The sequence below is a fragment of the Micromys minutus genome (assembly GCF_963924665.1).
Source record: "Micromys minutus genome assembly, chromosome: 13".
NCBI classification, from domain to species: domain Eukaryota; kingdom Metazoa; phylum Chordata; class Mammalia; order Rodentia; family Muridae; genus Micromys; species Micromys minutus.
In genome coordinates, this window is record NC_137982.1 from 42075266 (window position 1) to 42219444 (window position 144179).

At 40.7% G+C, this 144179-nt stretch overlaps 1 protein-coding gene across 1 annotated transcript; it reads left to right on the forward strand.

The window, feature by feature from the left end:
* Positions 1-8686: 8686 nt before the first annotated feature.
* Positions 8687-120978, forward strand: LOC308429190 (uncharacterized protein; the record flags this gene model as incomplete). Its single annotated transcript, XM_080927935.1, has 16 exons — positions 8687-8881; positions 15657-15773; positions 22992-23112; positions 27236-27449; positions 28495-28666; positions 30892-30962; positions 31799-31916; positions 33331-33515; positions 34194-34413; positions 35087-35202; positions 37941-38067; positions 42829-43043; positions 46333-46552; positions 61213-61427; positions 62273-62495; positions 120532-120978. The coding sequence occupies 16 exons, from the start codon at positions 8687-8689 to the stop codon at positions 120976-120978; spliced, it is 2976 nt and encodes a 991-aa protein (XP_080784061.1).
* Positions 120979-144179: the final 23201 nt, after the last annotated feature.

The following is a 144179-nucleotide window of genomic DNA, read 5'->3' on the forward strand; positions in this document are numbered from 1 at the left end:
GTTAATATTTTGTTTGGTAATAAATATATCATAAATATTATATCTTCTAATAATTAAGTGTGCTTTAAAGCATTACTTCTGTAAATAAAAATACATTTGTTATTACTGTTTAAACTTATCCATTTGTTTCTACTTTGAACTGACATTGATTCATAGTCAATGTTACATAAATATATAAATTTATCAACAGATTTGTGCAAAGAGGCAGCATTAACAAAAGAACAAAGAAGACATGATATCCATGGGTGTGCTCAGACACTGGTTTGTAAACATTTATATTGATGTTACTCACTTGGTAGAATTTTGCTTTCTTCATCAAGAGAACATAGGCCAAACATGTCAGGACATCATATAAAATAACTGATCATAATTTTGTAGTTAATTTAAAATATTTTACCATCTCATATTTCTTATAATACACTGAATATCTCCATGAATTCAAAACTGAACATCATCTTGTTTCCAAATCTTTTCTGACAACTTCCTGATAATTATCAGGTATAAACTCACCAACATACTAGCTAATTAAGACTAAAATGCAATCTCTTTAGTGAACAGATAAGTCAACCTCTTACTTTCTACACATCCTCTTCTTCCTTAAAATCAATGTCTGCTGTTGAAATGTTTCTAATTTGTTGAGACTCTTGCCCATTGACTTAGTCAAAATTAGCTTCAATTTTCATTTTTGGGAGAGAGGAATACTCGTTCTGTGTTATAAGATACTTTCTTGACCGACACATTACATTTACTTTAGTTAATGGGATCTGTTGGTTGTTCTCATAAATAGATGATGTTTATTGACTAGATGTTCGAAAGCATCTAAGAACAAAGAGCGCTTTGGGTTTTACCTGTACACATTAAGTATTGGTTAAAGACATAGAACAGCCTATGCAAGGTAGCAAAGGAAAGTCTATGTTGTGAACTGAGACCATGCTGAAATATCCACTCCATATCGACCTAGTTAAAATCAGATTCTCCATCTATGAAATTTGGGTGCTATGGATTTGTGTTTAGTTTAGAATTTTTTATATGATATTACACATTTTACTCATCATTTTCCTTGTAGCACTAAGATGATAAAGTTACTATAAGGACATAATATGATATATCTTTTTTGCCAGTTTTTCTGGTTATGATATTATACTGCTCCAGCTCTCCAGATTTGATTAGTGGAATGCCTATGTTCATTTTATAGATAATAAGGTATAGGCAAAAAATTAATAGATTGAGCAATGATTGTAATTGGGGGAAAAACTAACAACAAATGAACTTTGGTTTCATTTTCTTAAGTGAAAAGTATTATTTCTGCAGGTATACTGTAAATTTTATTTAAAATTTTTAACAAATAATGTTAAGCAAACCCTTATTTCTTTTTCTATCTCTTTTAATTGTATAGTTTATGTATTTACATTTCAAATGTTATCCCCTTTCTCAGTTCTTATCATTTTCTTGACATCATTTCTTTTGAAATGCTTCAAATGTGCAATTTTTATTTCCAGTTGCCATGTTAATATGGAAGTTAGACTTGATTTAGAAAGCTCACCTGGGAGTCTGAGATCCGATACACTCAATGCACCCGACCGTGGTTTTCCAGTCTCGGCCCTTTGGAATGAGCTATTCAGATACTAGAAAAGAACAGAATAGTTTTGTTCAACTCATTTTATGCTAATTTAAAAGATTGTCTGTGAACCTTTCCCACAGCAAAAGAATGTGAGTCATTTAGCTGTGACTACAGATCATAGAATAGAAAGCAAACCAACCAGAGAAATGAAAGGTAAGACATAATTTATATGTAGTCCTTGGAAGGAATAGTCAAGTAAATCAGGAGGATGAATATAGTCTACCAATCAAAGACTTTACCCATGTCTCATGTTGAAAGTTAAGTGTTTGGATTGATGTCCAGTTTCTGTGAAAGTTGAGATTGAGTGTGGCATTAAAGCTGCCGAATTGCTCAATAGTTTATAGGGTTTTGTACTATCTGAGGAGCCGTGGGGCATAATAAAGTACAGAAAGACGGGGAAATGATTGACTAGAATGTTGTTGAGCACAAGAAATATAAAGAAATCATAAAGGTTTATATAGAGGAAAATGATGGAATTCTTTAAAGATGAATGCGGACTCCTAGAAAGATGGGAGAGAGACAGTGATTCCATATTTAACCTGTCAAGTCAGCAAGGCACTGATTTGCATTCCTCTTTTTCTGTCCACGTTGAGAAAGCATTGAACATGATTGCACTTCAACATGCAAGACTGTGTGATTTTTATAAGGTAGCTAGAAAGCTCACTGGTGACTCCTAAGAGAATAAATGTTAATGTGCAATAATGGTTTGCTTCTCAGGATAGTATTTTATACATCAGGGTTTACGTAACCTGAGGCAAACTAGAACCTCTCCAAATGATATATACGGACACACATCTATGGACACACATTTATTACATAATTAGAACTATTCCCTATGGAATTAAATCTTCATGTAAAGATGTAAGACAATTGACTACATTCATTAGCAGTATAAAAATTCAGGTTTCATTTTAATATGTTTAAAATCTAAATTAGTATCTTTGTCTTTTATTTAATCTACAATGTCGTGAATGTTGCTTTAATTAAATATGTGCATTATCAGCAAAACCAGATGGAGGAGTCATGACACCAACAAAAGAACAAAAGAGACAGAAGAATGTGGAAAACCTGGGGACACTGGTATGTAAACATCGATTGCAGTTTTTATTGTTGTTCTACAAAAGTTCATTTCATATGGCACTATTATACATGTATGTAATTTGTAACAATTTGATTTTTAATTTTAAAGTATTCCAGCTCACTGTGAATTTCAAGCATTCTTAAAGACTGAACGAACTCAGAGAAAATCTTGACCTCTCGTTCTGTGGCAAATGTCTTCTGGAAGACTGCTCACGTCTTCCAAGTGCACAAACATTGTTTTTTGAATGTTGGATCTTTGGATTACTGATGCCATGTAACTATGTGAGATGTATTCAGCACAGAATAACTGACTTGAACGCCCATAACACAGTGAAAGCTTAGGAGTCATAACACACGGTTCAAGTTTTCAGAAGGACACTGATGGACTTTGTGGTCACAACTGGTGGCTATGCAAGTGGAATTTTTGAAGCAGAATTAAGTGCTGTGTGATATTAAGCCACATTCCAGGGGATAAGACTCTTGTCTGTCATGGTCATGAAACAGAGTGTAGACACATTGAGTAGAGCGTACAGTAGATGGCATCTGTTCATCCCTTGGTCCTTTCATTGTGGAATAGTTAAGTGGCAGGTGGTAGATAAACAGTGTTGCAGTTAACTTTATGCTGGTAAAGCAGACAAAAAATTGTAAAGGTTGGTGCTTGGCACACTTCAAGCACTAAATGCAAATTCTTATGCTCATCTTTTGTTTTTAAGTGAATCCCATTTCAGTTTTATTTACCTCTATGCAATTCATTCATTTGACAAATATATTTTCATTAATTCTCTGAGAATCTGATACAATGTGTTTTAAACTATATTCTTCCCTCTCTCAGCTCCTCCCAAAACAAGCCCCTCTCACTACACATTAACTTTATGACCTCATTAAAAAACAAACAAAACAACAAACAAAATAAACCTTAAAATTTGAAGTTGGCACTCCATATACTGTTGGATGTTTGATCTTCGTCCAGAGCATGGTTGACCTAACAGGGATCCCATCCTTAAACACAGCTTACTCTTTCTCTTCTAGTAGATATCAATTGTCAATAGATCCTTAGCTAGAAGTGGAACTTTGTGTCAACCCACCCATCCCACTTTATGTGGAGATTTTTGCCTGGCCTATGGTTGTACAGGTCTTGTGCAAGCTGTCTCCAGTGCAGTGAATTCCTCTGTGAATGCCCTTCTTTGTTCAGAAAACTCTACTTCTCTGCTGGCCCTCACCATCTATGCCACTGAAATCTTTTCTTCTCCTTTTGCACAATAATTTTTGAGCCTGTCACTAAGACCCATTATATGTTCTGGAGTATTCTCCAAGTTACAAATACAGATTATTTTATTCCTTATGACTTTATTCAAATATTCTACTTTTAAAGAAGATTTTATTTTTATGGCTGTGTGTGTTTTGCCTGTTAAAAGTATGCCACAAGAAAAAAGAAAACCCCACATGATCATCTCCCAAAGATGCTCCAACATATAACAAGAACACATGCTGCACCATGTTCATAGCAGCCTTATTTACAATAGCCAGAAGCTGGAAAGAACCCAGATGTCCTTCAACAGAGGACTGGATATAGAAAATGTTATACAGTTACACAGTAGAATACTACTCAGCTATTAAAAACAATGACTTTTTAAAATTCTTAGGCAAATGGATGGAACTACATAATATCATCCTAAGTTAAGCCAGTCACAAATAAACACACATGGTATGCACTCACTGATAAGTGGATACTAGCTCAAAAGCTCCGAATACCCACACACCATCACAGAACTTAGGAAGCTCAAAAGAAAAAAAAAAAGGGAAGACCAAAATGTGTATGCTCCTGTCCTTGTTAGAAGGCAGAACAAAATGCTCACCGGAGAAAAACAGAGACAAATAGTGGAACAGGGACTGAAGTAAAGATTATCCAGAGAGTGCCTCACCTGGGTATCCATCCCAAATCCAGCCACCAAATCCATGCAATACTGCTGATGCCAAGTAGTGCTTACTGAAGGAGCCTGATATGGATGCCTCCTCAGAGGCTCTGCCAGAAAGAGATGAGGATGCTTGCAGCTAACCATTGGACTAAGCACTGGGACACCCATGGAGGAGGTAGAGAAAGGACATAAAGAGGTGAAAGTGTCTGCAACCCCATGGGAAAAATATTATCAACCAAAACACCAACCACAGAGCACACATGAAGAGACCCATGGCTCCAGCTGCATATGTAGCAGAGGATAGTATTGTCTGGCATCATTGGGAGGAGAGGCCTTTGGTCTAGTGAAGGCTTGTTTTCCCAGTGTAGGGAAATGCCGAGGTGATGAGGTGGGAGTGGGTGGTTGGAAGTGGGAACATCTTCATAGAAGCAAGGGAAGGGGGGTATGAGTGATAGAGGAAAGGGGATAACATTTGAAATGTAAATATATAGAATATCCAATAAAAATAATAATAAGTGTGCCACATGTATTCAGTGCCCACACAGGCCACAAGAGGGCATCATATTCCTTTTGAAAGGAGCTATAGAGGTTATTTCACATCATGCAGGTCTGGGAGCAAAGCCTGGGTCCTCTACAGGAGCACTCTCTGACCCCACCGCTCAACTGCTCCAGCCACTCAAATCCATTTCCTTAACATGAAAATTGTACAACCTTGGTCATTAAAACATTAATGTATAGTTGTTTGTAAGATGCTGTTCACACAGAAAATATGAATGCTGATTAAACTTCAAGTCTTCTCCTTCTACATATCCTTCTCTTCCTCCAAAGCAACATCAGCAAAATTCTCCTAAGTGCTTAGTTCTGATTTTGAACAAATTTTAAATAAGAATTTATAACAACCTGTACCATTAAAAAAAATACCCTGTTTTCCTCAAGTGAGTGCAATGGAGAATGTGCTTTTCTAAATTTCTTTCCTTGTTGTCAATTCCCATTTAATTTTTTAAATGTTATCCAACTATTTACCATTACCATTAATTACTAAATGACTTAGTAAGAGTAGCCCCAGGTGACTGTGAACACAAAAAGCTTGGTGGCTCCTGTGGTGCTTAGATCATTGTTGTGCAACAGACATTGTTCTCACCAGTTTCTTCCTCTATGAATAAGGGAATGGATTTCCCTCAAAGTTTTATCATGAGGAATTCATGACATTATTCTACGTTTTAATTCATTAGTTGCTTTTAGTCTAAGACTGAGAAGGGAATACCAGTTTTCAATCATTCTAGGAGCAAGATATACCCATGTTTTTGTTTGCTTTCATGGCAATAATACTAAACTCTGATGAGTCTTCATACTTGGTAGTGGAATGCCTCTTCTTCACTCTATCTGTGAGTGTTGAAGAGTGGAGTTTTACACATACATTGTAGTGACCTCAATTTGAAAAATTACAAATGTCCTTTGGATTAATTTTCCAAATAGGTGAATTTGTGTGTGCACTGGTTTTTTAGTCTTAAATACTAACATAAATTATCTGATGTTTCAAAGATAATTTCATATTTTTTTCTTTAATATATCTTTGACACCTACTATTCTATAAAAAAAATGCTTCTGCTGGTCTTCTAAGTTTGATTTTCCTAATCCAAGTTTTGTTTTGGTTATATGAAGATCAGACATATTCTTGATTTAGGTACCGATATTAGGTTCTTTGTTCAAATAATGTAGAGTCCAGTAAATGCTTCCTTTGATATCTAGCCTTTTATAATGAGAAATTCTGACCTTGTAGAAGAAATAGATTTTGTGCAACTCATTTTCAAAATTATTTTTCCAGGCTGTTTCTGAATGTCTTCCACATAGAAGCAATGTAGATCACTTAGCTGCAAGTGAATATCAGAGAAAAGAAAATGTGACAAGTGGTGAAAAACAAGGTATTCGTTAACATTGGATGGTACCCTTTGATAGAATGTTTGTTTACAGTAGGAGGCCTTTAAATATATTCTAGTAAACAAATTTACTGAACTATTTTTTATATCATAATTTAAAGCAAAAGTGGGGTATTAAGATTCAAGTCTAATTCAGTTACCTAATCAATTGAGTGTGCCACTGAAGGGTTGACTCATTAAGGAAATCACTCAGCAATATAATATCGGCAGAGTACTAGGCATAGTGAGGCACAGAGAAGAGGCATGGAAGTGAATGGTCAGGATGTTGCAGAGTTCAGTGACTCTCAGACACCAGGAATGAGTATGCTGTGTTTCGGGAGTGTGTTATCCTTCATAAGCAAGCTTAAGTGTATGATCTGTTCATCACTGGGTAGAGACGTGACCAGGATTACAACTTCAACAATCATGTTTCCTTGCCAAGACTGAATATACCCCTCAAGCCATGAGCAGGAATAAATGTTTCTTCTTTCCTTTAGTTGCCTGTTATCAGATTTTATTGTTTACTTCAGCAATGAGAAAGTTAACTCATACACAAAATTGGTACAGAGAAGTGGGAACCTGTGCTGTGATGAGTCTTACTATACAGCTCTTTGGCATTTGGAAATGCCTTGCAAGAGAAATGCAGAAAACTTTCAAACTTTGACCCAGAAATGCCCCTGAGTGTTATACCCAAGCTTAAAGAGCTTTTACATTGGATGATTATATTGTGAAGGGCAGTGATTCTCAACCTTCCTAATGCTGTAACCCCTTAATACAGTTCCTCGTATTGTGGTGACCTCCAACCATAAAATTACTTTGTTGCTACTTCACAATTGTTAATTTTTCTACTGTTACAAATCATAATATAATAATGTAAATGACATAAATATCAGATGATATAAATATCCGATATACAGGATATTTGACATGTGGTACCTAAATGGTCCATGGCCCACAGGTTGAGAACCACTGGTCTAGAGAAAGCTAGACCCTGTATGCCCTTCTTCATGATGTTTCAAGAGTGAGACAGATATACATATACAGACATAAATAAGAGTAAAATCTTACAGTTTACATATATGAAGTAAAAAGTTTTTAAAAAGTTTTAAAAGAAATAGAAATAAATACTATCACACCGTAGTCAAATTTGTTTTTCTACCTATTCATGAAGTTATTCCACATTATCTCCATATAACTTATACTATTTTAACTATTTAGATTGTAGTAGAGTGTCGCTCCAATCAACTACTTTTGAAAACTAATAAAAATACTTACAAAAAAGTTAAATCAGCTAAAGATTATGTATAATTAAACCTATAAATAACCTATACAAATAAAAATATAGTTCTTATATCTACCTTTAATTATTTCTATTTTAGTAAAATATGTTCATCTTATCTGCCATTTAGTTGTAATTTTATCTTACTTAAATATGTACATTTGTCAGCAGGATCATGCAAGGAAGAGACATCACCAGAAGATAAACAAAATCGTGATGGCCATGAACGTGTTCAATCACTAGTATGTAATAATTTAAATGGAAAGTTTTAATGTAGTTTTAACAAGATAACATATGCAAATAAAATTAAATATCAGATTATATTGTAGGACAGTTGATCATATTTCAATATTTAGTATTAAAATATTTAGCCCATTGTTATTTTAAAAATATTTTAGTCTGTATGCATTTAAGACTAAACATCATCTTTTCATTTCTTATCAAATTTCTTTCTAAATATTAGTTGAACCCCTAATAAATAAATTTAATAGCATGAGCAATAGTTCAGATATAAATATGTATTTAAAAAAATATTAATGTTTTCTATTGGTGGAGGATGTGATGTGGAGAGAAAGAAAGAGAAATAGGAAGAAGGAGAGAAGAGAGGATACAAACGTGTGGCTGATGCACTTGCACATAAGTTAAAGGTCAATGTCTGGGTGTTTATTCTATTATTTTACACTGTAGAGAAATATTTGGGGTACAGAAGAACTTTATTGATATATTCAAGAGAGTAAGAAGGGCTCCCTAGGCCCCTCCTGTTATTATGGGGTCTGGGATGGAAACTGTGAGGGAGATGCTCAGTGTTGGGGGCCTGGGACTCCTCAGCAACTGAGGGCCTCTCTCTTGCTCTCAGTGTCTTTGCTGGGGATAGATGGTCCGGGGTTTCTTACTCCTTAGAGGCCATGTAGGCCATGAGGTTCACCGGCCTTTTGCTGTAGCTGTATTCATTGTCATACCAGGAAATGAGATTCACAAAGTTGCCATTGAGAACAATGCCAGCTCCAGCATCAAAGGTGGAAGAATGGGAGTTTCTGTTGAAGTCTCAGGATACGACCTGGTCCTCATTGTAGCCAGGATGCCCTTTAGTGGGCCCTTGGCTGCCTGCTTCACTACCTTCTTGATGTCATCATACTTGGCAGGTTTCTCCAGGCAGCATGTCAGATCCACAACAGATACATTAAGAGTAGAGCAGGGAGAGAGTCAGTAGGGAGTTGTAGTAGAGGTAAGTTTGTTCATGATTTTATGCCGTTCCATGCAGGTTAGCAGAGACAGTTGAAGCCAGAGAATCAGGAGTCAGAAGATTAAAAGAAATTACCATAGGTAGTTTGAGTCCAAACAAAGCAATTCTGTGAGAAGCTGAGAGAAGCCACGTTAAATCTATTAGCTTGGAGAGGAGTTTGTGCCAGAACAAATAAGTGGAACCAGCCAGCCAGAGCTCGAAAAAAGCTGCAAAGGGTGAACTGATTCAGCAGTGTGTCTCTGAGATCACAATTTCTAGGGGTGAATAAGTCACATACAGTAGTGTATTCATTGAGACAGGGTCTCTCGCTGAATTGGATATCATCAGTTGGCTAGGATGGTCCCAGGACTCCAAAGAAACTTGCTGCCATGCTTGCCTGTTGTGTGGATACTGACTCAAGCCCTCCTTCTTCTTCTATAGACATTTTACCAGCAAAAACAGATCCTAGATGCTAGCATTTGAGATTGTGAAGAGGATAGGTACGATGCCCTTACTGTTCTATCGGTGTTAAAGATGATTATTCCCAGTCGGTTAAGATTTCTATTTCCAGGTTACCAGTCAGTATTTCCAAAACATAAAAGTTTAATTCTTTTTTTTAATAATCTCTAGATGACTTTTATCTGTCCATTGATGAAGGAAGCTGGCTCATATATCTACTGTGGTGCTAATTAACATACAGGGAAATTTGCATATGGGGAAATTTGGGGGTGAGCGTAGCTCTCTGACTTATCTTAATTTCAGTGATAAATAGAATAATTAAAATAAATAGATAAGGTTTTAAATTGGCAAATATTAAAGTATTGTTAATTATCTTTTGTATATTATATGTACATTTTGTACATATGGATAACTCATATTGATGTACTTAGTGTACCGAGTTCTCATTTTTGTGAAAAACATTTAATAGCACATGCTACATTCTAACTCTCCTTGGAGTGATCCTGAATATGATGGAATATATTGACGTTAAATAAATGTCTACTGCATATCCACTTTATGATAGAAATCGTACACCAAGTTGGTCAGAGTCCTTGACAAGATAGAAAAATCAGTGAGCTGCCAACAGCTGTAAGTCACTTTACATGCTTAATATGAAGAAAGCACAAAGGGTTAGGACAAAGACCACCAATGTAGCTTGTAGCTTATTTGGAAGTTGGAATAGAATTCTATGATCAGAGCAGATAGCCATATGCAGTTTAAGCTGTGTGTTGATGAATCAGAACATATCAGCCACACCGATATCTAGGTTGATGACACTTCAAGCAGATGGAAACAGAGATTCACAAATATTTGGCTTTTTAGAAAAGACAGATTGAAAATATAACCACTTAGCAAATCAGAAGGTTTCCCTAATACATATTATCTCTCTAGCAATGGACTCTTGACCAGGCTTACAGATCAGGTATGAGTACCTTCCTATTGAGTGAGCCAAAATCCAATTCAAAAGTGGTTGGTTACCTTCATTATAGACATGACATTATTGGCAGTTGACAATTGATTAGGAAGGAGTGTCATTTGCTTCATGGGTATAGCTAGAGTATATTTATTTATACTGGGCCCTTGCCTCAGTAACTAACTGCCCACATACACTCAGGCAAGTAACTTTATTAAAGTCAGTGGGTCACAGAAGAAGAAAAGAAAGCATGGGAGCTTTCTGGGAATCTGGGTTTCAGTAGAAAAGGAAGGGACTAAAAGGGAGGGGGAGGAGTTTGGGAGGCAGAAAAGACATTCTATTCCAACTTCCAAATAAGCTACAAGCTACATTGGTGGTCTTTGTCCTAACCCTTTGTGCTTTCTTCATATTAAGCATGTAAAGTGACTTACAGCTGTTGGCAGCTCACTGATTTTTCTATCTTGTCAAGGACTCTGACCAAGTCATTGCCAAATGACTGTAAAGATTTTAGCATGTATCTATTACACACACACAAACACACACACACACACACACACACACACACACACACACAAAACCATGAACCTTTCTACGCCCGTCCGAGCCCCAAATACTGACACAAACGTATATTTATTTAATAGCTTTTGGCCTTACCTTGGCCTTGGCTTCTCTCTCATAACTAAATTATCCCATTTTACTAATCTAAGTTCCGCTATGTGGGTGGTTACCTGTCCTCAGTTTTATACATATGACTTCCTCCATGTCTTGGTAGCAAATTTTCTGTGTCTCTCTCTTTCCCAGAGTTCTGCTCTTTGTCTGGAAGAGCCACATTACTATTCTGCCTTTTGCTATAGGACACAGGCTGTTTGTTTTAACCAATCAGAAGATACCTTAGGAAGGCAAGGATGAAAAGATACATATCTTAACAAAGTATACAAAAACATCACTCCAACATATATGTGTTAAAATGTCAATATTATACATTATATTATATAACATATGTTAAAATCTTTTAAATTTACATTTTAAATATTATACTCATAATCTTTTCCAGAGATAAACAACATATAATTTTATCTCCCAAACAGTTTGTTGTTGAAATATGCCATCAATAAATATGTTTCCTCCGGCTTGGTTTGTGTGGTAATCTATAACTACATGAAAATAAATCACCTTGATGTAGACAACCTTGTGAGACACTCTACTCAACAGTTTGAGTTTAAAATCATCCCTGATTTTCCAGTGTTGTTGCTTTGAAATAAGAAAGTAAGCTGCCTTTTCCAGTGATGCATGAGAGATCTTCATTAAAATGCTTCTCATTAAAATGATTTCAACAGATCATCACTGAGCCTCTTGCACAGGAAGATGTTGTTCATTTACCAAAGATTGCAGATCAGAGAGGAGAAAATGTGGAAAATGGACAAATGAAAGGTCAGAACTCTATTTAGTTCAAAGCAATCTGGTGGAGTAATTATTCAGGTCAGGAGCCCTGGTATATGCCACAAGCCAGTGAGAATTATTTATTACATATACAGAGAGTTCAAATAGAACTCAGATGGTAATAAGCTTGCTATCAAGCACAGCCTAGCCTGCAAATGGGAATGTCACTTTAAATCTGTTTCAAAACACTTGTGCATCTGAGTAATATTGAGCTATAGTGAAGAGCAGTGCAAACAGGAAAATGAATCAGACACACATGAAGTATGAGAAGTGCTAGGAAAATGAAACAGAAACTCGTGATCATGTGTGTGGAAAGAATGTTAAAGTCTCTCCCCTCCCCCAGTCTAGTAACAGAAGAAGTAGGCATGCAACACTAGTTTAAATTTCAAGTATCAGAGTGACCAAAAAAAAAAAAGTTGATAAGATGGTAAAGAATGCAAAAGAGATACTTCTCTAATAGGGTAAAATTGCCACAGTCAGTGATGACTTCCCTCCGTAGATGAGTCTCAAGGAAAGAAGCTTCAAAGACTCGTGGACAGTGTTTTCAGATGGATGAGGTATCGTAGTCACAGATAAAAGAGGGAAAGGGAGAGGACGTCTGATGGGTCAGCAGGTTGTATAAGCATCAGTGCTGAGAGAGAAAATGGTGTTCATGGCAAGTTTTAATGTTTCTGTGGGATTTAAAAAATGTTGTCTTTGAGAGTTGGTTCATTGATACCATTCTGTTTCTGAACATAATAGTGTCATGTCTGCCCAAGTAAAATACTGATGGGTTTGGTCATTTTCAATATTTGATGACAAATATATACCCAAGAAAAGGTAATAATATCAAGTGATGATAAGTTTAAACAATTTCTTTTGAAAATAAAACTTTGATTTTAATTTTTATACCTATTTATTTGTCCATTTATTTATGGAATATGGGGGGTGACAGGGGCACATGTGTGTGTCTTGAAGGAGCCAGTTTCCTCCTTCCACTGGGTCATCAGTACTGGCAGCAAGTACCTTCATCTACTGCGCCATCTTGCTCTTCTGTGTTGTTATGAAGATAGTTGTTTTATTGGACCTTTCTTCATACTTTGTTTTAAATGTTTGTATTTTTAGAAAACCTGAACTTATATGTGCCATCCAGAAACCAGAACAGGGAAAGAGGCAGTGAGAAGAGTCAGCCACTGGTGTGTAATTCTCTAATTTTAAAATTCTCATTCAATGTATTTGCTTAATTATGCAGCATAGACCAAGTAGGATAGCATTTTATAGTTCACTACATTTTATCATCTATGTTTAAAATTTAATTAGTAAAATGATGAACTACATACAGAAATTAGGATATTTGTGCAAGTTTTATAAAATTTTTCTTTTGAAATGAGTGGAAAATTTTGAATAGAATCTTTGTATCCCATGTATATACTGCCTGGCAAAATAAAGTAATAGCAAGTTATGTTTGTAGTCCAGATAATAATTCCTATCAGGTAAAATTTTATTGATTCCTATTGACATTTAGTATCTGCAATGTCATAAAATGTAGTTTTTCCTTCTTGCAACTGACTTCAACATTTACATTGTAGGAAAGCACTGAGTCATAAGGTCAGTTCTTATCCTGCTACCTAGTATAAGAAAAGGACACCTTCCAGAAAAGGGTGGTTGATGTTTGGTTATAACGAATGCCATCCTAATGTACTTCATCCCTGTGTAGAAAGTTAGGGATTCTTACCCAACATTATATTCTGCTAACTGGAGTAGATGTGGGAATACGTAGACGGAACTCATTCAGCTACCTCATAGTGATCCAAAGGAGTATCATGGTGTGTGATCTGAACAGTGCAGAAACTTGATTTTTTTCTTACAAGTTTATTTTAAAAAATAACAGAGATACATGTAGAAATTACTGTAAGCATCTTAGTGTAAAAATATATGAATATATTTTTGTCAGTACTTGATTTTTTTAAAGGCTTGATAGTATGCATTGAAATCTTACTATTTACAATGATCATAAACTTGATTTTCTTTGAGGCTAAGTTGACTTTGCTGATGTAATTGTCCTCTTGGGGGTTTACTGTCTTGGCCTGCTAACCTAGTCCTGGCCATAGAAGTTTCTAGTCTCCATCTTATCTAGACCTAGAATTTTTTCATCCTCTATGAGACTTGCTGCTGAATAAGCTCAGCCTTTCTAGTTCTTTCTAATCTCTCTGGCTGGCTGGTTCAACTCAGCTGTTCTGACTCAAACTCCTCTTAACTGATCCAATCTGGCTTCTCTTTTGGCCTCTGATTATTTTTTTCTGCTCTTCTTAGCCTGAAACTAACTCTAGCAATCTGTTGTAATCTTCTGGTTCCTTCTCATTCTGTCTCTTTCTATCTTCACCTGTGTTTAGCTTTTCCCCTTCTCAACCTGTCTGTAAAACTCTGCCCATAAAACTGCCTCCCTCCTTCTCTGTGCTACCCTAGTTTCCCTTTCCCCTCTGTTCTTGTGAGAGTTGGGAACATCCCATTCTGTCAAATCTTTCTCTGATTTGTCACTTTGTCTGCTGCTTAGTTAGACATCACTTTCAAACATGGGTGCTTCCTTCTACAAACTAACTTTACCTTCATCGTTTGGGATCAATGGTGGGTGCTAAGGTCTGAGCCGCACACCACAACTAGAAACAGGTGGTTTTTTGCTTGTTTGTTTTTCTTTTTCAGTACACAGCTCACAATTTGATCAAATGTCATGCAGCAGGTTCCTAAATAGATTAAAACTTGCCTACCTCCATGTATGGAAATTTGGATACATGGTTTAAATTCATTGTGAATGTTCACTACTTAAGACATTGTATAGATTTTTTAAACAAAAAAAACCTTCATACACTATTAAAGCAATTTAATTTGATTTTGGTAAATTTCACAAAGTGAATTAAGTTCATTCCAAAATTGTAAAGAGTTTAGATCACTGCTCATGTTGGAATTCTGACTTAGGCTATGGCAAATTCTTGTCAGTTTGAAGTGCTTGTCAGTGCTTGGGGAGCAGATCAAATATAGGATGAAGCTTAGAAGATGAATTTCAATTAGTGCCTTAATTTCTTCATGTCCATGATTACTCAAAGGCTAAATTTGTTTTTATTTTAAATTAAATTGATTGTGAATTTGTTTTTAAAAAAATTAACAATGAACTTAAGAAAAATCAAATCAAATTAATGTTCATAATTATATCTTTCAAAAAGAAAATCCCTCAGGAACCAAAACCAAGTAAGGACTGAGACAGATGTGATGTCTGTACTTCCAGCCTTTTCTCAAGTGTAAAGGAGAGACTGTTGGCCACACAAGGGCAATTAAAATGGGAAATATTATGCAACTGAACACAAATCCACTAGAGGAGAACATGCATGAAGGTTAATGTGTACTTTATGCCTGGATCATAATTGGGCTTTCTATCCACCTTCCAAGTATAGTGAATAAAATATTAACTGAGGTTAAAACAATCACTTGTAACAAGAGCCACACAACAGAACAGTCTCTAAATCAATCTCAATGTGCAGTCTTGCTAGTGAAAATAAAAGGGGACACATGTGTCTCTCTTCACAGATGAGTCTCACAGTGACTATTTTACAAAGAAAGCAGTGATTGAAAAGAAAACTGAGGTGAAGAATACTGTAGTGACAACACTAGCTACCCATGGAAGCAGGTCTTGTTCATTCAAATTATGAAAATGGAACTGGGTTAAGTAACAAAGTAGAAGAAAATAATTTTTGTTAAAAAACTGTCAATATTCTTAGTAGCAAATTTTCCTTGCAGTTTAAGCAAAAGAGGAAAACAGGACTCAGCAAGAAGATGCACACAGTGGAAAAGCCATCTTATGGCAACACTGCTGCTGCTGGTGGTGATAACACAGCTGCTATCTCTGATACTGGTGTAAGAAATAGTTCCATCCAACAAATGCATTGTGGGACGGCTCATAACCATCAATGTCCTGTTACCCAAAAAAAGCATGTTGGGTAAGTGTGGTAATATTTAATAGTGTATCATTGTTATTGTCCAAAGTATCTAATTCTCCCTCGGCCCAGTGTTCATGCTTAACAAATCTAAGCTTTTACTGGGGATGTTAAGCCTTGCCCTAACATCAAAATATAATGAGATACCACTGTTTCCCATTATACTGACAACTGATGTATTTGAAGGATAATGGCAGGAATATAATTTCTCATGCAGTATTGTTAGCTGGAGTTTGCAAATACTTTTTGTTTGTTTGTTTTTCTGTTTTGTTTGTTTGTTTGTTTGTTTGACAAGCACGTTTAGATAAATAAATTTTTCGCAGGTATTCCTGTTTCTATATCTTTTATCTCCACAGTTTGACCTCCACGGTCAAATCTTTGGTTGGTATTGGAAAAATGATTCTAACTTAACAGACACGTGTTTGGGTGTCATGTTGACAAGGAATGGGGCACCTGTAGTTGTTTTGTCAGCGTGACAGGATTTGTGCATAATAGCAAAACGACAAAGCCCATGGGCCTGTTTGAGAAAGATTATGAGAAAGCCACCATTACTGTGGGCAACAGTGCTCAATGGGCTGGAGTTCTAGACTGAATAAAGGAGAGAACACAAGCTGCTATGAACCCTGGATCAGCCCTAAACCCTTCCTTCCCAAAGTATTCTCTGTTGGGTACTTTTCTCACAGGAATAAGGGAAGAAACATACACAGTGCACTAAACAAACCACAAAGGGGGTATTTTTCTGTAACCAACCAGTTAATAAGTATTTTAGTCTTTGTTGGCATTAAACTCTCTGTTGCTGTAGTCCAAAATCAGTTACAGATAACAATTGAATAGTGTGGGTGCTTGGTTTTAAATCAAAGCCTTTCAAGGGCTAGACTATAGTTCGGTGGTATGCCGCTTAAGTGGAATGGGCCCTGGGTTTAAATACCCAACACTGCAAAAAACAGCTGGCAGAACAAAAACTACAAGTAAATGGTTGAATTTAGCCCATAGGGACTAAAATAATGACATTTTGTCTAGGTACAAGATACTGCTAATTAATTAATTAGTTAATTAATGCAACTCACTTTGTGAACATATTTTCTTATGAAGCACATTATATTTCTACAGTGTCTTCCTGTACATGTAAAATAAGCTCAGTTTGTAAATGTAGCCCATTTTATGCATTTTTATTCTTACTATGGAATTCATATTTTAATACAAATAATTACTTTGAATACTTATAGTTGCTTAGTGGAAACTGCCCTAAAATTAGATGCCCCCCCTTTTTTTGCTTTAAGGTTTTTTTGAGTTCTACATGAATATTGTATGTATTTCCTTTCCTTTCTCTCCTTCGCCCTGCTCCAACTTCTCCAACCTCTCCCAACTCCACCGATGTACGTCTTCTTCATAAATATCACTGTTATGTGTGTATATCGCAGAGTCCCGTTAGTGCTGCTCACATGCACATGTGTCTACAGTCTACGGCATGGGACTGGGACTGTGTCTTAGAGAGGGAGCTTTGTCTTAGAGGAAATCGATTCGCTGTCGCTCAGTCATCTCCGATTGCCAGTAGCTCTTCACTTAGGCACAGTAGCTTCTGATCACCTTCACTCCAGCATGGCCACTGCTATGGTCATTTCGCAGGTCCAGTTTGGGCAATCTTGTTGAGATATTATGAATGAAGCTTCCAAGACATGTCAGCCTGCATCTTATCCTCTTGATCTGACAATCGTCAGGCCCTTCTTCTACAATTTGCTTTGTGTCTTTAATGTAGGGGTTATACCGTATATCCATCAATCAGGGGTCGGCATTTATTTTAGTCATGGTTTTGTAGAGAAACTGAAAACACACACACACACACACACACACACACACACACACATACACATTTTGATGTATGTGCAGATTTATTGACCTTTAAAATAATGATAGCCAAATCACAACTCAAATACTTACCTGGTGCTATGAGGCTTACATGCCTTAGTCGTTGGAGTCATCTCAGAACACCTGCTCCTCGCTGGGGAGCAATGACCAGTAGTCACCAAGTTTACAAGGTGGGTTGCTTCAGTAGCCCTGGTCTAGCATTGGATCCCAGAAAGTTTCTGAGGATCAATAGTCCCATGGAGAAGCTTAGAAACTCGCTGGTTCTACTATCCTTGAAGGAATAACATTAGCAACAACAAAGGGAAGATCCGTTCAGTGGCCAGAGGGAAGATGAAGTAATCAAAGAGCTAGACTAAACTTCCCTCTGAAGTACCCTATTTTTATCTGGTCTCTTATCAAAGTGTTATCCAAAATGAGAGTGGGCCTTCCTTCATCAGTCAAGGCCAATCAGGATACTGCCTCACGTGATGCTCCCTACTCTGAGTCTAACTTGTCACACTTTTGCATTAAACTCAACCATAACACTTACTCTCTGCATTTTGAATAGTTGCGGTTCTCTACAGTAACTTCTAGCTATTGAAATAGAAGATTCTTTGATCAGAGATGACAGCTACATTTTTCAGTGGCTATAAGTATTCAGAATAAACATGAATATTAGTTTAGGGGAAAAAGCAGTAGTATGTTGTGGTAATTGATTGATCCACTATAATTGCCCCAGTGGTGGCAGCACAAATTCCTTCCTACTGTTGCAGTGTTCTGGATTGCAAACACACACACACACACACACACACACACAGCCTTATATTTAATATGCCTTGATATATTTAATATGCTGGGCCACTCCTAAACTTCCACATTGGTTACACCTCCCCTCCAATACTCCTGAGTTATTACTTACTAAAATCTATATTCTATCTTTGCTATTGTGGACGCAGTGGGGGGGTACTCTTTTGTGGTTCTTACATGGTTGGCATGTTCCCTCTTCTGCAGCTCTCAAGCTTAGATCTTACTCCCTTTCAGGCATGGAGATTCTTCTTTCTTCTTCTCCCTTGCTCATGAATCCTAAAGTCCTGCCTCTGTCTCTCTGCCCAGCCATTGGCTGCTGGCAACTTTATTTACTAATGAGAACTAACTGTGGACACGGACCCTCAGGATCTTACATATGGATTCTTGTGCAATTTTGGGAACCCAGTTACCATAATACAAACATTAAACCAAATCCAGAACATCAGTAAGTTCTCCTCTAGGGTCTAAAACCACTCTGGATAGGAAGAGTTGACTAGGTTTACAGTACCAGTGTTACAGCAAATATCAAAAACTGGTTTGCTTATCTCTTTATCGGCACTGCAGGCTTATTCTGCAGGCACTGCTTCTAGTATGGTTGTTTCTCTACACCAAATCCCAACCCAAACACAACTCTAAGGCCTGATAGCTTTCATACAGGTTTATATATTCAATTCTCAATTCACAAACCCTCTACACAATAAGATTACATCAAATACCAAAGATACAAACTGCCCTTCTATATGAGGTATTACACCTATAAAATCCTTAAAATGTTCATAGCTACTTAACGCCATTTAAGCCCACATAGATCTAATTAATCCTTCCCAATGTCCATCTTGGAACTTCTCTCCTCTTCCTCCTCTGTCCTCTGACCTCTGACCCTCTCTCTCCACCTCCCTTACCCTGCCCAATCACCGGTTCTCACCTTTAGTCTACCATTTAAAATGGGAAGGTTCAAATGAAGTTACCTCATGAGTATATGACTAGGCAGCCCTTCTTGGGGATGTGAATTAGCATCAAAATAGAAATAGCTTTAGGACAATCTACATACCAGGCATGAACTTCCTATTGAGCAGTTCTTAAATCCAAGTAAACAGCTATTAGTAAACCTCAACTTTTAAGTTCCAATATTACATCATTATTGATGTCTTAATGATGACAGCATATGTTTGGGTCATAAAATATGGAGAAATTGAGCTGATACTGACCTGTAAGCGTCATCCATAATAGCCTCTTTTCACAGTTCTGGAAGGCTCCATGAATGCTACCAAAGTTTGATTGAAAATGTAATCTTTCATTTTTATCAAGCTCCAAACTATGAGAGCTAAAGCAATAATGGCTGCCATGGTAAGACATGCCCATTGGTGTACTAATGGCATAAATGTTATGAAAGTAACCAAACAGAATTCCACTCAGGTTTCAGGTCTACTGAGATGGACATGCTTGGCACCATTACTAGAACCAAGGAACTATGGGTAGACAGGTTAGATGCCCTAGAGAATAGCCTACAACTCTTATTCTGCCAAATGGACATGCTATTACACTGGCATTAACTAGTGACTTCTTTCTATGCCTGTAGATTAGTCTATCTTTCAGTTACCATAAAAGTCTCTACTTGCAGTACATTGTAATTAACATAGAGAGACACATCTTGTCAATGTGCAGAAAGTAAGGGACTGTGGAGAGCTCAGCATTAACTAGAACATCTATGTTACATCCTTTGGCCTAGGACTCTGGTGCAGAGAATGAGACTACAAAATGCTCAGCCCTAAATGAATAAATATACTATTGCACTCCATCTTCCCAAAGTCAGATCATTATGAAAGAGAGGGTAAATAGATAACTAAGAACAGTGTGGTCATCTTCAACTGTACATAATAGTAAATAGCCATAAAAGTAAGACTCCATTCTCAAGATGCTTCTCTGCCCTTTTCTTTCATGGTGAATGTTTCCTGTGACTTTAACTATTTCATTTAAGTCCAGTCTTACCTGGAGCTGGATTTACAAGCAGTTGTGAACTGCTTGATGTGGTGCTGAGTACTGAACTCAGGTCCTGTGCAAAAGCAGTATGTACTCTAAACCAATGAGCCATTTTAATAAGGTTTGATTAATCTAATTAAGTGAGTGTATCTCTTAGAGGTGTGTATTGTGAGTGAAGGTACTCAAGGTCAGACCTTTTAGAGCGGTAGTTACAGGTAGTTGTGAGCCCCCTGATACTAGGTGCTGGGAACCAGAATCTGAACCCCTGAAACAGAATTATCTGTTCTTGACTGATGAGCCATCTGTCCAGCCTCGACAGTTTCTTCTTCACCTTTAAAGTTGATTAGTGGACATTTTCAGACCATGTTCCCTTGCTGCTGCAAATCACCCAGTGCAGACAGTATTTTTACTGAGTTTAACTGGATCTTCATATCCAAAGGTTAGAAGAGTTTATATGCTGCCTTTAAGGATTTGTAGCAGAATAAGAGTCCTTTACTCTATATTTGTAGCAACTAGTGAATTCTTTCTGAATTGGCTCAGAAATGCAATAATCTAACATTAAAGTGATTATCTAAAATTAAAACTATCTGCACTATTTTTAGATCTTTCTCTAATAAAAACATGCAAATGCATGAGTCGTAGCAAATACACCCTAATAATTCATCTGTTCCTTTGCCATATCTAGCATAGCTACGTATCTATCATTTTATAGGATACTGAAAAGTATCAGCTACATCAATCTGATAGCTGTGGATTTTCTGCAGAAAAAAAAATGGAAGACTTGTAACTGTTTAGTACAAAGTAATGCAGCATGGGTCATTGCTTTTGGATTATGATGTTCTAAAGTGTAATTATATAAAAGTATACTATTTACTTTAATTAACAGTTTTATTGGCACGCCTCTTACACTCCATAGGTATTCGTTTACTGCAGGTGAAAATACTTGAATAAATTCACTAGTTGAGAAATGTCTTTAGAAAAACAAATAATTTCTTTATTGAATTTGACTTCTAAAAATGCCTTTATATTTAGTTTTTTATTTTTAAAAATATTTGGAATTAAGAAAATTACTTATAATTATAGCCAGAAATATAACAATAGTTTAACTTTATCCACCATTGTTTGAACTAAAATATTTGAAGACAGATACAGTGTTTGCAAAGCAATAAGAAACCTGTAGCCAGCATTCTTGGGTTTGAATTCAGTCGGCCACTGATATTCTATATATACTTAGTTAAGTGTTTTCGTTTTTCTTAGCCTACTCCTTTCACTTATAAATTACTGCCATTTCCCTTATAACCATTGTGAAGAATTAAACAAAGTTTAGATTGCAGTGAAGGTCTCAAATAAACTAACTCCTATCTTCACTACAAGAGGATTTTCCTTCTTTAAGGAATTATTTTTTAATTATGGTTAACATCCATAAAGATTTATTTTTATGGAGAAAAGACTGAAGGAGCTGAAGGGTTTTGCAACCTCATAGGAAGAACAACATCAACCAACCAGACATCCCCAGAGCTCCCATGGACTAAAACACCAACCAAAGAGTACACATGGGGAGACCCATGGCTCCAGCTGCATATGTAGCAGAGGATGGCATTGTCTGGCATCAATAGGAAAAGAAGCTCCTGGTCCTGTGAAGGCTCAGCTTCCCAGTGGAGAGGAATGCCAGGGTGGTGAGATGGGAGTGGGTGGGTGGGAGGGGGAGTATCTTCATAGAAGCAGGGGGGTGGGATAGAGAGGGGGTAAGGTGAGGGGGGGAACAGGGAAAGGGGATAACATTTGAAATGTAAATACATAAACCATTCAATTAGAGAGAGAGAGAGAGAGAGAGAGAGAGAGAGAGAGAGAGAGAGAAGTCAACATATTTCTTTTCATAAAATAAAACTAATAATATCATGTTTTCTTGTTGCATTTGTTCTCAGGGTGTTTGCTCAGAATTTAATTATTTAGTTTTAGTAATAAATGTGTTTTTAATGTTACTTTCAACTTTACTGAATCTCACTTGTAGAAGTTTATCGCATTTAAAATAATTTATGAATTTTTGAGTAGGAGAAATAACAAGTACTTGTGTTTTTTATAAATATAATAATTTTCAATATTATCTGTTCTTTTCATATTTAAATGTTGAACAGAAACTTTTGTCTTCTTTGTAGGCTGAATAATAAATCATCCGGTGAAAAGAATAAGGTATTGTAAAGTAAATTTAAAACAGAGTCTCACTCTATAATTTGCAAATAAAGTGATATATTATGAAATATGGGTGAAAAATGCATGATAGAAATTAAAGTGAAAAAATCTAGAATTTTTTGTTATCTGGTGAAATTTATATTGAAACTTACAAATAGTGACCAAGACTAGCCATTGATAATCCTTGAAAAATTAGATTCTTTCATATCTATAAAAATTGGAATCATACAAAGATAGATGGGTGAGATGTTTTGGTAGTTTACCATGTAGTATAAGTATGTGAGGACTTTCTAATATTATATTGTTTATTTTACAGGCTCTAAAATACATGGATGCTATTAATGACACGTTATCTGAATCGCTCTCTGAGGATTATGACTTGCCTGATTATGACAATATATTGATGATAGTTAACCAACTTCAAATGAACTATAAGGGTAAGGCCACTGCATAAATGTAAGGCCTTTAGCATAGGACGGAGGCAGTCTTCTAAGTCAGAATGTGACCTGTCCATGCGAACTGTTATCTGTTTACGTTTTTTAGTGTAGTGTGAGACGTAGGGAAGCAGGTCAACATACTGTTTTCCTTGCACATTTTTGAAGAGATTGGCTTCTCACTAAGTCATATTTTTGGAAACTGTTAGAAGTAAGAAGCCTCTAGGGGGTTGGGTCCATTTCGGGGACAGCTCTCTGTCCTTGCCAGTGTGTCCTGCTGTGCTGGCACAGTTCTTGTTGCCATGGCTCTGTAGCTTTGCTGTAAATCAGCTTATCACTGCTCCATGAGGTTACCTTGGCTATTTGTATTCCTTCTGAATTCTAACTTTTTTTTTTCTCATCCTGTTAAAAATTTCATCAGAGTTTTGGAAATGATTGTACTACTTTTATCATCATTTTCATACACATTTCTGTTTCGTAATATAAATTATTAACATCCTGTGTGTACGAGCATTCTCTTCTTCTGATGTCCTCTTCAATTTTAAATAGAGTTAGCACTATGTTGAGTTAGCAGAGTAATAACAGGCTCTCTCCTAAGGCCTCTGAATTTCTAGCTGCAGGTTCTTAGCTCAGTAATGGTACCAGCTGTGGGTCTCATCTCATGGAATAAGGCTGAAATCCAACCAGAGAGTCATTAGTCATTCCTATGGTGTCTGTGTAACTATTACACCCCAGGGCATATCTTTAGCTCTCAGGATCCAAGGTGGATAAGATTACTGTTCTCCCATGGAAGCAAGCATAGCCTTGCAGCACTGTGAAAGCCAGCTGATTGAGATTCATCTTCCAGCCTGTAATAGCTTAATTTCTCCATGTTCTATGATGCAACCTCATAGTGTTTTCAGCAAAAAAAAAAAAAAAAAAAAAAAAAAATCTTACTGTCAAATGCTGCAGGACAACTGCAGCATTGGCAGTGACTTGTAATATTTTGTGGTTTATGGGACTTCAATGGCTAACAATTTCTAAAATATCACTCGGTTTCTAGCACTGGGCTTTATATTTATTAACCTGCAGTGTCTATCTAGTAGGGGAACAGTTGTTCTGTTAAAGGAGAACTCCATTTAATATGTATACATTCTCTCCCCATCCCCCTCTCCCGTGTCTGTGGGGGTGTGTGTGTGTAAGCTTCTACCATCGTAAATATTTCCATAAAAGGTGTTAATAATATCTATAGTGCTTTTATTAGCTACCTGTATTACCCCCTCTACCCTGATCTACCACTCACATCCCATCTTAACCCTTCCTGTTTCATTAATCCTTTAAACCTTGATACCTCCACTTTCTTTCTGCCCATCGTGGAAGGTCTCTCCACCTACAATGACTCTTCCATAATTTCCTGACTCCTTTTGGCATTGCAAATGAAGCACATATATTTGAAGACTTAAATACAAATCCACCAGTGGTAGAAAAATGAGTGGTATTTGTAAGTCTGGGTTACCTCACTCAAGAGAAATTGTCTCCAGCCCCTTCCATTGTCCTAGGAATTGCATGATTTTGTCTTTCTTAATAGTTGAGTAATATTCCATTTACCTCCTTTTGATTGTCCATTAATTAATAGATTGACGGACATCTTAGTTGTTTTCCATTTCCTAGCTATTGTGAACACGATGAACACTGGATACTCTATCTCTGTAGCAGGATATAGTATCATGATATATGGTATATGATATGGTATGACATATAGTACAGCTGAATCACGTGGAAGCTCTACTTGTAATGTTTTGAGGAATTTCCACACTGATTTCCATAGTGGCTGCACCAGTTTGCCTTCATCCCGGGGGTAAATAAGTGTTCTTTCCTCTGACACCCATGCCTGGGTTTGTTGTTGTTACCATTCTAAGCAAAGTAAGATGAAATTCAAAGTAGTTTTAACCTGTACTTCCCTGATAGCTAATTGTGTTAGACATTGAAAAATGTTTACTGGTCTTCTGGGTTTCATCTTTTGAGAACTCATTTTTATTAAAATTTATTTTATGTGCGTCAGTGTCTTTCTTGCCTATGTAGCTGTGCCTCATGTTCCCGAATGGCCAGAAAAAACGTTCAGGATGCCCTGGAACTGGAGTTACACATGGTTGTTAGCTGCTATATGGGTGCTGGGACTCAAACCTGGGACCCTTAAAAGAGCAGCTCATGTCACAACCATGGACCCATCTCCCCAGCCCCATATCCCTGGTTAATAATTTTTCTCATTCTGTAATCTCTCTCTTTGCTGAAGTGATAGTGTTCTTTGCTGTACAGAAACTTTTTAGTTTTATTAAATCCTACTAATCAGTTTTTGGTTTTAACACCTAAGCTATCAGGCTCCTGTTCCAAAATTCCTTCCCTATGCCAATATGCCCAGGCATGGTCCCTACTTTCACCTGTATCTGATTTGGATACAGTACCAGATCTTATATTGAGGTCTCTGATCCATTTGAAGTTGAATGTAGTACAGAATGAGAGTTGAAGATCAAGGTTCACTCTTCTATGAGCAATTATATTGTTTGACCTGCACCGTTTTGTTTGTTTGTTTGTTTGTTTGGTTGGTTGGTTGGTTTGGTTTGGTTTTTTTCATATGTATTGGCCTGAATGACCTCTTAGGCTAGGGAACTTAGACATCAGCTGGGAAGACTTATTTACTTATCAAAGATAAGAATTTCATACCATCTGTATTAGTCAGGATTCTCTAGAGTCATGGAACTTATGGTAGTCTTTATATAGTAAGGTAATTTGTTGATGACTTGCAGTCTGTAGTCCAACTCCCCAGAAATGATCAAAAGCAGCTGTGAATGGAAGCCCAAGGATCTAGAAGTTGCTCAGTCCCACAAGGCAGGCAGGTGAACAGTCAGAGCCTTCCTTCTTCCAATATTCATATGTAGGTCTTCAGGTAGCTGTGTACTACCACACCTGGATTTGGGACTTGCTTTGTCCCAGATAACCTTGAACTCAGAGATCTCTTTGCCTTAGTTTCCTGAGATTCATAGCCACTATGCCTCAAGATCTCCATGACAAGATCCAGGTCAGAAACTTGTATCTCCCAACCTCAAGATCAGGATCACAGGTGAGCCTTCCAATTCTAGATTGTAGTTCATTCCAGATATAGTCAAGCAGACAACCAGGAACAGCTACTACACCATCTCACCATTTATTTGGTGTATATTGGTTTTCACTTTTTAAACATTTTTATTTTTTTTTCTTTGACTATTTGTTGCATGTGTGTAATTTATTTTGATTTTGTTCATCTTTTTCTATCGTCCTTTATGACCCTCCCACTTTCTCTGGATCTCTTCTCCCCAGCAAGTTTCCTTTCTATGTTTCTTTTTATAAGACCCACTACATTTCAATCAGGTTTGCTTGAGTGAGCATAGATTTTTTTTTAAGCACAGGGCAATGCTCTTTTCTAGTGGATATACCCTTGCAGAAAATTAATCCCTCCCTTCCTTCTCCGACCATTAAACTGTCAGGAGCTCCTCAGAAAACAATGTGGCACACATGGGTCTTCATCCCTGATAGAATCTACCTCACTCAGACTTGTGTAAGTCTCCGCAGGTAACCACAGCTGCTGTGAGTTACTGACTGCTATGAGCACATCATGTCCCAGGCCGGTTTCCTGTCTCCCGCTCTTACATCTTTTGTAGTGTTTTGTGTTTGCATGTAATAGTATCACAGATCAGAGTCTCTTTCTCCTCCTTGCCTAGAAAGGAACTGCTGCAAAGTCCCAAGCCCACTGTCTAGGTTGGCTAGGATGTTCTTCACCTTCTGATCAGATGTTTACTCTTCAGCCTTTCTATTCCTGGTAGGGCAATCTCTACCTACGGAGAATCTTCCTGTGTTCAGTAGAAAAAGATATTCTGTGGAACCCTAAGACTCTACTTTAGCACATATCTAAATCCATATCGGTCGTTTTCTTTGTCTTCTCTACCAGATTTAAGCTAAATGAAATCAGTTCGTTCAAAGCAGAAAATATAGTATAATGCACTCGACTGTAGGCACCAGGTCTGCAATCATATACCATGAATGACAGAATATAAAAAGGTTCATACAGAAAGTGCCCCTGTGTTTAATTGCTACCCACTCTTTCCTGACACAGATTCTGGGAAACCACTGGAAATCCAGGATGCAGTTAATTTATATAAAATGATAATAGAATGTAACCAAAGTCACTCAGAATTGCTTATCGAAAAAAGTAAGAAAAAGAGAAGCCAAGGTAGCGTAGTGCCGAAGAAGCCACGAGAAACAGAAAAGGCCGAACTGCCACTCAGATGCAAAAATGAAGTGCAGCAGCGAGATCTCACTGATGCGGGGTATGGTCGCTCTCACTGCAGAAGTGGGAATTAGATCTCACTGATGCGGGGTATGGTCGCTCTCACTGCAGAAGCATGAAATAGATCTCACTGATGCGGGGTATGGCTGCTCTCACTGCAGAAGTGGGAATTAGATCTCACTGATGCGGGGTATGGTCGCTCTCACTGCAGAAGCATGAAATAGATCTCACTGATACGGGGTATGGTCGCTCTCACTGCAGAAGTGGGAATGAGCAGTCGGGGCAGACTATAGAGTGTTTAGGGAAATATATAAATGCTGTATTACCTTACGGATATTGAGAAATATCTATTAAGTTCATTGGCCCACTTGTTGGCTGAATGATTTCAGGGTGGGTATTTAATTTTAGAATCACACTGGAGCACAAGACTGTGTCCTTTACAAATGTGTGTTTTCAGTGGTTTGACTTATTTCTCATCTTTTCTCTTTCTCCCCCTCTCTCCCTCCCTCCTCCCATCTCTCCCTCCTTCCCCCTCCTTCTTCCTCCTTCTCCTTTCTTCCCCCTGCTCCTCCCTCTCCTTCCCCCCCATCTCAGTGTGGTGTGTGTAAGTGTATAATTTTAATTTGTATAGCATATAGTGCCTTTGAAAAAGCAATGAGTCAATTTTGCATACTGTTTTTCTCCTAAACAGCAATGAGAAACTTTATTTTTCTGTTAATTCTAAGTTATAATAATAACTTAATAATTAATAAGTTAATAATAAGCTCATTATTAGTATTTTTAAAAGGCAATAATTTAGTAGCAGCAACAAGAAAATGTATACAATTTTCAACTTTTCACTCTTCTGAATAATTTAAAAGATCGTTTTCTATAGTCACAGAATTGCTAGTAACAGAGACGGCCAATTCCCTAAATACACCTTAATTATGACCTTTCTGGTCCATATGTGCTTTTTAGAGATTGAATTGTGAAAGCAGGAATGACAGTGTGAAGAAAAAGCACATAATATAAAACACTGTAGGACAATAAAGTGAATTTACTCTTTACCAAAAGGAAATTTTAATGTCAGCATGTCCAATTTGCAGATCAGCTGAGAACCAAGAGGTGCAAGGCAGGAAGGCTGATCGCTGCTATGAAAAAATGAAGAAACAACCGACTGAAACGGAACAGAAATACAAAAGAGAAAAGCAACAACTCGAACTGCGCCTTAGAGCCCAAGAAACAGAGTTGCAGCATCTCAGGAATAATATTAATAAGGTAAAAATCTTGATTCTCCATTTGTTTAAATACTAAGACTTATGATGGTGACTCGGTTCAGTTCAGGGAGTCCTAAGGATAAAACTGTGACACAAATAGGCAGCCTGGAGTTCCCAGCATTGTACTAATGTTGTAATGTGAACTTAAGGTGTCTGCATTGAGCCAGAGTATGTCCTGTGGCCTCTACTGTGCATGCAGGCCATTTTGGGGCAGAAACATTAAATTGTGGCATATAAGTGCACTGTATCGGTTTAATTTGTCCCCTGTGTAGCCATAGGTTCTTTTCCCCCAACCACTGCCAACCCCAGGTCCTGAATAATGACTCAGAGGCTTGTAACTATTTATGAATAAATGCCTAAGCCATAAGCTAGGTTTGTTCCTCTACTAGTTGATAACTTTTATTAACCAGTTTATACTATTCTGTGTCTGCCATGTGGTTAGTTAGCTCTCCTTTGTTCCATACATCTGACTTCCTCCTAGTCAAAATTGCTGAGACCAAAAAGTACATGCTGACAGGAGCCAGATATGGCTGTCTCCTGAGAGGCTCTGCCAGATCATGACAAATCAAATACAGAGGCAGATGCTCCCAGCCAACTATTGAGCTGAGAACAGGGTTCTTAGTGGAGGAATAAGAGAAAGGACTGAAGGAGCTAAAGGGGTTTGCAACCCGATAAGAACTATATTCCCAACCAACCAGAGTTCCCAGGGACTAAACCAGTATAGAAAGAGTACAACTGGACTGACCCATGGCTCCAGCTGCATATGTAGCAGAGGATGATGGCCTTGCTGGGCATCAATGGGAAGAGAAGCCCTTGGTCCTGCCAAGGCTCAATGCTGCAGTTTAGGGTATTATCAGGGCAGGGAGGTGGGAGGGGGTTGGTGGGTAGGGGGGCACTCGCACAGAAGCAGGAGGAAGGGGAATGGGATAGGGGTTTATTGGAGGGGAACCCGGAAAGTCGATAACATCTGAAAAGTAAATAAAATATATCCATTTTTAAGTAGGTTTAAAATGCCAAAAAAACCAAAACAAAACAATTCTCCACTGAATCTTCTTCCACACAATTCAAATCACTTTCAGTAGCAAAGTCTTTTATAGTCCTGCTAGAATATTCCATTAAACCCTATTTAAAGTATTCTACCACTTCCCAAATTCAAAAATCCCCAAATCCACATTCTTCCAAAGAAAAGCATGGTCAGGCCTATCACAGTCAAACCCTGGTCCCTGCTACCAGCTTCTGTCTTAGGGTTTTACTACTTGAACAGACACCATGAACAAGGCAAGTTTTATAAGGACAACATTTAATTGGGGCTGGCTCACAGGTTCAGAGGTTCAGCCCATTATCCTCAAGTAGGAGCATGGCAGCATCCAGGCAGGCATGGTACAGGAAGAGCTGAGAGTTCAACATTTTCATCTGAAGGCTGGTAGTAGAATACTGACTTCCAGGCCCTAGGAGTAGGTTCTTAAAGCCCATGCCCACAATGACAGACCTAATCCAGCAAGACCACACCTACTCCAACAAGAACACACCTACTCCAACAAGGCCACACCTACTCCAACAAGGCCACACCTACTCCAACAAGGCCACACCTACCTCAACATGGCCACACCTCCAAATAGTGCTGCTCTCTAGGCCAAGCAAATACAAACCATCACTGTTACCTGATGGGAGGCCAGTGTATTTCACTGGTCTAGATGAGCCACACATATGTGTGAAATTTTCAAATTACAGTTAATGAAGGGGCACTTTGACTATAAAAATAAAAATGCTCACCACAAGCACACCTTCCAGCTTTCCCTGTAACACTAACTTTGTCAATCCAAGTTTCTAAAAATTTTTCTTTCAAGCATCAAGTGTGATGACATGTACAGCTTGACCTCAGTGTGCGGGGGGGGGGGGGGGGGGCGGAGGACACGAGGAGTACAGTGAGTCCAAGGTCAGCTTGGACTACACAGTAAGATACTCTCAAAAAAATTCAAATTGAAAAGCAAAGATAAAGATGAGGGTCAACAAGCTTCACCTGTGAGACTAACTTTGTGAGCCATAAGGTCCTTGTGGCAACAAACAATTCATTCAACTCTGAGGAAGGACATAAATGTAGCATGTAGCATGTAGCATGTAGCATGAATGGCCGGGTAGGATGTGGACCGCTGTCTTCCTGTCAGGTCTCAGCACGCGGAGAGTCGATGAGCAGATTAATGTGTCTTGTCTTTCTCTTTCTGTTAGTTGCATGAAGTACAGCATCCAGCAACAGAGGCTGAACACAGTGACAGCGTGTCAAAGGAACACCTGCAAAAGTACGACATGAAGTAGTATATAGGAGTACCTGAGTAGTTATAATACAGATGAGCCATGCAACACTGAAAACACAACCTTCAACATACATGCATCTGTTTAGAGTCTACAAAAGTCTCCCGTGAATTATTTGCAATGTGTATTTAGGATTTTGGAAGCAGCTCAGAGGTAGAGGATGGGAATTTATAAGGTTGACATCCTGGAGTTCAATCTCCAACAAAACTAAGAACTAATGTCTAATTTCCCACACTCCAGTCTTCACATTAGCTACTGTACTGGCTGGTTTTGTGTCAACTTGACACAACCTGGAGTTACCACAGAGAAAGGAGCCTCAGGTGAGGAAATGCCTCCATGAGATCCAGCTGTAAGGCATTTTCTCAACTAGTGATCAAGGGAGGAGGGCCCAGCCCATTGTGGGTGGTGCCATCCTGGGCTGGTAGACCTGGGTTCTATAAGAAAGCAAGCTGAGCAAGCCAGGGGAAGCAAGCCAGTAAGTAGCATCCTTCCATGGCCTCTTCGTCAGCTCCTGCTTCCTGACCTGCTTGAGTTTCTGTTCTGACTTCCTCTGGTGATGAACAGCAATGTGGAAGTGTAAACTGAATAAACCCTTTCCTTCCCAACTTGCTTCTTGGTCATGATGTTTGTACAGGAATAGAAACCCTGACTAAGACAGCTACCAAACACAAACATAAACAAGATACATTTACCAAATAACCTATTTTCTAACCATTTAATCAGAAACACAATCAGATTCGGATTCAAATGTTTCTTGATTTTTTTTTTTTCTAATTTGATAGTTTATCTCAGTGTAATTAATTGAATTATACCTACCTTTTAGGGTTGAACACGAAGTTTTCAAGTTAGTAGAAACCATCAAAAAGCAAACAGAGACAATAGAACAGCTTGAGAGAAAACTACTGGGTGAAGATAAAAAATTGGTAGGAACTGGCAATTTGGTAAGTCAGCTTTTTATTCATTCTACCACACTGGAGTGGAGATTTTCTTCCCCTTGTCATTGGATGTAGGAATATTGTAGGCGCCAAAAGAACTGTGGATAAAGATGTTGATGTCACCACCACTAGCACCAGTCCTCTCAATTATAAAGATGTCGAGCAAACCCATTATAATAAACTCTGTTGATAGTAATATGCTAATGGAAAAGACTGCAGATGTTTTCAACCAAAGTTTTAAGATGTGCTATGTTTCACTCTCTTCATCCAATGATAAACACTTGGAGTTTTACATGTTTTCCATTCTGACAAAAGTGAGCTGGACGTTGCTGTCCAGAAGCCTGTTTGCGTCATTGTAATTCACAAATCTCTTAATCTTCCAAGAAAGTTAATGTTCTCTACATTTCTCAATTTACCTCAGGATCTTAATGGTCAGTAGGTCTGAAGAATTAATCACAACAACCGTGGAAACAATGATAGTAATCACCACTCAGTATTGTTTCCAAAGAAATGTATTTTTCCTTTGGGAATCTTCAAAGAGGAATTAAAAGCTGTTGAAATGGAGATGTAACTGCTTTGTCAACTAGGGGTATAGTAGAAGGTGGGCTTCTGAGTGTGACAGGTTCAGAGAACATTTGTGTTTGTTTAATTTCACTCTGTTTATTAGCTTTCAAAGACCTTAGAATCCAACCTCGTCAAGGATTGGTGTACATAGTTTTTGGATGCTAATTCATAAATGTCTAATGAATGCAGTCATATATTTGTTTAAGGAAATGGACACCACTTTGTGCCATTGTGGGGATTTCAGTGCTGCAGGGTCATTGTATCCATGAATTGGATTCCTTGCATGTGCTAGCCAGGTTCCTGCAGCTCTGTTACACAGTCTCCTTTCAAATGAGGTATGGTCTTTTTTAGCTGAGCTTTTTTGTGGCTGCAGAAGCTCCATTAATTAGAATTCAATCCTTGGCACTTGCAAGTCTTACAGGCAAGTTGTGTGATATGTAAAAGCATTGTGGCTTGACTTGCTGCCTTTCCCACATACCAAGTATAAGACAAAGAAAGGGGGTTGTGTTCAAGTCCCTCAGCCTCATGGTTTAATGCTGACTATACTGAAAATTATTCATCATCCTGTTTTATTCACTTATCAAAGAAAGGGAAATATGTTCAAATCTCTTTCAGACTGAAAATCTCTTAGCAACTGAAATAAATGTATATGCACATACAATAATAAATCAATTTTTAATAATTTAGATTAAATTCCATAAACAAGGATGATAGATGCCTTACAGTTAACCATTTTCCATACATTATAACTTCCAGCTAAATTATTGGCCAGAACTACAAAAACACAATGCACTGGTATTTGTATTATGATTATTTAATAGTCTATCTTCTCAAAACTTTGTAATTTTTTTTTCAGACACAAGCAGGACAAGTGTTCTTTAATTCCTTCAGAGAAATGTATACTACTTCCGTAATGAGGCAGCTGGAACTCAAAATTCAACATTTGGAAAGGGAATTCTCTGAAATAAAGACCCGGACACATGAGAACGTTATGGTAGTGGAAAACTTCATCAAAGTTCATCAGTCACATAAACTGCTGGAGTGAGTAAAGCCCAAGAGTCATATAGAATATTAATCAGCTCCTTAGTCATCTGTCACAAAAGTGCATTTTAACAAAACTATATCATGGATATAAACACTAACTACTAGAAACTATAATCCTGGACAACACTGATGTCAAAAGAACTGAGCGTCAGGGAGAGAGTCCAGGATGACAACTCCTCTTTATTTGTGTACATACTAGTGTATTTGCTCTTAGTGGTCACATATTTATCTTGGTTTCTTAGATTTTTTTCCCAATACATTTGTTGATGGTTTTTCAATATATCTATACTGCTACAACTTTGCTGGTCTACACTTCCCAAAATAGAAATATTGACACTTGAATATTTTCTAGAATACAAAGCCATAGTGTCAAGAACAACCAGCATGTCCCCTGTGGACATCATATCCTGCTAAGCAACTTGCCTTGACTCTGATCCTGAGCATTTCCACTAGACACAAACAGTTCTTTCAAACATTTCTATTCTTCACAAAGGCACACTCACAGCACAGGAAAATATTAACATGGCATGAAATAGAGAGTCTTTCACATAGTGCTTCTAAACAACTCCTTCTTCGATGAGCAATGCTTCATGGGAGGCAAATAAACCAAGTTCTGTGTCTAATGAGTTGATTGTGGGGGAAATGAGGTACTACTTGCCTTCCCACTCTTCACAGGACTGAAGCCAAGCTGAAGGAGGTCACGACCCAGTTTGTCATGCTGACTCAGCACAACACCGCACTACTGAACGTGCTGAGCTCCGTATTTGCCTCTGAGTGTCCCTGCATGGCAAAGTTTCATAGGAGACTGGGAAGCCTCTTTACCCAAGAGAACACACTGACTCCTACTTCAGGCCCACAACCTTCAAATCAGTCCATTACAGCCCACCTGGATGCGGTCAGTTGTATTATTAAAATTTTCCCCCTCTGAGTAATACAATCTGAGCTTTTTATGTGAAAACTACTGAATTGTTTCGTTTTTAGAAGGTTTTAATTTTTTTATTCTTAGTTATTTAGGTTTGGGGGCACAGCAGGCATGTTGCTGGCAGAGGACACCTTGGGGAAGTCCCTTATCTCTTTAAAGGGTTTAGGACTGGGTTGGGTAGGTTTTTCAAAGATACTCATATCTGCAGAGCCCCAACCCTGGCCCTGTTTAGTGTTTCTACAGTACTGAAAAGGCAAACTCTTGTGTGAATTCATTCTGTTAGTGGGGATGCTTTCATTTAGAGTGAGATACACATAAACACAGTCAGAAGCAGGCATTTCCCAAAAGCGAAATGTTTCTAGGACTAGTATGAAATGCAGCCACAACCAGGAAAAAATATTATTAACACACATTAAAAAAAAAACATATTTTGTTGTGTAATAAAATTAAGCAATATAAAAGGATGAAATGTCAATCAATCCAAGTTGTTTTAGGAAAAGTCCTCTGCCTACATTTTCGTGCTTGGTTGCAGGCATGCGATGTGCAACATTAAAAGAATCACCTACATTCCTAATCCTGAGAGAAATAGGTCCCAGACAAAACAAGTTCTGTATTTTTAAAAGCTAATTTTCCCACCTTTTCAAAGCCTGCGGATGATAACAAAGATTTCAATAAAGCACCCATCGAGTTAGTTCCGTCTCCACAGTCTGAGCGGCATCAAAACAAGAAGAAATGTCTGGGGTCATCTAAAGAGAAAAATCCGTAAGACTTTAGTATTTCATATCTGTTAAGCATTCGTTCTGTTTCTGCTGTACTTGTATGAACAGCAAAGTAAGAATCCATTTTGTATTTGCCTTTTCTTACCTGAATTCTAGTAGCTTAAAACTTATCTCAGAAGTTCTAACAGAACCTTAAACCAGTTGCGCAAGGCCATGTTCCCCTTCATGCTGTTGAAACAATAGCAGTCATTACTTTGATATTCAGTGACATCCTTCACCAAATCTATGATTTTGTTCTGAAAGTGTTTTCTCCTTTTCCTTCAGCCAACACTTCAATGTAAAATATCTCTTTAGTGCTGTCTTTTACCAACACCAAAAGTCTCTCAGATCTGTTTATATCCCCTTGCTGTTTGTCAGATACAACACATAAACCAATCAGATACATTCTGCCTTCTATGTGTCTTTCATATGTACCTAACACATGCATGTCTGTCTGTATGTCCCTCTGTCTGCATGTCTATATGTTTGTAGTCATTTATTTGTTTTGGGTGTGTGAGCTAAGTCTTTTTCCTGTGTACTGGATCTCTCACATAAATGAAGATGATTGTTATGAAGAAGTTGAGGTCTGTGCTTCTTTTTCTTTGTCCAAACGAAACCTGGGAAAGTCAGAAAACCGCCGTGAGTGTCGACTTCCCTAGTGATCTGCTGTAGCACTGGGATAGCCTTGAAGAAAGTGTGGGAAACTCTTCAGAGCTCTTCAAAGGGAAACAGAAGCAGCTCAAATGTCTTCTCCAACCTACTCCGCAGATGGTGTCTGAATAAGGCACTGATCTAAGAGTACAGCAGTGTACCATTAAGAGTCACTTTATCACTGTTTTTTTAAGAACAATAGTGTTTGGTTTTGCTAAGTGGGATACAAAGGAAGCATGCAGCTGCTATGGGACATCCAAGAAACAACCTGTCTAAGTTAAGGAAGGTTATGATTGGCCTATGAAACATTCCTTTACAGAAATAACTGCACATCTCACTCTCATTGCCTCTGGTCTCATCTTGAAGTGATGACTAAATTCAAGTTCTAAAGGCCTTATAATTTTCCTTACTGTACAAATACCAAACTTTCTATGTTATTTTTACTGGGTTTTAAAAGGTTACTTAACCCAGAAGAAAACAACTATGGTGGGTTACTCATCTTGGCATCAGGAGGACACGGATTTAAGGAAACCTGGCAGAAACTCAAATCCATGTACTTCATGTCTCCGATCAAATACCTGATAAAAGCGAGTTAAGGGAGGAAGATTTTACCCTACAACATGATTTGAAACAATAGCGGCAATCTTGGTGGAGAAGGCATGGGGGAGGGTAGGACCTTCCATCGAAGCATTAGCTTGCTTGCCCACGTCACTCACTTCTCCATAGAACCGAAGGCAGAAAGACCCAGAGGAGGCATCAGGGTATAAGCCAATCAGACTTTCCCTAAGAGCCTGCTTTTCAAGGCAATTCCCATGTCCACACGGACTGCAGTGCTTTAACCAGAAGCACCAGATACAGCCCAAGTCTCCATTCTCAAATCTATAGCATGTATCACTTTCCAAACTATCACACTTACCAATAACTTTATCATCTGTAAATTAGTTTCCCTCCCCACTGCCGTGTGTGTCTGTCTGTCTATCTGTCTCTGTTTCTCTTTTCTCTCTCTCTCTCTCTCTCTCTCTCTCTCTCTCTCTCTCTCTGTGTGTGTGTGTGTGTGTGTGTGTCTGTCTGTCTGTCTGTCTGCCCCTCCCTCCTCCCTCTCCCCCCCCCCACTCCTCTGTATGCTGTCTGTCTGTGGGTCTCTAGATCTGTTCCTATCTGTTACAGGAGGGAGCATCTCTGATAGTGGCTGAATAAGGTATTGATCTATGAGTATAGCAGAATATCATTAAGAATTATTTTATTCCAATTTTTTAAAAGAACAATAGAGTTGGTTTTACCCTAGGTCTCTGGGCTATTTAGTTTCTGGGTCTTGGTATCCAAGTAGTGTGGATATAGGTTTCATCTTATGGATTCCACCTTAAGTCAATTTTATTGGTCGGTTACTTCCACAAGTTCTGTGCCGTCATTGCCCTAGTGTACTTTGCAGGTAGGGTAGCATTGCAGATCAAAGCTTATATGACTGGGTTGGTATTTGTGTTTCTTTTTTGGTAGCCTACAAAGTACCTTCCCATACCAAAGACTCTAGAACACAGGGGAAAGTTCTGTACAGGCACCAGCTCAATCCCTCAAGTTCAGTGAGTTAGGTGGGTGTTATTGTCAGCAATTGGATATTGCTGTCAATCAGTGGAGAGTAACCATATAGATATAGATGTCAGACAGACAGACAGACAGATAGATAGATAGGTAGATAGATAGATAGATAGATAGATAGATAGATAGATAGATAGATAGATAATGGTAAATAATGTGTATAAAAATATTTGTATATGAAAACATTACCATGATGTTAGTTTTTATCTTTTCTTTTGGGAGTTTTGGGAACTAAATTCAGTTCATAAGACTTACACAAAAAGTTACATATCTGCTGATTCATCATTTGGCCCCAATGTGAGCTATTTACATGCTGTGTGTGTCTTAAGAAATTCCTTCATATTATTGACTTGAACTTATAATTTTTAAGTGTTTTCCAATAAAGTTAGTTTGAACAAGTAAGACTTATAATTTATTTAATTTTGTATGTTTACACATAACCTATGCTTTATGTTTATGCTACAGAAGTTATTATTTACTCAATATTTTATCTTGTAGAAGTAAAAATTGCTTTAAACCAACAAAAACATCAACTGTGTATGAAAATGGAGAGCGTAGTTTCTCTGAAGTTTTGAACGCCGGGCAATATAAAATGAACATTCCAATTGATGAACCACAACATGAGGTACTGTTTTCTGAGTTAGGGGACCCAAAAGAGTCAGTTTGATAAATAACCCCCTCAATGCTTTAACAATAAGCCAGATGCTTTAAAAACACTACCAAATTGATATTAATGAAAAAGTTGTCAGTTTTCTATAAAACTATATAAGTTATATAAAACAGAACATGCAATTGATTCTCTTTTGTCTCGAAACAGAGTTGATATCTCAAAACCAAGCAACAAACATGTGGGCTAAGATTTTCAAAATCTATTTTAGTAATGATTCTTCCACCTTCCTTTTAGCCCACCACAAGAGGTAAAATAAAGGTTAATAAAAAATGGGGGGGTGGCCTGTTTAGAAATAATTCTTTAGGCTGATTTCAATCTCCCTTGTCAATCATTCTTCCTTTGTCAGCATTCCAGTCTACCAGCAAAACACCAAACATTAATAAGCACCAGAAGTCCAGGCCATTTAGCAAATACCAAACACAAATCAGGGGTAGTGTCTAGATCCAGAAGAAACCACAAGGCTCTGCCTGCTAGGCACAAGTCTGCAGAAACAGCATGAAATAGCCAGAATACTACCAGAAGTTTTTCAGTGTATTTCTTGCTATGAAGTCACAACAAATGAAGATCAGCGAAGAAAGCAAGGTGAACCAATTCAAGAATGCCGTCAGAAAAGATCAGCACCAGTGAAGCCCAACAAAGATCAGCAGAGTTCTAAGGCGAACCAATGCTACAGTGCCATCTACTGTCTCTTGGATTATATACTTGTTCTAAACATCATATATCCTCTCAAGCATCTGCTCTAGTGAAACATCATATGCTCTTTCACCAGGCAGCGTCTAGAAAAATGACACATGTTTGTTCTCAGCAAAAATCCTCTTATATACTAAACAAAGAATTCTCAACTGAGGAATATTGAATGTCTGAGAAGCAACTAAAGAAATGTTCAACATCCCTAGTCATCAGGGAAATGCAAATCAAAACAACACTAAGATTCTACCTCATACCAGTCAGAATGGCTAAGATCAAAAACTCAGGTGACAGTAGATGCTGGTGAGGGTGCGGAGAAAGAGGAACACTCCTCCACTGCTGGTGAGACTGTAAACTGGTACAACCACTCTGGAAACCAGTCTGGCTGTTCCTCAGAAAATTGAACATATTACTACCTGAGGATCCAGCTACACCATTCCTGGCATATACCCAAAAGAAGCTCCAATGTCTAACAAGGTCACATGCTCCACCATGTTCATAGCAGCCTTATCTATAATAGCCAGAAGCTGGAAAGAACCCAGATGTCTTTCAAAACAGAGGAATGGATACAGAAAGTGTGGTACATTTACAAAGTGGAGTACTACTCAGCTATTAGAAACAATGACTTTATGAAATTCCTAGGCAAATAGATGGAACTAGAAACTATCATCCTGAGTGAAGTAACCCAGTCACAAAAGGCCACACATGATATGCACTCACTGATAAGCAGATACTAGCCCAAAAGTCTCAGAATACCCATGACACAATTCACAAAAAGTATGAAGCTCAAAAAGAAGGAAGGGCAGAAGGTGGATGTCAAAGTCCTTCTCAGAAGGGAGAACAAAATGCTCATGGGAGGAAATAATGGGACAAATAGAGGAGCAGAAATTGGAGAAAAGATCATCCAGAGACTGCCTCACCTGGAGATCCATCCCATATGCAGTCATTAAACCCACGCACTGTTGCTGATGCCAAGTAGTGCTTACTGGCAGGAACCTGATATGGATGCCTCCTCAGAGGCTCTGCAAGAGCCATACTGATACAGAGGAGGATGCTTACAACTAAGCATCAGCCAGAACACAGGGACCCCAATGAAGGAGATAGAGAAAGGACTGAAGGAGCTGAAAGGGTCTGCCATCCCATGGGAAAAACAAAAAGATCAACTAACCAAACCTGCCACAGCTTCCAGGGACTAAAACATCAACCAATGAGTTTGCATGGAAAACCCATGGCTCCAGGTGCATATGCAGCAGAAGATAGCATTCTCTGGCATCAATGGGATTCCCAGCATAGGGGAATGCCAAGGCATTGAGTGGGGAGAGGGTGGTTGTGAGAAGGAGCACTTTCATGGAGGTAATGAGAGCAGGAGGAAGATGTGATTGGGGGAAAGGAGATAATATCCAAAATGTAAATACAGAGAATATGCAATAAAAATAAATAAATTTTAATCTGAGGTAAAATTTAATCTGGGGCTGTGATTAAGGAGATACAAACAGTGAATGAAGGGACATTTTAATGCTGTGCCTTTATGAGCCCTTTAAACATTTGAAATACAAACATATTATTGATTTCAAGATGTACATTAAAAACTAAATATTTCCTTTAAAAAATGCTCTTACAAGTCTGCTTCAGCAAAACATCCTTTCATAAGACAGCTTCCAGAAAAACATCACAATGACGCAACCAAGTCTCCAACAAAACCAGAAAGTTCCACTTTAAAACATTATATGACAGTTTCCACATCACATATATGAGGTTAACTTTAGAGGATGAATTCACTGAGAAAAATCTGCATATGTAAAGGTGAAATAGTAAACAGTGAAATGAAATCCAGTCATTTATAGAATTTCCACATCTGTTACTTTGCTAGTCCCAAATAAAATTGAGTGATTGCACATTTTTGTCGAATTCCACACTGATAAATAGTATTTAACAACAACAACAACAACAACAATAGTAATAGTAATGATAATAAAGTCAGCACCAAATAGAATATGTACACTGCACTTCTTCCCCCAAAGGGTTAGGGATCACTGCTGAACACTGGACAGACAGAGTGTGATGTCAGAGGTGGTGGATCACTAACTCCAAGTAATATCATTTACCAACTGTACTTGAAATTATATGTATCCCTGTTTTCCATTATTCTATAGTTCCTAATTAAAAAAAAAAACATTAAACACAGTGTTGTAAAGCTCTGAGTTGAAAGGATGTGACATGAAACTTCATTCAATAGTATCACAAAGGGAAAATGAGAGGCACTCGGTCTATGTTCTCTAGGCCTTTCAAGAAACATGGAGTTGTTCTTTTGGCCACATACATGCGAATCTACAAGAAGGTGATATTGTAGACATGAAGGAAATGGGCACTGTTCAGAGAGGATTGCCCCGGAAGTGTTCCCATGGCAAAACCGGAAGAGTCTACAGTGTCACCCAGCATGCCGTGGGCATCATTGTAAACAAGCAAGTGAAGGACTAAGAGGATCAATGTGCGGACTGAGCACATCAAGCACTCAAAGAGCAGAGGCAGCCTCCTGAAGCTGGTGAGGGAGATCGATCAGAGGATAAAAAGAAGCCATAGAGAAGGGCACCTGGGTTCAGCTGAAGCGCCAGCCTGCGCCGTCCAGAGAAGCGCACTTTGTGAGGACTAGGGAAAGGAACCTGAGCTGCTGGAGCCCATTCCCTATGACTTCATGGCCTAATGTACAAAAGGAAATAAAAGGCCCAGACAGGGAAAAAAAATAGTACCACATTCTTTAAAGGAGGCTAAATTATGTGAAATTCTACACTGGTTAATTTCATATTTACCATTTGACAATTTATTATTCAATTCTCCACAGTTTAGCGATTTAAACAACATTCACTTCATTCCAAAACCTACAGGTTGAGAAAATCTTGACAAGGACAGATCATTCCTTTTCCCTTGTCATTCAGTTGGGAATAGACTGCAAAGGTAGAGGGTGGAGTATTATTTCCCAATGTGTCTGCTTGCATTGGATATCGGCATTAGATGATGGCAGTAGCTTCACTTGTAGTAGGGTGGTGGAACACTCATGTAGGAACCCCTAGGCTTTCCTTGTAGTCTGATACCACGAGAACACAGTAATGATATTGATGCAATGTACTTTCCTAACAACTGTTAGAAGTCATACGGCATGAATCTTAACACACTCTTTTTATCAGAAACAAGTTTGAGATTTTTTTTCTATATGACATTTGTGGAATAAATAGTACAGAAGAATAGGTTCTCAAATTATAGTTATATTATGTCCTAAAGAGGTATATAGCTCAACCATTTGAAATAAATCTCATATACATTCATTAACAAATAATCAATTACTGTGGATGGAGCAAACTATAACTTACACATTCAAAAACATTTTCCTGTTCACTCTGAAGCTATGTGGGAGACAGAGATGGCAGGTCACACCTGTGGTGACTTGGTTAGGTCCGAAGGAGCTCGCTCCCTAAGGAAATGCTTCAATTCCTTTTTTCCCCAGCCCAGTTAACCATTCCTCTGGGAGGTGAATCTTCTCAATCCTTCCCAGGCCAATTGTCTCGTGGCTTACATGTAACAACAATCACACACCCCTCAGTTTTGGGGTCACCTTTTCTGTGGCCTTGATCTCCTTGCTTTAATAGCTACCAGTTGACTGGTGGTAGGAGCCTTTCTGAAGCACTCATAATTTTATATTCTAAGTCCACAGTATAACGTACTCTGAAAATTATTTTAATAAAAATTATTCATTGTTAATACTTTTAGTTCATCCTGTGACTTTTTAAAAATATCTAATTCAATGGTCATTGCCATAAGAATGATTTGGGGCTGAGTAGATATGTCAGCACTGGAGGACTTATCGCCAGTGCATCAGACTTACTTTGACAGTTCCGCACACAAACATAAATACACATACATAAATGCACACGTATTTAAATGTTCAGAGTTACTGCTCAAAACTAAAAGATTCAGACACTTAGCATTTATTGTTATGACAATTAGAAGAGAACCCATCTTTTAAATTTCTTTCAGGTAATAAGAGAAGACCAGGAAACATCTGATAACATACTAGGGAACCACAGCGACTTGTTCCTAAGCCCTTGGGAAATCAGCTGTACAAATCTGGAATCTGAACATTCAGAGGAAACAACTCATAAATCCTTACATAAAGCTGAACCAAAACAGTATAAGGATCCCTGTCTAGAATGTGTAGCAATGACAAGTTCATCATCTCAAGGACAACTAAGGCAAGTCAGTCATTTGTCTCTGAAAAGTGATTGTTAGTGAATGTCTTTGTGTTTTACTGCTGTATACAGACACCTTGACCAGTGCAAGTTTTATAAAAGACAACATTTAGTCGGGGCTGGATTACAGGTTCAGAGGTTCAATCCATTATTATCAAGGTGGGAACATGGCAGCATTCAGGAAGGCATGGTGGAGGGGGAGCTGAGAGTTCTACATCTTCATCCAAAGGAAGCCAGGAACAGACTCAGCATCCTCAGGCAACTAGGAGGAGGGTCTCCAAGCACACCCCAACAGTGACAGGCCTATGCCAACAAGGCCACACCTTCTAATAGTGCTACTCCCTGGGCCAAGCATATGCAAACCATTACAGTGAAAGACATTTATGAGATTCCATTGTGTGAAATCAAGCTAGAGAATATAATTTTGGAAAGCAATCTTACTAAGTGAACTCTCTCTTAATATGCTCACTCAAAAATAGTTGCTACTATTTTAAAGGTTTGGGTTGCATGGTACTTTCCCACAAAATATCTTCATAATGTACATTTTTTTAGTTATGCTCTCATAAAATTGCAGATCAGAATACCCATGAATTAAGTTTGACTATTGTCTGAGTATGATAATGTAATTGCAAAGATATATAGTACTAATGCTACACCGGTGGCCACATTCTAACACTTTGCCAATGGACTTTCAACCGTATTATGTTGTGTTCCCGTCAGAGGATTTGTAGCGAGGTCCTCCTTAGTTGTTCTGTGCTGTGTGGAGTCAGGATTGCAATGTAGGGAAAGGTTAACATGAGAGCGCAGGAAAGCATCATTTAAGCGTGGATAAAACAGGTCCTTGTCCAGCAGGAAAGATGTATAGAGACAAAATGATATGGTCCCATCCCTGAGGACTTGGTAAGCATGGGATGGGCTTTCTAAAAAGTTTTGTTTGTTTAGTTGCCACAATAACCAAGGACATTATCGTGGAGAGTTAATTCACACTGCTTCTTCGAGGATACAAGGGCCATTTTACCTGGTAGCAGTTTAACCTGGTAAGTCATATAAGTGTGACAGCCATTTTGCTGCCTCCTGCATTATATTTCTTTTAGGTTGGGAATCCAAAAAAATATAATTATATCCAGTTCAATGTTCAGATGTTGTTTGGGGGAAAATATATTTTCTCTTTTGCCACTGTTAGAAGTTGTTTACTCTGCTTGGTAATAGACTTCTATTTTTAATAACCTTATTAGCTTGCAAATATCACAACCCTCTATTTGGAGTCAGTGACTAATTTAGTTCCGAACTGTAGGTAAAAATCCCCAAGTGATTCGGGTAAACTCTGTATTGTCTTATTTCTAATTATAAAAACAAATTTAATCACATTTGCTTGAATACCTGTCATTAAGAAGCAGGCAGCTTTGTCTAACTGGGATTTTAACCCAAAATTCCTGTGGAGTCCACATACAAAGAATATGGGTACCCTGAAAGACAATAGAGCATTAAATCTCTCTACTAACTTTAAAGCAATTAGACCAAACCTAAATTAAATCATTTTCTAAACAACTTCGGCTGAAGAAGCAAACAGCTTCTGATCTCTAACTCTCTGAGCTGCCAGTACTTATCACAGTAGGGGACCTACAGCCTGCAAGCCTAGGCCCCTTCTGTGTTTCTTTGGTTTAAGGTTCCTGTGCTTGAAACATCACGTGACTCAACATGGTGTTGAGTCTACTTAGAAAATAACACTCTACTTAGAAAATAACACTCTCTCAGTTTAATAATCTTAAATTTCTAGTGGATTCTTGCACCACATTGGGTGCCACTGTAGTGTAAATAAAAATGGAGTAACCTTTTATATATTATGGAAGTTATTAATAAATAAGAATCTGATGCTCCAAATAAAGAGCTTGACAGATCGTTATATTTTGGGGTAAAGTCCTGGTTTAATAAGTTGCTTACTTCTTACTGATATTGAAGTTGATAGAAGTTGTTTCATTTGTTTTATGAATTAGCCTGCTAATTGCCACATGGCCTGTTGATGTCAGCTAGTGAGTGTTTGTAGTTATTTTTAAATTACCACAGCAGGAGGCTCACATTCTTTTAACATGGGCTCCATGAGAATTTTGAGTTGATTTTCTGACATGATAGATTATTAGAGTCCTAAGAATAAGGATCATACAGTGTTTTAGATTATTCATTTGTTTTATATTGTTTTAAATTTCAAAATGGCTGTAATTTTGAGTTTTGTGGTTATTATTTCTCTGGGAGAGATTACAAGATACAAACTTTTCTGATGGCCAACTAAAGAACATGCTAATTTGGGAAAACAATTTTGTCTTCCTGTTTTTAAAAAGAACTGATTAGGCTCTGGATACCTTTCAAAGTTAAATGGAGGGTGTGTGTGTGTGTGTGTGTGTGTGTGTGTGTGTGTGTGTGTGTGTGCTTGTGTGTGTGTGTGTGTGTTTCCTCAACTTTCTGTTCCTCCATCCTGAAATATTATCCCTGCTAAGGTTATCAGGGAATGTTGGAATGTTGTCTCTGTCAAGGTTATTGACTCCATGATCATCAGTGACAGCACAAGTACAGGATATTAGGCTGTGTCTAATGTCTCAGCAAAACAGTAAAGTCTGGGACCTTCAAGCTAGCCCTTAAGGCTGTGGAAGAGAACTCTAAAAATGTAAGTTTAAAAATATATAACTTCTCAAGTATGCAAAATATAAGGATGCAATATAAATTGTATAAGGAGTTTCACAGACCTAAAAGAAGAGAAAACCTGCACTGTGAGTCATCTTTTCAGAAAATTACAAAGACAGGCAGATTCCTGAGTTCAAGATCAGCCTAGGACAGCACTAGGTTAAGTCCAGGCATGGTAGGCAAGATCCCACCCAACTAGCTTATTGTTTGTGCTTACAAAACCAGGCTAATCTCTAAATTTATCTGCAATGTTAAACCAAACAAAACCAAAATATGTGTTTGTTGTCATTTTGTAAAAATCAGAGTGCTGGGATCATGAGGTGCTGATTTATGGGATAATAAGGGAACCTGGGTAATGGCTGAATTGATATGTAAATAAAAGAATGGGATTTTGATCTGCATATAGTTTCTGGAATTATAAGAGAGAGCTGTATCTGGAGAGAGTTATCTGGAAAGCTGTCACTAGCAGACATAGGCCATCAGCTTGTAACCCATGACTTGACCTTGAGTCATTCTTTCTCAGCTCCTGGATGCCCCTTCCTCAAAACCTCTCTCCAAGCTGAGGCTGGTCCTTAGTAACAATAAGACTGATGTTTGCCTTTGGGGATCTTCACAGGTCTAAGGACAGACAAGATGGTTCCATGATGAGAAACTTTAATAAAATGGGAGCTTATAGTTCTGCACCAAACATGTGCATGAGGGGCTCTACTCCAAAGTCTGGATCTGGACAACTCGACAACAGTTTGGAATACAGCAGAAATTTCCTGCAAAAAGAACCCTTGATGACAAGCTCAAAGCCACAGCCCTTCGAGAGTTCACTGAGCTTCCTAAACAGGGTGAGTTGTGCTGTTTTTCTTTGGTTTCAGATACCTTATATAATTGTGTTTTCAATTAGGTGGCATATTGAGTTGATTAATTAGCTCACTCATGTTAATCTCACAATTTTGTGCTAATAAAGAAACCAACTGTATACATTTTAAAAATCCTTGGAGACTGCATTTACAACAAATATCCACTTGAGCCATTAATTATTTATATTTATTCTGATGCATGTCTTTTTAATCCCATGGACATTGATGTGAGAGTGACTAAGGGCTGAGTATATAGTTCAGTATAAAGGAATTATCTCTAATAACCAGAACCTACTGTTAACCTCAATAACACATACGAATACAAAGACACACATAAGCCTGGTTCATGCTTTTTAGAGTTCAAAAAAATACACACAATACTGTTGATAAATGTTTTAAGACTAAACTTACACACTTAAGCTTTTTAAATCTTGAACTCAAAACTGAAGAACTTAAATGAATAACATCTGTCATTATCACAAATTTTAAAAAATATTTTTAAATTTCTTCCAGATGAGAGCAGAAAATGGAGAAACGTTCCATAACATACTTAAAACTCAAAATACTTCATTCAAAAGTCCATGGGAATTCTCATTCACAAATATGCAACGTGAACAGCCAGAAGAAACAGCATATCAAGCTTCATATAAAGCTAAATTAAAACTATACAAAGATTCTTATCTGGAAAGGGTAGAAAAGACAAATTCTTCACCCCCTGAACAGCTAAAGTGAGTAAAAATAAGTCATGGGGAAAATGTAAGTAGTTTGTCTCTGAAGAATAATTGTTACTTAAGTCATTCATGAGATTGCATGACATGAAATCAAGATAGAGAATATCATTTTGGAAAATAATGTTGGTAAATGCACTTTCTCTTAAAATGTTAACTCGTATTTTCTTTTATTCTTTTCAAGTTTTGGTTCTCATAGCATCCCCCCACACACAATATTCTCATACTGTACCTTTTCAGATAAATATTCTGTATAAAATTATAGATTAGAATGTTCATGAATTTTTAAAGATTTGTTGCTACACATAGGCCACATTCAAACCCTTTGGAAATGTTTACCTTTGTTCTTTGATGTAAATACTAAAAGAATTTTATTAAAAAAAATTGTCCTCTAAAATTTTTATTTTTTTATTAAAATATAATTATATTATTTTATCCTCCCCTCCCTACCTCCAACATCTCCCATATGAATTCCTTGATTTTTCTTAATTTCCTGGCATGTGGCTTCTTCTTCTTTAGTTTCTGGTGTGTATGTATATCTGTGTGTGTGTGTGTGTGTGTGTGTGTGTGTGTGTGTGTTTGTATGCTTTCATCCATATATGTATATATGTATATATATGTGTGTATATATATATATATGTATATATATATGTATATATATATATGATTCCAGACCTAATTACTTGGTATTGGAGGATACCCTGTGAAGAAAACTTATTTTCCTGCTCTCAACATTCTTTAGTCACTTACTGTTCTTTAGTCATTACATTCCTTAGTCATTTACTGTCTAGCTTTAGGCTTCATGGCACCTCCCCTTTTCATGGTAGCATGTCTACTGCTGTCATCCTTCTTCAGGTCCTGTCTCACAGAGAATCTCTGTCCCTCTCACTCTTTCAGTCCTTCCCATCCCCTCTTCTGTGATGTTCCCCACACCTTAGTTGCAGAGATTGTTTTGGTAGATGCATCATCTAGGACTGTGCACCACATAATTGGTTGCTCTTTGTGTTTTGACTTGCAATGTGGTTTCTTCCCATTTCCTCCATCTGTTACAAAGAACAGTTACTTTGATGAGGAATTCCAGCCAACATTATCTTAGGACATAAGGATAAATATTTAGGATGCAGTTAGAAATCATGTTCCTTGAATAACTAACATGGCATTAGATCTTTAATCTAAGATCCATGACAGCCCTACCTCAGGATTGTTGGCTAGGTTTCCAATACCAGACAGGATTTCTCTCCTTGGACCTTAGGTTTAATTAGAGAAATGCTGGTGTTTTCAATAACAGAGAATTACCTTCCTCCTCTAGGGGACAACCAAGGATGATACAATAGCCTACTGAGAGTCTCTTGGACAACCCTGAGCAATAGCTCTAAAAGGGGCTTCTCATACCTAGTGTTTGGGGGTGGAGGTTGTTAAATAGCCTGAAAGCTTTGCCCATGTCGTTTATCATTAGAGCCTCCCAGGAAAATGCAAGTAGCTGGCTGCAGATCTCTGAGCTCTTAGCTCTGGAGTATAAGTCAAAAGTTAAAGGTTAAATAGTGGTGAATTTGCAATTAGTACTTTGGCCACAGGCCTAGGAAAGGGAAGAAGCTTAAAACTTTGGGGAACAATTGTAAGTCTTGATTCTTTTTGAGATGTGGTTATTCTTTTGAATTTGATTTGCAATAATTATACAATGTCTTTTTTCAACCTGCTTTTTGGAGTATCAATGAAAGACTGGGGCAAGAGAAAGGGGAAAGAGCCAGTGGAGAGCAAGCGAGGTGGGAGTGAGGTGCTCATGAGGTGTAGAGTGAGTGTGTGTGTAAGACAATGCGAAGAGTGTGTGAGTGAAAGGGGGACACACAGAGGTGTCTAGGAGTGTGGGAGTTCAATAAAAGGAAGGCACACAGAAATAAAGCAGAGCATGTACAGCCTCTGGGGGGACATTTTAAGTCTTGAAAAATTGCCTCTCAGCTTGTACCTGAAAAGCAGTCTGTGTCCGTTCATTATGCGCCTTCCAGATATCCCTGCTTCCAGTTGAGAACTCCAACACTTTCTTTTCCTTCCTTCCTTCCTTCTTTCCTTCCTTCCTTCCTTCTTTCCTCCCTTCCTTTCTTCCTTCCTTTATTCACTTTAGATCAGCCTCCCTCTCTTCCCAAAGCCCCCTCACACATATCCTTCCCCCATCCCTCCTCCCCTTTTCCTCTGAGAAGGGGAGCCCCCTTTACCACCCTGACTCCCCTGATCCTCCACTCTCCAATTCTCTCTTCTCACCTCCCCTGACACATTAATTCACTGCCAGGCTACATCCTCTCCCACTGAGGCCAAACAAATTGGTCCAGGTAGGGGAACAGGATCCACAGGCGGGCAACAGGCTCAGGGACAGTTCCTACTCTAGTTGTTTAAACGAGGACCAACCTGCTCATCTGCTACATATGTGCAAAGGGCCTAGGTCCAACCTGTGCTCACTCTTTGATTGGCAGTTCAGGCTCTCAGAGCCCCCATAGGACCAGGTTAGTTGACTCTGTTGGTCTTCCTTTAGAGTCCCTGTCTTCTTCATATCCCTCAGTCCTTCCCCCCTTTAAAACAAGACTCTCCTAGCGCCATGTGATGTTTAGGTGAGTCTCTGCATCTCTTTCCTCTGGCTGCTGGGTGGAGCCTCTCAGAGGACATTTATGCTAGGTTCTTGTCTGCAAGCATGATAGAGTGTCATTGATAGTATACAGGGTTGGTTCTTGCCATGGAATGTGTCTCAGTTTGGGGCAGTCTAGTCATTGGTTGGCTATTCCCTCAGTCTCTGCTCATTGTCCTTGTACATCTAGTAAGCAGGGCAAATTTGGGGTCAAAGGTTTTGTACATGGATTTCTGTCCTTATTCCTCCACTGACAGTCCTCCCTGACTACAGGAAGTGGCCACTTCAGGATCCATATTCCCCACTACTAGGAGTGTCAGTTAGAGTCACCCCTATAGAAACCCTGAAGCCTGTCCCTCACACCATCTCTGGGCTCTACATCCTAGAGATAACCCCCCCCCCAGCATATTTCCTTTCTCCCTCCTCTGCTCTCCCTACACCTGATACTTCCCTGCCTTGTTCTGCTCCCCTCTCACCCCCTCTCCCACCCAGTTCCCTCCCTCCAAACCCCTCTGATATCTATTTTACTTCCCCTTCTGAGAAAGATCAATCATCCTCCCTTGGGTCCTCTGCAGCTTCTTTGGCTCTAAACAAGCTAAAACATAAGATATCTCTACAACAGTTATTTGGCTTCTTTGGGTCTGTGGATTGCAGTGTGGTTATCCTGTACTGTAATGGCTAATATCCACTTATAAGTACATACCATGCATGTCCTTTGGGATTTGGGTTTCCTCCCTCAAGATGATATTTCCTACTCCCATCCATTTTCCTGAAAAATGGTAAGTTGGAATCTTAAAGTTGTTTTGATTTGATTTTCCCTAATTGCTAGGGACCATGAACATTTCTTGAGATATTCCTTAGCCATGTATTTTCTTCATTTGAGAATTTTCTACTCAGATCCCAGGCCCATTTTTGAATGAGTTGTTTTTTTGTTTGTTTGTTTGTTTTTTTTTTTTGTGTCAGGAGGTGTTTGTGAACCCCAAAAGAGTATCACTAAGGAGCCATTTTTAATGTAATCAAATTAGGGTCTCTTTATTATAAGTTCAGGCTTGGACTCTCCTCTAACCCAACCCTGACACAGCAGAGTCGTCTGGACTCTCAGCAGGATTATCTAGGGAATGGAAGTAAGTGAGGGGTTGTCCAGACCGAAAGTATCTAATAGACTAACTATTGAAAGCCAACAGGTGGGTGCTCTGAAGCAAGACCATATAAAATCACAAACGGTCTGAAGTACACCTGAAACAAACTAATAATTAGTTAACTGTTGTTAGGAAGGGGCTAGGGAGTAACTCTGGCCAAGACAAGCTCTAAGGTCCTCTCTGATACTTAGGTATAGCTTGGGTTCAGCTGTGGGTTAAGTTCACTGCTCTCTCTCGAGCTCTCTCTCTCTTTCATACACACACACACACACACACACACACACACACCCACACACACACACACACACACACACACACACACACACACACACACACACTAGAGACCTCTCAATTTGTTTGTGGTTGTTATTATTATTATTGCTAACTTTATTTATTTACATTTCAAATGTTGTTCCCCTTCCAGATTTCCCCTCCACAAACCCCCTCCCCCTCCCCCCTGTTTCTATGAGGGTGCTCCCCCACCTAAACACTCCCCCCTAACTGCCCTAGCATTCCCATACACTGGGACATTGATCCTGCACAGAACCAAGAGCCTCACCTCCCACTGAAGGCAGATAATGCCATCCTCTGCTACATATGCAGCTGGAGCCATGGGTCCCTCCAAGTGTAACCTTTGGTTGTGGTTTAGTCTCTGGGAGCTCTGGGGATCTGGTTGGTTGATACGGTTCTCTTTATTTTTTTAGTTCTTTTATTTTCTTTTTTTGTTCCTTATCACTTTAATTTTTAAAAAGAGGGATACACTTACAGATTTTTAAAGGCATTTTGGCATAATATTATATGAATAATTTTGTCAGTATTTAATTCTTTTAGAGGTTTGATAGCATGAATAGAAATCCCACTAGTTACCATAAGCATGAAGTACACGTAGGACAGAACATAACATGGAAACAGATTTCTTGTTGTGTATAGCTTAAGCATAATGATCTGTGAATACCAAAATTATTAATGATTTGAGGTCCAGGTGTACCACACTCTGAGAGGGTGCTTTACATTTTTTTCCCCTAAAAAGGCCTGAGGCTTTTTTGTTGTTGTTGTTGTTGGGTTTTTTTTTTTTTTTTTTTTTTTTGGCCTTTGTTTTTCTTGGGATTCATATATTCTGTGAGTTGTTTCTGGGGTGTTCAGAGCTTATTGGGGTTAGTATCCGATTATCAGTGACTGCATATTATGTCTGTTCTTTTGTGACTGGGTTACCTCACTGAGGATGATATTCTCTAGATGCATCCATTTTCCTAGGAATTTCATAAAGTCATTGTTTCAGATAGCTGAGTAGTACTCCAATATGTAAATATACAACAAATTTGTATCCATTCATCAACTGAAGGACATCTGGGTTCTTTCCAGCTTGTGGCTATTATAAATAGGGCTGCTATGAACATTGTGGTGTATGTGTCTTTGTTGTATGTTGGAGCGTTTCTGGGGTATATGCCTAAAAGTGGGATAAATGAGTCTTCAGGTAATGTCCAATTTTCTGAGGAACCGCCAGACTCATTTCCAGAGTGTTTGTACCAGTTTACAACCACACCAACAGTGGAGAAGTGTTCCTCATTCTGGACATCCTCACCAGCATCTGCTGTCATCTGAATTTTTGATCTTAGCCATTCTGACTGGTGTGAGGTAGAATCTCAGGGTTGTTTTGATTTGCATTTCCCAGATGGCTAAGGATGTCCAGCACTTCCTTAGATGCTTCTCAGCCATTTGGTATTCCTCAATTGAGAACTTTTGTTTAGCTCTGTACCCCATTTTTTAATAGGGTTGTTTGATTCTCTGGCGTCAAACTTCTTGAGTTCATTGTATACCTTGGATAATAGGCCTCTATCAGATGTGGGGTTGGTAAAGATCTTTTCCCAATCTGTTGGCTGCCATTGTGTTTTCTTAACAGTGTCCTTAGCCTTACAGAAACTTTGCAATCTCATTAAGTCCCATTTGTTGATATTTGACCTTAGAACACAAACCATTGGTGTTCTGTTCAGGAAATTTTCCTCTATGCCTATGTGTTCTAAGGTTTTCCTTACTTTCTCTTCTAATAATTTCAGTGTACTTGGTTTAATGTGGAGATCTTTGATCCACTTACATGTGAGCTTTGTACAGGAGATAAGAAAGGGTCTATTTTCATTCTTCTGCATGCTGAGTGCCAGTTGAAACAACACCATTAAGTTGAAGAGGCTGTCCTTTTTCCATTGAATGTTTACAGCTCCTTTGTCAAAAATCAAGTGACCATATATGTGAGGGTTCATTTCTGGATCTTCTATTCTATTCCATTGATCCACATGCCTATCTATGTACCAGTATCATGCAGTTTTTAACACAGTTGCCTTGTAATATAGCTTGAGGTTAGGGATAGTGATTCCCATAGATGTTTTCTTGTTGTTGAGGATGGATTTCACTATTCTAGGTCTTTTGTTCTTCCAGGTAAAATTCTACATTGCTCTTTCCAACTCATTGAAGAACTGGGTTGGAATTTTGATGGGGATCACATTGAATCTCTAGATTACTTTTGGTAAGATGGCCATTTTTACAATGTTGATCCTTCCAATCCATGAGGATGGGAGATCTTTCCATTTTCTGAGATCTTTCTTGATTTCCTTCTTCAGAGTTTTGAAGTTTTTGTCATATAGGTCCTTCACTTGCTCAGTTAGAGTCAAACCAAGGTATTTTATATTGTTTGGACTATTGTGAAGGGTATCTTTTCCCTAATTTCTTTTTTCGAATGTTTGTCCTTTGAGTAGAGAAAGACTACTAATTTCTTTGAGTTAATTTTATATCCAGCCACTTTGTTGAACTTGTTTATCAGCTGCAGAAATTCTCTGGTGGAATTTTTGGGTTCTCTTACATACACTATCATGTCATCTACAAACTGATATTTTTACTTATTCCTTTCCAATTTGTATTCCTTTGATTTCCTTTTGCTGTCTAATTGCTCCAGCCAGGACATCCAGTACTATGTTAAATAGGTAGAGGGAGAGTAGGCAGCCTTGTTGAGTCCCTGATTTTAGTGGGATTGCTTCAAGTTTCTCACCGTTAAGTTTGATGTTGGCTGTTGGTTTGCTGTATATTGCTTTTATTATGTTTAGGTATGGGCCTTGGATTCCTGTTCTTTCCAAGACCTTTAACATGAAGGGGTGTTGAATTTTGCCAAATGCTTTCTCAGCATCTAGTGAGATGACCATGTGTTTTTTTTTCTTTGAGTTTGTTTATATGGTGGATGACATTGATGGATTTCCTTACATTAAACCATTCCAGGGATGAAGCCTACTTGATCATAAAGAATGACGGTTTTGATGTGTTCTTGGATTCGGTTTGCAAGGATTTTGTTGAGTGTTTTTGCATCAATGTTCATAAGTGAGATTGGTCTGAAGTTCTCTTTTTTTATAGGGTCTTTGTTTGGTTTAGGAAAGAGGGTTGTTGTGGCCTCAAAAAATGAGTTAGGTAGTGTTCCATCTGACTATTTTGTGGAATTGTTTGGAGAGTATTAGTATTAGGTCATCAATAAATGTCTGATAGAATTCCGCACTGAACCCATCTGGACCTGGGCTTTTTTTGGTTGGGAGGCTTTTGATGACTGCTTCTATTTCTTTAGGTGTTATGGGATTATTTAGATGGTTTACCTGGTCCTGGTTTAACTTCCGTATCTGGTATCTGTCTAGGAATTCATCCATTTCCTCCTGATTTTCCAGCTTTGTTGAGTATAGGCTTTTCTAGTAGGGTCTGATGATTTCTTGAGTTTCCTCAGTTTCCGTTGCCATGTCTCCACTTTCCTTTCTGATTTTGTTAATTTGGATACTCTCTCTTTGCCCTCTAGTTAGTCTGGCTAAGGGTTTATCAATCTTGTTAATTTTCTCAACAAACCAGCTCTTGGTTTTGTTGATTCTTTGAATCATTCTTTTTGTTTCTATTTGGTCAATTTCTGCTCTGAGTTTGATTATTTCTTGCCATCTACTACTCTTGGGTGTATCTGCTTCCTTTTGTTCTATAGCTTTCAGCTATGTTTTCAAGTTCCTAGTGTATGCTCTCTCCAGTTTCTTTTTGGAAGCACTCAGAGTTATGAGTTTTCCTCTTAGTACTGCTTTCATTGCATACCCTAGGTTTAGGTATGTTGTGTTTTTATTTTCATTAAATTCTAGAAAATCTTTCATTTCTTTCTTTCTTTTTTGACCCTGCTATTGTTCAATAGAGCATTGTTTAGTTTCCATGTATATATGGGCTTTTTGTTGTCTTTGTTGTTATTAACGTCCAGCCTTAGTCCATGGTGAACTAGTAGAATGCATGTGAGTATTTTAATCTTCTTATATCTATTGAGGCTTGTTTTGTGACCGATTATATGATCAATTTTGGAGAAAGTGCTGTGAGGTGCTGAGAAGGTGTATTCTTTTCTTTTAGGATGAAATGTTCTGTAGATGTCTATTCATTCCAATTGGTTCATAACCTCTGCTAGTTTCACTGTGTCCTTGTTTAGTTTCTGCTTCCATGATCTGTTCATTGATGAGAGTAGAGTGTTGAGGTCTACCACTATTATTTTGTGGGGTGCAATATAGTTTTTTAGCTTTAGTAGCGTTTCTTTTATGAATATGGGTGCTCTTGTGTTTGGAGCATATATGTTAAGGATTGAGAGTTCCTCCTGACAAATTTTCTGTGTAATGAGTAAAAAGTGTCCTTTCTTATCTTTTTTGATAACTTTTGGTTGAAAATCTACTTTATTCAATATTAGAATGGCTTCTCCAGCTTTTTTCTTGGGGCAGTTTGCTTGGAAGGTTTTTTTCCCAACCTTTTACTCTGAGATAGTGTCTGTCTTTGTCTCTGAGATAAGTTTCCTGTATGCAGCAAAATGCTGGATTCCATTTATGTATCTAGTCTGATAGGCTATGTCTTTTTATTTGGGAATTGAGTCCATTTGTGTTAACAGATATCAAGAAATAGTGGTTGCTGTTTCCTGCTCTTCTTGCTTTTAGAGGTAGAATTGTGCCTGTGGGTCTTTCTTCTTTTGGTTTTCTTGCTTAGGAGTTTTCTTGTTTTTACTAGGATGTAGTTCCCCCCGTTGTATTGGGTTTTCCACCTATAATTCGTTGTAGTGCTGGGTTTGTGGTCAGATATTGTGTAAATTTATATTTGTCTTGAAATATCTTCATCTCTCCATCTATGGTGATTGATAGTTTTGCTGGGTATAGCAGCTTGGGCTGGCACTTGTGCTCTCTTAGGGTCTGCATGATGTCTGTCCAGGATATTCTAGCTTTCATAGTCTTTGTTGAGAAGTCATATGTGATTCTGATTGGCCTTTATATGTTACATGACCTTTTTCCATTACTGCTTTTAGTATTCTTTCTTTGCTTTGAGTACTTAGCATTTAGTCTATTATGATTAGGAAGAATTTCTTTTCTTGACCACTCTATTTGGAGTTCTGTGGGCTTCTTTTATGCTCATGGTCATCTCATTCATTCTTAAGGGTTTTCTTCTATGATTTTGTTGAAGATATTTACTGTGCCTCTTAGTTGATATTCCTCTCTCTCTTCTATTCCTATTATCCTTAGGTTTGGTCTTCTCATTGTGTCCTGGATCTCCTGAACATTTTGGGTTAGGAGCTTTTTGACTTTTCCATCTTCTCTGACTGTTTTATCTATGTTCCCCATGTTGTCTTCAGCCCCTGAGATTCTCTCTTTCATCTCTTGTAGTCTGTTGAAGATGCTTGCATCTGTGACTCCTGATTTCTTTTTTAGTTGTTCTACCTCCATGGTTGTCTCTTAGTGTTTTCTTTATTGTTTCCATTTCCATTTTAAATTCCTCCTTCATTTTCTTCATCTCTTTGGTTCTGTTTTCCTCTAGTTCTTTGATTTCTTTGAGTGTTTTTCTTGTTTCCTCTTTAAAAGCTTCTATTTCTTTATGCTTTTCCTCCCGTTCTTGTTTAAGTGAATTGTTCACCATGCTCTTCTCAAAGATCTCCATCATCATCTTGAGGTATGATTTCAGGTCTGAGTCTTCTTTTTCTGGAATGTTTGGCATTCTGCTGCTTGCTGTGATGGGAGAGCTGGGTTCTGATGTTGTCAGGTTGTCTTAGTTTCCATTTTGTAAGTCCTTTGCTTTCCTCTTGCCATCTTGTTGTCAGTGATTGGTTCCTGTCTCTTTCCTGTACCTGGCCTGTGTCCCTGGATCTCTGCTGTTTTAGGTGGCAAATGGCTTGAGCATTTAGTCCACGCACAAGGGTCTTCCGGGTGGACCTGAGTCTCTATGGCAGAGTTCCTGCTACCCTAGACCAACCGGAAGGCCGCATCTACTGCATGCTAGACCTAGCCCTCTCTGTGCCCTGGCTACTCACAGTGCACTGCAGTCTCCCCAGGCCTGTGTCCCTGGATCTCCACTGTTTTCAGTGCCCAATTGCCTGAGCATTTGGTCTGCATGTAATAGCTTTCTAGTCAGATAACAAGCCCCTATTCCAGGGTTCCTGCTCCCCTGAAACAATGGGAGTGGGCGCGCTTTCCGAGCGCTCAACCCAGATTTCTCTGCACCCTGGCCACTCGCAGCGTAGTCTCGCCAGGCCTGTGTCCCAGGATTTCCACTGTTTTAGGTGCCAAATGGCTTGAGTGTTTGGTCTGCATACCTTTTGAGTTCTTTATATAGTCCTCTGTCAGATGTATTTTGGGGAAATGTTCTCTCCTTCTCTGTGGACCTCCTCTTTACATGATTGACTGAAAGATGTGCAGGGCTTAGGTAGGCAGAAAAGTTGGACACAATCCACGCTGGGCCTGTAGGTTTGGTGAAAGCAGCTCGGATGATTCCTCTAAATTTCTCTGTGCTGTGTGAAGTCATGATTGACATGGGGGAAGGTTAACACGAGGGTGAAGACAAACATAATTTAAAACTGGTAAAGATGATTCCTTGTCCAGTCAGAAGGATGTGTGGAAGCAAAATGGTATGGTAATGTCTCTGGAGACTTGGCAAGCATGAGATGAGCTCCCCCAGAAACTGTGTGTAGTGTGTATTAGTTCCTACTAATTGTGATGAACATAATCTCGCATGGCTCCCTGGCAACTGTAAGTGTCTCTAAGAACACCATCAAAACTCTAGAGTCGAGCAATTCCAGTGGCAGCAGATTAACCCGCTGAGCCACACGTCTGTGACAGCCATTTTTCTGCTTCCTGCATTATTTGAATCTAGAAATATCATTAATTCCAGTTCACATTTAGACCGTAACTGTACTCAGTGCTTGTGTGGCTTGACAGGGTGCAGACATCTTATTTGGTGGGAAATTTTATGTACCCTACTGCCGGTTTTAGATGTCAGTCATTTAGAAATCCTTCATGAGAAAGTGATGTGCCTAGTTATTTGCCTTTTTAATCCTCACAGGTCTAAGGAGAGGCAAGATGAGGGGATGAGGAAGGCTTTCGGTAAAATGGAGGCAAGGGGATCTGCACCTAACATGTACACCCCAAGCCCTGTTGCAGGCCTTACTGCCTCTGGGTGTCTCTGTAAAAATTCAGGACACAACAGAAGGATGAGGGAAAGAGAAGCCTTGATCCCACGCTCAGGACCACAGCCCACAGCTGAGTGTGTGGTGAGTTCAGTAGACGTGATGAGCTGTGTTATAATTTTTTCTCTGGTTTCCAATGTCGATTCTAAGTCTAGTTTTTGAATTGATGACGTATTCAGTTGATTAATTAACCTATTTGTTCTAAATAACAGAAAACTACCTATGTACTTTAAAAAATCCTTACAGAATGCATTTTCAACAAATGGCTTACCTTAGTTTGAGCCAATAGGTATAACTACTCAAATACATTTGCTTTTTCTTTGCTGGCAGTACAGAATAAAAATTTAGAAAATTAGCATTATACATTGTTGTAGGTAAACTTGGCAAGCAGCTGGCTCATCTAATTTTGATTTGTCCCCAGCATCCCAAGGTTGATATCGTACTGTGTATCTCATGTGGATGCCTAGGGTTCCGAGAATCTCAGAACAATAATCTTTGTGAATTCAATATACTTGCTATACCAAACATATTAGGAAAATGTCCTTAATCGTTGTGTTATTTACCATGTGTTCATTTCAAAGGTAATTTTCTTAGTCAAATATTTCAAATGTCCAGATGAAGTACTTTTTGTCTTTCTTTCTAGTTTTTACTTGGAGAGATGATGGTTCAGACTGGGGAGCTATAAATTCTTCAAATTATACCAACATGAGAATCTAAGTTCTGTTTCTCCTATCCTGTCTCATGTATATTCTTCCCCAATTCCTCTGGAATTTCAAGAGAAATCTTGTGACCTAAACATATAATTAAAGTATATATTCCTTTAGGCCTATAAGCCACTTATAAAAATTTATGTTCTCCAAATATTGATTGTAACAAGCAGCACTGCTATATTCATTAATAGAAATTTAACATTTGTGAGGAATTTAAAGCAATTCTACTAAAATTAGAAACTAAACAAGATTGCCTACTCTCCCCCTAACTGTTCAATGTAGCAATGGAAGTTCTGGCCATAGAAATCAAGACAGCAAAAAGAAGTCAAAGGGGTACAACTCAGAAAGGAAGAAGTCAAAATATCACTATTTGCAAATGATATGACAGTATACTTAAGTGACCCCAAAAATTCTACCAGAGAACTATTACAGCTGATAAACAACTTCAGCAAAGTGGCTGGATATAAGATTAACTCAAATCAGTAGCTTTCCTCTACTCAGAGAATAAACAGGCTGAGAAAGAAATTAGGGAAACGATACCCTTCACAGTAGTCACAAACAATATGAAATACCTTGGTGTGACCCTAACTAAGCAAGTGAAAGATCTGTATGATAAGAACGTAAAATCTCTAAAGAAGAAAACTGAAGATCTCAGAATATGAGAAGATCTCCAATGCTCATGGATAGGAAGGATCAACACAGTAAAAATGGACATCTTGCCAAAAGCAATCTATAGATTCAATGCAATCCCCATAAAAATTCCAACTCAATTCTTGAGAGAGCTAGAAAGAGCAATTTGCAAATTCATTTGGAATAACAAAAAAACCTAGGAGAGCAAAAACTATCATCAACAATAAAAGAACTTACAAGAGAATCACCATTCCTACCCTCAAGCTATATTACAGATTGATTGTGGTAAAAAACGGCATGGTATTGGCACAGAGATAGGCAGGTAGATCAATGGAACAGTATTGAAGACCCAGAAATGAACCCACACACCTATGGTCACTTGATATTTGACAAAGGAGCTTTCAAAAGAACTAAGTCTGTGAAGTTCTTCTACACTGTTTTTTTTTTTTTAATCATCATTTGCCAATTTGTTTTTAAAGTATCCAAATTTTAATGAATTTTAAAAATATTTTTCTCATAATTTACAGTTTGAGAAGAACTTGACAAAGACAGATTCTCTCTTCTCTGATGACATTTGGATAGGACAGGTTGGAGGAATGGGAAGCCGGAATACTCTGGAGTACATCCCTAACATGTCTGGTGGCTCCGGGTGTTGGCACTAGACGCTGGCAGGAACTTCGCTTCCATGGTGGAATACTCATGTGGGAATACCTAGACCTTCCTTGTAGACAAGTATACTCACACTGAGGTACTGAGAGCCAGGCAAACACTTTCTTAACTTTGTTGCAAGCCACAAGACATCATGTTTGCCACATGATATTCCAATATTCCATCATTTGTGGAGGAATATTTAAAATGGTAGGTTCTAGAACTAATAATCGTCCCACTTAAAATTATGTTCCCACGACTTCCACATCATTTTTCTCCATTAACCTTTATGGCCTTCATGTCAGTCTTTCAGAAGCACATATGGCTTTATATTATAGGTTGAAATATTATAAAATATCTCAACATATTTTAAAAATTATTTTATTTGAAATTATTCTTTCTTCATGTGTTTCACTCATTCTGTAACTATTTGTTTCAAAAATATCTAATTCCATGGCAATAACTTGAGAGTGATTCAGGGCTGAGTTTGTAGATCAGTAATAGAGGACTTATCACCAATGGCCTAGATCTATTTTTACTTTGTTTTAAATTCAGATCAAGTGTAGACAATATAGTTAATAAACATTGTAAAGCTATATTTTTCACATATTTAAATATTCAGAATCATTGACCTGAAACTATAGGAATCAAACACACATGTCTATCTGTACAATTTAAATACATATATGTTAAATCCAGGTAAGAGAAGAAAATCGGCAAGCTTCTTATAACAAAGTAGAAAACCATAATACCTCGTGCATAAAGTCACAGAAATCCACATTTTCAAGCCTGCAATCCAAACACCCAGAAGAATCAACTCATCAAACTACATATTGTGCAGAACCAAAATACTATGAGGATCCATATCCTGAAAGGATAGAAATGACAAAGCCATTAACTTATGACCAACTAATGTAAGTAATGTATATATGGAAGGAAAGAAAACTAATGTCAATAATTCATGTCTGAAGTTTGGGTTGCATGATGCTTTCTACACAATTCACTTATACTGTATTTCTTATGTACCTATGCTATTGTAAAGATCAGAAGACCCCATGAGTTTTTAAATGAATAGTTTAGCTGTTGTTTGAGTGTAATACCCAAGCTCAGGGTCTAGAAATACTGGTGCTACACCAGGGCCACGTTCCAGTGCTTTGCTCATTGACTTTCAACTGTGTTACTTGCTGTCCTTACTAGAGGGTTTGTACAGAGGGTCTTCCTAAGGTTTTCTGTGCTATGTGAAGTCATGAGGAGAAGGTTAACATGAAGCCATAATTTAAAAGCTGTTAAAACAGTTCCATGTTTGTTGGGAAGGAGTTTTGGGGACAGAATGGCAGGCCATGTCCATAGTGAGTTGTTGAGTGGGAAATGCTGCTTCCATTTATTTTAGCTTGTATTATAAAAAAGGAATTTTCCAGGACAGCATCTACACAGTTGCTTGGCAATTATAAGCATTTCTAATGACAACACCAAATATCGTACAGTAGGGCCATCCCAACAGTAACCTACAAAGCCACACATCAGCAACCGCCATTTCTCTACTTCCTGCTTTGATTGGTTTTCTTTTCAGTTTGGAATCCAGGCAGATAGTTCTTTCCAACTCTATTTTAAATCACAACTGTGAGCAGTACTTATCTGATACAGTTACAATGTTTAGACATTGGTGGGTGGGAAAGTCATTTACTTCCCCCTGCCCCGTATTTAAGGAGTTCTTCCATGGAAAATGAGACACTTAGGTTTGCCTTTGGCATCTTCACAGGTCTAAGGACCAGCAAGATGGGCCCATGAGGAGGAACTTTGATAAAATGGAGGCTTATAGTTCTGCACCAAACATGTGTACAACAAGCCCTGCTCCAGGGTTGGGATCCGGACAACTCTACAACAGTTTGGAACCCAGAGGAAGTCACAGGCAAAGAGAAGCTATGACACCAGGCTCCAGGCCATACTATTTCATGGAGGGTCTGGATAGCTACCTATGCAGGGTCAGCTGCGCTACACCTTTTGATTATGGTTTCATGTGTCTATGATTCTTGTTTTTAATTTGGTGATGTAATTTACTCATCTTAAATAGATATCACAGAAAGGAAATCAATTTTACACATTTATAAATCCTCAGAGCTTCCCCTTTCAGCAAATAACATTTTCTTTCTTGAGTCAATAGATGTGACTACTAAGGCATGCTGAACTTTCTATAAAGGCTATAGGGAAACTAATTTCAATACTTTTCTGTGGTCACGGGCAGACACAGAAAGGGACTGGCTAAGCTCCTATGTAACTTTGGTTTAGCTCAGGTTTAGAGTAGTCTTAAGAGTATCCAATCCCCCCAACACCTGAAGCTTGACATCTAAACAATTGCACTTCTGTGAATGCTTCAAATTTAAAGAAGTCTGAGAAGAATGTTTTTTATGAAGGGTCTACACCTATAAAGTTAAAAAAAATCCTAAGAATTATACCTTAAATTTTGTTTTAATTACCACATATTGATTTCAGGTTTGATTCAATGTAATCACTACTGTACCCTCTTTAATCTTATGAAGGTGATTTTTGTAAGCCAAATACGATGTTTCCAAGCGCAGTTCATTAAGTTTGTGTACCTTGCCCTCAAACGAGGGACTCAGAGCTAAGATTGCAGTTGTATAACTCCTTTCGATCACTACTTCCTTTAAAACCTGAGTTCTCTTTCCCCATCCACAGTCTCCTGTGTGACCCACGCTGGCTCCAGGTCCTTTGCACTTGAAATAAGAATATTTCTTATCTAAACATATGGACAGCCTTCTTAAAGATTACAACTTTTCCTTTTTGTTTTTCTAAAATTATTCATGCTGCAAACATTGAGATAGTCATTTTCAGGGAATTTAACATTTGCCAGAATTTTTGTTTTGGTTTATTTTGGCTTTTTGAGACAGAGTTTCTCTGGGTAGCCCTGACTATCCTGGTCCTAGCTCTGTAGACCAGCCCAAACTAAGATAGATCCTCCTGCCTCTGTATCCCAGATGCTAGGATTAGAGGCACGCACCCCAGCTACCAGGCTGTTACAATTTTTATTTTTATTGATTAAAGTTTCAGTAACCATCTGTGTATCAAAATCTGTTACAATGATCACACAGTATGTCCCTTGCAGATTACGTGAGAAGACATAGTCCTTGGCCCAGTTTGAGATCAACAGCTACTATTGGAACAATTTTTGATCTAGGGGGATTTATAAAAGAAAATAGTTTTTTTAATTCAATATATACTGTTATTAAAACAACCATTTCAATCAGGAAAAATTAACTAGGTCCTCAACTCTCTTTCTCCCCCAAATGGCATCTGTAAAGTCTAAAATCTCCTAAGTTTTGCAACTGAATATCATAAAAGGGAAAATAAACAAATGCACTAACATGTCCATTGTTTTGGTAGCAGCAGCAGGAGATGAATCTAGACAGTGGCTGGGCAGGATGAAAACAAAGTCAGTGCCCTGGAAAACCCTGAGCAGTGTCCAGTTGTTAATGCAATAGAAAAGGATTTCAGGATTAACCAGAAAGCCAGAGCGAAGCAAATGAATGCTTTTGTTCATTAAGCAGAAAGGGCCAACATACATGAAGAGAGTAGGGTGGAACTGAGAAGGACACCCCTGAAGACCTCACCCTAACTATGATGGGGACTTTGAGCCTCCTGCTTCTGCCACCAAGTTTAACTACTAGGGACAGAATGTGTGCCATCCCCCTTCTCTTCCTCTTCTCTTTGAAAAGTGTGGTTTAGATCACTCCTTCACATTTCAGTGGGAAGGGGTCCTGCTAATGCCTGCTCAGGGCTTTCCATGTGAGGGGAGTCACAGAGCAAGAAAATCCAAGCTTCAAGTGTGCCTCCAGCCTGTGTTCCTGTTCCTACTCAAAGTAAACTTACTACTGAAACCTTCGGTCATAATTCAGGTGGCATACCAGAGTAGTTTAAATATTTTCCCAGCAATAGAAATGACAAAGGTCATTTGTCATTATGACAATAATAGTTTCTTGTTTTGCACATTTAATATTTTGAAAATTGGTCACAGATCACGTTAAATCATTAATTTTCTGAAGGTACAAAAAATTGAATGTTTCTCTGAAGTAAAATTTATTAATGTAAAAAGAATCATTATATTTTCTTTAAGGGCATATTTTTGCCAAGAGTCATAAAGTAATGCATTTGGAATAAAGTAAGAGTTGAGTTGATTAGTTGTTGAACCGAAATAATAAAGCCACATCCCCAATAAGGTGCGTGAAAAAGTAGACGAATGTTAATCGCGGTTGTTACTCAGAGTGGCCTTAGCAACGGCCCACAAATAATCTACACGTCTAAGCACAATTGCACTTATCTGACCTGCCGCAGGTGACGTCTTCAAACTACTCTCCAAAAAGGTTGTTTAAATGTCACACGTTCCTTTGACAATTTTATAAATTTTTAATTAACATGCAAAATATTAGGTGTCAATATAGCACTTCGAAGCATACTTTGTCTCTTGTGACAGCCCCCTCCACCTTTCTACCTACCTCTTGAACCTACCCACCCACAATAAGAAAGCCCACACTTTCTGAGTGTCATGCCTGTAGTAATATTTCTTGTTTAACAGACGTCTTATAAATATTATTTGAATTTTTTTGCAGACATGGCAGCAATTGTATGCCCACTACTAGAGGAGACAAAGATGGTACGTTTCTGAAATGCACAAATTAAGCTTGGTCAGTTCTGAAATAAGGTATCATCAATAATAAATGGCTTCTATTCCCTTTGATCTGCTGATAAACTCTACATTAGATAGTTTTGTTGCACACATAAAATAAAAGATGCGAAAATGTGAATGTTTCTAATTAATCTTCATTTATTAATCTTTCTACTCTTCTTAGCTAATTATTTGTGAGGGGTGTGCTGCCACAGAGAAGGGAAAGGGGAGGGCAAAACAGGCCTAGACTACCTCATCCTTCCCCACCCACCCCTGTATCCACAGAAGAGCCCCCAGCCCTTCTCCACTCTCCCTGAGCACTGTTCCCCACACGGCGGGATTCTCGAGATGACTGAAGAAACGCTCCTCAAGGTGACCTGTATGTGTCCCGTAATGGAGACAGGACCACTCCTGGTTGCTGCAGATGCCAGGAAACAAACCAAACTGCTGAGCAGGCAAAGTTCTCAGAGGTGAAAGCACCAGAGGGAGAGGCAAGCACTTCCTCAATTGCTGCCTGCAGAGTCCTAGTCCAGAAAGCCATTGTGAACAAAGGACACCAGGCAAGGGAAGTGGCTGAGCAGGGCCCCTGCATGGTCCCTGTACCTCTGGCAGGCTCTTGAGGGCAGGGTCATGGAGAAACCGGTACTGAAGGAGAAGCTGAATCACTGAAGAAGAAGCTGATGCTGCCGGTGCCTCTCAGCCTTCTTCTGGAGAATTAAAGAACTCTGCAAACCGGTGTGACAGGCATACGTGGGGTAAAGGGCAAACATTCTGCAAGTAAAATAGGAAAAAATAATTAGCCCACACCCAAGGCCCAACCCAAACCTCACGGAGTGGAAGCTATTCAGTGTCACTTGGAAACGGCAGTTTTATTACCTAAAATTAAAATTAAAAAAAAATACTGTTATAGAAATTGTACCTAAATTAAAGGCATTTTTATTTCATTGAAGAGTTTAAGGATCGGGCTAATTGACGCTTTTGTATAGCCAAGTAAAAGAACTTGAAATAGAGAAAATACAAATTTTTGCTCTGATTTAAGTAATAGGGCAGCATAAAAGTAATTTTTTTCTGAGTTGCTCCTACATCCCAGAGAAAAGTTACTGTCCTTTCAGAGTTAAGAGGGTTCTTTTCTAACATGGTCGCAAGGATTAGCAACTTCTCTTCTGCTTTCTCAGCAAATTGCAAGCAGTAATCTCACATTATTAGAGTCACACTCTAATGTTCTGTTTAGTCTCAAGACAGTACGAGTCCCTGTGATGAATTTAGATTTGAGATATCATAAGAACGTTGACATATTAGAAACATCTATTAGTCTCTTGTGGAAACGAGGGGTTAATATTCATGTGACATGAATTCAGGATGTCAATGATAAAGGACTGTAACGTGTGTGAAAACTCGCTGGTTGGCTTGATCATTTTTAAATTAAATATTAAACAAATTTGTTTGGTTCAACCCCAAGCCCCATTCTTTCCCTACCCTTGCCCTCCCTTGAAAAGATGTTTCCCCCACAACTCCATGTGCTTTTTCAATCTTTATTTTTCGGTTTATTCCCACCGAGTCCATATAATGTTGCCTGTGTTTGCATGCATGTGGGACCAGGATAGGGTACTGGTAGCTTTTCAGGAACTACATCCTTACAGGAAACTTACCCTTCCTAGCCCAAAAACCAATACTTCTTGAGACAGGGGTGGGTCTTCATGAGCCGCACCATTCAAGCCGGTGAGTTTGGGTTTTTGCAGATCTTGTGAATATAGTCAGCAGCAGCCACTGCGAGCTCTTGTTTGCAATTGCACTTTTGTATCTTTCAAATGCTGTTTTATAGCAATCATCCACTATATCTGGCTCTTCCAGTCTTTCCCCTCCAGGTCTGTGATGCTTCCTGAGCCTGTTATATAGATGTCCCATGTAGAGCTGAAGACTCCACAATTTCTTATTCCCTGTAAGTTGACCGGTCATGAGCCACTGTGTTAATAGCTATCTTACTACAAAAAGAACCTTTTCTGACAGATTGAGAGATGCACTGATTTAAGGGCCTATAGTTATGAAGGCGAATAATTAGAGGGGCAGTTTATTACTGTGCCTTGCTGGACCATGGTCACCAGAGTCGGTGGCAGTCAGCTGGATACAGCGGGCAGCTAGGGTTGAGGTCAGGGCCAAGCAAGAAATGGCTGCAATAGGTTTGGGCATCCAGCTGGTTGGACCAGTTCTAGGTTCGGATGAAAGCTTCTGGAGACAATACTCTTCCCTGGAGAATTACATCTCAATAAGACAGGAACTCTCAGATGATATTTGTGAAATAACACCTGCACTTTATTCCTTGTGGATAGGATCTTCTAAACATTTTGGAGTGGCTTACAATCTAGAGGCAGATGCTTTCTATTGGGTTGGTCCGAGATGTTAGAGATACTTCATTTGCATGTGGAAGGGCTTCTGGTATTGTCCCTATGTGAGTGACTGTCACAGTCACCTCTGTGGGGTGTTGTGGTCACATGGTCCAGGACAGAAACCTGGTCAGGAGTAAATTTAAATGCCTACTGTTCTCAATTAAGAGAATTGCCAAGGTTCCTGAGTCTCTTTGACCTTACCAGGTTTTCTGTCTGGTGGCATGGTCCACTGCCCCACAATTCCCATTTACCAGATAACAGATAACAGTAATAATCTCTTCTGTGAAGCTTGGGACCTAACCAGCCATGTTAATTAGTGCCAAGAATTGTGTCTATATTTTGAACTGGCCTTTAAATACAATCAGGATATGGTTGGATGCTCCCTTAAGACTTTTACCACTATTACAACAGTGGGCATAAGTTTTTAGGCCATTTGTTAGTGTGACTCAAAGGTTTCACAGATGGATTATGCTGACGATGGCCTTTCTCCTCTAGTACTATGCATAGAACCTTCCAGTACTGTGAAAGCTGGCCAATAGAGACAAAGCTTCCAGGTTAATATGAACCTGTGAGTATATATCAGATATATAGTATCTTCTGCAACAAGGTTCCCTCCAGATTTGAAAAATAACCAATAGCAATAACAATAGCCTATAGTATTTTGAGGAGGATCTATGGGACTCATTGACTAGCGAAATGATGGTGGGCTTTTTATTTAATGACTAATTATGTCTGGTGAGGCATTCCCCCATATGCCCATTATAGGGTAACTGCATTCAAGCCCCTTTGTATATGTATTAGGACTTGTTTTTAAAAGCTCCTACAGTAGTACGTTTCTATGGATCATTTCAAAGGTCTTTAGTGCTAGTTGTCCTTCAGCACTGCCTTCCCAACCCCCACCCTACGAACACTACCTGTTTCATTATTTCTCTCTGTCTCTCTCTGTCTCTCTGTCTCTCTGTCTCTCTGTCTCTCTCTGTCTCTCTCTGTCTCTGTCTGTCTCTCTCTCTCTCTCTCTCTCTCTCTCTCTCTCTCTCTCTCTCTCTCTCTTCACACCACCTCTGTTGTAACACCTTTCCTTTAAATACACCCGTCTCACTAGTTCTTGCCTTCCATGTGTACTCCAATTCAGTCATCTGTAAAGAGCAGAGCTAGCATGAAGAACAAGGTTGAAGACCAGGGCATCTGTTGGTGGCACTGCTTGTGTGAAGGACTCAGAACCTATATGGTGGCTCAGAACCTGTAACTCCAGTTCCAGATTATCCGATAACTATTCTGAGCCTCCTGGTGCGCCTATGTGTGTTTACCCATTCAGGTGCACACATATACACATAAAGTAAAAGAAATAAATACAAAGGAAAAACTCACCCAAAGTACCAAGCCTTTAAACATGAGCCTCTTGGACACCTAAAACTTGACCCATAACACACTGCCTTAAATACAACTACCATTTTCTCTTTTATTTGTGTGTGTTGTTTATTGGAGTATGCAGAAAAAGGAATTTTTTTCTAGACCTTACATATTTTGAAAATTTGAAGGATTTATTTGTTAGTGCCAGTAGTTATCATGAATGTCTTTTGGGGATTCTTTAAGTCCTAGGATATCAAGTTCTCTGTCAGTAGAGACATACTTAATACTTCTGTTCAATTTTGGAAGCCTTTACTATGATTCTTGTTTAATTTATCTAGTTAGAATTTCAAATACCATGTAAACACTAGAGGTAAAAGTAGACATTTAGAAAGATGTGGATTTTACAGGGGGCTTTAGGGCTTTAGTGTCATAAAAATATGAATATAAATGATGCAAATAATCAGCAGTATGTGTATTTCACAATAATTATTTTCAAAATCAAATTGAGTAAATGATAAATTCAACAGTATAAAGACCCACAGAAGGCAAATGCTCCTTCAGTCTGTACAGTGAGAGGGGGAACTAGATGTGCTTTGAGTAACCAGGAAGATGACAAGCCGCTGTCATTGGGTTGGACACTGCATTCCGAACCCATTCTCAATGAGAAAGCCAAGGCTCTGATTTCATTTCCATCCTGTTCCCTTCCCTTCTCTTTTTTCTGTCCCTGGACTAAGAAGAAGTGTGGGTTTATTAACCCACACTCACATCTGACCTAAACCATCACCCAGACCCGAAAGCTCCATGTGTGCCCAGCATCACCCATGCCCTACATTTTTCTAGATCCTCTCAAGATCTTCAGGAAGGAGCTCCCAGGAGACAGGCCACACGAAGGAGCGCCACTTATTACCTCAGCTATGTGAGATATATGTATGGTGGTCTTGGGTTCTGTCCTCTTTAATCAGTTTCATGCATGTCAATCTGAACATGTGTATTATATGGGACATATACAATTTCCGTTGTGGAGGAAGGTCAGAGAACGTTTGTTATATGCTGATATCTGACTCAAGAGGCCATTCATATATGCTTCCCTATTGTAAAAGCAGGGAAGTGAATGTTCCTTCACTGGCATGTTTTCCTGATTGGAAAATATATATTGTGTTGGGGTCCATGGAACAGGCTTGTGATCACGCTCACCTGAGAAACCAAAGCAGAAGGACTGCAATTTCTAGACTTGCCTGCCTTACAGCCCGTACTCAAGACCACCATGAGACCTGGAGAGATGGCTCAGCGGTTAGAAGCACTGGCTGCTCTTCCAGAGGTCCTGAGTTCAATTCCCAGCAACCACATGGTGACTCACAACTATTTGTAATGGGATCTGATGCCCTCTCCTGGTGTACTCACATACATAAAATAAATAAATCTTAAAAAAAAAAAAGCAAGGCCCTTAAAGAGAAAGAAATATATCTGAATGCTGAAGTACTAACACAAGACAACTGAACAAGGTTCAATTTCAGTACCACCTAATGTATTTGAATCACAGTAAAAACGTGTGTATGTGTGTGTGTGTGTGTGTGTGTGTGTGTGTGTGTGTGTTATGTGTATGTGCTGTGTTTGTGTGAGTGTGATGTGTGTGTAGTGTGTTTGTGTGTGTGTGCTGTGTTTGTGTGAGTGTGATGTGTGTGTGTGATGTGTGTAGTGTGTTTGTGTGTTTGTGTGTGTGCTGTGTTTGTGTGAGTGTGATGTGTGTGTGGTGTGTGTGTGTTGTATGTGTTGTAAGTTTGTGTGGTGTGTGTGTGAATGTGTATGATGTGTGGTATGTGTGTGTGATGTGTGGTGTGTGTGTTTGTGTGTGTGATGTGTGTTGTGTATGTGTATGTGGTATGTATGTGTGTGAGTGCATGTGGTGTGGTGTGTGTGTGATGTGATGTGTGCTGTGTGTGTGTGTGTGTGTGATGTGTAGTGTGTGTGTGTAGGATTAGTATGCAGAGTTAACAGGACTTATAAACTTTCAGCAATGAGATTGGGCTTTGGTATATGGTTTACTGCAAATGTTCATTGAATGACTGATTTTTACTTGCCCATTTTCCTGTATTTGAAGAAATAGAATTCAGTGTGATGGTGAGAGTCAAACACTTAGGTGTGATTTGTTTCCCTACTGACTTAGCATTTGGCACAATGAGAGGCAAGCATAAATCTGTTTTCAGTGTCCGTACTGTAGTGCCAGGGTGCTCTGAGCATTCCAGATCCAATCTCAGGTAAGACCAAGGTGTCCTCTGTTGTTAGACACCCCAGCACGTAGGCTATTGCACAACCTGAGCCAGAAAGCAGTGGTCACCGTGGCAGCTGCAGTCCCTGGTGAAAGCCACATGCCCCCTGGATGAGATGGAAACCTAAGCACAGAAGCTCTGGGATGCACCCGTAGGACTTCCAGGCCAGAATCCAACTGCACAGGAATCAAGTGCCCGGGAACTGGGCTAGATCTCAGTTGTGCGGCTACCCTGGAGCCCCTAGTCCACATTCAGAGTTGTGTGGGAAAGAAAAACTTGTGCGACAGCTTTCAGGGCTCTAAGGATCAGCAGTCTTAGACATCCCGGAAAGAGCCCCTCCCAGTGCTAGCAAGCTGCCACTCGGCAAGGGACTGGGATCTTTTTGGAGGACATGGAGGATACAAACATCTCCTGTTGTCCTCATTCCAAACCTACCATGAGATCCTGCCAAGAAGACTCTAGCCTAAGAGGAAGGTCAGTGACTCTGTAAATACCCTGTTGCTCAAGTCTCTTGCAGTAAGATAGAAGACACGGCCAAATGTATGCCTGTGCTGCCCCCTGCTGCTCTTTCTGAGATCTGCCACCATGTGATTTGCTGTTGCCTGTGGTTGGCGAGTCCTGCTCTGGAACAGAAACGTTCCCCAGGCTCCTATATAGTCCCTTGGAGACACTGCTGGGCTTGTTAGTGCCTGTTCCAAGACTTTTGACACAAAATTTTTTCACGATCAGTATTTCAGACTCAATTGATCGAGAAAAAAAATTCAAAGCTCTACTATACCTTTAAAAAATAGACTTAAACCTTTCTTATACTCTGCCACCACCTCCTCCCTCAATGCACCTCTCCCATGGGCATCTCTCCTGACCTCTGCAGGTACTCCAAATCTAACCAGAACTGAAGATTCAAAAGCTGAGATTCACATGCAGCACTTGCCTCATTTCGTATAAGTGTTTCTGAATTAGAGAAGGGGGAGGAGAGGAGGAGAAGGGGAGGAGGGGGAGGAGAGGGAGGAGGAAGGGGAAGAGGAGGAGGAGGGGGTTAAGAGGAGGAGGAGGGAGTTAAAAGGAGGAGGAGAGGAGAGGAGGAGAAGGAGGAAAAGGAGGTAGAGGAGGAGGAATAAGAAGGGAAGGAAAGGAGGGAAGGATGAAGAAGACTAAAAAGAACTTGACTTTTCCTAGGTGTGGAGGAAAATGTTTGTCATAGATATGAGGGAGAGCACAGGCAGAGGCAGGGACATCTGGACTTTCGACATGGCCAGCAGACTGAGTTGGGTCATGTGAAGAAAGTTAAAAGGGGGAAAGGAGAGAAAAGAACCAGAAACATCAGCCAAGAGGCAAAAAGATAAATGGCAAAAAAAAAAAAAAAAAAAAAAAAAAAAAAAAAAAAAAAAAAAAAAAAAGTGTTTGACCAAAATGGCTAGGCTGTAAAGGGGAGAGCAGCTAGAGAAAGGGTAACTTCCAGACTATGGCCTGGGTAAGGTTAAGGGACAAGAGGATACAGCAGCCAGGAGGATCCTGTACCAGGCAGAGACAGCACGGAGCAGGGTCCAGTTAGATGTGCTAATGATGCATCAGTCCTAGGTTTGAGAATTAACACTTTTCTGTCTCGTCCATTCACCTTCAGTTTCCATGATTTCATTTTTCTCTGCAGCTGAATAAAATCCCATAGCATCTTTGCACGTGGCGCTCTTACCCACTCATCGGCCTGCCTATGACATTGAGGTTAACTGCAGTTCCCAGCTTTAGTAAATGAACACAGACATGCAAGTATCTCGGTGGTGGGGCATAAAGTCCTCGGGCTGTATGTCTAGGATGCTATGGCTGGGTCATATGGTAGTTTATTTCTAGGGAAGAGTTTTTTTGTTTGTGTTTGAAACATCTAGACTGATTTCCAAAATGGCTACACAGGTTTACGTTCCCACCGACGGTGTGTAAGGGTTTCCATTTTCCCACTCCATGCCAGCATTTGTATTACTGTTGATGGGCATTCTCAATGGGGTGAGAGAGAACGTTAAAGTAACTTAATCTTCATTTTCTTAAAAGCTAATTATGTTGGATGCTTTTAAATGATGTTTATGAGCTGTTTGTAGTACATTTGAGAAATTTCTGTTCTATTCCATTGACATATTTTTTTATAATTTTTATTGGATAAGCTATGGGTTTACATTTCATGTTATCCCCTCCCCCTCCCATAATCCCTCCTCCTTCTCCTTGCTTCCATGAAGATGCTCCCACTCCCAACCACCCATTCCCACCTCATTGCCCTGGCATTCCCCTACACTGGGGAAATGAGCCTTCACTGGACCAAAGGCCACTCCTCCCCTTGATGCCAGACAATGCCATCCTCTGCTACATATGTGGATGGAGCCATGGGTCTTTCCATGTGTGCTCTGTGGTTGGTGTTTTAGTCCCTGGAATCTCTGGGGGAATTTATATTGTTATTTTCCCATGGGGTTGCAAACCCTTTCAGCTCATTAAGTCCTTTTTCCAGCTTCTCCATTGAAGTCCCAGTGCTCAGTCCAACAGTTAGCTGCAAGAATCCTCATCTGTATCAGTATGGCTCTAGCAGAGCCTTTGAGGAGGCATCCATATCAGGCTCCTTCAGTAAGTACTTCTTAGCATCATCAATACTGACTGGGTTTGGTGGCTGCGTATTAGATGGATCCCCAAGTGTGGAAGTCTCTGGATGACTTCTTCTTCAGTCCCTGCTCTACTCTTTGTCCCTGTATTTCTTACTATGAGTATTTTGTTCTCCCTTCTAAGCATCCACATTTTGTTCTTTCTTCTTCTTGAGCTTCATATGGTATGTGAATTGTATCTTGGGTATCCTGAGCTTTGGGGCTAATATCTACTTACCAGTGAGTGTATACCAGCATCATTGAGGTGAAATCTTCTGGGAAGTGTTTTCTGAGAGCACAAAGAGGCTGTGTTCCAGAGATAGCCAAGGTTGTACCTCATGCTGTGGAAGGACTCAGTATTGTAAGAGTCATCCAGGTGGTACTGGTTTTGAAGGAATAAAGGGGTCATGAAGAGCAGCTGAGGCTCGGCACTGTGAGAGGCCAGGGAAGGCCATTGGTGAAGGTGCAGCTTCAGTTGCAGTTGATGCCCCAGGACTGAAGGGGTCATGCAAAGGAGTTGAGGCTTGGCACCATGAGGAGAGCCTGTGAGCAGCTATTGGTGAAGCCCAGTTGCAGCAGAGGACAGCAGTGTTTTGGAGATGCCAGCACCATGAAGTGACCGCCAAGAGCAGCAGCAGCAGTGGAGACCAGGCAGCTAGAGCCTAGAAGACAAGGTGTGTGCTACAAAGAGCAGAAGTGACCCAAGGCCCTGGAGGACCCCAGAAGTTCGTGAGTATAACTGAGACATTGGATGATTAGAATTTTATTTTGCTTTGCTTTTGATTGTGACTGTGCCCTGGTATATTTCCCTCTTGAGGGAAGAAAGTATTTTAGTGGAGCCCATAGTTAAGAGACTTTAAATTGAAAGAAGACTTTGAATTTTAAAAGATATTGGATATTTTAAAGTGATTGAGAATTTAATATGTAAGATTTTGTAAAGACTTTGGAATCTTAAGGTTATTTAGATCTTGGGGATGAATAAGAAAGTAAGGGTATAGGCTTAATACCAATATGTTTGTGTGTCAAGTTGACAAGGGGTCATTGACTGGCTGTTCAGTGTACTGGCTGGTTTTGTGTCAACTTGACACAAGCTGGAGTTATCACAAAGAAAGGAGCCTCAGCTGAGGAAATGCCTCCATGAGATCCAGCTGTGAGGCATTTTCTCCACTAGTGATCAAGGAGGGAGGGCCCAGCCCATTGTGGGTGGTGCCATCCCTGGGCTGGTGGTCCTGGGTTCTATAAGAAAGCAAGTGAGCAAGTCAAGGGAAGCAAGCCAGTAAGTAACATCCCTCCATGGCCTCTGCATCAGCTCCTGCTTCCTGACCTGCTTGAGTTCTACTCCTGACTTCCTTTGGTGATGAACAGTGATATGGAAGTGTAAGCTGAATAAACCCTTTTCTCCCCAACTGGCTTCTTAGTCACGATGTTCTGTACAGGAATAGAAACCCTGACTAAGACACTCACTCAGGATGATATTCTCTAGATGCATCCGTTTGCCTAAGAATTTCATGAAGTCGTTGTTTTCAATAGCTGAGTAGTACTCAATTGTGTAAATGTACCATATTTTCTGTATCCATTACTCTGCTGAAGGGCATCTAGATTCTTTCCAGTTTCTGACTATTATAAACAAAGCTTCTATGAGCATAGTGGAGCATGTGTCCTTGTTTCCTCTCGAAGAGTCTTTTGGGGAATATGTCCAAGAGTGGTATAGCTGGGTCCTCAGGTAGTATTAGGACCAATTTTCTGAGGAATCTCCAGATTGATTTCCAGAGTGGTTTTACCAGCTTGCAATTCCACCAACAATAGAGGAGTGTTCCTCTTTCTTCACATCCTCACGAGTATCTGCTGTCACCTGAGAATTTATATTAGCCATTCTGACTGGTATGAGGTGGAATCTCAAGGTTGTTTTGATTTGTATTTCTCTGATGACTAAGGATGTTGAACACTTCTTTAGCTGCTTCTCAACCATTCGATATTCTTCAGTTAAGAATTCTTTGTGTAGCTCTTTACCCCGTTTTTAATAGGGTTATTTGATTCTCTGGAGTCTAACATCCTGAGTTCTTTGTATATATTGGATATTAGCCTTCTATCAGATGTAGGAATGGTAAAGATCTTTTTCCATTCTGTTGGTTCATTCGTTTTGTCCTAATGACAGTGTCCCTTGCCTTATAGAAGCTTTGCAATTTTATGAGGTCCCATTTGTTAATTCTTGATCTTAGAGAATAATTCATTGGTGTTCTGTTCAGAAAAATTTCTCCTGTGCCTATGTGTTCTAAGCTCTTCCCCACTTTCTCTTCTATTAGTTTCAGTGTACCTGGTTTTATGTGAAGGTCTTTGATCCACTTACACTTGGGCTTTATATAAGGAGATAAGAATGGATCAATTTGCATTCTTCTGCATGCTGACTGCCAGTTGAACCAGCACCATTTGTTGAAAATGTTGTCCTTTTTCAAATGAATGTTTTTAGCTCCTTTGTCAAATATCAAGTGACCATAGGTGTGTAGATTTATTTCTGGGTCTAATGAGATGATCTTATGGGTTTTTTTTTAAAATTTGTTTATATAGCAGATTACATTAGTTGATTGATTTCCATATATTGAATGATCCCTGAATTCCTGGAAGAAGTCCACTTGATCATAGTGATTGATGGTTTTGATGTGTTCTTGGATTCTGTTTACAAGAAGTTTATTGAGTGTTTTTGCATCAATGGTCATGGGAGAAATTGATCTGAAGTTCTCTTTTTTTTTTTTTTTTTTTTTTGTATGACCTTTGTGTGATTTATTTATAACTGTAATTGTGGCTTCAAATAAAGAATTTCATAGTGTTCCTTCTGTATCTTTTTTATGAAATAGTTTGAAGAGTATTGGTAGTCAGTCTTCTTTGAAAGTTTGGTAGAATTCTACACTAAACCAATCTGGTCCTGAGCTTTTGTTGGTTGAGAGATTTTTAATGACTGCTTCTATTTCTTTAGGTGTTATAGGACTGTTTAAATGGTTTATCTGATCTTGATTTAACTTTGGTACCTGGTATCTGTCTATAAAATTGTCCATCTCATCCAGATTTTCCAGTTTTGTTGTAGTAGGATATGATGTTTTTTTTAGAATTTCTTCAGTTTCTATTGTTATGTCTCCCTTTTCATTTCTGATTTTGTTCATTTGAATGCTGTCTCTGTGCCCTCTAGTTAGTATGGCTAAGGGTTTATCTATCTTGTTGATTTTTTCAAAGAACCAGCTCCTGGTTTTGTTGGTTCTTTGTATGGTTCTTTTTATTTGTACTTGTTTGATTTTGTCCCTAAGTTTGATTATTTCCTGCCTTCTACTCCCCTTGGGCATATTTGCTTCTTTTTGTTCTAGAGCTTTCAGGTGTGCTGTCAAGTAGTTAGTGTATGGTCTCTCCAGTTTCTTTCTGGAGGCACTCAGAGATATGTGTTTTCTTTTTAGCACTGCTTTCATTGTATCCCATAACTTCGGGTACTTTGTGCCTTCATTTTCATGAAATTCTAAAAAGTCTTTAATGTCTTTCTTTATTTCTCCCTTGACCAAGTTTCCATTGAGTAAAGCATTGTTCAGCTTCCATGTGTATGTGGGCTTTCAGTTGTTTCTGTTTTTATTGAAGACCAGTCTTAGTCCATGGTGATATGATAGGATGCATGGGATTATTTCAACTGAAAGTAATCTAAAGAGATAGGGAAGGGTACTTCCTACTCATCAAAGGAAAAAATCTAGCAAGAAAACATCTCAATTCTGAACATCTATGCCCCAAATGCAAGGGCACCCATATTTGTGAAGAAACAATACTGTTGTGTTTTTTTTCAGGGATACAGTCCCTGAAAGGCTATAAATAATTGATTGTCCTACATCCAATACACATGCAGGCAACACTAAGCAGATTTTTTAAAGAATCATTTATTTATTTTATGTTTGTGAGTACTCTGTAGCTGTCTTCAGAAATAACAGAAGAGGGCATTGGATCCCATTACAGATGGTTGTGAGCCACCATGTGGTTGCTGGGAAGTGAACTCAGGACCTCTGGAAGACCAGTAAGTACTCTTAACTGCTGAGCCATCTCCTCAACCCAGTAGATTTAAAAAAAAAAAAAAATAGTGCATGATATGTGTCCCTAGTCTCTTTAACCATTCCTGAAGGCACAGAGATAAATTGTTGACCTAGATCTATTCTCATGCTTCACCAAAGATTTCTGGAACTGGGCTCCTACAACAGACACCTAAAGCTAATCATTCACTAAGTTTGAAAGAGTGACTACTTTGTGGGAACCAGACTGGTCCCTGGAGACAGTAATCAAAGAACCTCCCAACCCAGGTCTGCCTCTGCCCTCAGGGTATTCAGCCACCACTATACACCAGGCTGGACTAGAAGGAATGAAACTTATGGTAGGTGGGTGATCAGGATCTCAGCTAACAAGTAGCCTTCTCCAGAGGTGGTTTTCAATGAAACAGCTTTCTTTACTGAGGGTGAACAAGGATGATGTAGATATATGCCTTGGGGAGTGGGCAGGGGTTTGGGGGTGAGTGTACAACATTGGCTGGAGCAGAGGTGCTGGACATGATTCATTTGCATGGAAAGGAATTCCAGATGCTTGTGAGACATGTCCTTATAAGGAAAGAGGACATTGAACCAGTAACTTGGCTGCCAGACTCTGTGACGACCTCAAGAGTGGTGGAGATAATAAGCTTTGTGTGTGCTGGAAGGTGCAGGCCCAGAATAAGGAGGAATATGTCTGAATCCTGCAGAAATCTCACAGGAAGAAAAGATTAGCATTGATGCCACACTCAGAGGCTGGGCGAGCTTTGTTCTCATCCATCATCTGTTTCCGTGGTTGAATCACTTTTGCAGAAATAATTCATTAGTTTTCTGAAGTTCCCCACAGCCTCACCTTGCCACTAAGATATGAATAAAGTTTTTAAGATTCAACATAGCACCATTTTTTTTTATTTCACCTTCTGAGACTCCACTATGCCAATGCACTAGTCTACCTTTTCTGCTACTTTTCCTTCACTGTCAGCTTGCTTTTTATAAACTCAAGTTATTGAAACTTGGGCAGGTAGAATGTTTCTTATCCCTACACAGCCATCAGAGTTTTCCTTCTAGAGACAGAGTTTAGTTTACTGTCAGTGCAGTAAGTCGCCCATGACAAATGCCACGGAGACTTTTTCCATACAACTTCATAATGAGATTTGATGAGATTCTGCCCAGGAAGAATGTGCTCCCATTAATAGCAGGAAACCCATAGAACTCCCACATGACATTGAGTCAGAGTCATAAGACAACACAAATATAAAATGGAAATAGGTACAGTGAATAATAAATGAGGAGAAATTAGGAAGTAATCAGAACATTTGAAAATATCTGAGACCTTTTCCTAGGAACTGGAAATGATCAAGTCAGAATTTTCTAGAAGGATCTGAATAAGTACTGACTGATTTGGTCAAGTATGCAAATATTCTTGTTAAGGTCCTCTTGGGAAAAAAAAAGACTTAAAAGTCTTTACTTTCTTAGTAAAGACTAAAGACTCATCCCCACCCCCAGTCTCAACTGCACTGAGTTTTGAATTTGATTCCATGGAAACAGCTTCCTCTTCCACATCAAAACGTAGCATAATTTTCAATATGATTGTTTTGTCGTTGAGTCCATATTGCTGAAGATGGCAAATGAAGAAAACAAGCATGTTTTTCCTGTCGCTGCATGTGGCTTGGGAATCTTCAGCAACACTACAAACTCATTCCAAGAGCAGGACTCAGAAGGCAAATGCCTCTTTCACTCTCCTTTTAGTTAGATATTGGAGTTATAGACAATGACTGATGGGGGGCATTTTTCTCTTATAGCCTAAAGGATAAATAAAACTCTCCAGAATCCTTCAAATCATTCTCCCCTCCCCCCCCTCAAAGATACTCATTGAGAGATAGTACATTTATTTTTCTCTCAGTATGCTTGGCCACCAATTACAGGAAAATGTATTATAAAAATGATCACTCTCATCCTCATTAACCAACTATTAGGAGGAAAATGATCATAATCACTTATCATTCTCCTAATTCTATAACAGCATTTCAGATAGGAAAGCATCCCCCTCCCTGTTTTCTAGTGAATTAGGTACTTGAACACAAAGGAGTCTCCCATTATAACACATCACAACATTCCCTCTCAAATAAGGAGCTGCTTCAGTATCTGGGAGGAAAATTAAATCTAGCCTTCCCACGGTTCCTGCTCATAAGCTTTGTAGGAGACTTAATTGAACCTGTCACTCCCTCCTGGCTTTCTGACAAATTTTAGTGTTTATTCCTTTTTGAGTAATTGCAGGGAAGCAATCAGATTAAAAATAAGCTTTTAGATTATGTGTCATAAGCTCCAAAGGAAAAAGAAATGCTTTCATATGTCTGCCTACATTCATAAGACTGGACAGAGCCTATGAGGAGACTGGCCCCTGGTCCTAGACCCCTGATGAGTACAGATGGAGTCTGTCTCCCCCAACTCCTATCCAGTCTCAGTGTTACAGTATTATATGCAAATCTATTATATAAGCATAAATATGTATATGTGCATATATACAGTGTTTATAGTGACTGCCACTCCTCTTCACATTACTGACTGCCCCTTGTTTCAGGGCATCTGGAGCATGGTTGCATTTCTGCCTACACAGTGTGTCGTCGTCTTCATATATAATTTGAGAGTGGACTGACAACATGGAACATTAGCAGGTCTGAAGGGACTAGGGATGTATTCTTGCTAAGCTTCTCGGCTGCCTTTTGAATGCAACAGCAGTGAACGAGATCTACCCAAATCAGTATAATCCAGTCACTGCCGGTATGTGAGTGCAAAGGACACTGGCTATGCAGACAGCTGTTCTTCCATCTCAGACCCATGCTGGGAGAAAAATGCCTAATGTAAAAGCGGTAGAAAGAGGTGGTATGAAGAAGGTCTCAACTAGTATGAGGTTTGGAAGTTGCTTAGGTTATGAATTGGTGAAAAGTGAGGGTAATTGTGGACAGGTGGAGCTGTATGAAGATACATTCAATGGGCCACCCCAGACATGCTCAGGAAGGATTGTCACAAGTGAGCTGGGTACTGGAGTGGCTCTGGCGCTCCGAAGCACCTGGAGTTCTGAGGTTTCCCAAGTGCCCCAAGATTTCTGACAGAAAGTGCTTGAAAAAACTATAGGAACGTGCATCTGTACCAAGTTCTCAGCTAATATTGATGCTGGTGGACCAGAACCTAGGAAAATGATTGCATCATAAAGTCTGATGGGGTAAAAGTTGGCTCATCCGTTAAGGCCACTTGCTAATTTTGCTAAGGAATCTGGTTTAGTTCCCAGCACTCACATAGTGGCTGACAACCACCTGTAACTCCAGACTCAGGGGACACAACACCCTCTTCTGTACTCCACAAGCAACAGCCATGCACATGGGGCACACACGTGCATGCAGGCAAAATGTTCATGCACACAAAATAAAAATCATTTTTAAGAGACTATGTGATGGTTTGTATATGCTTAGCCCGGAAAGTGGCACTATTAGGAGGTGTGGCCTTGTTAAAATAGACGTGTCACTGTAGGTGTGGGCTTTAAGACTCTAGTCCTAGCTGCCTGGAAACCAGTCTTCTGTTTGCCTTTGGAAAAAGATGTAGAGCTCTCAACTCCTGCACCATGCCTGCCTGGATGCTGCCATGTTCCTGTCTTGTTGATAATGAACTGAACCTCCAAACCTGCAAGCCAGCCCCAATTAAATGTTGTCCTTATAAGAGTTGCCTCGGTCATGGTGCCTGTTCACAGCAGTAAAACCCTAGCTTAGAGAGAATATAAGGTCTGAAAAGATGAATGAAGCCTGATTGTAAATGGCTTTGATAGGAGTTTGTGGCTTATTGTTTAGGTCCTGAAAACTTGCTTTAAAGTTTTCAGTGAGACTGGGGTGGAAGCTGTGCTGAACAAACCTTGAAAAAGAAAGAGATTCATTCATTATTTTAATGGCATAGAGGTCAAGTCTTTGGTTCCTTTAAAAGGTTGTGAGAGCCACATTAGTGAAGTGACATGATCCAATCATACCATTTGTTTGCCTTAAAGTAAAATACATTTTTAAACATATGTGCATAACTTCTTGATATACAACCAAAGGACTGACCATCCTACACATGCTCAGTCCTGTTGACTACCACTCTATTCACAATAGCTAGAAGATGGAAACAACCTAAATGCCCTTCAACTGATAAACGGATATGATGGAAATACACAATGGGATTCTATTGAACTCTGAAGAAAAACGAGATTGTGAAATTTTCAAGTAAACGGGTGGAACTAGGAAATTACACTGAGTGAGTGATGTAACCCAGACCCAGAAAGACAAGGATTCCATGTTCTCCCTTATTTGTGGATCCCAACTCTAAATCTAGATGTGATTACAGAACCTGCAATGACCACAGGAACCAGGGAAGTAAAAAAGGCTGGAGTGTGGCAGAGAGAAGAAGATAGTAGGATAGACATGCTATGAAAGAGGAGAGACAAACAAGGGAAGATGATTTACGTGAGGAAGAGTCTGGAAGGAGGGCAATAAACACTGAGGAAGATGGAGGGAGGGAAAATAAAGAACACTAAAGATGATTGCAAATCATCAGAAAGTATCATTTTATGTTTTTATTTAAAAATACATATAGAAAATATTAAGTATATGTGTATGTATTTGTGAATAATTCAAATGAAGTTAGACCACTTGACGTAATAAGATTCATTGACTATCTAACAAAGACCCCCAATGTCAGCCATGGGAAACTTAGAGTTAAAGTTAAGACTCTAGTGCTGAAAACTCCACACACATTGTATCTCAGAACTTGGAAGAATCTAGCTGGAACTAACCTGGAAGCCTCCGCCCCAAGAACTAGGTCTTATGTTATCTGAAGATGCTGGGCAAACTGCCAAGTGAGATAATTAAAAATTCTATCCTGTTGAAAAGTCTACGTACCACAAACATGACTAGTAAGACAAGAAACTCCCAAAGGTAAATAGTGGTAATTATCTTAGGTTAGGGAGTAACCAACAGCCATCTAATTGTATCTAAGGCAAACTTAATAAGAGGAAATTTATGTCTGACACTGTAATCCTGTCCAACATCCAGGACTGGTAAGGTCATGGACCCTATAGGAGAATCTACTATTGTTTCTAAATTAGTATATTTCCCAACTAAATGCTAAATACCTATCCTTATATCCACAGAATATCCAAGAATGTCCATCCCTAATTGATATGTATAAAATACATGTATACAATATAACCCCTACACCTAATGTTCAGGTGTTGTCACTGAAGACAGGATTGAAATATTGTAAGAGTCACAACAATCTTTTATATATCACAGGAGTAGCACTAATATTAACGTAGTTTTCTAATCAAAACCTGCACAGTGACACCACCAGTTGACATTCCAACATGGTTGAGCCAAATCTCAAAAGGCCCCACCCATAGATAAAGAGAGTGATCTCTCTCTCTCTCTCTCTCTCTCTCTCTCTCTCTCTCTCTCTCTCTCTCTCTGTGTGTGTGTGTGTGTGTGTGTGTGTGTGTGTGTGTGTGTATGTGTGTGTGTGTGTGTGTGTGTGTGTGTGTGTGTGTGTGTGTGTGTATACACTGGGAATGATGTAATTCAGTAGTTAGTTCTTACAAGCCCTTAAGAGGAAAAATTACTCTCTAAAAGAAGATAAGGTAAATTCTATATTGTCTTAAGTGTAATTATATCAGAATCACCAGGGATTAATACGATCTCTTCAAATTTAACTCCAATATTCAAAAAAGTTTTATAGTATCTGTCAATATAATAGATCATATAATCTACATTTTAAAAGTTAATATAGATTACACAGTCTCATAAGTCTTCTAAACTAAGCCATGCAGTAAGACTTGCCCACTTGGAACAACACACAAGAGTTCATAAGAATGACCTGATTCTTCAGTGCCTTTGTACTGAGCTCAAAGAAAATAATTCCTGAAGCAATAGCATCTGAAAGATTTCATTTCTTTTTCTGAATCACTTAAACTCAGTGATGTCCTTTCAGCATTTTCAATTTGGTAACAAAACAAATGATAGCCAAAAAAAAAAAAAAAACAAAATCAGTCTCACACAGAACTGACTAGTCTTCACCTGGACTGGCTAATGTAAGTGTTATTAATGTGCTTAAGCTTAATGAAAAGCAGTGCAGCACATTAGTAAAGAAAAGAATCAAGGCTAGATAAAACTGGTTTTAAAATTGTGCATCAAACTTGCCATTCCTCTGTATATTGTGACGGGAAGGAGGAAGAGGGGAGCTAGAACAACAGCTGTATTCCATAAACTTATATTTTTAATAGTAATGTTGAAAGGTATTGGGGACCATGATCATATGTAAACATACCACCTCTTACAAAGAGAATAATTTAATAAACTTATTAAGATTTCTTAGCTTTTTTCAAGGTCATGGGTTATATGTTCTTTCTTATGGATAGGATCCAAAATGTTCTGAAATGCCATTTCAGAAGGTGTGGGCAGTATCAGGAGGAGATCTGAGCTTTAGGATATAGATCACAGTCAAAAGAAGTGGGTCACTATGAGGGTTTGAAAATTATACTCATTTGACCCTGCCTGCCTCCCTTCCTCCTTGCCTCATCCTCCAACTGGGCACCTTGATGGCACCTATCTCAGTCCAACATTTCACCAATCAGACACATACATCGACAGGAAATGTGGCAAGTATCATAGACCCACCTTGTGTTGGACTTGTGGTTACTATATCCAGTCTATAGACATTTGAATACCTTGGAATTTTGAATTATCCTCCTGCCCATTTTAGGTCTTAGCTGAACGAATAACCTAAATAGCTAGTCTCCTTTTAAATCTCTAGTACTTCCTGAACATCATTTGTTTTGATAAAGCTTGGATTCCTTTTGGCCTCTGCCAGCCAAGCCCTTTCTATTTTCTTTTACTGCATTACCAGCTTCCCTAATAGTCAATAGTTTGATACTGTCAGAGTTTCTTCACTGGCAGGTTCGATACCTCAGTACCTCACCTCTGATTTCTTCCCCTTGCTCCCTGTGAACTTGTTCCCTCTCTTAAGTTCATCCTTTAGTGTGGCATGGGTTTCTCAAGCATGCACATCTTTTGTTAAGTGGGTTCTTAGCTTCTTAGGAAGGAATACTCAAAGAGACAGATTCTACTACCTTTGTAAGTCATGGGTTCTGAAGCTAGTACATCTTCCCGTCAGGAAAATTCTAATCAAGTGATCATAAACCTGCCCAAAGTCAACAGTAATAGATCTAAGTCTCAACCTCAGAACAGTGTCAAACAGTTGGAAGCTATCTTTAATCTGTCATTTTCCCTTTCTCTCAATGTCTCCAGGGCTTTAAGCACTGATAAGAATCTTGTATTTGACTGAAACATTAGGACCGACATTTCAGTTCCAGAACCACAGAGCTCTTAATCTTCTACATGTTTAGGTTTATTTTATACTCTGGTTATGCCCTTTGGGGTACAATGTTGAGCTGCCCAGATATCTGTGTTAGGAGTAAACATTTTTCTTTGTTGTCCTTTGATATAGAGACTAATTTGCATCATAAGTGCTGCTGTAAAAAAGTGTATCGTGTTCATTACAACAGAGTTCACAGTGATTGCTCAGAGAAGTACCCATCTTGTCCATTGTTATCCGTTTGCTTATGTCCCTTCATTATTCCACAAATATATGTTGAGTATAGGGACATGGGTGAGAGAAAACAGATGTGTATGTTCTCACAAAGCAAGTGGTCTATTGCTGGTCTAATTAAATAATCGCACAGAACAATATAGTCCTAGAACTGTGATTGGTGGCCTTACAGTAAAGAATTAGTATGTTTGTGTATTACTGTATGAAATGGACATTTGACCTAGTGTTTGAGAGAGTGGCACCTGAACTGATACAGAAGAAAGCGCTCTGCTAGGATAAGGAAAGAGGATGAGTGTGTGATCCAGGTAAGGGATCTGCTTTTCCAAGAGCCCCATAGAAGACCAGACTGCTATGAATACCTGGAAGAAGGCTGCTATGCCTCCATCTCTGCTCTAAGGCTGTCCGTTCTGTTGTTTATACCAACTCCATTATTGCATATGAAGATAATAAAGCCCAGAAACCTGCTAAGATAGCCAGGTAATAGCAAAGCCAGACCATGAACATCCTTCCCATCCCTCAGGTTCTGCTCCTCCCTAGAGAGTGTGAGACAAGTTTATTCTGCTGTTTGTTCGCTTTTGTCTTCTGTAAGGAGGATAAAAAAAACGAAGCACAGTTAGTTTAAGAAGAATCTATCCCAACAAGAAGCTGAACCCCTGTAACAGAAAGCCCAGAGGAGGGATAGAAATTTGTGAGCTAAGAACTGAAGGGGAGGGAGCCGAGCTCCTGGAGAGTTGGGTGAAGGGGTCGTGAAAAGTAAAGCAGCAGAAGGTGGTAGACTCTAGTTTGGGGGTTCTGGGTTTGAAACAGGTGTCGGTTTATCAGGTACTCTGTGTCCACACAGCTGAATATGACCCGGCACCAGGGTGGTCTGCTCTGCTGTGCTTGCTCTCTCACGGTCTTCAGGGCTAGAATCAGTGCTCTTCTGAGCAAAGGCGTTTCACTGGGGGGGTTACTGAGTGGACTAGGAACCTCCTGGAGTTCCTGATCACCCCTAAAGTATCAGCTCCTGTGAGTGTGTGGCGAAACTCTGGGTTGGGCAAAGAGAGACCAAGACTTCTCAGAAGACAATGTTGGACACCTAAAACAACCTCTTCAGGAAGTCACTAGAGGCCAAAGAAAGGCTGTGTCAATGGAGGGAAAACAGTAGTGTGTGCACAATGACTTGTAATGATGTGGAGGTAATACTATTTCAAGATGAAGAAAAACCCCAATGGCTTAAGAAAATTTGGAAATCAGATTTTAAGTCTGCATTATATGGAAGCTTCCGGCAGAAAGATCATGAAATCCAAGTCATGCCTATGAGCAGACAAAACTAGAGGGACAAACTGGATTCTGGGCAATAAGGCAGAAAGATTAAAGTGGATGCTCAGCCTGTGTATAAAGAAGATTGAGTGGCCAAGTTTATCCCTGCTAAAAATTTAAACTAAAGAGCCTAGCTCAGTGTATCAGAACCTTAGCATGTGGCAGAGAGTGTCAAATTCTCCAGGGCCGCCCTGGAGAATGTCATCAAAAAGAGAGGGTGATGTGGCTGTGGCGTCTGGGATTACCATCACTCTGACTTGACCAGACAGGTCTGCAAAGAGGCTGACCCCCCTGTGTGCAGCCAAGAACTAAGGAGAGAATTAAGTCTGGCAAACGGTGCCGTGTAAAAGGTGTGTCTCTAGGTTCTCTTCTAATCTGCATGAGTTTGAGTATCTAAGGACACGGAGGGCCTTGGACATGAATTCTTTGAATGTTTATATGTGCCTTGTAGGACAGGGGATGAACACAGACATTACACAGATATCTGCCACCATGTTAGGAACTTACTAATCTCATTAAGTCATCTGCCCAGCGGATCCAGTGTTCCTCCTATCTCTATATAGCCAAAGCTGAGACACAAGGGTGTGCACGTGGGCTGGAGAGGTGGCTCCGTGGTTAAGAGCACTGACTGTTCTTCCAGAGGGCATGAGTTCAATTCCCAGCAACCACATGGTGGCTGACAACCATCTGTAATGGGATCTGGTGCCCTCTTCTGGTGTGTCTGAAGACAGCTACAGTGTACTCACATACATAAAATAAATAAAATCTTAAAAAATAAGAGTGTGCACATAGGTTGAAGAATCAGACTCTGGCCCTCCAGCTTCTGCAGGGAACAGTTTTCCCATTAAGCCATCTGCTGCAGGCCCAGGACTTCTACATGTAGTTCTCAGGAGCTGTTAGAGGGTCAGGGCAGTGAATTAAGAATGAAAAGAGATATGCTCACATCTGACTGCAAGCCTGTGAAGCAGCCCAAGTTAGACCCATCTGAGTCAGTCTACAGCACTGATAGTTGTTTTAACATACTGTTTGGAAGCATGGAGAATTGAAACATCACCTCAAGCTTTAAAAATCTTGTTCCTGATTAACTAGTAGCTCTTTTAAGTCCCTTGTGACCCAAGTGTGCTCCATCTTGTGCCATCGCTCTCTTTAATATCTGTGGGAAAATGAAGGATGATGAGTGGGGGGGAGGGGGAGTCTGTACTTCCACCTGCATTTCATCAGGCAGTGCTCATTTGCATGCCTGTGCCTGACCTAGGGAAGGCTGGGAAATGTAGTCCAGCTGTGGGTTAACTGTATAAAGGTCAATCTGTAAGTCACAAACTAATGTTCCTCCTAGGAAACTTCTGGGTGTGAGGTAGGAGTAACAGTATGACACAAACATATGAAGGTGTCAGTCTGTTCCATTCTAACACCCCTTTATACTTTATTCCCTGGCCTCTGTAATTATTCGCCACCAGAAACGACAGGACACTGAAGTGTCTGGGGCTGGGAAGAAGCAGTCTTGTAACTTGAGACTAAGAGTGCCTTGAATCAGGAAATGGTGGCTCTGGAAAACTTTCTGTTGGTCTCCTGCTTCCTGCTTCCTATTTGCTACATCGAATCAGTTGTCTTAGGCATTTGTGGATGCCGTCCTCCCCCCCGCCATGCTGAACTTGATGGTTTGGTTTGTCTCTGAAGCCATGCTCGTGTTTTGGCAGCTTTTTGCTTCTACTCCTGGCGATCCGATGTCTATTTTAACACTTCTATCTCCCATGACCCATCGCACTGTAACATGTACAGACGAGATGTCGAACGAACACTAGCCGCTTGCAGGATCCTGAACAAATTGCATCCTTTCTTTTTCCATTCTCAGTGAGATGTGGTGGTCTGAGGGGTGGGTACAGGAAGGGGCTGCAGTGGAGGGGGTAGGAATGATTCAGAAGGTGTTTAAAAACAGCCCTCACTTGCACAAATATAATGCCAGCTACAATGAGGACCAGGTTGTCTCCTGTGACTTCAACAGCATCTCCCACTCTTCCACTTTTGATGCTGGAGCTGGCATTGTTCTCAATGACAACTTTGTGAAGCTCATTTCCTGGTATGACAATGAATATGGCTACAGCAACAGGGTGGTGGACCTCATGGCCTACATGGCCTCTAAGGAGTAAGAAACCCTGGACCATCCTCCCCACCCCCCAGCAAAGACACTGAGAGCAAGAGAGAGGCCCTCAGTTGCTGAGGAGTCCCATCCCAACTTGGCTCCCAACACTGAGCATCTCCCTCACGATTTCCATCCCAGATCCCCATAATAATAGGAGGGGGCTAGGGAGCCCTCCCCACTCTCTTGAATACCATCAATAAAGTTCCACTGCACCCACAATATATATAACGCCATCGCCAACTCTGACATAACAGCTCCTCTTCCCTGCAATTTTCTTCTTGTTCTCGCCCCCTTCCTTTATCCACCAGACTCCTTAGTGTTTATTCTAACACAACATTAACTCCACAGAATGCCCAGAAGTTGTTGTGCTGCTCAGGGTAGGAACAGCCCCGGTCTCATGTTCCCGTCAGTCCTCACGCTAGTTAATGGCAGGAGTCTGACCGTTAGCATCCGAAGACAGACACTCCAGTCTGTCATTATTTTTCTCCAGAGCTGCTGTGTGGTAATTAATAATAAATGCTGAATGTCCCTTTCCATAAAGCAGTATTGTCCCTGTGCCAGAACCACGCTAATTGGATAGGGGCATGCCATTTTCAAAGATACAAGTTCAGCTTGTGAGGTACACTTGGATGCAACGACACTTGTCTCAAAACTATGGTCAAAGTTTGTGGAAGCAGGCATAGTTCCAGTCTTTCCATTTTTCTTGCTTTCAGTCCTGGCTTCTTTAAGCCCCACTAGACTAGGGCCTCTGATATTTGGTGACTGCTCAGAGTGTTCCCTGACGGTCTTCCCTCGTGTAAACAGCAGCGAGGTGACACTAGCGTCCAACACTGCCAGTAGCTGACATCCATGTGGGCACTGTCTACTCAAGCTGCCGACGGAAGGGATCCGCACAGAGGCGAAGCCAGGCAGCCTCGTGTTGCAGTAGGGACCTGTCTCATCCCCGGCCTGGGGCACGTGAAGAATGTTCTGGAAGTTTCCGCCTCAGATGCTCTGTGCTCTGTGTTTTCCCTGTCCTAAACCAAGGAAGAGTTTCTAAAGGAGACAGCAGGTTCCTCCTCTTTAGAGGTGCAAACAGGGAGGAAACAGAGCCTGGGAGTGTGGACAAACATGGAAGCTGCTGCAGAAGCGGAGAACACGTGATTCCTGCCTTTAAGCCCAGCTTCCTTAAGATGAACTCCATTATAACCTGGTTCGGTCTATAATGTGTCCTCCCTGTGGTTAACTCTGGGATTGCTGTCTTGGCTTCGTTTCCAAAACACTTCTAGTCATTCTCACTTGCTGTTCTTTATTTGACCCTAACTGCGGTCAAACGCAGTAAGAGCTCTGCACGCCGTTCGATGTACCATATTAACTAGGACTGTATCCCCTGTAAACGAGATCCAGTTAGTTTTCCCATGTCCTTGCTCGTGTGCCTTGGCTTATATGTGCACTTTAATGTGGAAATCCATTTTATAAACTAAATCAGAGTAGAGAGGCGTAAGGAGAGATTGTGACCGTGGACAATTTTGTCAGTGTCCAGGCAAACCCTCTACCCACCACCACCCACCCTCCTCAACCCTACCCCCATCTCCTTACCCCACCCCATCTCACTCCCACCCCACACCCCACCCCCACCCTACTCCCATCCCCCTACCCCTCTCCCCACCCCTACCCCTACTACACCTCACACCCCATACCCCTAGCCCACACCCCCATCCCCCACCCCTGCTTCTTATTCTGTGTGTCTTCTCTCTCCACACACAGGACAGGATAACCTTCCTGCCCGAGTTTTGTTTTCCTGTGGCCTCCATTCAAATATCCATCAGGAACTGGTGATGTCATGTTTGTTATCAAAACAACCCAACTAATGCACCAGTGATGACTCGGGGTCTAATCAACTATGACTAATTCGATAAACAAAGCATTTCGGAGAAAGCCTATGGGGCTGAGATGGTGGGAAAGGATCATCCAATTTCTTTGGGCCTTTGATATGTCACAGTGTGTCACCTGAGACACAGAATTTACCATTATTGCTGCCACCTCTTTGGGCTCTCTAACCTTTTTTTTTTTTTTTTTTTTTTTTAATATTTTGGGGGTTTTGTTTTTTAAGGCTTTGGGAATAAATATAATCAGAAAACATATAAAATGAATACAAATACTTATACAAGAAGAATCAAAGAACATGGGAAAATATGTCAAAAAGTTTTGTTTTCCCCAAAATTTAACAGTAACTACAGTCATACATGAGACCCAGGTTGGGCAAACTTTGAAAACTGACCTGTAATATTTCATGATCCCAGCAGAGGGCAGGCCTCCCAAGCAAATGCCCATCCTGTGGCACCTCTCCTAGAGAAAGAAGGGATTCCAGCCAGAGCTGGCTGGTTCTGGCAGGTCTAGGTACCATAAACCGTAAAAACCTGTTTTCAAGACTTAGATGAATGGTTGGCTGTGTAACTGCAGTGGCGATTTGTGCATGAGCACCCCAATTTTTGTCTTTTCTTTTGAACCCCCGGCCTTCTTCTTTGGGATTTCTATTTATTTACCTGTTTATTTAGGCAACAACACAACTGTGAGTGTGACATTACTAAATGCACCCCAAGTCTTCAGGTGTCCTAGCAGAACTCCTGAAGAGGAGGGTACTGGTACTCAGAGAAATGGCGGCACAGGCCTGGCACTTTGGGTAAGCACTGGGCCAGCTGTGTGACTCGCTGACAGAGACCCAGCTGTCCTCACCCAAGAAAGCAGGGATGACAAAAGAACCTGCGTTGGGTCTCCTGAGGATAAAGCACCGTGTCTATGGAACTGCTCACCTTCTAGTGAAAAACTTGCAATGTGGTATCATAATGACTGCCCTGTGATGTTACCCATCCATCACCACAGGGAGATGAGCCTGAACTGTAGGGAGAGGGGGCGTTTTCCGTGGGGAGCTGATCCGTTCGAGCAAGCACAGAGGTAAATGGACAATGTGGGGACCAGTCTGCTGAGTGACGGTCACAATCTTTTAAGGGCACTTATGCTCCAGAGCCTAGAAAAGGCACAAAAAGTTCTCATTTGGGCCGCCCGGAGCCAACGGCATCATTTTCTCTGGCATCCTTCCCTCTGAGCAGAGAGCTTGAGGAAACAGGCTTTCTACACAAGGTAGATGTGATATTCTCACCCAGCCTCGGCCGGAGCATAATGACACATGCCTCGGATTGCTAAGCTGGAAACCCGGGCCCGTGGTGACTACCACGTTCACGTGTGCTCTCCGTGTTCTTCGTCGTCACTGCTACTGCATTTTTGGCAATAAGGGATTTGCTGACTTTATTCCCACATGCAGAGACCTACTGCAAAGGGCACCTACTTTACTGGCCACTGAAAGTCAGAAGGTTTGGGGTGGGGGGAGATCCTCCCAGGTAAATGTTAGTCTACAAAAATTAAATGATGACAAATGTAAAGTCTATGTTCACATTTCAAGGGAACATGGGAGAGTCTGAGAGGCAGAGGTATGGCCCCGCATCACAGGATGCCGTTATGGAAAGTGAAAGTTTCCTCTGTGAGGGGTGTGATTGGGACAGGCGGGCTGGGTACGGTGGAAATACAGTATAGTCATATTAAGGAGATTTTTGTTCCTGATCTAAGGCTGAAAGAATTCAGACATATGTGACTTTACTTAGGACAAAATGGAGGAGCCATAAGGAAAATAATCAAATGCCCCGCACACAAAGAGAGCTAGAAGGAGAGCTAGCCTTGCCTCAATAAGTGGCTCACTCACTGAAGAGCTTGCTACAGTCATGAGGACCTGAGTTTAAATCCCCAGGATCCACATAAAAAGCTGTACGCAGAATGGTCCTGTATTCCTAGTGCTGGGTGGCCATACCAGGGGATCCTCAGAGCTCACCAACTAGCTACTCTATCCAAATGTGTGAGACAGCGGCTCAACAAGGGGCCCTGTCCCTAATCAAAAATAAAGTGGAGAGTGGTGTAGAAAAATGTCACACACTGACCTCTGGTGTGTACATGTAACCTCACATATGTGTATACACTTAGATATGAGTACACCATATGGGGAAGGGCGTGCCTCCGGTTACAGAGTCTCTGATCTTCTTTGGAGGGTAAGAATATAAGAAAATCCCAAAGCTGTTGGTGCCTCAGAATACAACTCGTAAAAAAGAGTCACCGCCCCAATATCGTCTCCACCCCCTTCTGCACACACGGGCAGCCTTAGAAGCTCTACATTTCAGTTTGAAGGGTTTTCCTTCCACATACATTTTGTCACAAAGATTCTCTGATATCAAGACCTGTGTCCTCATCGACATTTGTTCAAGAACACAGGAGGACAATAGGACTCGACTGTGCCTTCAGGACACACTCTACGATGGCCATCCGTGTGCATAGCCTGCCCTTGCTCTCCGGTCTCTGGCATCCTCCTGGCAACAGCAGTATGTGATATTCCTTCCGGTGTCTTTTGGAGGGTACAGGTCTCTAATACAGGTCTCCACTCTTGTTACATATACATTAGAGGAAGCCAGTGGAGAGTCTGGTGACTCCTTAGTTAGATACGATGCTTTGGCATGAGATCAAAACCACAACTGGCTGTTCAGGAATCACTGGCTTTACTCACAAGAATAGCATGAACATACCAACTGCCAGAGAGACAAACTGGGGCTTGCACCCTTTGTTAGATTTTGCTAGTGGTATCTCATGTGTATACGAGAGAGAGAGAGAGAGAGAGAGAGAGAGAGAGAGAGAGAGAGAGAGAAAGAGAGAGGGGGGAGGGGGAGGGAGGGAGGGAGGGAGGGAGAGGGAGAGGGAGAGGGAGAGGGAGAGAGAGAGGGAGAGAGACAGGGAGAGGGAGAGGGAGAGGGAGAGGGAGAGGGAGAGGGAGAGGGAGAGGGAGAGAGAGAGAGAGAGAGAGAGAGAGAGAGAGAGAGAGAGAGAGAGAGAGAGAGAGAGAGAGACCATTGAAAGGAGAGTTTTGTTCTGGTTCATAGACCCATAGGTTCAGCCTATATGTTTGAGAAGCTCCACCGCCATAGATCTGTGGGTAGACGGACATTTTGTCGGTGTGAAGGCATGGCAGAGCAAAACCAAAAAAGACAGACAGAGGAGAAAGGAAGGGGATCTGGTGGGGGGGAAGAGAAAAGATAAAGAAAGAAAAGGGAGGAAAGAAGGAGAGAAAGAGAAAAGGGAAGCCTGGGGAGGTGGCTCAAGCAAAGCGCTTGACTTGCAAACATTAGGACATGAGTTCAACACCTACAACCCATGTTTAAAAAAAAAAAAAAAGCCAGACATGGTGGCACATGTTTATAATCCCAGGGCAGGGGAGGCGGTGACAAGAGCGTACCGGACAGTCACTGGCAGGGCAGCCTAGCCTAATTGGTGAGTTCCAAGCCAGCAAGAAGACCAGTCTCCAAAGATGGGATGGATGGCTCCTGAGGAACAACACCCAAGGTTGTCTTGTGGCCTCCAGATGTGTGTGGGTTGCAGGAACATGCGCACACTCAGTTTCTGAAAAGAGGGAAAAAATAACATAGTTTTCTATTAGAAAGATAAAAATGTAAACTTTCTAGTTCCAGATGGTCTGCTAAGTGTACGTAGGAAATCAAAAGAATCCTGAGAAGCAGTATAAGGAGGGAATTGCTGGGAAGTTGCTAGGTACCTGACATTTAAAAATCAGTTGTATTGCTATAGTCTAGCAACAAGCCATCAGAAATAAGCAAGAAAACCAAGCACACCTTTAGAGTAGCGTGTGTACAAGGTTGACGAAAGAAATGTAAAACGTCTGTGCTGAAAGTTATAACACATTCATTTCCAAAGGAAATCAAAGAAAACCTGAGCCCAGATAAGCCATTACCATGGATTTAAAGAGTTTATTTTGTTAAGTTAGAAAAACTAATCTACAGCTTAAATGCTAGCTCAAAATGCCCATCGGTGTGTTTTTTAAGAAGTTGCTGAGATGAATCTCAAATGCAGATGGGTGCATTAAGGATGTGAAACAATTGGAGTTGTGAGAAAAGAGGTTCTGCAGAATAAACAAACCTGATTCTCTAGTTGATAAGGCAGCAGCTTAGTGCCAGTGTCAAGACAAAGGCAACCCAGTCGTGGGAGGAATGAGGAGTCTCAGAATAGCCTCCAGCTAAGATGGATCACTTGCTCTTCACCAAAGAGAAGGACCATGACTTGGACACATCAGAGCTTCTCAACAACTAGCTCCAGAAAACTGAATATGTGAGCTTCCATCCACGCTGCATTCCATATGCCAAACTCAGCACAAACTGCATAATAAATGTATGTGTGAGACCTTCTAAAAGACAATGTAGATACGAATGTTCTCACTATGGGGTTGCCGTCCCCTTCAAACGCCTTCAATCCTTCTCCAAACTCTTCCGCCGGGGTCTCTGACCTCAGTCCAATGGTTGACTGTGAGTACCTGCATCTGTCTCAGTCAGTTGCTGGTAAAGCCTCTCAGGGACAGCCATGCCAGGCTCCTGTCTACAAACACAACATGACATCAGTAATAGTGTCAGGATTTGGTGCCCACCCATGCATGGGACGGATCCTAAATTGGGCTGATCACTGGATGACCTTCTTGGACACCTCAGAACTCCCAGAAGCTAAGCCACCAACCAAAGAGCATACACAACCTGGGAGCTGGTCTTCTCCCTCCCAACACACACACACACACACACACACACACACACATACACACACACCAGAGGATTGGCCTTAGTGGGAGAGGATGTGCCTAATCCCTAGAGACTTGATGTCCCAGGGGAAGAGGGATGCTGGGGGTGGGGGTGGAGATGGAGAGTGAGGGTAGTGGAGGGACCACCCACGTAGAGGCACAGGAGAGGGGGAGGGAGTGAGAAACTCTGGAGGGGGGACCTGGATGAGAAGCAACATTTAAAAACTAACTAAATAATATAATTTATCAAAAAAGAAAGAAAGAAAATGTAATGTAAACTTGTGTGGCTACAGAATGGACTTGGAGAACACATTTGCAAATGTATCTTACAGGTGACTCACATCAAAAATATTTGAAAACCTCTTAAATTTCAACAGAAAAAGAAAAAAATAGGCAATCAAAGACGTAAATACACACTCATCAGATAAGATACATTGATGGCAAATAGGCACAAGAAGAGGCGCTTGACATCTGTAATTTGCCTTCAGAGAAATAGCAGTGTAAATCAGAATGAGATGCGCTTACACCACTCAAAGGCCAAAATAACTGACTATCCAGAGTGATAGAGTTTAAATATGAAAGTGCCTCACTGGCTCGTGTGCTGCATTGTCCCCAGCTGACTGACCCGTGCTATGGGGGGGGGGGGAGCTCTGGAAACTTGAGGAGGTGGGACAGGTTGTAGCTGGAAGAACTAGGTCACTATGTACAGGGGCTAGCTGGGGGGAGGTGCATCTTCGGGCTCTACATTTGCCCTGGCCCTTTCTTATCTCTTTCTGTTTCTGCTTTCTTGCCACTGTGAGGTGAGCACATGGTCTCCTACATGTGATTTCTCTGCCTCTGCTCAAGCCTCCAAACAATAGAACCAGCAGTTCATGACTGAGACTCTTTTTCTGGAAGTAGTTTCTGTCAGGTGTGTGTCACAGTGGTTAAAAACAACAACAACAAAAAGCTGACTAACAGAGAAAAACAAAACATCTCCGTATTTAAACTACACGTACTTAAAATGTAAACTATAAGATATAAAAAACATGCATTCTCCTGGAATCCAACAGCAATAAACACAGAAACTCACAATATTCCCCAAAGTGACCTCAGATCCGTTTAAAACCATTCTCTTCTATCGTTTCTTGCTGCCTGTCCCTGGGTACACAGAAAGCATGCTTTAGTTATTGCTGGGGACAGTTTGCTTTTTTAGACTTTCATATAAGCAGAAACATATAGCAGGCATGGTTTGGTCTGGCTTGTGCGCCATATTTGTTTGGCTACATTTATCTTGTTCTGTCAGCAGCTCATTCTTTTGTATTGCTAAGTAGAATTCTATTTTATGACTATGATATTATTGGTCTGTCCATTGATCGGTTGAGAGATGGTTGAGTTTTTTTCCATTTCTGGCTACTACAAACTGTGTTGACTGTCATTGTCAACTTGACTGGATTCAGGGTCACCCAGAAGTGACAGCTCTGGTTGTGTTGCTGAGGAAGTTTCAAGAACTGTCAATCTGATAGTGGGTGATATACCATCCCCATGCGCTATAACAGGTAAGGAGAAAGTCAGGTGAACTTCTCTTTCTTTGCTTTTTGACTGGCTCGGATAAAAGAAAATGCCCATTACTGTAGCTGAGAACCCTACCTTCCACTAGTCTTCCTGCAAAGATCATCAAGCCCTGAGCCGAAATAAGCTCTCCCCCTGTTGCTTCCTGTCAGGTTCCATCAGCAAGAAAAGTATTACACAAATCTAGCTGCTATGAACATTCTTGCCTGATATAAGCTTTGCTTTGAGCAAATAATTTGATTAGAAGGGCCACATTGGGTGCATGTTTAATGTTTTGTAAAACTGACAAATTACTATTCAAACTTTATCAACAGTGAGATCAGAGTCCTTGATCTTCTCCCTTTTAGAAATGAGGAAACTTAGCTCAGAAGTCATATAGAGTTGCTCAACATTACAGAGTCGGCAATAATATACAAAAAATAAACTTTGTTCTCTAGACTCTATGCTCAGAGAAGTTTCCAGAAGCTCATGAACATTCCTAAATCCCTTTTCCTTACCATTAGTTTGAGACTGTGTTGACAGCATCATCACTAAACAATGGGAATCCAGAGAACTTCTATAAAGATTTATTACCTGAAACATTCCTGTATTAGTTCGTTTTCTGCTGGTGTAAAAAAAACAGCATGACCAAAGCAACTTGGGGAGAAAAGGGCTTAATTTATCTTGAAGCTTGTACTCCATTGTGAAAGGAAGTCAGGACAGAGATCCAGGGCAGGAATCTGGAGGTAGTAGGAGCTGATACAGAGGTCATAGAGGGATGCTACTTATTTGCTTGCTCCTTGAGGCTTGCTCAGCCTGCTTTCTTATACCACTTCTGACCACCTTCCCTAGGGTGGCAACCACTCAAAGTGGGCTGGACCTTCCCAAATCAATCACCAATCAAGAAAATAGCCTATAGGCTTACACAGGACAATCTTATAGAGATAATTCCCAAGTTGATGTTCCTTCTACTCTGACGACTCAGGCTTGTGTCAGATTGACAAAAGCAACAACAACAAAAACCCCAACCCCCCAAGGAGTCCATTAGCCTCACATGTAGTGTTTCTGGCATAGGAATATATGTCATGTCAGGGGAGCTTGACATGTTGCCCTTATTGGCACCCCTGCGTAAATAAATCACATAAGCACAAAAAGTGTGTAAGGTTCTATCATGGGAAAACCATTTATATTTCTGTTTGTTTAGACTTTCTTTAAGGGTGCTTGAACGTAGAACTGTTTTCCTGAATACAGTATCCAAATAAATATTGTGCTAACAAACGCATGTGTTAACTGTGTAATAAACTTAAACAGAATGAGGGTTGCCAGAGCAGGATAATGGCACCTGAAGAGTACTAGGCTCCCTCAGGCATCGTGAACAATACAAGAAGAGCCACAAGTCCTGGAGAGGTAAAATTCATGCTCCCAAGCGTCTCCCTGAGGCATCCGCACAGCTTGTCAAAATGCCAGGATAAATCATTTCGCTCTTACAGCGAGACCAAACCTTTTGGGACTTGTTAATTTCAAGCTGCTATTCTTTGCCATTTGGAGCTTTGCTTCGAGCCTCTTCAGAACTGATGAGCAAAGACTGCCCGGCCTACATCAGTGGGGAGCAGAGCTCTTGAATCCCGCAGATTATGGGTCCTCATGCAATTAAAGTGGAGTGGAAGCAAGGGAACAATTTATTCATCTCCGTGGCCTTTCGCCTGTAGAAACCAAGTTATAAGACACACTTATGTCCAGATCGTGTTTGCAGTCAGGAAAGGATGCGATTCTTATTCAGACTTATGTAGATTGCCTCTTAGGGCTACCAATAGCCTGGGGTGTCATCTGCTTACCCACCAGTGAAGGAGGTCACCCCAAATCAAAACGGTGAGCATTATGATGTTCAGAAAGTCAAGCTTTCCAACTCTCCAGTTTTACCTGTCTTGGGTGATCTCAGAGGAATAAAGGAAGGGGCTGCTCAGGGGGTGGGGCTGGGGTGGGGCTGGGGTGGGGCTGGGGTGGGGCTGGGGTGGGGCTGGGGTGGGGCTGGGGCGGGGCGGGGGCGGGGCGGGGGCGGGGCGGGGGCGGGGCGGGGGCGGGGGGCGGAGCTCTGCTGAAATGCTCTGGGCAAGCTATTCTCCACTTATCCTGTCTCATCTGTGTTTTCCCCCTTTCACCTTGCTCTGGCCTCCACCTCTTTCACTCCCCACAGACAACTGGATCTCAAGTTCCTTCATCCCTCTCCTGCAAGCCTGGCCTAGCTGTGCTTGCCTCCTCTACCGTCAACCCCTGCCGTTCACCACTCTGGAAACTTCCCAGCTGCCCACTGGTGTTGTATAGCTATTTCCTCTGACTGGAAACACTCCCTCCTGGAGGGAGAATCACAGAGCATTACAGGACTCACGGGACCCCAGTCTAAGGTTATAAAAGAAGGCTAGGGATGGGGGAGGAAGATGCATCCCCGTGGATCTGCCTGCCAGTCAGCTGAGAACTCTTCTTGAGTCACAGCTTTTCTAGGTGGTCACTCATGCCACTCATAACCAGCTGGGCGGGCTTTCCAGTGACGCCTCCGCCTTTAAGTCACTCCTGATTTCCTAAGGAACCCCAATAAACTCCTTGATTCACCAAACTGGATTTGGATGGAACTGTTTGGTCTGTTGTTGATGTCTTATGTGGACCGAATAAAGGTTAGTTCCTGTCTCCGTGGGAGAGGCCACACAGATGCTTCCCCCACAGTGACCCCTGCAGGACCTGGTATTAGTGTCCCATCAGCACTAATAGCAGGGGTGGGGGGGGCTTTATCACCTGGTTCTTTTGATCCTGTTCTTAGGTCAATAAAGAGTCTCCTTACTAACCCACTGCAATCAAGTTCATGGATGTGCTGTTTCCTGTCATAACTGTGGCACACAGCCCTTTGCTAATGTTGAAATTTCTGCTAAATTACTTAATAGTTTGTGCTGTTGCAGATTGCATTATGAATGTCTTTCGAAACAGATGCTCTCCTTTGAAACAGTGAACTTTTAGGAAACGGACATGTTTACAAGTGGAGGTATTTGGTAACCAGACAGTGAGAACAGTTTTCTCAGCGAGTCCAGGAAACTGTTTAATAGCTTAGACTGGCTGTCAAAAAAGTACCTGTAACCCCCCTCCCCACATGAGGGACTGACGGGGAGACCCGACAGGGGAGGCCAGCCTGGATTACAAGATTATCCTAGTCTCAAAAAAGAAAGGAGACTTCTTTTCTAGCTTCTTCATGCCCATAAGAAGTCCTGGGGTCTGCTGCCTCATCCTAGACAGTTCTCTGGCATCAGATAAGGTCCATTACTTTCCTTGTCTTCCAACTGCAGTCGCTAACATGAGGAAGTCAAGAGGTGCGGTAACAGGACACATTGCTTTCCTTCAAGTTCTTCTTTCCCTCCTGCTTTGCTTCTCAGTTTCTGTTTCCTATAAAACACCTCTCCCTCCCCCCTTCCTTCCTTCTGACCACCCATAACTAATGGGAGAAAGAATTCCCACTGACATTTTGTTTTTCTTTAGGGTTTTAGGTTGGTCATCATTGTTGTTGTTTTGAGACAGAGCTTCTCTGTGTGTAGCCCTGGCTGACCTGGAACTCACTCTAGACCAGGCTGGCCTTGAACTCTCAGAGATCTGCCTGCCTCTGCCTCCTGAGTGATGGGATTAAAGGCATGTACCACCACTTCCCAGCTAAGGCAAATGTTTTAATTAATAATAAGAATAAAAGAATGGATTCAAAGTCTCTCTCCTATACTTTCTATCTAACTCCATATCCTTCCTGGGTGGAAGAAAAGATGTGGTGCTAGCTGAATGTGTTGGGAATGGTGGTCTAGCCTGATCTCCTCTGATTACCTTTAGCTCCTCTCAGCATTACAAAGCACCAAAGTGCTTCATTTCCGTACACATATGAGATGTTTTGAATCTGTTGACATCTGAACATTTCTGTGGGAAGGTTGCATATTTAGATGTCATCCACAAAGAGCTGTAGCCCAAAAAGACTGAGCGCAGCTGCTCCAACGAGCAGCTAACAGACTTCCCAGGACGGCCGGGAAGTCCCCAGTGAAGCTTTGCTACAACTTGAGAGAAGAATTCTTTACTGTAATAATTGCATTATTATATTCCTGTATTTCTAGTGGGTCTTATCTGTGGAACATCACTTCTCCATTTTCCCCTCTATCATATGACAGTTTTCAAAAAGCCTCGGGTACTTAACTGGTCCAATTTGCTTCATCTCCCACTCTCTCTCTCTCTCAAGTCGAATAAAGAAAATTAGCGTACTTTCTGATGTTTGAATTCATCAATCCAAGCTTTTTGATGTTAGCAAATGGGGCTATTTTAATGATTCCATTATTACAGTGTGCTCACACAAGTTGTTTCTCTGGGGGGAAAAAAAGAATGTGGTTTAATAGGATCCTGTACTGTCTTAGAGTTTCTGTTGCTGCACAAACATCATAACCAGGAAGCAAGCTGGGGAGGAAAGGGTTTATTCAGCTTACACTTCCACATTGCTGTTCATCACCAGAGGAAGTCAGGACTGGAACTCAAGCAGGTCAGGAAGCAGGAGCTAAAGCAGAGGCCATGGAGGGATGTTGCTTACTGGCTTGCTCCCCCTGGCTTGCTCAGCCTGCTTTTTTATAGAACCCAGGTCTACCAGCCCAGGGATGGCACTGCCCACAATGGGCTGGGGGCCTCCCCCCTTGATCACTAATTGAGAAAATGCTTTATAGCTGGATCTCATGGAGGCTCCTTTCTCTGTGACAACTCCAGCTTATGTCAAGTTGACACAAAACCAGCCAGGACATGTACTAAGAGGATGACAGTATGTACATTCTATTAACAAGGCAGAAACCATTCTTGTCATGGATATGTGAACAGAAGGGTCACTACTACTACTACTACTACTACTACTACTACTACTACTACTACTACTACTACTGTCTGAAACTTAGGTAAATCTCCATCTCTCATTTTAGTGGCTTCTTTCACAAAAAAGAAAACAGCTGGAGTGAGAGAGGACAGGTAGAAGAGAAAGATTACAACTGGAGGCCATCTGAACTTTGTAAAACCTCCAGGTTTATATCAGCTCTGCACAGAGTTAATTTCTTGACTTTTGATTTTTTCTTTTTGAGGCAAGGTCTCACCATGTATTATTCCTGGCTATCCTGGAAACTCTCCTCATAGAGCAGGCTAGCCTCAGAATCACAGAGACATGCCAAACCTCCGCCTTTTGAGTGATGGGATTAAAGGTATGCACCTCTAGACATGGTTCCAGTTGCTGATTTTAATGACGAGTTTGAGAAAAAAAAAAGACTAAAATTTTCATATTTATGGATGAAACTCTTCATCTCTGTTCACTCAAGTCCCGAGGTAAAAACAGTCGGTTGGTTCTGGAACTGCAGTGTATGATAGTGTGTTCTGCAAAAGAGGGCACACAGGAGGTAAGGTAGTTCTGAGAAGGCACTTGCCAGGGTCCAGCCTGGTTAACTGCAGCAGAGGTCTGGGAGACATCAGCTGTACAAGACAGCCTGGCCGGGTGGAGTCTGCGGAGCTCCCCTGTGCGGCAGGGCACGGAACACTGTCATAATGGCCACCTTGCAGACAGAAGAAGGTCCTGGAAAACCTTGCATGGAAAGGGGCTGGCCTCACAGAGAAGCTCACAGGTAGGCATAGGGACTGCTGTGTCTCTATCTGGGCCTTGGGGACAGAAATGTCTATAGCATTTGCTAAGCAGAAAGCAAGTCCTGATGCCTCTCTACCAGGCAGGTGTAGCCAGTACACAAACCAAAAGAGAACAGTGTGCAGAATAGAGTGGGAACTGGGACTGGGGTTCCGAAACAGACTCAGCTCTAGGAAGTACGAGGACCAAGAGTCATAAGCAGAAAGGCCAGCAAGGGCACGACACGGGGAATTTTAATCTTCCTATTAAATTCCGATCGGATCCTAGAAATTCGAGCTAAATCTTCAGACTTTCAGATCTGTCCCCTTACTCAAAACCAAGAAAAAGAAAAGAGCTGCTTTTCTGGACTTGTCGGTAACACACCACTTGAAGTCACACAGATGTCCGTGTCCTTGCTTGGAGGCAACTGACAGCAATCCCATTAAAATCAGCTTGAAGCAGCTACAGTGGAAGGATCTACTTGCTCCTTTACAAGCACTGCTGGTGGCAAGGTCTCAAACACTGTCCCTTAGGCTCTCTCTTGGCCTGCGCTCTGGTCCCTGTCTAATGTTCCCTTGGTAAGTGATTAACAACTAGTTCTCAGGGGCGTGGTGATGATGTCTCTAAACCCACATATATTATTTGCAAATCTTACTTGTAGACATTAAGCATAACACATTTTACTAGTTCCGTGTGGGGTTCGCTACTTCTCCCCATGAACGCTTACTTTATGAAGTAGTTGAAGGGACTTAAAGTTGTTTTTATCTTATTTCATTATTTTGACTTACATGTCTATCTCTGTGCATGTATGGGTGTGTGCACATGAATGCAAGTGCCCACAGAGTCCAGGGGCCATAAACACCCCTGGAGCTGAAGTCACAAGAGGCTATGTGCCACCTGAAGTGAGTACTGGGAACTGAGGTCCTCTGAAAAGGCAGTACCCACACTTAGCCACCGAACACCAGCCCCGTTTTAAGGTTTTTAATCTGCTACTGGCCATATTGTCTATTTCTACTGACTTTATTTGGCTTATGTATTACAATTGTTTATAGTCTGTTTCTTTTGAGAAAAGTTATAGCAGTTCTTCTGCCTCTGCTTCCTGCATGCTAGGATCTCAGGTATATGCCACTTCGCTTGGCAAAGGTTTATTATTGATTACTGCTATTGTTGTTGTCATTATTAATTTATTTACTTGATGTGTATGTCTGAGTTGTTGGGTGTATGGTGTCCATACTTGTTGGCGTAGGTATAGAGGCCAGAGGTTGATGTACAATTTTTTTTTATCGTCCCCCACCTTTATTTCTTAAAGCAGCATCACTAGGTGAACATGGTGCTCTGATCAGGAAGACTGTGTAACCATGAGCATCTAGGATTTATATGTCTCCCTCACCTGCTCAGGGCCCTGAAGTTATGGCCAAGCATCACTGTACCATGTGCCTGGTTCTCTGTGCTTTCTGAATCTCCATTGTGGAAAAAAGACTCTTACTCAAAATAGGCTGGATTCCTGTGACAGGTCACTGCAGCTCTTTTTCCATTGTCTGTCACACACTGATCTCCTTCAAAACCACTATTCAATTGATTACCCATTGTTAGAGACAAAAGACCTTCTGCATAAAGGAGGGACCAGTGTCTTGGGCCAATACACGTTATTCTTTGAACAAATCTCTAAGAATGGATGTGAATTAATATAATCATGATTTTGTTTCTTATGAGATGAAGTAGGACCAGCAACTTAAGCTTTTTGACAATAGTCTTAAGATAATTTTCCAGATGATCTATACTCACCTTTTTCAGAAAATTAAAATTTTGCATGCTGCAAAACTGGAAGAGATCAGTACTAATTTCTCTGAGAACTTCCTTTGTCTAGAATTTAGACTGACATTTACATTAGAGCTGCCTCCAATAAATTGAAATCAGCTCACCAGTTCTGTCCTTTGTTCCTAAAGAAAAGGGATCAAACACCTGTATTTGTATAATCACATGACTCTGATCTAGGTTGTGTGTGGCTGGAGGAAGAGCTGGGGATGGGTTTACAAGGAGGATAATCACTCCTTGCTGCTTCCCAGAACCAGAGAATGTATATGAGACATGTGGCAAGTATTACAGAACCCTGAGGGTATGCTTCATCTTGAAAATGTCCTCAAAGTAGACTCCGAATTTCAACTAGTTTTACTGCTTTGTTCATAGAACAGTTCTCTGCTGAGTTCACAGGTAACTTGCAGTTGAGGGAGCTCCAGTGTAGAAAGAATAAGGGAAGTTAATCTTTTACACCGGAACATTGCCCCATCTGGTTGTAACCCAGGGCAAGGTCATTTGCCTACTGCCTTTCCTGCTCTAGTAAGGGAGAGATTACTTCAAGCCAAGCCTTGGATTCATTAGCTACTCCTCTAAACTGGAAGCTGCCGTTCTTGCCTTAATGTAACTTTCCTGCCATCCCTCCAAAGTCACTGTCCTGAAGTTCCACAGCTTTGTGCCTAACTGACTTACGTTACGTTTTACTCAGACTGCCCTCCAGTGCCATGCCAGTTGGCCACTCTTTTCCTTTGAGATGCTACAGCACCTTGATGGCAATTCCTACAATCTCATTAAAAGCTCATACTCATTGTGTCCAGGAATTATGTGCTTATCAGGCATTGTTCAGCCACACGTGCACATTTGTGCACTTGCACGCACGTGCTTGTGTGTGTGCTCGAGCGAACACACACACACTCACAGAGCCTTGAATATATGTAGAGATTCTCCCTCTGTGTTTGAAATGACTTAAGCTCCTTTGTCTTCCCTCGCTCACAGGTGAGACTTTTGGATTTATGGATCTTGCAGAGGTGAGAAGACTAATATGTTCTTATGGCCTTTATAAGACTTAGAATTACCTTCTTGCTCTCCCTCAAAGAACAATATCACCTTATGATTTGGTGTGCCCCAAATAGAGTGCTAAGGGTGATATTTCTTCATAAAATCACCAAAGAGCCAGGATTCCCATTATTCTTTCAGACCATAGGCTCACTTCTTGCCTTATTGAAGCTGTCATGTAAAAGATATGAACCTGTGTTCAGAAGTGACTCTTGAGTATTTTCAGATGATGGAAAAACAGAAGTCCGAGAATTCAAAGATTTTATTCTAGCATTAAAATGTTGCTGTAGATAACATCTCTAAGAGAAAATAATGACAAAAAAAAAAAACCTATGTGTAAGTCAAAGAATATTATGATCCTTTGCACCCAGATAAACTCAAATGGCATTGCACAGAGAATAGAATACTGTCATTTTATGTTTGAAAAGAATAGTTATGTCAGGAAACACACATACACACATTCATGTGCTTATTTGTGTAGTGTATGCATCTGCATCTATGTGTGTGTGTGTGTGTGTGTGTGTGTGTGTGTGTGTGCTTGCTTGCTTCTGAATTCACTTGAGAAGGCCAGAGGTCAACATCTAGCATCTTCCTCAATTACTCTACACCTTATATTTTTGTTGTGGTTGGTTGGTTGGTTGGTTGGTGTGGTTTGGTTTGGTTTTGGTTTGCAGGAAGGAATAGGGTCTTCACTAAACCTGACGTTTACCATTTAGGCTAGACTAATTGGCCACCACACCCATGAGATTGTCCTATCTGTGTCTACCAGGTCTGGGGTTACAGACCCACACAAGGTCACCCCCAGCTACTCTGGTCCTCATCATGATAAACCAAGCTCTTGGCCCACTAGACCATCTTTCCAGCCCTGAAGAGTGATTCTTTTTTCCCAAACAGATTGAATAAGAAAAGAAAGGCCAAAGGCATGACAGCAATATGCCCAGTGTCCCGTCAGCCAGATGTGCTGAGTAATGTAGCTGTACCTCGCTATCCACGGAGGACTGCTTGCATCACCCTGATGATGCTAACATCTCTACAAACACTGGCCTCTTCTCTAAAGTGGCATAGTATTTGCATATAACTTATGCCAAGCCTCATGTGCACTTGAACTTAACTCTCAAAGACGTGTGATCCCTGCCTAACATAAATACCTTATAAATAAGCAACTGTTATCCTCTGTTGCTTAGTGAAATGGCATAGAAAGAAGTAGTATTGGGGACTGGAGAGATGGCTCAGTGGTTAGGAGCACTGACTGCCCCTCCAAAGGTCCTGAGTTCAAATCCCAGCAACCACGTGGTGGCTCACAGCCATCTGTAATGGGATCTGGTGCCCCTCTTCTGGTGTGTCTGAAGAGAGTGACAGTGTACTCACATACATAAAATAAACAAAAAAAATCTGAAAAAAGAAAGAAATGAAAATGGGAAACACTTTCTAAAAAATTAGTAAATGTTCAATACAGGTACAAGCATTTTTAAAAATACCCCCTATCCGTGGTTAGTTCAATTCACAGATGCAGAACTGTTGATTCAGAAAGCCACAGTTTTAGAGACAAATGTTATAGGAAAGAATTAGGATTCACAGCGAAGACATTTCTGAAAATACCGATGAAGAAATATTACCATGAGTACTGCCTGTCCTAAAGTCTGCATGTTGATGATACAGATTCTTACCATTTAACATCTTCATCCCTCCTGTGTGTTTACGGCCAGCTCCAGAGTACGTTGGTTGAGAGCTGACTGCTCTGTCTTCCGATTCTGAGCCTCTCTGATGTTCTACCGCCCTTATTTGACAAGCTGGGTGGCTTCTTCTGCTCTGGGTTAAGTAACTCTGACCTGTGTGCCTAAAACCAGCCCACGGGTCTGACTGCGTCTCTTTGGAGACATCTGTCCCCACTATTTACTAATGGGAAACAAGAAGGAAGCAGTGTGCCCCTGAGAGATACAAAACAGTTCTGCCTCTGTGCATTGAACTAACCACAGATAGAGCTTAGTCCTATAGAAAATGTGTACCATTTCCTTTCTGCAAGTGTCACTAAGCAACAGAGAACAACAAATATTTATACAGTGTTTATATTAGGCAGGGATCACACGCCATTGAGAGATAACGGCAAGTGTACATTTGCTTGGTTGTTTCTTTTCTGTCAAGAACTAATCTGCCAAGGATTCTCAGGACATACCCTCTGTCAGGACATCACGAATGGCAATGAGCTAATATTAACAAACCTATCTGTTCAATCAGCTTCCCTTTGGTTATAAATCAGAAACACAAGAAAAATAGGACACACAAAAAAATGAATTGTAACTCTTGTTCCTAGAAAGAGAAATTAGGTGTCTGAGGGCAAGGGGAGAAAGATTTGAAGCCTCTATGAATGTTGATTTTTTTGTCATATACATTTATTTTTTAAACTGTATTTATTATTTTGTGTATGTGTGTGAGCTTCCGGACTTCTTCTTGTCCTGAGCATTTCCTCAGCTTCTGAAAGAAAAGTTCAATACATGCCCCAACATTTTAAACCTTAAGTTATCTCACTAATTGAAATAAGCAAGTCATAAGAAGGTAAACATTGCTGCACCATTCCACTTACATAAGACAATTTAGTACTCAAATTCATAAAGTCAGACAGTGGGTCGGTCCCCCAGTGACTGAGAGCAGGGAGGAATCATGTTTTGTAAACATTTGGGCATGAAAACTTAAAGTGTGAAGCACTACTGCTCTAGGTAGCTGAAACCCAACAATGACTCTGGTCTACAAGTATGCAAATTGCTAATATAAAACTTTGAGGATGACAGTAGTGTGTGTGTGTGTGTGTGTGTGTGTGTGTGTGTGTGTGCATAACTGTATAATGTCCCTAAAATGTTCCTGCCCTTCCTTTCCTTTAAGGAACATTAAACCACTAACTACCTGCTTGCATGGTACCATTCTCCCACTAGTCACTGGCCTTTTTAGGCTACTTGTCCTAGTCGGTCATTTGTCTGTCTGTTTTCCATCTAGAACTAATCTGTCATGAACTCCCTTAGGGCATTCTCTGTCAGGACATCATGAATGGTACTAAGTAAAGCTGGTCCCACGTCGTTCTGGAAACAGCATCTTTACCAGAAAGCCCCTGAGAAATATCTGAAGCTGAGTAATTTTGCAGAGCTCAGACATCATCCCACTTGGTTGGCTGCCCAGAATGCCTCAGGAAAGCCTAAGCTAGAAGGAACAGTCACTGAGGAATTGTACATTCCTCCATGCCTGACCTCTCTAGCTTCTCTTCATTGGAAGAAAAATATCCCTATCGGGAAACTTCCATACAATCGTCGTATTTTTTCCTGCGTGTGTCTTATACTTTTTTTTCTAAAATAAGCAGACCCACCTTCCAGTGGGTGACTCTTTCTGCCAAGATAATATCGTTTGGAAAGGTGTCTTCAGAAAGTTTCCCAGGCAGCTAAGATGCTGGCAGGATATCACTGAGAAGAATGTGAAAATAACAAGTGGAGGGAGGGGGTGGGGAAAGCCTGTCCTTTTGAGAGTGCAGTCCTTAATGTCTGAGGTTCTGTGAGGGCTGGGAAAAGGCTGTGCCACGGAAGTGGTTATAAACGCACAGGGAGGTGGTGAACGAAATCCTCTGCCAAACTCAGGAGGCTGGCTAAGGAAGGAAAACAGCAACACACTAGCCTGAGACAAGAAGGAAGGAGGCTAAATAGTAATTAGTGGCTGCAGATTCCACAAAGACTTCATTAATATTCCCATGTTACAAAGAGACACCTGCAAGGCACTACACACCAGCCTATTAATGAGCACATATGTGCATTGGGCTAGTAAAGGAACGAGAAAAAATTGTTCCTGTCATCGGCTTTTGAAGCAGGTGGTCAAGCAAATTCTATATGGTCTTTTTCTTTCCTACCTGGATCATTTCCCAGGCCTGTAAATCACATCCATTCTTTGCCATCACGTAGTCTGGAAGTTAGAGCACAGAGACTTGATACAGTTTGAAAGAACATGAACAAAAACCAAAGGTTCTTTTCATAGGGGATGGAATTAGAACCTTTCTCACGACAAGTAGCATTTATCAGTAAAGCTGTTTGTCTTAGTCAGGGTTTCTATTCCTGCACAAACATCATGACCAAGAATCAAGTTGGGAAAGAAAGGATTTATTCAGCTTACACTTTCACATTGCTGTTCATCACCAAAGGAAGTCAGGACTGGAACTCAAGCAGGTCAGGAAGCAGGAGCTGATGCAGAGGCCATGGAGGGCTGTTACTTACTAGCTTGCTTCCCCTGACTTGCTCAGCCTGCTTTCTTATAGAACCCAGATCTACCAGCCCAGGGATGGCACCACCCACAATGGGCTGGGCCTTTCTCCCTTGATCACTAGTTGAGAAAATGCCTTACAGCTGGATCTCATGGAGGCATTTCCTCAACTGAGGCTTCATTCTCTGTGACAACTCCAGGTTGTGTCAAGTTGACACAAAACCAGCTAGGACACTGTTTTATATTTTTATAACTGTAAAAAAATTCTAATGATCATAAACCTCTGCTTTTGAACACAGTTGTACTAGGAATGAGCCCTTTTCTTCCATTTAGGCCACATTTTAAAATCCCAAGTGCACTCCATCTTTAATAGAAGTAATGCTTAATGAATTATCATTTAAATTTATCATCCTCCTGACTTATTTTATTTCTAATGAGCTCATTTAAGCATATATTTATATTCAGTAGCACCCAATACAGTACACATCTTTAAAACCTGAGAGAATTATTATATTTTAATATCTGCTCAAGGCATGTTGGATTACAAACAATGATTGTGGCAAAAAAAAAAAAAAAACAGTAGTGGGAAAAGGAAGAGAAATACACTTAGAATAATCTCGCCTTTTAAGTAAACACTGCATCATATTCATATATATGATCTAATGCATCGGCTTAAACATTACAGTCTGAGTCTTGGTAGGGATTTTGTACTTCTACTACAATCCAATTAGTAAATTATCAAGGCAAGGGCTTCTGGGAGAAAGAAAATAAGATCTGTATTGCACTAAGCTCCCAACAGCTGTAACCTAATCTTAGGAACTGGGGAATGTTCCCTTTTGTGGAGAAGGAGATCAGGAGATTGTGTAGATGTGATTCACCTGAGATCATCAGAGAACATTCGGGTTTATCCTGGTAAGTTTAGTACTTTGACGGGGGGGGGGCAGTTGAAGGAGGAAGACAAGATCAGACTCTGAAAAAAAAAGTGACCATGGAGTCAGAGGAAGAAATGGGGGGGGGGGGGTGTTAAAATCTGAGTCTCAGAAGGTGACCTCTAAAAGTCAGAGAACACAGGGGCCCAAATTCTCCTCCCCAGACTTCGGGGTGAGCACAATCCACACACTCCTCGGCCCAGGCACAGAAAGGCTCACAGCAGACAGCAGAGTTTCCAAGTCATTAGGGAGTATATCTACACTATTTAAAACCTCTGAGAGAGGGAGAATTTCACACATATGTATGAACCCAGTGCAGAAACAGATGAAAATCAAGTAGGTCGCATCTGGCCATGTCACCGACACTCACAGGGAAGCACCAGTGCTCACATTTTTAAACAAGCACCATGCAGAAGGTATTCTTGGAGTGATGCTTTAATTTTTTTAAAAATCGACAATTTATCATGGCCATTTCCCTGCCTATATACGAACTTTCATTACTTATGCCAGGGACACAGGCAGAGGCTGTAATTCACTTAGTGAGATTTAAGGTGGCTTTTGAAGTTAAGTGGGGGTTGGTGGTGGCAAAGGACTAATAAAAGAATCTCACTTATGAAGCCCATGCTATTATCGAACTGATTATTCTCCTGCCTCTACCTTTGGATTATAAATGTGTACTATTGTGTGTGGCTTAAGGAAATCTCTCCTTTGTTTTCTTCTTAAGACTATAGACTGTATGGAACCAACACGACAAACTAATAAGTTGTGTTGGAAAATGCAGCCAAAGAAATTCAAACTGTTACTGTGTTTATGCAGACTTTTTTCCTTCAAAATCCCTAAGTAATGTTTGCTCTCTCTTTCTATTTTCATCTATCCCTTCTTTTTATTCTTTTTTTCTCTTGGGAATTTGCCCACTTGTCTCAAATACCTGAACTCAAATTATTCTCATTTATTCATTTTTCCCTTGGGAATATTTCCCATATGTTTCAATTACCTGAACTCAAATTATCCTTCTGCCCTAGTCTTTGAGTAGCTGAAACTACAGGCATGCGCGCACACACACACACACACACACACACACACCTTAATTCTTCATTTGTAAAGCTTATGTTTTAGCTCGTCCCTCTGAGATAACTTATATAAATGATGAAGTCCAGATATATCTGTTAGATTTGTCAATAACAAAAACAGGATAGCTCAGAAAATGGCTCGTGAACTGAAACAGCACCCTAGAAACTTCTTAGAAACTGACAGTCCAGTCACCATCTTGCCAAGTAACAGACAATGTTGAGAAGGTCACCACTGACGGCTGCTGAGTGCTCATTAGTACAGTGCATGCACTGATGCTGAACTCAGACCCTATTCCACTGATACCCACCTTCATTTTGACTCTTCTCCTCCCTTGGAGAGGCTCTTCCCAGAGCCACTGCCTCCTCTGTAGGTGTCTCTGCCCATTCCTTTGGTCACTCAGTTCCTTTTGAGGATTCATGGCAGAACTAACTCAGCAGGTAAATGTCACTTATGGCCATGGCTCTTGACATGAAGGAACTGGAAACGTGAGAATCTGACATCTTCATCTTAAATACTATAAAGAAGGACCTGCATCCCACAACACTGCAATGAGACAAAGTCACTGAACACAGGAGACAGTGGTCAGACATTAGGCAAACCCAGCAGTTATTTACATTCACCGTGGGCCTTCAGACTCTTGGCTTCTTCTCCCATAGACCAGCTCCCAGGAGTGGTTGCTCTTATCTTGTATGAAGTAGAAGTGTCAGTAAGTTAAGGACTTTTAAGAAGAGGAGACAGATGAAACAAGACTGTCTATGTGTGCACTATGCACTAAACAAGTGTGCACTATGGCTGAAGTCGGATAATGGGAGCTAAAGATTTATAATTCTACTCGTATTTTTTTAATTACATAAAAGGATGAAGAAGACATTCTGTAGAGTCATATTTACTTGGGTATACATTGTTGCCATCCCTTTGAAAGATAATGAGAACTCGAGTGTCTGAGGTGAAGATTTGAGTGGTTGTCTCCACAGGTGTCAATCACGGTATCAGGCATGAGCCAAGAGAATGTGTTTCCACTGGGTAAATGTTAATATAAGCTTGGTGGATCCTTGTATCTGTTTTTTTATGTGATTTTAAAAGTAAAAGTAGCTTTAGCATCTCAAGGAAGTAGCTGACATATGTTGGCCTTTTGCCATTTACGTAGATACCATCCATGTAACATTTGTTCAACACATTTGTCTCTCCACAGTAAAGCATACAAACAAGAATGTCCTTTGATAAAAGAACATTAAAAAGTCAGGTTTTTTTTCTTCTTTTAGTTATTTTGATCTGCACTCCGAGAATACTAACGATTGGGTCACAAATTTAGATATTCTCCAGGGGGAAATATTTATGATTTCAAACACTGAATATCTATGTGCAAGCACTGGCACAAGATTTCTTCCTTGTCATCGTCTTTTCTAACATGAGGGTCTTGTGATCACTTCTGTCTTTCCAAGCCTACTTTGAAATGGGATAACGTTTCCGGAAGAAGTGTGGGTAGTAAAACTCAGGAATAGCTATTCTATGCCTCTCCAGCGCTAAGTAATTCCTGATTGGATTTCAGGCTTTGTTGTGACTGTTGTTGTTGTGTGTGTGTGCACATAATTTTTAAAGGGAGAGCTCACAATGCTATCAAAGACTGGGGTTATTCTTCAAACTATTTGTAAAAGAATAGAAAGAAGGGATATGTTCAAATAAATTGCATACATGTCTTCTTGAAGAATTGTCAACAATTTGAGTCACAAATTAGTGTGTGTGTGTGTGTGTGTGTATGTGTGTGTGTGCTCACGTGCATGAGTGCTTACAAAACCAACCACCTTTCACCCTCCATCCTAAGGTTCTTGAGGGAGAAAGTTGATATTCGTGAGGCTCTTTCTACGAGGATTTTCCTGAAGGCTCACCGGGCTTGTGTGTATTGGCAGAACTGGCAAAATAATGGAAAACCAGACTGTGAAAGAAGAGAGGGGAAGCCATTGTTGCAAGGTGGTGAGGAACCATGGACAGCTTCTGATATCTTCAGCTCTAAATTTAGTTTTAAAAGAATCTAAAGGCAAGAATACCAATAAACAAGGTTACAAAAATAAATCCCCACACCAGAAATATATAAACATCACAAAGTCACTCAGGTTGGTCACTTATTTAAAGACTGAGAATAAAGGGGGAGGAGAGAGAGGGAGAGAGAGAGAGAGAGAGAGAGAGGGAGGGGGGAGCGAGCATAAAGTTGTTGGTAATAAAAAGGGGAAATGAATCTAAAAGGACTTAATGGGAAAAGTTAGGGTGAATATGACAAAATACATTGTAAAAACTTTAAAGACTTAATAAAATGCTTTTTGAACAATGAATCTGCAGTTCAAATGGGAAAAACAGAGTTGAATCCATTCTATACCAACCTCCAAAACAGGCAAAGGCTGAGTGGCTAAGTTCATGAAAACTGCACTCAAGTATATCAGGCTCCTGGGTCTTTGTGATGGTTTGTGTATACTCAGCCCAGGGAGTGGCAGGATTAGGAGATAAGGCCTTGGAGGTGTATCACTGTGGGCATGGGCTTTAAGACCCTAGTCCTAGCTGTCTGGAATCGAGTCTTCCACTAGCAGCCTTCAGATGATGATGTAGAATCCTCAGCTTCTCCTGCACCACGTCTGCCTGGATGCTGCCATGCTCCTCCCTTGGTGCTAATGGACTGAACCTTTGACCTGTAGCCAGCCCCAATTAAATGTTGTCCTTATAAGACTTGCCTCAGAACATGGTGTCTGTTCACATCAGTAAAACCCTAAGACAGTCTTCTTGCTGTGTTTAATCCATGTAACTGACCCAACCTTAACAATTTTATTAAATATTAGTGCTAGTATCAGTGTGTTTGTGTACAATGTAGACATGTAGATGCATGTACAGCAGCATGTGTGTGGAAGTCAGAGAATAATTTTTGGAATGAGTTCTTTCCTTCAACCTTTCCATGAAATCCAGGACTAAACTCAAGTCTCCAAGGTTTTAAGACAAGTGCCTTTATCTGCTGAGCCATCCTTTGGATTCTTACCCAGCATTTTAAAACTCTTGCTTTTCTTATCTATGCATTTATAAAATGAAAGAAAAAATGGTGCTTTCAATATGTGACGTCTAAGATATATATGTATATATGTATATATATATATATATGCGTGTGTATATGTGCATGTGTGTATATGTGTATATATATATGCATATGTGTGTATATGTATATATGTATGCATACATATATATAATTTCAAGATATGTTTATCTTGCTTACAAAACAGTAAAGACTGAAGAAAGGATGTCTGCTTTATTATATTGTCATGCTTTCTGTCAGATGTACAGGTTTTTCTTGTTCCTTGAGCGCAGACACATATTTACCCTGCAACATTTGCATAGCATGTTTTCTCTGCTTGCAATTTTTCTGCCCAGGTTGTTCCTGTGGGCCATCCTCTTGAAACCCTCCCATCTTTTTAAAAAACATCTAGCTATTCTGTCTAAAAATGTCCCATCTTCTTTTCATTTTGATGTTTCTTTTCTGTTCTTTCACCTCTAGCCATTTTTTTTCACTTTGAGATGATTTGTGTCTCTACTTCATTTTCTCCCCGATGAGAATGAAAATCCAGAAAGACAAAGATTTCGATCTGGCTGTTGTATTTGATATTTGCCTAATATCTCAAACAAGGCCTGATGTGTAGACGGTGATTAACACAGTATTGTTGAGGCAGGATTTGCCTCTACCAAAAATCACTGTTAGCAAAGTAAGTAACTGCTCCACTGACTTTTGTATTCTCTTGGCCTGTGGGTGGGGGACTAATTTTCTTTAAAATTTCTCTTCGTGTTTGTTTGAACTTTGTTGTATTGGTATTTTCTCTGTATTGAGGCATGAGAAATGACATTTGTTCTCTTCATGATGACAACCCATCCACCCCTGCAAAGGTTTAGCAGGTTTCAGTAATTGTTCATACATTTCATTGACATAACTCATCACGGGAAAGAACTGATGGTTTTCTATGACAACATAATGAAGACAGACCAGGGAACTCGGATCCACAGGTCTGTTGCCAGCTTCCCTTTACCATCAAAAGAACCCCAACTTTCTAATCATAACACTCAAAACCAGAGAATGCATTGATCATAAAGAAAATTGGATTAAGTAGAGAAAAGAGAGAACAGGAAGGTCAACATGCAGTCACTGTGAGGACAACATCAGTCATCATCAATTTTTAGATTGTTTTTTTATGTTTCAGGAACCACACATAATACTTAAAATACATTTTTTTATTGAAAACCCCTTACAAGAGCCTTGTTTTGATACATTGTTGCTATCACTGTTTCAAGGAAGAGAGAGGATGAAATCTAAACACTTCAGAAACTTATTAGACCACACACCAGTAACAGACAGATAAGGCTCTCTGGCCCCTCAGCCTGAGCCCACCTTCCAAGAATCTCAAGTCCTTGATGGATGAAAAGCCATGATCCAACCCCAGGAACAAGAGCATGTTAGACACACCTTGTCATCAGTATATATATATATATATATATATATATATATATATATATATATATATACATATAATTTAGTCAAAGCTAATATGAATTGCCTAATTTAATCTAAAAAGGGGCTTGATGGTAAACGTTTTAGTTTGTGTCACAACCGCTCAACCCTGCCACTGAGTTACAAAGACGACCATAGACAATATGAAAATTATTGACAGGGGCTGCAGCCCAGTAAAACTTTATTTTTTAAAGATAGACAAAAAGCTGATGGGATGCATGGTGTGATTTGTCAAAGACTTTGTCTCTAGAGACTGTTGGTTGTTTTAGGAAAGCTGTTCTGGAATGTTCAGAGACAGGAGAAGAAAGTACAGATCAAGAAGATGACAGAGGAGTGTTACAGAAAACCCAATGTGTGAATATGTGTTTGTGTGTGTGTGTGTGTGTGTGTGTGTGTGAGAGAGAGAGAGAGAGAGAGAGAGAGAGAGAGAGAGACAGAGACAGAGACAGAGACAGAGAGACAGAGAGACAGACAGAGAGAGACAGTGACAGAGACAGAGAGAGAGAGAGAGAATGCTAGTATAAGAAAAGCTTTAAAGATCATATGGTCTAATGTATTCATCACATATTAAAAATCTAAATGAGACTTGAAAAGTGATTAGTATCTGCTATGGAGATAATTTGTGCTCCAAAGAGATTGTGGCCATGGTTACACAACCTGTGAATAGTTGAATGACCTTGGATTGTACACTTAGAATGAGTGAGTTCTGTGACGTGTGAACTGTATCAATAGAGTTGCTTATAAAGCATCAACTGTAGCAGAGTTTGTTTTAAGGTCCACAGTTATCATCCCTTGGGTAGTCCCCCTTTTAAAAAACCCCCTTTGTCTATAAACAGTTACAGACTTAAATAAAACACAAGTGAGAATAGTAACTGATGAACTAAATTTTTAAAAAAAGTAAATTCTGGTCCATTCCAAATCTCCTTCTTGGGACAGCTACAAGCTTTTCTTTTTATTGTGGTTAAATATGCATAACATGAAATTTACCATCTTAACCATAGAGAAGTATACAGTGGGGTGCTATACTTCTAGTCCAGTCACATTATCACATTGTGGTACAACCTTTCCTAAGCACAAACACCATGCATCTCCAGAATTCTTCATCCTCCCAAGTTGAAACTTCATATACATTAAATAACTTTGGTGACTTTCTTGATTAGGAGTTGAGGAGAGAATTTAAAGAGGGATAGCTAATATTAAAAGTGCTTTGTAAAAGGCAGATGAAAACTAACTACAGCAGAAGCATCTTTAAAACACACACACACATACACACACACACAAAACGGAGTTATAATGAGGGGGACACTATCTCAACTAAATATCACATGTCAGAAGATAAAGACCCTAGTACAAAGAAAGAGTTTTGTCTTTTTGAGCTATTTGCCAAAAGAGTCCCATAGACCACCCTCAAACACCAGGATATCATCTTGGTTACCCTAGATCTTGATAATTATGACCCAGTTGCTAAAGATACTACACACATGTGTCACAGAATACAGAGAAATCAAAGTGGTACTCATCTGGAATCTTAATCCCTACTGGTTAGCTTTCACAGTTCTGGAAGTTTCTGTGTTTGAACCCTACCACAGATGGAAAATAAGTATTAGTCTCACCCATCTGAGAACCTTGTAAGCTGTAATAATTATAATCCTGACAAGACATGATCCCCTGATTCAATGGGCACAGTCATTATAGAGGTAATCAACCTCTTCCTGGTTGTATCTAAGGCCCTTTTCATGAGATGTATTCCATACTTAGCATCATTGTTAGGACAAGAACATGTAGCTAGATATGTTATAGGCCCTAGCAGAGAGCTTACTATGATTATTCCACTAAATGGACATAGTATTAGAAAACTCTTAACGACTTATTATGTCCATAGATCAAAGCATCTCTCAGTTCTCATAAGAGAAGCTTCTTCTTCTTTTTTTTAAAAATAATTATTTATTTAAGTATATGTGTATTACACTGTAGCTGTCTTCAGAGACACCAGAAGAGGGCATCAGATCCCATTACAGATGGTTGTGAACCACCATGTGGTTGCTGGGAATAGAACTCAGGACCTCTGGAAGAGCAGACAGTGCTCTTAACCGCAGAGCCATCTCTCTAGCCCGAGAAGCTTCTTGCAATAAATAGTAACTAATACAGAAATGCTTAACTGGTCAACAAGAGAATGAGCCACTAGGGAATGAGCTAGATTGGACTTACATATGACACATTTCCTTCCATCACTCAGCTGCAGAACTACTGTAAACGCCAGAGACAGTAGGTGACTACCAGAAAATTGATTTCCAGACACAGCAGGGGGGACGGAACATGAGAAGTCACAGTAATTATGACTGTATGCAGAAGACCTGTGCACTACAAGCCAGACAAAATTGCAGCATAGAAGGGAGGGATGGATGTGGAGTCCCAATAGCTAAAGAGCTATTGGTCTTTCAAGGCTTCTGGGACAAGAGAATTAGTTTCCTGAATGGTGTGACTGCTGGTAAGTTGGCCACACTCCAGAGCAGGTTCGTCACCCAAGGACAACACAAACCAGATTCAATGAATTTAAAAGAAAATAAGGAAGAGAACTTGGAGTTGGATTGGGATGGGAGAAGAGGGTGGATTTGTGAGGAGTGGGGGGGGGGGCGGGAATGACTATGACCCAAATATACTGTGTGGAATTCTCAAAGATGTAAGAATTTTAAAAAAATTAGTTTCTCAGATTTTCTAGAGTTCTAGTATCTCCAACCATAAAATGTTGCTCTTTATACAACAACACAGTGATTTCGGTGTTTATGTCAGTTGAAAGGAGCAAAAATACAGATAGAACATTGACGCTTCTTATACAACTTCACGCTGCGGAGATTTGGAACGTCTTCATTAGCTTTGCGAGACTTCATTCAGGCTAACACTGGTTTGGTAGCTTGAAAGAGATAACTCTCGTAGTCTCAAACATTTGGATACTTGTTCCCCAGTTGGCCGCACTGTATGAGTGGGCTTAGGATGTGTGGTATTGCTATTTCACTGGGAAGAGGGATTTGAGACTTTGAAGACATCATTTCTAGCACATGGTCCCTGCTTCATGCTTTCAGTCCAAGATGTGAGTCCTTACTTCCCGCTCCAGGCGCCACCTCTGTCCTGACATCATGGATTCTTCTCTTTCCGCAATCCTAAACCCAGATAAATTCCTTCTCTAGGCTTAGTTGCTGTGCTGTTTGATAACAGCATCAGGGAAGTAAGGAACGCAACGGGTGATGGCTTTTATGTTAAAAACAAACCAAAACTGCATCCAAGTATCCAGGAAAATACCAGTTCAATCTGGCTCTTTTTTAGGAGCTCTGTGGAATCAGGGCCCTTGCTTTCAAACATACCGCTGCCTAAAGCTTCCTTCCTGGGCTCCGACGTTGGGAGTCTGCAGCCCTGAATAATTGATCTGAACAAGCCACAGGAGAAGCAGCTATGCGGGGAAAGTCTACAAATGTAGCTTCAGCTCCTCGGTCTTTTATTGCTTTAAGTGAAGGGATGGAGTGTCCGCAGCGTCCACATCTGCAAGATCATAACTGCTTACCCCCCGCCTGCCAGTTGTACAAATAAATAATGCAATCTTTGCTCCCACCGACTATGAGCAGACTATGCACAGAAGATCAAGACGGGTTAATGGCAGCTCCAGGAGGAGCCATTGAAAAGTTCGCTCAGGCGAACTCATGAGGCTACTCGGAGAAGACTTGACGGAAGAGGCAGCAGGCCCCCAGCCAATCAGCTCGCTTCCCCCTCTCCCACCCAGAACACGTGCTTTCCAGGGAAGTACACAAATCTGACCAGTGAGAGGATCCACATGTACCACGATATTCTCATGCCGTTTACTTGTGTGCATTGGTGTCTAAGTGTGTAAGAGTATAAGACACGGAGGCACCAATCATCATTAACGTGACAAATCCTTCCTGAAAACAATTTTTCCTCTACATTAATTAACCCAATGGCACAAATTTAACAAAAATACTTAAAGATTCAAGCCGACTCAGGTCTATTTTTATTCTCCTTTGGGGGATTATGTCCCCTGTTCATGTTGCTATGAAAGAGAAAGTTTTATTTATTCCTTCCTAGACATCACAGGCCTCGGGCTCTTGGTGAATTTATCTGTCTGTATCTGAAGAAAAGAGAAATTCGTTTCTCCTCCGGTCCCAGGCACTAAGGGAGCCACGGGTAACTGTGCAGACATGGCCAAGGCCACGAAACATCACACGCAACCAGACCCACAAATGGCACAGAAATGGCATCAAGAAACCCTGGTCGCAAAGATACAAATCTCTTAAGGGGGTTGACCCCAAGTTCCTGTGGAACATGAGCTTTGCCAAGAAGCACAAGAAAGGCCTGAGGAAGACGCAGGCCAACAATGCAAAGGCAGTGAGCGCACGCTCAGAGGCCATCAAGCCCAAGATGCCAAAGGGCCCCAGCCGCAAACTCAGCGATCGGGCTTTCATCGCGCACCCCAAGCTTGGGAAGAAGAATCAAAGCTACACGGCCAAGGGTCATGGGCTCTGCCAACCAGAGCCCAAGGTTCAAACCAAGGCAGAGGTCAAAGCTCTAGCTCAGGCTCCCAAAGGTGCCCAGGCCCCTGTGAAGGCTCCTTAGAGAGGGTTCCTGCCAATGTGAGGACAGACAGACCGCCATGACACACCCTACACACTACTGCAGATGACCAGTGTCCTGTGCTGTTTTTACAAATACACTTGAGACAAGAAAACAAAGAGAAAAATTAAATCATAAGATGTGCATCAGTCCACCTATTGATCTGGAAGCACTGTGCTTACCACTTTTTTTTTTTTTTAAATAAAAAAGTGTCCCCAAAGACCCTTGTTTCCAGCCTCTGACTCATGCTCCCTTTGCTTTGGAAGACTCCCATGTCTGCAGTCTCTCTGCTGATGCCACCCTAACACTTGTTCATCTGACTCCTCGTCATTATCTGCTGCTTCTCAACTCTGTTCTTCAATGCTGAGCCCCAAGTTGTGTCTGCCTTGAGCCTTCCCACTTTCTCTTGCCCCCTCCAGGTCCCATCATTATTAGCGTTGCTAACATTACACTGGTATTTATCTTTTTTTAGGTAACTCAATTTCGCTATCCAAGCTGGTGTTGAGAAATCCTGTGCTTGGCAGGACAGGTCTATAACCAGACTGAAATCAGAACAGGCGTGATTTACTGGCAGGAGACTCTCACAGTATCTGGCCTGTTGATATTTCTTGGAAAAAGGAGGGAGTGTTCATCAGATCCTCCCTCACCAAGCAATGAGAGAACACACACACACACACACACACACACACACACACACCTCCTTCTCCTCTACGTTCAGCCAGATGGCTAAATGAAAAGGAACTCCCACTCTGAAGAGGTCACTAGCCATGTTGGGTGGGACTGTATGTTTGTGCAGCTGCAGAAGTCACCCAAGTTCCTGTAAACAACCCAATAAATGTAGTGCTTCATCGATATAGAGGTGGGTGGGGTTGTTTTGTCATTGCCTCCTGTATCCTGGTGACTAGAAATAGACTCCGAAGATAAAGTAACCCAACCAGCAGGGATTTGCCGTGGAATATGATTTTTCAATTTGATCCTGACAAGGAGTCAAATTTCTTAACGTATGACAAAGCTGGAGGTGCTCTCCTTTCATCCCAGCACTCGGAAGGCAGTTCTGTGAGTTCAAGGCCACCCTGATCTACAGGCAGATATCCAAGACAACTGAAGCTACACAGAGAGAAGGAAGGAAGGCAGGAAAGAAGGAATTACAAATATCTGGCATGCAATAGACATGGTAGAAACACAGACTGTGAGAGCAGGGCAGTTTTGGAAGCACAGTTATCAGCATGTGACTAAAAAAGAAGCACTCAGCAAAGTTTGGTACTATCTAAGAAGGTTTCCGTGTCAGAGTGGGACTTCCGCATTGTTGGACTTGGGTTCAGTTAATCTCAGGATATTTTGCCTCCTTTCCTTGTTTCAAAGTCTCATCCGTGTGACAACCAGAACCATGGAGCCTGGCCTTAATTTGTGTGCTGTGAGTTTTGAACAAGTAATTTTAATTTTGAGAGACAAACAAGGGCTTAATTCCAAATTCCGTTCTAGAAAATGCTCAAAATATACTTTGTAGGGTCTTGGGCACCAAATATAAATATACAGATCAAATTGCCAAAGGTCTTTTTGAAATTTCCTTTCCTCGAAATCTCTGCTTACGACATTGAATCATTTTCTGAATGGGAATGGTTGGGTACAGGGCAAAAGCAAACAAACAAACAAAACCAGGAGGGTCCTAAAACCAAACACACTGTGGGGAAAGTCTGAGTTCCTCTAGAACTCCAGTGGAGGAGTTGGCCAGCTCGACAGAGGATGGGGAGAGATCGTCCTTGGCCATTTCCTCATCCTGTTCTCCTGGCAGAGTGCGGGACTTGACACCTTAGTGATCAGAATGAATGAGGCAGCAGGGCATTCATTCATTTTTGCTGTAAGCTCTCTTGAGGCTTACAGAAGACATCAGTGGCAAGGGACGACAACATCCTATTTGTGTAAGAGGCCAGGAAGGCAAGAGCCGTGGTAGCACATAATAAAGGGAGAAGATGAAAGATTAAAGTCTGTCCTGGGACTTAGTCTGTGTAATGGGTCTGTGCTGACTTTAATCTCTGAGCACCATCCAGAGAAGACTGAACAGAGATGAACCCCGAGAGCACTTTGGTACACGTCTATCTTTCTTAAGGCTCTAGCATATTTAAGAGGGGGTGGGGGAGAAAAAGCCTCCTTTGGTGACACATGGCTGGAATCCCAGACCTCAGCAGAATGGGACAGGAGGATCATGAGTTTTGTCCCCAAAACCAAAATAAATAAACGAAATAATGTGAAATAACAGAATAATAGTGTTAAAATAATTTAATGGCATATTAGTGACCATTAACCTATATTTTAATTTAAATTATAATTAAATATGCTAGCTACCATAACCACAAATCATGAAAAATATGAATTCATCCTGTACATGGACTTCATTCCAATGATGCTGAAACAATGAAGTTCTGTAATGAATTTAAGTGTGAAGCCTATGAGTACCGCTATATGATTCTATAACTCTATGAAATTCCTCAGTGAAACATCACAACCGAGTCCCTTTATAAAAGGCATATCCAGGCTGATTATTTTTCTTTGCCGCCCCTTTCTTCTCTCTTTGCTTTATGGCCATCTTTTAGAAGCCTGGACAACTATATACCTCTTAAGAGGAAAGACCATGATATGTAGGCTGTGGGCCAAGACGATGAGGAGATGCGGCCAGGTGTTGATGAGCCCTGTAGCAGCATGGCACATGGTCAATGGGATGGAAGGAACAGGTCAGAGAGGGTAGCATAAAGCAGGCCAGGAAAGGAGATGCTTGAAGTAGGTTTTGACCTGGACCTAGTGCTCTGGACACGCCTGGTAACTCCTGTAATGCTGGTGCGATATAGAATGGTTAGGTAGTCTAAACTCTTACTTAGCTTCTCTGTGAAGCACCTGGTCTGTTTACTGTGCTTTATTCTCAGTTTACTTTCTTAGAGGCTTTTTTTAAATCAACGACTGTCATAGCAACACTTTCAGGAACTGTTGGAGTAAGTATTATTTGGGGGAAATATTCCCAAAGAGAATGACTTTTATTCTCTTTAGTTCCTTTGATCCTCAGCATCAAAAGGTTTTGGCCTGATGTCTGGAATCAGGTGTCTGAATTACCCAGGGGGTGGGAGGCATGGGAAGTGGAAGAGAGAAGGAGTTCTGAGCAAACCAGGATTGAGGGCCAGCCTGATACTCAGCCAGGTTTTACTGCATTCCTGTTGATCAATGTGGAGGCAGCTTGAATGTGAAGGGCCTCCAACAGAGGCGGAGGGCCATCCAGGCCCACTGTGAATGTAGCTCTTATCAACACATTTCAATAAGGAAATATTGATAAGACCTAGGAGAAAGGCTCATGTGCAAAACCAAGTGCTAGGAAAAGTACAGCTGTTGTCACTAATGTTTGGATGTCCTGTTGACTTATGATGGTTAACTTCCATTGTGAAACTAACTCAGTGTCCCAAATCTAGGGTGTCAATAAGGCACCATTGACAGGGAGATTAACGAGGAGGGGGACAAACTCTGAACTCTGGTGACTTCGTCCCGCAGGCTGAGGTCCCTAAATGAATCAAACTGGAAAAAGGAGAAAGCCAGCAGACCATAAGCATTGCTTTTTCCTCTGCTTACTGTTTGGTACCAAGGACCAGACTGCTCCCATGCCACTCCTCCCCATTTTCTGAGCTGTGAGCCAGAATGAACTTCTCCATTGGGTTGCATTTGCTTACAGCCACGAGAGTAAAGCAATTAATACAATATAAGGCAGAAATGTCAGTGCCTACAGGAACGGTGCCGGAGAAGGCTGTTAAGCAATCTAGCTGAGCTATCTTCATGGCCATTTTGACAATATTTCTTTTATCTGGGTTCTCAGAATGATACACTCTTTCTAAGAGAGACTAGAACACCAAGGCCTTGGCATTCCATTCCCAAGAGATAGTGCATGTAAGTTATAATAAAACAGAAAGAAAACACAAGTACAAGATATTCTTCAGTGCCCACTGTCTGCCTTGATGGTAAAGTTGTTTTCTGCTTGCTTCTTTGCTCTCATCCCCACCCTAAAGAGGAGAGGGAAGCTGTACCTGGTTGGCACAGTTGCCAAGAGGCCAGAAACATGTCACATCCATACCAGCCCTTGAAGGGTCTCTTTGGTCAGCCACACTACATTAGGGGACAACTGGAAAATGGTGGATAAACAACCTGGGGAAGGTTGCAGAAAGAAGTTCATTCATAAACTGAAGAGTCAGTGTAGATCATAATCCAGGCTAACCTAAGACAGAAAATAAAGAGATGGGCCAAACCAGAACAGAACACAAGTGCAAATGATGTAAGTGAATTTGCACCATGTTTTTTTTTTTAAAAAAAATAATAAAGTTTGTCTTAAAGGTCCTCCAAGTACATATTGTCTGAACAGTAACAACATTAGTTTTGCAGGGAACATCACGTAGAGTTGGTTTCAGTGTTTCCCAGGGAATTTCCAACACTAAAGTTTCTCCTGTGTCATTTCAGGATGCTGTTATCCATGCCTGACCCTGCCTGCATGCCTGCGCAGCAGTGGAAAGGGAATTTCAAGGGGCTTCAGCACATGGATCTACTTCCTTCTAACTAAAATTAATGCCAAGTTCGGTTCATAGTGAAGTCTCTTTTTTAGGGTGGTGTTTTGTTTCATTTTATTTAATAAGAAACCACTCTTAAAGACCTTTGTTTATAAATTTATATCAACCCATCTTCTACCAAGCCATAGATTTATCTCTATCAAGCTACCAAAGGCTTTCCACTAGGTTCAAATCATTGAATTCCAAAGACCATTGTAGAAACTGTACTCTTTGACATTCCCTCCAAAAAGGACTATAATTCCCAAAATCAAGAGTAAGAAGGAAGCCTTCTCGGTGTGTTCTCATTGCTACAGAGAGCCAGGTTTGTGCATCCTATTTCCCGGAAAATATTTCTCAATAAATATTTTAGGATTTTTCTTCTAGTTTCTATATTGAATGCCTTTTGGAGGGGTGCATGTGTGCCTGTGAGACTAGACGAAGGACTCCCTCCACCCAATAGCACCTAGGATAGAATCCACGTCCTGACTTTGGCTAGGGGAAGCCTCCACTACATTGCTGCATCTCCAGCCCACAGTCCCTATTTTTGGAGACATTTACAACATGAGGATCATATTAGCCCCTGCTTCACAGTACTGTGTCAGTTAAAGACAATGCAGAAGGAAGAAGGGTCGAGGCTTGGCTAACTGCCTGGAAGATTTCTGTGGTTCACTGTGACTGAAGCCCAACCCAATGATAACCTGGGAGGCTTACTAATAGTGTTAAATATCCAGTCGGCTTCCCAAATAGCCTCACACTGTTGGGAAAATGAGTCATGGGCAAATTATTTTCTCAGCATGCTATGTCACTGGGAGGGAAACAAGTCAAAAACAAAACAACAAACAATCCCTGAAGGTCAACATATAAAGACTATGGCCTTCAGGAAACGTGTTTTCCCATTTATGCCCATTTTGCTAGGAGGTGAATGCCACTTAAGTAGCCAAAGTTGGTAAACACCAACTTAGGCCAGAACAGGCACATATGAGAGCAGATCACTGCTTAGGTGTCCTGTACACAGTGCCCAAACTTTCAGGCCTTTATTGTCATCTGGGTCTAGGTTAATTTTCCCATGACTTAGGACCCATAGAGATGTATTATTCTTTTAACGTCTCCCAGGCTAGCACCCATTAACACAGGGTTGGTGTTCAAAGGAACAATCTTGAATTGGCCAATAGGGGTGGGGGAGGTAACAAGATAAAAGCACAGGGAGACCTATGTGGATTACGTCATTCTTTCAAGGTCCTTTATTCCCCCCCCTACCTTTCTCCAGTCCTTCCCTTTGGTGCATTGAATATACTTGCTGTGTAGTGTGCTGGATTAGTAAAGAGTTAAAAATAGAGGGCAGGGTTTTCATGTCTTTTAGTAACAGCTGAGCCAAGGTGTGTGGCAGCTGCTTCAGGTCATAGGACACCGGGCCTGCCTGAGCCCATTTTGTAGATTTGGTCCTAAGATTGTCAAGTCCCTTGCCAGCTCATGTAAGTCTGGACTTCTGTTTGAGCTCTCCTTTTCCTGTATTTCAAACACCTCTTTTCCACTGCATTCCTGTAGCTGCTCCACAGCGCGCTTGCTTTACTTTTAAATGCCACCAGGTGGTGCCTAAACAGACACCAGAACCCAAAGTTGACCCACGTTATTCGTTGTGGATAAATTGTAGTGAGTTTGTTGCATGTGTTTGCTTTTATTATAAGAAACTATACCCCTGAAACATGGGTGTTTAACTACATCACAGTCTTTACATTTTACATTAATGTACCACAGGTAACATTAGTACTTGGCTGTATCCTATGCCAGATGTATTCACATCTGTTCTTTCTTCAGAAAGGTAGGGTGGGGGTGGGAGTGTCACATATACGGAGGTTAGAGGTCAACTTGTAGACCCCAGTTCTTTCCTCCCACAGTGCAGATTCCAGGGATTGAACCCAGGTCACCAGACTTGGTGGCAAGTGTCATCCCGTCTCATCGGCTTCACATCATTACTCCCGTTGGTGTTTCTGGGAGTGCCTTGAAGTCTGTAGGGTAAGTGCTTGTATTTATTTATTCCTCTCCATAGGTGACAGAAAGATTAGATGGGATGTCTGAGGTCACCTGAGTGCTGGGACATAGAATAAGATGTCTGGTTTTACAGTCAGGCAAGTTGCCTGGCGCTGCAATGCTGTAACTCAGTGAACAGAACACCCCAGCTCCCGTCCTGTAAACCTCGGTCTAAAGCCGGAGGACTGCTGCCTCTGCCTGTCTTCAACTACATCGCTCTCACGGGGCTGTTCAAGCTATGTCCTAAGTGTGACATCCTCGTTTTCCCTCTTCTGTGGCTGAAGCCGACCCAACGTTCACCTGCCTACTTGGAGCTTCTGTCTGCATTTGATGCTCTTTCTGGGTTGTTTTATCCTGTGCAATGAGAGGCTGGTCCGACCTTTGCTTTACTCCCCCTTGAACAAAAGCCCTTAAACATGACAGACATCGAAATTGACGTGTAAGTACACAATTGCTTCTTTCCCAGCATAGAAAAGAAAAACAAAACATTTCCCTGGTAACCAGGGTGCTGTACTCTCTCACCGGAAGCTCAGATGTTATTATTAAAAGCTAAAAATCTGTCTTTTTCTTCTTAAAGGAGCCAAACAATGACATTCCCTCTGAGCAATTAAAAGAGGTTTTCAAAGTTATTTTATAACTGTAAAAATGTGTTTTAGCTCATGTCCGTCTTTACATGTGCTAAGCCAGGGACATTAAAAAGTGTTTATGGAAGGGGAAAGCCGTGACAGTTGTTAAGGGCCTCCTGTCAATAGGTATTCTGGTAATGTTTAAAATGTTATTCCCTCTCATTTCAACCTTCACAAGAACCTCACATGTTAAGTACCTGTATAATCTGTATATTCTACATGAAGACTCCGAAGCTTAAAGAGATGAAGCACCTAAGGCTCCCTATGTTTGTGGGAAACTCTGCCCGTCATCCTATGGAAGTAGATTCTAGCAGACTTATGCTAATAATGTTGGGGTGCTTTTAAAGGAAGCTTTAATGTCAGGAATTTATCTTGCATCCTCCTCAAACGTTAGGACATAGATAAGAAAGAGGCCTGGGGGGGGGGGGACTTTTAAGTTCATTGGACTCTAACGCATACCTTTGGAGTCGCGTGCTAAAGACTTGGAAAGGTCATTGTAAATATGTTAGCTGCTTCTCTTGTGTAAGTTTCTTCTTATTGTCACTGACTACTGACTGCGAGCCAAAGCACTGTGCTGGGAGCAATGGCCAGGAAATGGCACAGGAACAAGGACACCATCAGCCTTTATTCGATGCACTGGTATCATATGGGCTAATTATGGGCTAGTTACTGCATTTGGTACTGGAAACATACAATTACACCGGGTCTTTCTTATTTTAAAATATTTTCCAGATAGGAGAGGAAGAGAACACACATTTTAATATGGTAGTGCTGAAACGGGGTATTTTAGGTAATATGGATTTAGAGGATGCTCAAGGGCAGGGCCTCTAACCTTTCACAGGGTTTATGCTACCTCGAGAGATCTCTCTTTTCTGAAGAGAAGCAGAGGGAGGATGTGGGGGAGCGAACCCTGGGAGGAGGGGAGGGAGGAGAGCCTGTGGTCATGAGAGAAGAATATTTTTAAAAGACCTAAAACCATAGGAAAACAGATATTTACATACGATTCATACCTGTAAAATTAGCAACAAAATAATTTTGTGGTTTAGGGGCGGGGTCACTACAACGTGAGGAACTGTATTAAAGGATCCCAGCATTAGGGAGTCAAAATTTCCCCCGTCTTGAAAAGGAAGACAGGTCTCAGTGTTTAAGTGAAGATGAGTTGAAAAGGGCTGGAATATTCCTAGGTTGGTAACGAATTGACCTTTAGTGAGATTCACCCGGCCTTTAATTTTGGCCTCTCAAGCATCTCCACACTGGTGAACTTGGACCCCCAGCCCGGCACTTGTTTCTCCCGTCGTCTTTCTTGCTCTCATGACTTCCTCTTTCTAGCTCCCATTACTTCCCCTCTGGCCTCTTTCTCCGCAAACCGCTACTCACACTGCACCACTTTTCTCATCCTCCAGGGCTATCACATCTAACCTCACGTCTGAAGCCACGCCTCCTCGGACCTCACCAGGGTACACTTCTGTGGGAACATTTAGCCAGATCCTCAGAGTGCCTAACTTTCCCTTCGGGCTGAGTAAGATCAGAGACCTAACCTAGGCTGGAATGAGGCAGAGCCTGCCTCCCGCTGTGGGGGCTGAAGATGCCTGGCTCTTCCTCAGCTTCCCTGAGAAGTTGAGAAAGACATGACCAGGACTGTACCAATCATGTGTATTTACAAACTGCCCTCTTTATATTTCTCCTCTCCAATGCAGTTAGGGACTGATAATACATTTGAAAAGATGTGGGGGGGGATGACTTGAATTTCATCTTAGGAGAGTCCCGGTGGCAGTCTAAACTAATTAGCATTTAGAGACCCACAGTTAAACATTAGGGGGAGCTGGGGGAACCCTGGGTAGAAGGGGGAGGAGCCAATGGGATAGAAGACAGCAGAAGAACAGGGCCCACAGATTCAACTAAGTAGGGCGTACAGGGGCGCAGAGAGACTGAAGTGGCCTTCATGGAGCATGCATTAGGTCTGTGCTAGGTCCTCTGCACACATGCTGTGGTTGTTTAGCCTGGGGGTGGGTGTTGGACTTCTATCAATGGGAGTGTCTCTGATTCCTTAGCCTGCTCTTGGGACTCTTCATCCTACTGGTTCTCCTAGTCCAGGCTTGATAGGAGAGTCTGTGCCTCGTCGTATTCCATCTTGTTATGCCATGCCGTGTCCGGTTGATGTCCCTGAGAGGCTCTCTTTTCTGAAGGGAAATGATGTAGTGTGGGGGTGGGGTGGGGGTACACTGATAGGAGGGAAGGGAGAACGGAGGAGGGAGGGGAGCCTACGGTAAGGGTATATTGTCATTTTCAATAAGTACACCGCGACTGTGTATTTATGGGGTACAGCGTGACAGTTGAATTCACTCATCTTGTGAGACAACCAAACCATGAGCTCAGCACATTCCTCGCCGTTAGCGTTCTGCTGTGCTGTGGATATTGAGAGCTGTCAGTTCTGTGCACTTGAACTATACGCTGCGCTGTTGTCCGCGGCACTCACAGGGAAAGCACACGGGCTGCTTACTGTGTTTCACTCGTGGCCTCGGATGATGTCTGTCTTAGCACTAGGTACTTCTGCTGGACATTCGACGGTGGTGAGGGGAACATACCCTTCCAACTGTAGAACCACCAGCTGAGGGTGCTCGGTATACACTACAAAGGAGAGCTGTGGTTTTAATGGAGCTTTCATTTTTTAAAGGTTTATTAATTTTTCCTGTATGTGGATGAGTGTCTTACCTACATGAACAGCAGGTGTGCCTGGTGCTGCGGGGACCTGAAGAAGGCATCTAATCTCCTGGAACTGGGGTTACAGGAGGTTATGGGCTGTGGTGTGAATGCTGGGGACTGAAACCCCATTCTCTTCAAGAGTAGCAAGTGCTTTTAACCACTGTGCCAGTCTCTATTTCCAGGAGCCTCCCTTTTAATCATTTTAAAAATGAAAGACTTATTTATTTTATACGAGTACACTGTAGCTGTCTCAGACACACAAAAAGGGGCATCCGACCCCATTACGGATGGTTATGAGCCACCATGTGGTTGCTGGGAATTGAACTCATGACCTCTGGATGAGCAGTCAGTTCTCTTAACTGCTGAGCCATCCAGCCCTTAATCACTTTTAGATTGTATGAATAGCATAATGTTTAAACGTTGGTGTTGTGAGAGTTTGATCTTATCAAGTTGGAAACCCTTGGTAAAAGATCTGTGGAGGGACATAAAATATCCTGAAATTTTTAATTGAGATGAAATAACAGAGACCAATGCCAGTAAATAATTGTTATACATTTACAAACCAACAAACAATATATATATACATACATGTGAAACTAATATATGTGTGTATATTATATGTATATTGGAACTATAGTCTTATATGTTACTAATTACACATCAAAAATCCTGGAGAGAAAAGGGGGGGGGGAAATGGGCAGTTTATCAGAATGTTAGTTGAGAACTACCCGCTTACCTATCTGTAATTGTTAGCTGGTGTGTGCTCAGTGTATAAGTAAGGGCTTTGTTGTGACTTTTTGCACAAGTGTGTCGTGAACTTTCCTCGAATTCATTGCTACATTTTAAAATAAACTTTACCGGTTTGATTTTGAGCCAACTAGCTACAACTCGAACAACCAGAGGGAACACTGTTGTTCAAATCTGCCTCCTGCATGTGTTAGAGATACTTGTTCAAGGTGTGAGATGGGAATTCGAGACACCTAGGAGCTCTAAAGAATCCTTCTAGGACCCAATGTCAATTCTTCTTTTTCTCAGACATTTGAGTCATTTGGTACTCTCTCTTCAGCTTCCTTCTTTCTCACTTCTTAACATCCCATCCAGAAAGCTTCCTGGTGTTTGAGCTTGCTCCTTCCTCCCCCCCCCCCCCCCCTTAGGCAGGTTCCTATCACTTTTTTTTTTTTTTTTTTAGTCTTTGTTGGTTTCACAACTTTGACCTTGGGATTTTTCTCAGCATTTAAAGCAACTCCCAGCTTTTATGACTGCTGCTGTGCTAAGGTAGATTTTCACCCATGGGCCTTGATATGGGTACAGACAACTCCCTTTTAGGAACTGGGCCAAACGTGTCTTGTATAACATGAGAGAGTGAGTTGGTTAACTTTCTGGATGCTGACATAAAACACCTGACAGGAGCCACTTAAGGAAAGAGTTTGTTGAGTCCGGTTCATAGTTTCAGGGAGAATATTCCACTGTGGTCTAGTGAGTGTGGAAGCAGGAGCTTCTTGCACATCTTGGTGGACCAGAAAGAAACATAGACACTATCCTCAAAATCCATCCCCCAAAATCTACTTCTGCTAGCCAATAGGGAGCCAATAGGGACTACTGAAGTGTTCAAACCCACGATCTCATGCAAAGCCATGCAGTGAGCCAGGCCTTTGGATGACAGGTCACTTTTCCTTAAATTGGTACAGTACTTAAAACAAAATAAAGCACCTTGTATATGGTTTCTGATTTTGATTGTGTATGGAATATGAGTTCCATACACAATAATCTAAGCGAGCAGCGTTGAACAATTTCCCTTGCTACTGTGATTGGCATGCTACCTTGAAATCTCGTTCCTCTAAATGCATGCTTAAAAAGTAATTGCTTAAAATATGAGCAAGTGCCAAATTCTATACCACATCTCTTCAGAATCAGACAACACAAGTGGTTCTCATCCTTCACTGTCCATATTCTAGATCTGACTTTACCAGGTTTTATGACAAGAGACATACTTGACTATAAAAAATAGTCCTTTCCTTCCCCTGCTGTAGTTTTATTGGTTCCTGAAACCCCTGAAAACATTCCATGGCCCACATTAAAATTCTGGATGCTTCTCGTAACTGAGGATAATGGAGTTTCCCTTTCTCTATGGTGCAGTACGGGCCTGGCATTTCCCCAAGTTCCCATTAAGCAGTTTGAATTCACAAAAGGTCTTTATGACTTCTGATAGTCAATGGAAATATTTCCCCCAAACCAATATTAGATCAGCACGTGATAGATTACCCGGAGGGTCACCGACTGGAGAAGCGACTCTGAATTCTAAGGTTAAACCTAAGTCATAGATCATTGATGATCTCACAGTTTCTATCAACACAGTGGAAAGACATTCACTAATCTAGCTTAAAGAACAGGAACTTAGTTTTCCCAGAATAAAAGGACTAGCCCCAAGAGAAAACTTCCTTTTTGGCCACAGCTCTAAATTGTAAAGCAAATGTCCCAGGCTCCTCATCAAAGCCACACTTGGATTTCCTTGCAGAACCACTTGCAAGCAGAAAATTTTCCTGCCGTGGAAAACATACTGTTATGTTTCTTTCTTATCAAAGGGTTAAATGAATCAACGGAAGCTGAATAGGGGTTTCAGCATCCGCTCCACTCCGTATCTCTTTATATTAGGTTTGGCTTCGCACCTACCATCCCAAGACTGCCTGTGACTTTACTCTTCCCAGCTCTAAGAGAGAGCCTAGCCTGGTGCTTCAGGCTGTGAGCTCCAGGTTTAAAGGGACAGCCTCATAATCTAGCACTAGGATACCTGTGAAAAATGCCATCCAGCAAAGGATCAAACTATGTGTTCCTCAAAAGTCACACTCTGTTCACCCACTGCTAAGTTATATCCGGTTGCTTCTAAGCCTTGTGAATATCAACAACTTGCCTAAGTGTCTCTGAGCCACAAACTCACCTATCAGATGCAGTGTTTGTACCCATGCATATGATGTATCTGTAAAAGCAAATAGTTTTGCTCTACCAAAATACTTCCAATTATGTGGTCATTTTCCCAAGGCGCCACACCCATTTCTAACATTCTCTGTCCCACATATGAAAACCGGCCAGACGAGAGGTAAAGGACGGTTTCACATCCTACCATTGGCTGTCCCTGTAGGGTATTGGCATGGTAACCGGCGTCGTAGGGGAGCGAGTGGTGTACTGAGAAGGACAAACAGGGGAGATGAGCAGAAGCATGTGAGATTCTCAGGAAGGCTGGGGGCTCTGCTAAATGTTTTCATCTAGGTCTCCCAACAGTGGAGTGAGGTAGAGAATGACTATGCATGTATGCAAACAAAACAAAACAAAACAAAACAAAACAAAAACAAACTCAGGGAAGGAACTTCAAGTTTAAACATGTAAAGTCACCCTAGGTCACAATGCTTGTAATTGGTGAGGCTACACTTTCTGCTCAAGCACTCTTAGTCCATGCTACAGTATAGATATAGACACACGGTGTCTCACAAAACCCCTGTGTGCATGAGGCTATGGAACTTTTCATAGGTGAGGCTGACAGAAGGAACTTGGACCCCTGGGGTCATGCCGTTGAGGAGGATATTAGGGCACTGGTCTCTTCTCTTGTATCTTACTTTCTCTTGGGTGTGGCTGTATGAAGTGATGATATGTATGGTTAGGAAGAAGGTTTTCAAGAGTCCAGAGGAGAGAATCTGACCAGCTGACTGAACTGTCCGAGAAAAGAAGAGCAGGGGGTAAAGAATAGAGAATTCATAGTGAGAATAGTACGGTTAGAAGGAGGATAGTGGGGAGCTGGGGGGAGTTTAGGGTAGGGGAGGAGGTGAGAGGGGTTAGGATGCTAGCATGGACTTCGAACTGTGTAACAGGTTCTTGTGATACTGAAGGAACCTGGCCCCATGGGTAGCCATATGTTTCTTCTTCCAGAGAAATGACTCTTTTTGGTAGAGGGAAACGAGTTTCACAAGTTCCTGAAGAATTGATGGCTTTTATCTATCCATCCATCAGAAAGCCTCCTATAATCCAGTGTGCTGGCTAGTCTTATGTCATCTTGACACAAGCTAGAAATAATCTGAAATGAGGGGAACTCAATTGTCAAAGTGACTTCTTAAGATCCAGCTGTAGAGCATTTCCTCAACTAGTGATTGATGTGGGAGGAGCCAGCCCACTGTGGGTGGAGCCATGCCTGAGCTGGTGGTTCTCAGTTCTGTAAGAAAGCAGGCTGAGCCAGTAAGAAGCATCCCATCTGTCTATGGCATCTGCATCAGCACCTGCCTCCATGTTCCTGTCTCATTTGTGTTCCTGTCTTGATTTCCTTTGATGAACAGTGATGAGAAAGTGTAACACAAAGAAACCCTTTCCTTCCCAACTTGCTTTTTGGCCACAGTGTTTTATTGCAGTAATGGAAATCCTAACTAAGACAGTCTTTTTTGGGCCCGTTTCTGGCTATTTGGAGGATCTTCTGGAGTTTGGGGAATTCACACACACACACACACACACACACAGAGAGAGAGAGAGAGAGAGAGAGAGAGAGAGAGAGAGAGAGAGAGAGAGTATTTGTCCTGTAGAAAGGAAGAGACAGGTAGAGACTTTTGCACAAAATGTAGCCAAATTACACTACATGTGCTCCATATCTTCCATTGTTCCAAGTTGTTTGGACTGCTCCAAGATCACTGAGCAAAAACCCCACAGAAACCTCATCTGTTATATCCAGGGTTCTATTATGATCATTTAAGTTAAATTTTATAGTATGGAAGAGAAGGGAGAAGGGGAGTGTAGCTAAGGGGAGGAGAGAGAAGAGAGGCAGAGAAGAGAGAGAGGAGATTTATGCCTGAATACTAAACCAGAGGTCAAATGACTCTTGGCAGTCATTTCTCAAGAGGGCAAAGGTTCTCACAGCTGAAAACTGTGAATGGGAGGAGAATGAAAGAGTGTATCTCTGGTAGCCTAGTAAAGGGATTCAAATTCAGGTGCTTCCTGTGTATAACCTTCCCCCTACCAACGACCACTTAATGATGTCAGCTCATCCTTTTTAAAATGTACCCATTTGTTGTTTGTTTTGTTTTGTTGCAAGGGTTGGAGTCGAACCCAGATCCTGAATCCTGTCCTTGGCTGTACTCCAGAGCCATACTCTGTCCCCCTCCTTTTTTTTTTTTTTTTATTTTTTATTTTTACATTGTTAACCTTAAAGATTTGACAGACATTTGTTTCCCTTAATTAACAAATGGAGTTTTCTAAATGACTTGGAGTTCATCTTTGCTACTAAGGAGAGAGAAGTGGTCTTCATGACTGACATTTAGGAAGACTCTGTGTGTATCTACTTGGCATTTCCAGGAAATTTCCAGGAAAGATCTGGAAACTAGGAAGCAGTGTGTTTATTGACTATTTGACCGCTTTATCTTGGACAGCCTTGGAAAGCCCAGGCAGATGCTACTGCTGCTTGAGAGAGGGAAAGGGGATGCAGATCTTACAAGAAGATACAGCAGTAGTTTTTGTCCAAAAGAAAATTTCTCCCACCAAAATGATTAATTTAAAAATTAATTCCTTCTAGAACAGCAATGGCTTCTCCATGAGTATTGAATAGCCCTGAAAGGTAGCTAGAAAGTGCACTATAAGGGTGTAAAAGGTATAGACCTCCCATTTCTCCATTCAAGAAGGTTAAAATTAGCCAGTAGTATAATGTACCTATGCATACAGCAAATCATTCACTCCCTGGCCCAGGTAAAACTAACAGCAGGGCAGATATGGCCTCTGTAGCTTCGGAACATGGGATTTCTAGAGTAAGGAAAAGCTCCAGGCAGAGAGACCAAGGCTTCCTAAGTTCATCACATGCCTGAATGTAGACTTTGGGTTCTTTGAGTTAGATCAAAATTCGATCCATCCTAGAGGTCTGTATATAGTTATAGAGAGAAAACTTTCCACGTTAGCCCTAAGCATATATGAATGTACTATACCATGCCAGCCACTGTGGTACCAACTTCATGCTTCCCACACAGGTCTGGGATGATGGCATCATTTATATCAGATTCTACCTGTGTATGTCAGTCAGGCTATTTTGGAAAGTTTTTGACCTGGCTAGGTTCCTGTACTTTAGAGTCATTGCTGATTCATCGTTAGTAATTTTCCCACATTGGGAGCCTCAAAGCATTGGAGTAGCTCTTCCCTTGACCTGGGTACGGGAAAACCATAATCGATTCCTCAGCTCTAGGTATCAAAGAGAACACTTGTAAGTGTGAAAGCTATGGAGGCCAAGCATGGCCTTTCGGGTGTTGTGGTCAGCACTACTCTGAGTTCTTCCTAAAGAACACGCTAACAGGCAGGACTAACCTCTGGAAATTGCAACACAGTTCTTTCATCTACAAAGTTCACACTGAAGAACAGCATACCCAAGTGATTAAAAATATTTCGGAAAAAAGAACCAAATCCCACATTTTAAGTACATTTACAATTCTGTGTTGGACCACATTCATTGCTATTTGAGGACACAACAAAGTCCGCCGTCCACACAGACTGAATACACCTACAAGCGCTTCCCAGGTTCTAGATTGTTGGAAGGTGGTTTATGAGCATTGAGTAAACATGTCAAGTGTGAGAGGCTACAGGTTTCCGTGGAGAGACAACACCGGACAAGGAACTGTAGACCCTGAAGCACAGGGAAGTGTGTAACACGGCACGCATGCGTCAGGAGCTAATCCCGCCGAGGGCTCTTTTCCGATTCCACTGTGACTGATCGCGACCAAACAAATCTGAGATGGATATTTCAGTCCGCAGGCTTCTGTGAGTGCACTCGGTTTCCGACCCACAGTTACTCTGATTAAATACCCGGGCCCTGCGTTGCCTGCCCTAGATAAGCAGCTACTTTTTCAAGCTCCACTGGCAGAAAAAAAAAAAAAAAAAAACCGCTGTGGTTTTTGTTTGAAATATTGCTAGAGAGAGGTGAGTTTGGCGTTGAAACAATCTGCACTTCATTCTTTCAACAATGATTTACAGACTAGCTACCATGTGCCAAGGGTTGCCCAAGCCGTGAGGTACAACAGTGACCAAGACACCTGTGCTCTGCCCAACCAGAGCCCTGCATGCCCCAAGGGACAAGGTTACAAATAAGTAAATAAGTAAACCTAGAGAGAAGCCAGATGGCCTGAGTGGTATGAAGAAGATAAGGAGAAGATAAAACCGGGGTAATCGGATAGTCATTAAGTAGCACAGTGACGTTGTATGGATCGGCGCCACCTCCAGCGGAAGTGGTATTGATTTCAAGACGTACCTCTCCCAGTACTTTCCATCGGGTTCCGTAGTTACTCAAAGCGACCTGCCTAGAGTAAAATTCAAGAAAAAAATAAATACAAGCTATCCAGACAGCACAGCCATGTTCAAATCTTAGTTTAGCTGGTATCCCCTGAAGACAACTGTTGTCTCTGTGTGAAGGGAAGGCTGCTAACCTGTAAGGAAGGTGCCAGGGTTATTTGGTCACTCTGGGCAGTAGGGGCAGATGGCCTGGTGTTAACCATGGTCCATCTGTGTGTGTGATGTATCTCTCTCTCTCTCTCTCTCTCTCTCTCTCTCTCTCTCTCTCTGTGTGTGTGTGTGTGGTGTATCTGTGTGTGTGTGTGGTGTATCTGTGTGTGTGTATGTATGTATGTGTGGTGTCTCTCTCTCTCTCTCTCTCTCTCTCTCTGTGTGTGTGTGTGTGTGTGTGTGTGTGTGTGTGTGTGTGTCACTTTCCCATTCAACAGAACAGCCTCAATGATCTAAAGACTTCCTTCTAGACCCCACTTTGTAAAAGTCCCACCACCTCCTAATAGTGCCAAATAAAAGACCAAACCATCATATGGGCCTCTGTGTGGCATTCTAATTCAACACTGTAGCATCTATAATGAATTAAAAACACAACTATTACTGTATTTGGCCGGTGGGGTGAGTGTGCCTGTATGAACCTCTCATATCATTTGCCTGCCTATGCTGATATCTGTGGAGGCTGAAAGAGGTTATCTGATCCCTTGGAAAGGGACCACCTAATGTGGATGCTGGATTTGAACCCAGAGCAGCAAGTCATCTTAACTGCTGAGCCCTCTCTCCGGCCCTTTTTCCTTGACAGCCCTTTTATTTGAGGTATGATGACATCAAGGAAACTGCGACTGCAAACCACACCGATGATCTGTCTTATTACTTTACTATGACGGCTAAAGTCTTTCCTTCTTTAGTCTGTGAGTTCCAGAAACACTGCCAAAATACTGAATGTAGAACAGCAACCGCTGTTGTGTGACGAGAAAGCATTTCCACACTTTTTCTACAGGGGGGCGATAAAACTGTAACAGGTAACAATTAATTAAACCTGAAAGATGTAAAGTGCCATTAATTCATTTTTCAGGACTTTGTTTCCCAACATGAAGAATATTCTTATGGTAATTTGCCACATCAAAACTTGTAAACTTTCTCTTAAGCTTAGATCTGACCTCAGTTTCAAATCACGCAAGAACAATGAAGAAGTCTCTTAAGCAAAATACCTTATAAATGTTTTAAGAAAATCTAAATAATTAAGAAATCCTCTGGATCTCGTTATGGATTTTGGAACAATTACTGGGGCAGTGTTCTGATAAAATACATGGCTGGTGAATTCAGAATCTCCTAATTATATGTGTCTAAAAAACAGATCTTTCACATATTACTTTTTTTCTAAATCCTATCGCTGTATTCTCCCAGCGTTGCAAAGTTTGAGTGACTTGAGCCATTGTAAACAATCAAGACAAATGAACACACGTCAGTCTGACACATCTGACACACAGCATTCACCAGTTTGAGGCTGTCCCGTGCATCAAGACAGCAGACGGTCTTAAGTAGAATATCAGTCTCATACTCAACTCATTAGGATGAACTTATTCAGAACAGTTTACAGTACAGTGTTCCTATGTTAGCACCTGTGCTGGGGCAAAGTTAATTTAACAACAAAAGAGGGTTTCCTTGTCTGATCACTATTCAAATTTGTATGAATGTTCTTCCTTTTTGGAGAATGACTTTAAACTATTTGTACTTTCCAAATTGAGATGTATGATGTGTAGTTATCAGATAATAACTGTTTCGGAATCAGACATGAACATCTGACTTCAGTGTACTTCTGAAGGCAAAATCAATGATTCCTGAGTGCAGGGGATGTTCCCTGGGAGTGTCTTCTTCCTGGGCTCCACACATGAACAGGAATTCATCACAACTCATACTGAAGTAACTGTGGAGAGAAAATAAGAAGACGGTCCTTTGACTGAATGTCATGTCTCAGACAGCACAGAATGGTTTTTGACATGTAAACTTCCCACTAACCAAAGAAGCAGTTATTTTCACAATTCTAGGGAAGGGAACTGGAAACTCACGGCCTAATGGTCTGTATGCTAAGAAAGTGGCTAGAACACGTCCGCCACCCTCGCTGTCCAAACACATTTGAAGTTTTCCCCTTTGGACCTTGCAGACAGCTAGAAGCACATTCTCTCTGAAGACGTCAGTACTTGGAAAGGGCAGAAGTGATTTAGGCTTTGGATTTTCACGTGCCCTTTTCACTTTCTGAGTGTGTTTCTCTCTGATCGTAGGTAACTCCTACTCCCTCACACCTCCAGTTTTTGTCTTCATCCCCCTGCCCTCGGCCCTCTATGCAAGGAGAAATTTAGAGTCATATAGTTCCCAAAGAATTAGTGGGTAGCCTGTCGTTCAAACACTGTACCTTTTGTTAGATGCTCCCCACTAGGTGAGCTATACTGCATGCTTTACATCCACGACATTGTTGGAAAGCTGTAAGCATCCTCTGAAGTGTGTTTTCTTTGCACTTGGGGCACAGAGCCATTTGTGATAGTCTTGTAACCAAGACACCGTGGCTCTTACTTTGAATTTAGGAATGTGACTTGTTCGACGACTACCCTACCGTGCTCTGTGCTAGAACCCTGAAACTCCAAGAACAAGTGCTCATTACTGCTGAATTATCTCTTCAGACCCTCATTGTTAAATTTTCCTCTTCTTTCCCACAATAGGAATCACAGTGTTTGAATGAGAGGGCAACTGATTTGTGTGGGGGCCGACATCAAACTTTTCTACTAGAAAGATAAAATTAGACTTCCAAGTATATTAGTCAACTGTCCTGGGTTCAGGTCTCTGGATTGAGACAAATTGTATCTCCTTAATGTCCTTCTACATTGGAGCCCATGTGTCACATTCCCCAATCACGTTTTCATCTCCAATTCTTGGCCTACTTCTGTGACGGGCTTTCGTTTGACTGCACCTGTTCCTGGAGCTCCTGAGTTTAAAATACAGGAGTTTGAAACCATAACTTCTTCATTTTTCTGCTGCGTATGTCTTCCGGAGGTATTTGTGTAGTGTAAGCCTCCTGAATCAAACTCGGTCCTCTTACATGTTTCTACAAAGCCTGAGCAGTGCTTAAGCATCTTGGCAGCCCTGAGGGGAAACGTCCTGGGCAACTACAAGCAGGGGTGCAGAGGCCTTGGACTCAGCCTCTCTTTCCCTCCACAGGCCCCTCTCTTTGCCCTTAGTGTACTAAGTGAAAGCCCAGCCTGCTGCGAGGGCAGACTCTCTCCACAAAATCTGAGTTTTCCTTCCCTAGAGGAAGGAAATCTTTGAGAAATGATAATATCGGTAACAGCAACAACAGTAAACACCCCCATGTTTATTGTTATAGACTCTCTCTGAACCCCTGCTTTCATCCCACGTGGTAGGCAGGCAGTGTTATCCCCACTGTACAGGTAAAATCCTGAAGGTTCAAGAGATTGAGTCTTTAGGGAGAAAAAATTCCAAGGAAATATAGATCATTGTTGATAAAGTTATCCCCCCCACCCCACCCCCACGTCTCTCATGATCTTAACATATGCTAAAGGCCTTCTTGAGAATTCCAAAGTTACCACTAAAAAATATCACCTCCTATATAAACGGAGTCTGTCAAGTGTAAAGACGAGGAGATAACCCAACCCAGCAGACATGATTGACTTGCCCAGAGTCAGGGTGTTGCCAGTGAAGACATAAAAGACAAGGAGGGAAAGAAGCAGACAGCCTGCGGGACCTTTGACTCGCTGTTCCCAGGGTCATTCACTTCGTTCCCTTCCGAAGTCATTTGAGTTGGCAGTGTCAGCTGCTTCTCCGAACGTGGCACTTTCTTGGCATCTTTGGTAGTTGTAGCTGTGATTCTCAAGTCCTACAGCACATAGCTGCTTCTAGCTTGGCTATGCAATGAGTGGGAATTTTCGAGTCCCTAAAGCTATTACTTGGCATGAAGTAATTTAGCTAGTGAACTCAGTTAGAAGATAGCCAAGCAATTCTTACCTTGAATGTGGTCACTTGGTTCTTTTCTTATCTTTACAGACAGACAGACAGACAGGCAGGCAGACAGGCAAATAGGCAGGCAGGCAGCCATCCAGGTGCTCGCGCGCGCGCGTGCGCACACACACACACACACACACACACACACACACACAACAGATCAATGCAGGTGGCAAATAATTCTTATGGTGCCCAGCTGTTACTTTTTTTTTTTTCAAAGAAAAATTGAGCCTCACTTTCTATGTTTAATTTGAAAGGAGTACTGAATTCTCTATAAACTACTAGTTAAATAATTGACATTCTTCAGTCAAGCTAATTTTTTTTTTGCTATAGACATCATAAATGTAAGTAACCATGTGGTGACATGGGCTACCACTCAGTTATTCTTATTACCTTAACATAGAAGTAATTAGTAAAAAAAAAAAAAATTTAAGCAAACATCATGAAAGATGATGTGACTAGAATTCAATCTTTCCTGGGCTTTAAGCTTATTTAGACAATATAAATTCAATATCCTCTTTTACATATGTGAAAACTAACAAGAATTTGCTGGGCTTCACATGATAATGTATTAGTAACAAATTTCTATAGGTCAGAACTGAATGCCATGTCAAAATTGGATGATCACTTTGTAGGCAGAGTTTCTTATTGTTAGAGCTGTTTAACAAAGTAGATCCCTTCCAGTCCTAAAAACCTATGCTGCAATAGAAAGCCACTAACCCAAAGCATTGTTTTAGGCCATTTACTCCTCCTACAAATGACCCAGATGGAGTGTTCAGCTTCCTTTTCCTCTTTGGTTTGAATAGTGAGAAGGAGAACTAGGCAAATAAATCAGATGACCTGCCCTATACACACACACACACACACACACACACACACACACATATATATGCTGTTCATATGTAAGTATGTATAAAAATCAACATCATGGTCTGTTAGTGGGGATGAAATGTATGTATTTTTATGCACATAACTTACATGATTTTAATTTCTAACTGAACAGTTCATAGGCAAGTAATCTGGCCTCATCTTGCTCTTCCTTAGTTGTTTTGCACCATCATGATGTACATTAAGGTCTACTGGATTCTGAAGCCACAGTAGTAGGTTTAAATTTCAGGAGAAAAATGAAGACTTAAGCAGACATATTAAGAGCAGACACAAAAAGATGCACCCAATTGGTTTGATTTATCTAGGAATACCAGTGTCACAGACAGCTGGCATGAAAGAACAACATTTAATTGGAGCTGGCTTATAGGTTCAGAGGTTCAGTCCAGTATCATCAAGGCAGGAACATGGCAGCATCCAGGCAGGCATGGTGCAGGAGGAGCTGAGAGCTCTACATCTGCTAGAGGGATGTTGGCTTCCAGGCAGCTAGGACTAGGGTGTAAAAGTCCACAACCACAGTGGAAGACCTACTCCAACAAGGCCACACCACCAAATAGTGCCAGTCCCTGGGCCAAGCATATTCAAACCATGATATTCCACTTTCTGCTATTCACCCCCATAGGCTTGTTCAAACACATGAGTCTACAGGGGCCATAACATAATTTAAAAAGGTACATTTAGTCCAACTTTCAAAGTTCCCATGGTCTGTAGCAGTCTCAACAGTGTTAAAAGTCCAAAGTTCAAAGTCTCTTCTGAGATCCATCCAATCACTTAACGGCAATTCCCAAATCAAGACTAGAAACCAGCTGGGCAAACTCTAAACTCTGCATCTCCGTGGCTGATGTCAAACCAGTTTTTAGATTTTTCAGGTCCTTTTTCATCTTTGTTGACTGGAACAAACTTCTTTTCCTGGGCTGGTTCCACTCCCTGTTAGCAGCTCTCCTCAGGAGAGATCGCATGGCTCTGGAATCTCAAAAATCTTGGAGTCTCCAAGGCAGCTTCAATGTTGCAGCTTCTTATTTCAATGTTTGGGCTCTACACATGATATTTTGGGCTCCTCAAATGGCCTGTCACTTCTCCAGCTCTGCCCTCA